A 144,179-nucleotide genomic window follows, 5' to 3' on the forward strand; every position below is an offset into this window, starting at 1 on the left:
TCCAGCATTATTTTTTGAAAAGATTACCTTGGCTCCATCGTATTTCTCTTGTTCCTTTGTCAAAGATCGGTTGACTATATTTACGTGGGTCTACATCTGGCCTCTCTATTCTGCTCTGTTGTTCAATTTGTCTATTCTTTCGTCCACACTACCTTGTCTCAGTTATTGCCTTGAAGTCAGATAGCGTCAACCCTCCGACTTTGTTCTCCTTCCATATTACGTTGGCTATTCTGGGTCATTTTCGTCTCCATATAAAGTTTAGAATTAGCTTGTCAATATCCACAAAATAACTTGCTGGGATTTTGATTAGAATTGCACGGAATCTATAGACCAAGTTGGTTGAAACGATCATCTTGACCGTATCGAGTCTTCCTATCCATGAACCTGGAGTATCTTTTCACTTATTTAGTTCTTCTTTGATTTCATTCATCAGGGTTTTGTGGGTTTCCTCAGATGATCTGTATACATTTTATTAGATTTATACCTAAGTATAAAAACTTAGGTATACTCAAGTATACTCATGTCCTAGTACTTGGGAAGTGTACTGGCCGGTTATTTTCTGGAATGTCCCTCGACTCGGACTTCTCACACGTTTTCTGATGATTAGACTGAAGTTATGCATTCTTTGGAAGACCACTACCGAGGTGGGGATGCACCTTTCTCAGCGCATCATGTTGGGGGTATATGGGGGTACATGAGGTCTCTGTCTCATCACTACTGACCGTTAACCTCGATCACTTGGTTAAGGTAGTGGCCGCCAGCTTTCTCTACTATAAGGTTACTACTGTTCTCTTTGTACGTAATAGATGTCTTGGAGAAGGCATTTTGAGACTGTACAAGTTCATTGTTGCTGCACAAAACTTTGCCCGCTAAGGTTCACATCCTTCAGTGGACTTTTCTAGCAACAGTTACCACTGGGGTGGGGGGAGGTTTAAGAGTGATTTTCTATTCTTCTCTTTCCTTCTACCTGTGTTAAGTATATTTTTCTGCAAGGAAGGGTTGTTGCTTTTTCAATTATTTACTTACGTATGCGTGGACTCACTGGATATGTATTCTACGGATTATAATCCAGTATGACTGTTATTTATTTTATCGTTTAACTTATTCCGTTTGTAAAGCCTCAAATTAAGGCCTACTATGAGGTGCTGCCTTGAGACCTGGTGACATCGGGAGAGCCTCCAATGGCCTAATCACAGCCGTCCTCCTCGTTCTGTTCCTGAGATAAGTCCCCTCACCAAACAATCCTCCTTATCAAGGGGCCCAGGCACCGTGCCTGTTTCTCCTGCAGGAGAGGGTTTCAGTTCCTGCCAAACCACGGAATTACTCAAACAAACCAATCTCATCCTCCTGCGAGGACCAAGGGTCACACAACCTTCCTCCCACAGACCCCCCCGCCCACTAGTTGGCTGTGCTCCCAAGCACAACACCCTTGTGTCCGTCTATGGCACGTGGGACCCTACCACCTCACCCCTCCCCGGGCTGTGATGGTAGGTGACTGTCAATCTCCTCTGTCTGGTGTTGGGTATCGTGTGTTTGGCCATCCCCACACCACTAGGGCGGGAATCCTTCTCTCACCAATCAGGTGAAGAGGAAGACATTAAAACATGGCATGTCAAGCCCCTAGGCATTCTCTCACGTTGCTCCTGTACTCTTTTGACTTGCAGAAGTGGTTGATTCTTTGGCTGGCAGAGAAAATACCAGAGGAGCCTGGGATATCTTGTGACGCCAGTAAATAAGGGCTTCTTTGCATTTCATAAGAGAAAACTGTGGGCACCTGGGTGGCTCTTGATTTCAGCTCCAATCATGATCCCGGGGTGTCGGGATCGAGCCCCGCGTCAGGCTCCGCACTAAGCTGAGCGTGGAGCCTGCTCGAGAGCCTCTCTCTGTCTCCCCCTCGGCCCCTCTCGCCGCCCCGCGTGCTCGCTCGCTCTCCACAACAAAAATCAAAATTAAAAAAGGAAAGAAAAATGAAAAGAAAACCACAAACCCCCAGTTTCCTCCCCCCTGCCCCAGACTTTGGCAGTTTCCAAAATTCTCTGTCTGTAATTCTCTGTCCACCGTAACCATTTTCGTACCCCTTACTTTAATTATAATTCTCGAAGAACTTTTGCAACGGCAATACTAAGTCCTTGCTTCCCAGAAGGTACCAGACTTTTTCATCACACGGCGTCTACTAACAATTGCGTTTATAACACATTACAAATCTCCTCTGTGTGTTCCATTAAACTGCCGGATTCTCCACATATGGTGCCTCCCCATGGAGGGCTCTGTTGGGCTGCTCGGTAAGTCACACGAAGTCATATACAGTAATCCTCATTTCACCAGCTACAGGCTCCTAGAGCGGCAGTCACTCCTGGGAAGCCGGGACACATTGCGGGAGACAAAAGAGAGTCTCAACCCTGATATTTCAAACATGCATGTCCGAACCACCTGTACGCAAAAGGGCAGCTAACCGTGGAGAGTCTTTCCAGCCTAAAACAAGTGTACTTTTTGTTTGCTTGTCTATTTTGTATCTGCGGCTTCAGGTGGCTGACGTGTAAAACCCAAAGTGAAATTCCATCTTATTTTTGTTTTAATTTTTTTTAAAGTTTATTTCTTGAGCAAGCGAGAGAGAGAGAGAGAGAAAATCCCAAGCAGGCTCTGCACCGTCAGCAGTGAGCCTGACGCAGGGCTCGAACTCACGAACCGTGAGGGCATGACCGCAGCCAGAATCAAGAGTCAGATGTTCAAGCGACTGAGCTCCCCAGGCGTCCCTGAAAATCCATAATGGAAAATCGTACATTATGAGAAGTGACTGTTATGTAACAAAACAGACCGTAAAAACATTACTTTTGTTAAAGTGTCGGGGTTGCAAGCGTTATTTTTCTTTAACTAGTTTTAATAACAGGCTTGTGTGTTATTGAATGTGATTTAAAAGCACATAGCAACAAGTATACTTCAGAAGACAAGTGTTCCCTTAAAGCTGTCGTCTTAGCGAAATACACACTTTCCAACCATTGTGCTATAGATTCAAGATCCTTTTAGAACTCCTTTTTGAGAAATGTCTTTGGAGTAAGTTTATAAGCCACCTAAGAAAAAAAATGGGATCACTATTTTCATAGTCTCCAACTATTTGTTTAAGTCAAAATCACATTCCCTGGTTTACTCACCCACTTTATGCACAGCGTTGACTCTACATTTTGGCTGCTTCTCAAAATAAAGTTGAAACTCCCCTCACTCCTCAAAAATCATACTACCATTCAGTCTATTCAAACAACCTGGGACAGACTCCGTAAGATATCGCAGCCAACTTCTAAAATAGTCCAAGTTTCCTTTAACCATCTGGCATTTAAAAATGTATATATACCATTGTTCCCTCAACCATCCCATCCGATATTGGACTGATTTCCCCCCTACCGTAAAAGGTAACAAAGAAATTCACATTCATTTTCGCAGGATGTAAATTTACTGAAACTGAGATAATAATTGGGGCACCTGGGTGGCTCCTTCGGTCAAGCGTCTGACTTCAGCTCAGGTCACGATCTCGCGGTTCATGAGTTCAAGCCCCGCATCGGGCTCTGTGCTGACAGCTCAGAGCCTGGAGCCTGTTTCAGATTCTGTGTCTCCCTCTCTCTCTCTGCCCCTCCCCCGCCTGCACTCTGTCTGTCTCTCAAAAATAAATAAAAACTTCAAAAAAAATTTTTTTTGAACTGAGATAATAATCAATTTCCTCACAAGCTATCAGTCTTCCCTCAACCCTCAGCACGGTGCTTGACACATAGTACGTGTTGAATAAACGTTTACCCGCAAGGCAATAGTTGTGTGAATAAATGATAATTTCTCCCCAGATGTTGACTTCCACCATTTATCAAGAGCTCAAAGTGTCAAAACACGTGGACATCTGTCTACTATTATCCCACCGGCCTAATGGCCATTTACCAAAACGAAATGATTATGTTTCACAATTTCACTTGCATTCTTTTCTTCTTCAATCAAACCTCGCCATGTGTATATGACAGAGATTGTTTCCGACACTCCGACCAGCCAAGGCAATGAGCAGCCACCTTCAGGCGAATGGACTGTCGTCCCCTGGCAAGATAAATTTCAACTCTTGGCCCACATCCAAAATATCAGTAAGGATCCTGACTCCCTAGTTTTCTTTGGGAAACAAAGGAATCGATCAGAGTAGACGGATTTCTTTACTTTTAGATCCTCCTTTCCCCTGCTGTTATCCCAAGAAGGCAAGGGGAGGACAAGTTCACATCCATAATATTCGCATACAAATTTTTGTCCTCGTTCTGGTTCACATTAGGCATAAGGAATCAAGAAGATGCACTATTGAATCTCTCCTAGGATAACCGACCATCTGGTCTGCCTAGGACTGAGGGGCTTCCCAAGGCACACTTTCAGTGCTAAAACTGAACAGTTCCAGGCAACACAAGATGGTTGGTAACCACTTTCCGTATCCAAATCTACGAAGGTCGAAGACATTTTTTCAACCAGCTTACAAACTTCTCAAACACCTCAACCATGCCATATAGGCCGACTTCGGCGCTCGACAGGTACCGTTTGATGAACAGATTGAAGAGTCCAAAAGGCTTTGGGAAGCAGAAACTATTCACCAATTGTTAAGAGAAGATCTTTGCCATCCAAGTGATTACCTGGGAGGGTGGGTCTGAAAATAAACAGGCCATAGGAAATGCTGCTCAAATTCTATCTTTCCATAGCTCTTGGGTTCATTAAACACCACGGTGATCTCTATCCTACATTGACCCCACACGCACTGGGTATTTATTACGTACTAGGTCTCCGATAACCAAGGAAGGAGAGAGTCCAAGGAAGGAACTTGCAGTCTATTACGGGACGCATAGAAGTCGACAATTTCCAATGCACTGTAATAAATGCAGCGCTAGAAATACGCTCAGGTAAGTATCCGCTAAGATTGTCGTGTTCTTTCACAATTACGGAGAGGCATTAAAGATTTCCAAGTAGGTGAGGGTGATGTGCTCAGATTTGCTTTTGGGAAAGATCAGGGTAGGGGCACCTGGGTGGCTCAGTGGGTTAAGCGTCGGACTCTTGGTTTCGGCTCAGGTCAGGATCTTGCCGTTCGTGAGTTCAAGCCCCATCAGGCTGAAAACTACTAGTGTGGGGCTGGCTTGGGATTCTCTCCCTCTACCTCTCAATATGCCCCTCCCCCCCTCTCTCTCTGTCTCTCAAAATAAATAAATAAACTTAAAAAAAAAAAAAAGAATGAAAGGTCAGGCACCCAGTGTGCTATGCTCTTCGGCATTTATAGTATCACATTAGTTCAATTTCTATCCATTCGCCAAGCTCAGCGGGCAGTCACCAGGCAAACCAAGGCCCCCATTTGGTTAGTCAGTATCGCAACATGGTGACTGTAAAACAGAAGTTATAGTTCACTTCATTGACTCTACTAGGTCTGTTCCATTGCTTCCATTTCAGGAAGTTTTACATCTAGAGATTCTTCCCTTTTTCTCCTTCCAGGTCTCATCCCCCAGAGGCAGGATCACTGTAGGGCGCTTGCTAGCAGTTTGCAGATAGAAACAAATGACAGCTGGAGTCCTGGAATGCAGCGGTTCCCTGAAGATTAGCTGAGGCTTAACATTACTTTGGGAACCGGATAATGGGGGTATAAGAAAATACGAAGCTGTGAATTTAATCCCAGGTGTCTTCAGTCCTATGTCTGCTACAGCACTCACCTCGAATTTTCCAGGTTCAGAAGGGTTTTGTCACCTAACGAAAGTTGGTAGGCTCCTTCCGCCTCTACCTGAACCCCTTCATCACGCCATCACCAAGTCAAAATGCCACAAAGACTGGTTTTCTTGGACTCCAATACTACTGACGAGAGTTAGCAAACAGGGACCCTCATCTTTTGTTTTTACAAGCCAGAAATCCTTAGTCTCGTTCTCTCTGTGCATGCGTGTGTGTGTGTGTGTGTGTGTGTGTGTGTGTGTGTGACTACAACTGTATCCGGGATTTCTTGGTTTATTTATCAGTCTTGGTTCATATCTATATCTACCTGTTTTCTAATTTCATCCCATCCTACACACACACACACACACACACACACACACACATACACGCACACATGCACGCACCTCTTCCCACCTCCCTTTCTAAGACTATCCTCTCTGATCTGGTCATCCTGATCACCCAACAAGGCTAAAAGTGGGTCCAACACTGTTTATAAACAAATCTTGGCCAACCCAGACCACTTCAATTTCATCTACCTCCACAGAGTATATCCCATGCAATATACACCGAACCCACTTAACATCCTACTATGTGCCCAGAGCTGCACTAAGCATTTGATAACATCTATTCTCATTTAATTCTCAAAACGACCTTGTAGAAAAGACGTTATCATGGTACTCATCTTCTGCTTGAAAAGAATATTAGCCCTTTTTAACAAAGGGAGTAGTTAGGGAGACGCTAAGTTGATTTCTTCATATACGCTATGATATTAATTATGAATGTGTGCATGTATATACTTGTTCTATATATTTTTCCCTCTTTCTACCTGATCTAGCTTTAATTGAGCATTTTTATGAATCTCGTTTATCTCCCTTAATTATGTATTACTCATACCTCTTTTTCTAATGCTTTCATTTTTTTTAAGTTTATTTAGAGTGGGGGAGGAGCAGAGAGAGAGAGGGAGAGAGAGAGAATCTCAAGCAGGCTCCACACTGTCAGCGATGAGCCCAACGCAGGGTTCGAACCCATGAACTGTGAGATCGTGACCTAAGCCGAAAGCGAGACTTGGATACTTAACAGACTGAGCCACCCAGGCTGCTTTTAGTCACAGAGGCAAAAACTACTATATGCATTTTTAAGTAAGTCCTGTTTCTCCCTATAGGTTTCTATAGGTTTTCTTCTGGGTTTTTAACTTGTTTGAACTGCAAACTTAGTTCTCTTAAAGGTTCAAGAAATTTCATTAATTGCCAGTTCGTCCTGCTTCTTTTCTTGTTTTGAGGGTGGGAACAATGCTCCTTCAAGCTCTCTACATCTCTGAGCTGAAAACAGAAACTCCAATACATTTTTTAAAATAATTTTGTTTTGTTGGTGAAACAAGGAAAATATGTTTTACCCTTTTTCCCCTAATGTTTCAAGTTTTTATTTATATTCTAGTTAGTTGGGGTGCCTGGGTGGCTCAGTCAGTTAAGCATCCAACTCTAGGTTTCGGCTCAGGTCATGATCTCACAGTTTATGAGTTCAAGCCCCGCATTGGGCTCTGTGCTGACAGCTCAGAGCCTGCTTGAGATTCTCTGTCTCCCTCTCTCTCTGCCCCTCCCCACTTGTGTGCTCTCTGTCAAAAATAAGCTTAAAAAATATTTTTTAATACAACATAAATTCCAGTTAGTTAACATATACTGTAATGTTAGTTTCAGAAGTAGAATTTAGTTAATTCATCACTCACATATAACACCCAGTGTTCAATGTACATTTGTAAATAACATGATCAAAAATATTTGACAAATTAAAACTCTGTATTTTTAAAATTACCTTTCATTTTTTTATTTATTTTCATTTTTTTAATGTTTTTATTTATTTTTGAGAAAGAGAGAGAGTACAAGCTGGAGAGGGGCAGAGAGAGAGAGGGAGACACAGAATCCGAAGCAGGCTCCAGGCTCTGAGCTGTCAGCACAGAGCCTGATGCGGGGCTCAAACTCATGAATGGTGAGATCATGACCTGAGCCAAAGTCGGACGCTTAACCATCTGAGTCACCCAGGCGACCCTAAAATTATTTTCTTTTAATTAAACTGGAAGGATGTCTATATCTTCAGGTTTCACTGCCAAAATTGATGTCTAGCTTATGAAGACACTGATTTTGACCACATCTTAAATTTCACTTCATACTTTGAAAAAAATAGTATAAATTATACCCTTCATTATATACATACACACAGCAAATATACACACAATACATATAAAAATAAATGAGATCACTACTGGTAAACTGTTTGAATGCCAATTTCTGAATACAGTGGTGAATTCACCGAGTTAATTGTCAATTTATGAGAACTGTCTAGAGAGTCAACCAGACTCTCCCTGCTGACTCCTTGTTCACCTTTTTAAAAATTCTAAACTTTCTTTACGGAATGCCCTTTCTCTTGCCTCCTATAAAAACTAGTGCAAATGTTAACTTCTCCATAAAGCTTTCCCCATAGTTCCATCTCAAATAAATTATTCCCTCCTTTGTACTCTTAAAACACTTCCTCTAGATTCCTATAATAGATTCATCTATAAATCCTGAAAGACCCTGGAAACAAAACAACCGAATAACTTATATATCTACTTAAGCAGTTAACATTTGCCATATATATATAATATATTATATATATTTATGTATAAACGTATGCCTTTATATAGGTTTCTATGTTTATGTATTTATTTCTAAGGAATGCTATGTGGGATATAAAAAATTCCTCTGCAAATTTCAATTGCAGGTGAGATGCTCTTTAAGAAATTAAAAACTGTATTTATATCAACACATAATAAGTTGGGCAAATAAATTATAAAACTTCAACACTACAGTACCCCTTGCGTTAATTACACATAATGATATAAGTATGACGTTATGATGACATACGTCCTTACTGGTTGGCATAGACACTTGTCTATTCAGTGTTGGCTGGAAAATCTGGTTACGAGCTAGTATTGTACGATTAAAATACACAATTTCTAGTACTCATGATAATATTTACTAATACATATATGTAATTCTGGAACGACAGACACCAAAAATGTTAACAGTGGTTTTGCCCAGGTAACAGATTTACACATACTTTTTACATGTTTTTTAAGTTTATTTATTTGTTTTGAGAGTGATGGGGCAGAGAGAGAGGGAAAGAGAACCCCGAGCAGGCTCTGCACGATCAGCACGCACCCCATGTGGGGCTCGAACTCCGGAACCGTGAGACCCTGACCTGAGCCGAAACCAAGAGGGGAGGGGGGCTTAACTGACTGAGTCACCCAGGAGCCCCAGTTTTTACATATTTTTATACTTTTCTATATCATCTGAATGTTTTATATTGAACGTGTACTGTTCTTATAATCAGAAGAACACCAGTTACTTCGGTGTTGGGACAAACACGTGAGAAACGAGTGCCGCATCCGAACAGCAGCAGAGAGCGGACCCCAAGAGAGCCCGGAGAAGCCCCGCCTCCAGCCTAGTTACCATCGAGTTACCACACCGAGGAGCAGAGGGGCCGACATCCACATCCGGCCGCCTCTGGCTGCAGCTGCCCCGCCCCCCGCCCCGCCCCCACTCCCTCTCCCTCCATTTCCCTTCTCTCCCGCTCCCCCACCCCAGTCCTGCCGCCATCGTACACGCACCGCCCGCCCCGGTGTCCGCCTGCCCAGGTATCCCCCCACCCCATGCCCCAACCCCCGCCCCGGCCCTCCCCCTACCCCGCGTCCGGCCACCCCCCACCTCTGCCTTCCCCCTCCTCCCGCCCTCTGCCCCTCCCCCCCCGCCACCCCCCCGGCCCTCCCCCCACCCCAAGTCCAGCCACCCGCCATCCCGCCACGCCCCTCCCCCACCCCTTCGCCCCTCCCCCCCCTCGCCGTCCCTGCCCAGCCCCCATTCCGCGTCCGGCCACCCACCGTCCAGCCCCTGCCTTCCCCCTCCCCCCACCCTTCCTCCTCCCCCTCTGCCCCTCCCCCACCCCTCCTCCCCCTCTGCCCCTCCCCACCCGTGCCCCACCCCCCCGCCTGCTGCGCCCCTCCCCCACCCCTTCGCCCCTCCCCCCTTCGCCCTCCCGCCGCTGCCCCAGCCCCGCCCCTACCTTCCCCCTCCCCCACCACGGCGCCTCCCCCCACCCCTGCCTTACCCCTCCCCCCGCCCCTGCTTTCCCCCTTCAGCCTCCCCCCACCCCCCCTCCCCACCACAAGCGGCACCAAGCCCAACAATATGGGCGGCAGCACAGGGAGCTGCCGCCCGGGTAGCCTCACAGGGGCGCCGCCTGCCGGCCCAAGAAGGTCATCGCAACGAAGGATTAGGGAACAACAGAATGCTTCAATGTAACGAATATGGTTTCATCCCCAGGAATGACACCAAGGAAGTTGTATTTGCACACCAGACTGCCATAAAGAAGACTCCCAGGAAGTCCCTTGGCAGTGGAGGAGGTGGACAGACTGCAGAGTCAGATGTTGAAGGAGAGGAGGGGGCGGACGCAGCAAATGTCAGGGGCAGATGCGCCGCCGCAGTGCAGGTCGGTGACTCTGCAGGGGACCCTAACCGTTACGGACGCTATCCGCGTGGCAGGGGTCCTCCACCCAATTCCCAGTAGAATTACTGGGACAGTGAGCGTGGGGGAAAGAACCCGGGACCGGAGCATGCTCGCGAAGGCCAGACCCTCACGGCGCCGGCCCCACCGCAGGCGACGCTTCCCCCCTGAATATGTGCGGAGACCGCGTGGATGCGGACCACAGCCTTCCAACATCCTGTGCGGGGAGAAGTGATGGAAGGTACCAGGGTGCGGCAGAGCAAGGTAGACCGGTGACGCCCAATGTGGCCTGGGTGGTGGACCACCGCCCCGCACGGGGCCTCCTCGCCAAAGGTGGTTTAGGGAGGACGGCGGCGGAGACGACAAGGAAGATGGACGAGATGAGACCCCAGGTCAGCCCCCACCCCCACGTCCCTCCCGCCGCAACCTCGTTTACCCATGCAGACGCCCAGAAAACCCCAAACCGCGAGATGGCAAAGAGTCCAAGGCAACGGATCCACCGGCGGAGAGTCCGTCCACTCCCGACGTCGAGCAGGGCGACGCGAGGTAAGTGTCCGCTTACCGGCTCTGCCATCATCCGGTTTCGTCGTCCAGCGGGAGGTGAGGAAGAAGTTCCGGCAATAAGAAATGCGCCCAAGATTGGAGCTTCAGCCCTTAAGTGCCTGCTTGTTGCCCATTGGCCAGACAACCAGAACTATCCGCATTATTATTTTTACCTAAAGACGTCGGTTTTTGGTTAGTGACAAATGCAGTTTTTAAAAAAAAGAAAAGAAAAAAAAGCCTGGTTTGTCTCAAGACACTGTTCAAGGTTTTCAAATGGTTTCCTATCTGGTCAAGTTGACATGTTTAAGAACTTCATTTTTAATGTGTAGTAAAAGTTCACAACTCGATTTTTTTCCAAAAGTTAACGAACGGCAAGCACCTGTTAATAAAGGTCTCAAATAATAATAATAATAATAATAAAGGAAACAGCATTGGCAATGAAGACACACAGAGTTTCACTCACAGAATTCCACACATACACCACACTCACACCACGGACACACAACCACACATAACAAAACACACACCCATTACATATATCACAGACACTCAACAAGTATTGACACGCACACACTGGTATGCACCCCAAAAATACCACCCACATGCACACACACACACACACACACAGGAAGAAAGAAAATAGTGTTGGAAAATGGAAATCTTGAGTAAACTGATAAAAACTTTTCAACAGTAAATAATTCCACAACGTATACGTATATCAAATTATCACATTGTCTGCTTGCAACGTGCAATTATATTTGTCAAGTATTCCTCAAGAAGGTTAAAAACGACAAGAGCAGGTCACTGAACAAAGAGTGCACCAATGATATCCCACCAGTCTCAGGTTAGTAATAGTGGTATTTGTCCAATTAATTTCCATTTGCCATCCCATGCGTGCCAGAAACTTTTAACCCCTACCCTTCCTTTGCTGTTTCAAGACAACACTTGCAAATCTGTTTTCTTCTTTTTTTCAGATAAGATAGCGCTAAGAGGAATGTTTTCTGTGTGATTCTCAATCCCGATACCCCATGATTTTTAAAAATATCTATTTTTTTAATTTATTTTAATCTTCATTTAGTTTTAGGACAGCGCAAGCAGAGGAGGGGCAGAGAGGGGGACAGGGGATCCAAAGCAGGTTCTGCGATGACAGTCTGATGGCAGTGAGCCCGATGCGGGGCTCGAACTCACGACCCGCGAGATCACGACCCGAGCCGAAGTCGGACGCTCAACGGACTGAGCCACCCCAGGTGCCCCGTGATTTCTTTTTTCTTAATTAACAATATCCTTCTATTGAAAAAGTAACAGGCACATAGTAAAATTTTTAATGAGGCAAAGGGTATACGATGGAAAAGATATCTCCCTACTGCCCTTGACATCCAGGTCCTTTCCTTGGAGACGCTCGCTATTAAGAGTGTCTTATTTATACTTTCACCTAAAAGTCGTATCTGTCTGTTTTTCTTGTACACAAATGAGAGCATAGCAGTCACACTGTTCTGTATTCTGCCTTTGTACCCTTAACCGTCTATCTCAGGAACTTTTTTATAGGTACATATACATCTATCACATTCTTCGAACAGCTGATCATCGTACAGAATTTATTTAAACGTTTACCTGAAGGAAAGGCACAAAGGGTGTTTTGACCCTTTGGCTATTATAAACTGACCTGTGATAAACGTCCTCGTGCGTAGAGGTACAGATATTTTAGCATGTAATATCTCCAGGGTAGAATTCAAGTATTGACGGTAAGACAGTTAACGGGCCGGATAATATGTGAATTTTTTTAATGCTGATACGTGTTCTTAATTGGTCCCCACACTAATGTCGTCGGTGGCGCCTTCAACCAACAACCTGAGAGTGTCTCACAGTCCACGGCCGCCTCTACTTCAGGTAGGTGACTCTTCTTCTAGGTGTGACCTGCTACTTGGAGCTTTAGCAAAGTGATAAGAGAAAAAGTGTTATATCCTTGTCTTCATTTAGGTTTTTTAAATTACAGGTAAGATGAAGCATCTGTTTGTACTTCTAAGTCATTTACAAATATTTTTTCCTGATTTGCCTCTTTGTACACTTTGCTTATCCTTATATTGGCTTGTCTTTTTCTTATTCAGAAGGGCACTTTTTTAAAAAAAGCTTATTTAAGGGGCGCCTGGGGAACTCAGTGCGTTAAGCGTCCGACTTCAGCTCAGGTCATGATCTCACAGTCCGTGAGTTCGAGCCCCGCGTCGGGCTCTGTGCTGACGGCTCGGAGCCTGCAGCCTGCTTTGGATTCCGTGTCGCCCTCTCCCTCTGCGTCTCCCTGACTTGTGCTCTGTCTCTCTGTCTCTCTCTCTTTCAAAAATAAATAAATAAAACTTTATCATAAATAAAATAAGGTTTATTTATTTTTGAGAGAGAGAGACAGTGTGCAAGCAGGGGAGGGGCAAAGAGAGAGGGAGAGAGAGAGAATCCCAAGCAGGCTCTGCACTGTCAGCGAGGAGCCGGATGCAGGGCTCGAACATGAGATCATGACCTGAGCCGAAATCAAGAGTCAAAGGCTTAACTGACTGAGCCACCCGGGTGCCCCTGAAAGGGCCCTTTATATCCTCGGAAGCCTAGTTCTTTTTATGTCAAACACATCGTCAATATTTTTTCCAGTTGCCATTTATCGGGTGACTTCTCTGGGATGCTTTTTACTGAGAAAATGTGTTAATTGCTTACGTCGTTAAATTTATCATTATTTTTCGGTAAAGATTTGGGCCATGTGTCTTGCTGTAGGGAGGCTTTCTCTATTTCATGGATGTAAAACGTTTTCCCCAAGTTCTCTTCCAAGAGACGTTTTCCAAATCCATTCTTCCTGTGTAAATCTTTGAGCGGTCTGGCATTTATTTTTAAGGAAGGAGTGCATTAAGAATCTAGGTTTCTCTCTTTTTCTTTCAAAAGAGATAGCCAGTTGTCCCAACATCATTTATTGAACTATTTGTCTTTTCGTCACTGGAAAAAATACCGTTTATCATATACTAAAGTCCCATCATTAGTCGGGTCTATTTTTGGACACTTTTCTGTTTCACTGATGTATCTATGCCTGTGCCGGTACTGAGCAGTTTTATTTACTGTACATAGTTAGTACATTTTATTAGCTGGTCAGATGAGCCCCTCTGTTATTTTTGTTTTTCAGGAATTTTCTTTGCTCATTCTGTTCTTTTCTTAAAAGCATATTTATTTGGGGGCGCCTGGGTGGCTCGGTCGGTTGAGCTCCCGACTTCGGCTCAGGTCGTGATCGCACGGCTTGTGAGTTCGAGCCCCACGTCGGTCTCTGTGCGGACAGCTCAGAGCCTGGAGCCTGCTTTGGATTCTCTGTCCCTCTCCCCCTCCTCCACTGTGTGCGCGCTCTCTCTCTCTCTCTCAAAATAAATTTATTTATTATCACATGTGTGAGTGGGGCAGGGGCAAAGGGATGGAGAGAGAGAATCCCAAGCAGGCTCCATGCTGACAGCGGGGGCTCCATGTCCGGAACCGTGAGATCATGACCTGAGCCGAAACCAAGACTCGGACACTTACCCGACTGAGCCACCCAGGTGCCCCTTGCCCCTTTCTGTTCTTAACTTATGTCTCCAAAAGTTCACCTCTAGCTCCGTGAACCTCGAGTGGTCAGTGCCGTGTTCCCCTCTACTTCACCCTGTCGGTGAGGACGGGAGTCCTGCTCTGGGGCCACCAGGATGGTCTAGCACATGACAGACACTTTACAGGTGAGTTTGACACAAGTTTGTTAACCGCATATGTTCACCATCTGGGGGAGGAGGACACGTGCCATGTAGGGCCACACAGGTGTTCCATTCCAGAACAGAGGGAACCAACAGGTGCGAGGGAAGGCCGGCCTTGTAGTTACAAGAGGATGGGGTGCCCCCTGCTTCCTGCAGAAGGAAAGGATTGGTTTGTCTAAATTTCTCTGGCTGGAGGGTTGCCGAAACCTTCACCAGCAGGCACCGTGCCTGGTCTGTGTGCTAATGGGGGTTGTTTGCTAGAAGACCATATCCACGTGAGCACGGTGGAGAGTGGAACGTGCAGCTGGGCTCTTTGAGGCCCTCTTTGTTTTCCCAAGGTATCGAGATACGCACCAGATTAGGCCTTACTCCACAACCGACCCTTGAGGCCTTGACCTCGATTTCAACCTTGATGATGACTGAGCCTTCCGGAGAGTATGGTAAGTACCTCCCTAGGAAACGAAATACGTAGCTACTTGACCAAGAGGAAGAGGGCCACAGGGTGAGGTTGTTGTAAAAAACATAGACTTTGGAAGTGCCCACCTTGATAGGCGATAAAGTATATTGAGAGACCTGTGTGCCACTGTTGTAGGGAGTGTTGGTCCCCAGGGGGTACAAATGGAGATAAATCAATGCCAGTGGCAAAGGTGACAACCCGCATGGGCTCCATCTGACATTCTTTAAGTTAAATAGGAGTTTTTTAAGAAGCGCATTCTGCCTCCTGATTACACCATCTGCCTGGAGTCTACAGGAAAGGTGGAAATTCCACTGTATATCTTCTTCAAGAGCTCAACATTGTAGCGGGCACCTGGGTAACCTAGTCGGGTAAGCGTCCAACTGTTGATTTCGGCTGAAGTCATGATATCACGGTTCGTGAGTTCAAGCCCCACATGGGCTCCATGCCCACAGTGAAGAGCCTACTTGGGGTTTTGTCTCTCTCCTTCTCTCTCTGTTCATCCCCTGTTCGTGCACTCACTCTCTCTCTCTCTCTCTCTCTCTCTCTCTCTCTCAAATACAATTTTTAAAAAAAGAGCTCAACATTTGGCATTCTGAGAATCAAAACTAGTGCTTTGGTCACTATCAGTAATGCCTAGAATTCCAAAGGGCATAAGGAGTGTCTTGTGGCTGTGTTGTATGCAGAGACAACGTGTTTTCCATTTTGGGGGTCTGTGAGGCAAGAGCTACCCAGTATTCTTTACCCCAAAGGAGAAAAATTGTAGGCAGTGGTCCATGAGTTTGTAAACTTGTACACATGGGGCAATTTTTTGGCCAGGGTGTCCAACGCTACAATGCCCGTCTGACATGTGACCAATTATGCTGACCCTTGAGTCTCTTTCTTTGCAAGGAACGTTATTATTTTGGTGGGGGTGGGGGGAGAAGGAGAGAGAGAGAGTAAGCAGGGGAGGGGCAGAGAGAGAGGGAGACAGAAACCCAAGCAGGCTCCACATTGTCAGCACAGAGCCTGATGTGGGGCTCGATCTCACGAACCCTGAGATCGTGACCTGAGCCGAAACCGAGAGTCAGATGCTTCACTGGCTGAGCTACCCAGGCACCCCAATATCAGGGACCTTCTGATGAAACGATGAAAAACACCTCCCCACTGAACTCTATGGTGCATGAAGGTGGCAAGACCATCCATAAAGTGTACGAACTCCCATGGTTATGTACTCAGCTGATGCTAAGGACTCTCCAAGTGGCCAGTGGGTCTGGGAGAGAGGTGACATCCTCCAGCACCATGGCATCTGGCAAGGGACTGATGACGGGAGAGGCTACATGCACCTGCAGGAGGTCTCCGTAGCCATGCTGACTTTGGGGGTGCCTCTTCTGTTACTGAAGGCATAGTGTGCAGCCGGGTACATAACGTTGTAAACTCAGAGTCTGTGAGGGCATCTAATTCCGGGACAGCACACTACGTGGCCACCGTTGCCATTCCAATTGCGAATGGTGCAGAACTGGGAGGGACAGTCTATTGTATCAGAAGCCCGTGGCCAACGAGTGGCTATGATAGGTGGTTCAGAGATTCCGGGGGGCATAAGAGGAGGCTGGTACAGCCCCTACGGTGAAGGGGTCTCCGTGGGCAGTAACACCAGTGCCTGTTGATTTATTTCAATTCGGACAGATTCTAGAACTTTTTTTTTCTTTTTTTTTTTTTTTTTTTTGAGACACAGAGAGACAGAGCATGAGCAGGGGAGGGGCAGAGAGAGAGGGAGACACAGAACCGGAAGCAGGCTCCAGGCCCCGAGCTGTCAGCCCAGAGCCCGACGCGGGGCCCGAACTCATGGACCACGAGATCGTGACCTGAGCCAAAGTCGGACTCTTAACCGACTGAGCCACCCGGGCGCCCCAGATTCTAGAACTTTGTGTTGGCGAAGACTTCATTTCAGGTGGGCCCTTTGGCAAGTAACAGCACCAGGGGGTTGAAGTAAGATTATAAATGAGGAATATGTTGCCTCCAGAACGCAGAAAGGGCTAGAAGACGTTGGACTCGTGTTAACGTTGTGGGTGCTGAAAGGGTTAATCAGCGTTTCTTGACAGCGTCAAAGGTGGAGCAGCTCTCGGTTTCCTGAAGGCTTTTCTGGAATTGAAGAGACGGCCGGGACCTTGCACCGTGTGTGGCAACGATCCGTCCCTTTTCCGTAAGCTCCGTCGTGAGTATATCTGTGTCCTTCATCCGTGTGTCCAACAAGTCTCCTTGGGGGAAGATGCCACCCACGTCACGTCATTTCCGTGTCCCGGGCAAAGGTGGGTGCAGTTAGGGTCCTGCCGGCAAAGACGATGTGTAACGCCAAGGCTGCTGAGTTCCCTCGTGAAGCCTGGTAAAGGTGTATTGTGTCCTTTCAGGGGGAAAGGCCGCAGTGCTCACAGGCTGTTGAAATAGACACTGAACAGGTGCGTGGGCGGCTCAGCCGGTTAAAGCCTCGGACTCTTGGTTTCGGCTCAGGCCATGATCTCGCTTCACGGTTCGTGGGTTCGAGCCCCGCCTCCGGGTTTGCGCTGGCAGCACGGGAACCTGCTTGGGATTCTCTCTCCGTCCCTGTCTCTCTGCCCCTCCCCCACTTGCACTGTCTCTGTCTCTCTCGAAATAGATAAACGTAAAAGAAGGAAACAAACGCCAAACAGAGCATATTTGCCAAATCTCGATCTATAACAGCAAAACGGTTGCCAGTGGCTGATTGACTAGAATCGGTCATTATAGTAATATTGGGCGTAGGGGCCTGAAGTTGGTGGTGGGCTCACCGCGAGGCACCATTCTTTCTTACCGGGTTTAAGACCAGGCCAAAACGGGATATTAAACGAGCAGTAGTTGGCATCATCACCCTTGCGCTCACTAGGGCATATACAAGTTGAAATCCTTGAGGACCCCGGTTTAATTTACGTAGGGTGATATTAACTCTGTTAAGGGGGTAAGGGGATTGTTCTGAGATACTGACGACTGCAGCAAGGTAGAGGGACAACCCGAAGGTGGCATCCACCAGCCTGTTTTCCTGAGAGCACCTCCAGAGACCTCTAACTGGGTGCCAAATCTGAGACCTGCCACCGAGGCCAGTGCTCTCGGACAGGCCAAGAGGCCTCTGGCACAGAAAGACCGGGGGTGTGTTTCAGTCAGCTCTGTGTGCAGTGCCCCAGGGGGTGGTGGCCTGCCAAGAATCCTCCTGTCTGATGGTTCCGGTTCCATAGGACCCAGGAACGTTAGCCCCATCCCCCCGGCTGCCATGGCCAAGTGATCAGAGGACATGCCCGGAGTGGCAGCTGCAAAACCCGGGTCACCAGACCTGAGGAAAAGCCACCCTCCGGGAGACGCTGACATTCCAGAGCGCGGCAGAGGGAGAGCGCAAACGTGGCACCCTCCAGCCTCTGTCCCTGCAGAGGATGCCAACAGGCCCCCAGATCTGGTAAAGCAGAGGCCTGCCCCTCAGGCCCACACTTTAAGATTAGCAGATGAACCTGGGGCACCGGGGTGGTCAGTCAGTCAAGCGTCCCGACTCTCGATCTCAACTCAGGTCATGATCTCACGGTTTGTGAGTTCAAGCCCTGTGCCGGGCTCGGTGACGTCAGTGGGGAGCCTGCTTGGGATTCTCTCTCTCTCTCTCTCTCTGCCCCTCTGCTGCTCACACACTCTCTCTCAGAAGAAATAAATAAACTTAAAAAAATTAAAGCATAAAGATTAGCCAATGAACCTCTTTCCCGTAAAACTCTGGCCCCTCTGGATTGGCTCTCTTTGTCCTGGGCCCGGGGACAGGTGAGTCTGGGCACGTGTGCCCTTTAAGAGCCGGTCTTAGCTTGCTGTAGCCTTGTGGGTTTTGTGAACACAAGCCTTGTTGGTTTGCAAAGCCGGGTGTGTTTGGGGGTTGTCCCTGAGGTGCAGTTTTTCAGCGTCGGGTGCCCGATGCGGGGTTCAAACCCTCCGCTCCTCAGGAGAAAGCGCCGAGTTTTCCATTCCTTCTGGATCGCAGCTGCCAAGCCAGGAGTGGTGTTTATGGCGAGATTATGTCTCAACTTCACGTTCCTGCTGCAATGGTATGTTCCCCCCCCCCCCGCCCCCTCATTTGCCCGCTGTGTAGGAGTCACTCAGTGAGTTCCTAGGCTTTTTCCAGAGGAAACTGTTGCAGATATAAATGTAGATTCACTGTGTCTGTGGGAGGAGGTGAGTTCGGGATCTTCCCGCCTCACCAACGTGGATCCATTTATACCTTTGCTCAAAACCCTCGCATCTAGGAACTGGAACGTCTTGAGTGTCAGCCTGTCTTTCATAGCCAACAATCCAAGATTCCCAGGGCCACATGCCATCTTCTCTCTGTGCTCTTCTCTTTCTCCCCAGTACCTGGATCCCTTCCAGACCTGGTGAGCCCTCTGCAAATGCACACTCGCCGTTTGAGGGTGGCCTCCACGTGACTCAGCTCAGAGGCACAAAGAGATACAGACGTGGAATGAAGGTGAGAAGCGATAGACGGGGGAATCCTGGTTGAGATCAGCGTAGACTGAGAGCCTTCACACGCGAACGCAGTATAGTTCTATTTTTACGACTCCATCTTTTTCTGTATCCAGAACAGTAAGATTTATTTTCCATACAGTGATTAAAGATTCTAGAACTCCCGGGGAGGCCGGGTGGCTCCGTCGGTTAAGCCTCCGACTTCAGCTCAGGTCATGATCTCGCGGTTCATGAGTTCGAGCCTCGCGTCGGGCTCTGTGCAGACAGCTCGGAGCCTGGAACCTGTGTCAGATCCTGTGTCTCCCGCTCTCTCTGCCCCTCCCCTGCTGGCCCCCTATCTCTCTCGGTCAAAAATAAATAAACGTTAACAAAAATTAAAAGAGTATAGAACTCCCTCAATTGGTTAACTGGTAGTTGGACATTTTCATCTTTAACTAATGAGGCACCGTTGGCTCATTTCCTAAAGTGTCCGAGAGCCCAAGTGGTTAAATTCTGCGTGCGCACTCTTATAAGAGGGATGTGTGGCACACCAACAAATAGCTGTGACAAAATGCCTGTCATTCCACCCTTTGGAAGCTTGTAGAAATAATTCAGCAGAAGTTCACAAAATCGCGTGGTGAATTGCCGTCTAAACGAATATTGCATTTGCTTGCATATTTTGTTCCGCAAACCGTTCTTCCTTTCCGTTTAGAGAGAGGAGGAGGAGGAGGACAAGAGGACGAAAAAAATTGTATACATCAGATAATTTTTCTCGCTCCCTATCTCTCCGACTCTTTAAAATATTTATTTATTTTGGGGCGAGCGCGGGCAGGGGAGGGGCAGAGAGAGGACAGAGGATCCCAAGCGGGCTCTGCGCTGATGGGGCTGACGGCAGCGAGCCCGACGTGGGGCTCAACCTCCGGCCCCCCCCCCGCCCGAGATCGTGACCCGAGCCGAAGTCGGCCGCTCACCTGACCGAGCCCCCCAGGTGCCTGTTTTTCCTGTTCTCAAACATCCCCTGATACTGCAGCGGGGGCGTCTGTATGCAGAATTAAGCTTGTCTTTGTAGATCTGGGAAATTAAGGGCGTCCCAGTGTTTGCGGTTGTCGGGAGGGGTGAAGTAGACGAGGAAGGGGCAGTTGGACACACTAGCTGTACCTCACCTCTCTGACTTGAAACGGATCTCGACTTCTGCCTTCCCTGTTTTAGCATTAGGAGAGCCACCCCCTTTTCCCGCCCTCGCAGTCTTCTCTATTGAAAATCGAAAATCCTTAACTGGTACCTTTCCCGGTACAGAGCCCCCACCTCAGCTGCTCCAAGTACTCACAAGGATCCGCAGGGGGAGCGTGACACAGAGGGTCATGGAAACGCTACCAAAGCAATGCCAAGGAGGATGTTCATCTCTTGCCCGTCAAAAGGTGACCGTGTTCCCATTCTAAGTCGCTAGCAAGTACATTTTCTTCCCACCTCGGTCAGGGGTCAGCGGCAGACTTCTGAATGTCCCCAGGGAGAAGCAGAGCTCTGTCAGAGACCAACCCCAAGGGAACCCTATCCTTACACAGTGTGTTTCTGATTTCATTGTTTTTAAGTTCCCTTATTTGTTTTGAGACAGCAAGCAAGGGAGGGGCAGAGAGAGAGGGAGATTCCCGGGCGGGCTCCACACGGTCAGCACAGAGCCTGACACGGGGCTTGAACCCACGACCCGGGCAATCATGACCTGAGCCGAAATCGTGTTTTGGTTGCTCCACCTACCGAGCCACCCAGGTGCCCCTTGTGGTTTTACTTTTAAGCTAATTACAGTAGAATAAGGGCACATAGTCTATATGGTCGCTTTTTGGTTTTGGTTTTGTTTTTGTTTTAATTTTCAGACTTGCTTTGAGACCTGGATGATTGTTTTACTTTGACATAAATGTTGCCTCATGCTCCAGAAGGATGTAGATTCTCTACTTGCTAGAGGGAGCTGCCTACAAGTAGACGTCTTTGAAACCAGTTTGTTGATTAGGTTGATCAAACCTTGCAAAACCTTGCCCTGTTCACTTAACCTATCAATTAGGGAAACAGATTTGTTAGAGAAATTTTTATCATGTTAGATTTGTCCGTCTATACGTGAGATTCCGTCAGGTTCTTTTCTTCTATATTTGAGGGTAGATGATGGCGTCCACCTAGGTTTGAGAATTTCATCTCATCCCGGCGAGGCTAAATGTTTTTCCATCGTGCTGTCACTCTTTCCCCCTAAATTCTGTTTTATGTGATCTGTGCTACCGGTACGTATGTTTGGCCTTCACAGCAACAATTTTATTGACTCAAAAGCCAGAAATTAGACTATCTGTGTATTTTTAAGTTGGTTTTCTTCCCCTGGTGTATTCTGCCTAATCTTTTATCGTCAACATTCCCGTGTTCGTGTACCTAAGTTTATGTTTTATAGAATTATATAGCTGTATCTTTAAAAATCAACGTTCGGGTGTCCTTTAATTGGTGATTGAGGTTACTTGACATTTTTTTGCAATGACTTATTTACTTGAATGACTTCTCCTATCTCTTTCTCTGCCTTCTGTGTAACCCGACTTTTTCTCTACTGCCTCTAACCTTCTTTTACCACATTCTTCGTAGCCGGTAAATGTTTTTCCTTAGTGTCTTGTAAGTTATATACTTAGTGCTCTCTTTCTTTAACGTTTATGTGTTTCTAAATATGTATGTTCACCTCAAAATCAGCAATAGTGTTCATTTCTTTTTTTTCAAATTTTTATTTAAATTCTAGTTAGGTAACATACGGCGCGATATTGGCTCAGAAGTGGAATTTAGTGATTCGTCACTTACCTGTAACACCCAGCGCTCAACCCAACAAGTGCCCTCCTTCATATCCACCCCCCCCCCTCCCCGTTTAGGCCTTTTCGTAAAACTTTTTTTAAGTTTACTTGTTTATTTTTGAGAGAGAGAAGGACAGAGAGAGCACAAGCGGGAGAGGAACAGGGAAAGAGGAAGAGAGAGAGAGGGAATCCCAAGCAGGATTCTGCGCTGTCAGTGCAGAGCCCGACCTGGGGCTCAAACCCACGAACTGGGAGATCCTGACCTGAGCCGAAATCAAGAGTCAGACACTCAGCCAACTGAGCCACCCAGGCGCCCCTAGCTAGCCCTGTTTTGAATGCCAGCGTGAAAAAAAAACAGTTAAACAAATTAAAAGAAAAATCTGGTCGTACAGGCACAGAAGCCTTGCGATCCAAGCAGCTGTCCTGTAGATGCCCTCTCTTCCTCCTTCAGTGCCTGAAGGCCGGGCTGGCACTGAGTAGTATCCATGGGAGGGATGAGCCTGCAGGAAGGAGAAAGAATGATCTGCATTCTGCTGGCCCCAGGGGACCATGAGGAGGAGACTGGTAGTGTTTACTGAACAAATAACAAGCAAATTGTGAGTCCCAATTAGTGTCTTACACTAGTGAGGGTAACCCTGAGGGCAGAGGGCCTTCTCTCCTTCCTGATTCCCCACTCAGGACTCCAGAGGGTAAATCCTCTCAGGTCGTCCCTGCATCAACCTGGGGTACTGCCGTTATCAGCTTAGCTGTACAGATCTAAACTCCTCGGGTTTGGCTTTACTGAGGTACCTCATTTTTGACTAGCTCAGACAGTAGATTGAGAGTCAGCGGCACTGCCTGTGGATGCTGTAAAGCAGGAAAAGGTGACCCAGCAGAACAGGCTGGGTCTGGACCATGGGGCTAGTTGGCTCAATGGAGGACGTGCAGGAAATGATGAGTAAACGGCTAGTGCGAACTGAGGTGACTTTGACTTTATCGAGAATGGTACCCGCTCTGAAAAAGCCAAGGGAGAGAGAGAGATGGGGATCATCAGTTACACTAGTCACATCCTGGGCTCTGAGTGACAGCACAGTAATGCGCGATCAGGTGGGCGAGAGGTATCAGCATAGACAGCGGAGGAGAGCAAGGACCCACACGCAAGGGTCCCTACGTCCCCTTTGCCATGACGCTACGTAGGCCGTATCCTTCCTCCCCATAAAACTACCTGCAGCCTGGGAGAGAAGCAGGGAGGAGGGGAGCTGTCTTAGAAACTAACCTGTCTCGGGGCACCTGGGTGGCTCTGTCGGTTAAGCGTCCGACTTCGGCTCGGGTCATGATCTCACGGTCCGTGAGTTCGAGCCCCGCATCGGGCTCTGTGCCGACAGCTCAGAGCCTCGAGCTTGTTTCTGATTCTGTGTCTCCCTCTCTCTCTGCCCCTCCCCTGCTCACGTTCTCTCTCTGTCTCTCTCTCAAAAATAAATAAAGATTAAAAAAATTAAAAAAACAAAACAAAACTAAGCTGTCTCACCAAGAGCATCTAAACATTTTCTAAAGAGACTGCTTAATTCTAGGTCAGACTGAGGTATAAAGTGGATTGGGCATTAACGTGAACCCCCACCCAAGAAGGCGGCCAGATGAGTTCTAGATAAAAAGAAGTCAGTTACACTTTCTCTGCACAATGAAGTTTTAGTGTGCGGTAAAGTTTTTAACACTGCTTTTGACACCTGGAAAGGATGGAGACCCTTTGTGTCTGTAAACCATGCCTGGCAGTGCTTTTCAGATGGGTATTTTTGCTGCCAAGCAGGCAAAACAGTGCTGAGAGAGGGGAGCGATTATAGGGGATTTCAACTCCAGTTACACTGAGCCCTGATGCCTGCAGGAATCTGAGTGAATCCCTACTACTTCGCAAATGGGGTTGAGACTCTACAGATGGAACCGAGATATCCAGAGATACAGGGACCCAGATGCTGGCCTAACGTTCCCTTCCTTTTTTGGAGTAATGATACGGGGAAGGGAAGACACCCTAGACCAATGCATATGGTACATCAACTATCCTTGCCCGTGGGGTAAAAGAGAAAATAAGTAAAAAAAAAATAGCCTGATGACAAAAAATTATGATCAGGGTCTAAACGTATTGACACTGGCTCAGACTTCCACCCAGCAGATTCCGTGACTCTCACAAATCGTTTTCTCTATTTAATGCAGAGAACAGCAAAAAGTAATTGTAAGAATCGCAATAGTGGATCGAGGCGCTGGGGTGGCTCAGTGGGTGAAGCGTCCGACTCTCGGTTTCGGCTGAGGTCATGATCTCCCTGTGAGCTCAAAGCCCACATTAGGCTCTGCCTGCTTGGGATTCTCTCCCTCTCCCTCTCTCTCTCTCTCTCTCTCTCTCTGCCCCTCCCCCACTCGTTCATGCATGAACAGGTGCATGCGTGCACTCTTTCGCTTACAATAAACTTAAAAACAGAGAATATAACATGGATTGAAAAGTAGGGAAAAAAACCCAATGTGCAAAAATATTACTCTTATCAATACCCTACTTTAATGTCCTACCGTATAGCTTACAAAGCTCTTTCATATTCATTTAGAAGTCATAACTGATTTTAAATCTGCAAATGAATAAAAATTGTGAACTAAAGCATTTCAAGTGAATTTATGTGAAACATATCGAAAAGACAGGGCCAGTATTTACGTGTCACCCAAAGCAGGTTGTATTTCTAGAACTCGCTGATTTGTGAATGAAACGGATTATTAATTTTTTGACTCCTATATATAATACTTTTATTTTTTTTTTATATACTTCTTGGAAACATGAGGCTCAGGGATTTTTTTTCTCACAACATTTCTCCCATTTTATTCATAACAACAATATACATGCTGTATTTTCTTGTGAGTTAATTTGAGATTTGGGGTCTCGGACATGTTTGGGTATTTGAGTTGGAGCAAGGCAGTTCCCTAATAAAGGCCTAGTTTCCTCGCTGCAAATTGAGAAGGTTGGATTAGCTGCGAAGACTGTTTCCAACTGTGACATCCTCTATTCTATGAAATAGTCTCTACAGCCTTGGTCCCGGAGGTACATCCGGAACCTCTCGTCACTGCCACATCCCTTCTAAGTTATCAGCCGTCACTACTTGGAAGACGTCACCCACGTTCGCCGTGAATCTGCTCTCGACCAAATGCAAAACGGAACAACACAGCCTGGAACTCTCTGCATTCTTCCTCCGTTTTCATCCGTGTTCTAAATAGGATTTCATTCAAGTGTCACTGAACACCAAGGACCATTTGTCCTTCCAACAGAAACCAAAAGGGCTTATGCTGTAGAAATCACCGAAGGCATAATGGGTGGAGCGGACTTAGAATGCAGTACTCACTGTCTCCCGTTTTTCACCTGGATCGTTGAAAGAAGTGGGCTGCTTCATCCGTCCTCTGGTTTCCCCATTTTTTTTTTTTTTTTAATGTTCATTCATTTTTGAGAGAGAGCATGAGCTGGGGATGGATGGGCAGAGAGGAAAAGAGGACAGAAGATCCCAAGCAGGCTCCGTGCTGACAGCCAGCAAGCCTAATGCAGGGCTCGAACTCAGGAGCTGTGAGATCGTGACCTGAGTTGAATTTGGACGCTCAACCGGCTGAGCCACACCAGGCGCCCCTGGTTTCTATTTGTGTAATGAGATTCTATATCTGGACCTTCCTTTTTTTTTAGTGGTTTTTTTTTTTTACATTTATTTATTTATTTATTGAGAGAGAGAGAGACAGAGCATGAGCAGGGGAGGGGCAGAGAGAGAGGGAGACACAGAATCCGAAGCAGGCTCCAGGCTCCGAGCTGTCAGCACAGAGCCCGATGCGGGGCTCGAACTCACAGACCACGAGATCATGACCTGAGCCGAAGTCGGACGCTCAACTGACTGAGCCACCCAGGCACCCCTGTATTTGGACCTTCAGATGGCTTGCTTGTGCCCACTCCTGCGTCAGCTTGGTTTTGTTCTTTCGTGGAATGGGATTCAAAGGTGCTCCTGAGTGGCAGAAGGTTGTCCTCTTCTGAGCCGTGATGAATGGGAACAGAGCAGAATTACACGGCCGCCTCGGATGCCACAACCCCACTAAAGGTAGGATCACGGTAGCTGACAGAAATGGCTAGAACACCGTTCTGTGATGTAGAGTGTATGTAAGTAAAGAAAAGTTAAAACTTCTTGGATTACATTGACATACCTGGGGTACCTGGCTGGCTCAGTCGGTAGAGTGTGCAACTCTTTTTTTTTTTTTTTTTTTAATGTTTACTCGTTCATTTTGAGAGAGAGGGAGAAAGTGCCCGTGTGAGCAGGGGAGGGGCAGAGAGAGAGGGAGAAAGAATCTTAACCAGTCTCCATGCTCAGTGTGGAGCCAGATGTGGGGCTCAGTCCCACCATCGTGAGATCAAGACCTGAGCCGATATCAAGAGTCGGACGCTTAACTGACTGAGCCCCCCAGGTGGCCCGAGCATGCACCTCTTCATCTCGGGGTCATGAATTCAAGCCCCGTGTTGGGTGTGGAGTATACTTAAAAAAACAAAAAATTTAAATTGACCTCCCTGCTGAGGCATGTTGTGCCTGAGTCACAGCTGCTGCTGTTACTAACAACAGCAACAGTACCATCTTGTTTTATTTTTTAATTTTTTTTATGTTTTATTTATTTTTGAGACAGAGACAGGGTGTGAGCAGGGGAGGGGCAGAGAGAGAGGGAGACCCAGAATCCGAAGCAGGCTCCAGGCCCCGAGCTGTCAGCACAGAGCCCGACGCGGGGCTCGCACTCATGGACTGCGAGATCATGGCCCGAGCCGAAGTCGGACACTCAACCGACTGAGCCACCCAGGCGCCCCACAATAGCACCGTATTTTGAGTGCTTCCTTTATCAGGAACTTCACATACATTATGATATTTGAGTCGCACAACTTAAACAAGAAGATGGTAATATTATCCTGCTTTCACAGGTGAGGAACTGATCTTAGAGGTGTAAAGTAACTTATTTGAGAACATAAAATTTAAAATTGGTGAGGCATCAGGGCTCCTGGGTGGCTTAGTTGGTTGAGCGTCCGACTCAGGCTCAGGTCGTGACCTCGCGGTGCATGAGTTCGAGCCCTGCATCTGGCTGGCTTCTGTCAGCGTGTCAGCGCAGAGCCTGCTTGGGATCCTCTGTCCCCCTCTCTCTTCCCCTCCCCCACTCATGTTCTCCCTCTCTCTCTCTGTCAAAAATGAGTAAACGTTTATTTAAAAAAAATCAGCGGCTGAATAACACTTATTACTAATAAAAATCTAATAGAATTTTCTTATTAGGAAAAAGTTGACTGGTTCGTTCAGATTTGATTTTTTAAATGTACAGTTGTAGAAATTACAAATGAAAAACTAGGGTCCCCTGGGTGGCTCAGTTGGTTAAGCATCCCACTTCAGCTCAGGTCATGATCTCGAGGCTTGTGGGTTCGAGTCCCACATCGGGTTCTATGCTGACAGCTCAGAGCCTGGAGCCTGCTTCGGATTCTGTGTGTGTGTGTGTGTGTGTGTGTGTGTGTGTGTGTGTGTGTCTGCCCCTCCCCACTCGCAGGCTCTCTCTCTGTCAAAAAATAAATAAACATTAAAACAAGTTTTTTTGAAAGATCAGCAGTATAGGTTGATTTCCTGCAAGGAGTGGATAGAAAACAATTTGCCCAGTGAGGTGGGTTCAAGGAGACATTGCACACGCACATCAGAATGGGAAAGCAAATACAAAAGCGAAACCTGAGAATACCAATTTCTGGCAAGGAGGAGGAACAACAAGGACTCATCCGTTCATTGGTCGTGGGGGTGCAAAAACGGTCCAGCCACTTCGCAAGACAGTTTGGAATTTCCTTATAAAGCTGAGCACAGTGGGGCGCCTGGGTGGCTCAGTCGGTTGAGCTTCCAACTCTTGATTTTGGCTCAGGTCGTGATCCCAGGGTCGTGGGATCGAGCCCTGTGTCGGGCTCCGTGCTAAGCATGGAGCCTGCTTGAGATTCCCTGTCTCTCTGTCTCTCTCTCTCTCTCTCTGCCATTCTTCCCTGCGCCCTCTCTCTCCCCCCGGCAAAAAATAAAGTTAAACATTTTTGAAATTCAAATAAATAAAAACATTAAAAAAAAAAAAAACCCTAACATAGTTTTACCATACAATCTGCGATCATACTCCCAGATAGTTACTCAACTAATTTGAAAACTCGCTCACACGACACCTGCACGCCCATGTTCCTGGCAGCTTTATTAATAGTCCCCCAAAACTAAAAGCGACCAAGATGTCCTTCAGCAGGCGAATGAATGAACAAGCTAGGGTACAGCCATACGGTGGGATAGATTAACTTAAAAAAAAAAGTCTCAAGCCATAGATGACTCTTAAACAGATCCTCTCGAATGATAGCAAGCAGTCTGAAAAGGCTGTATACTTTGTAATTCCATTCATAGGACCTTTTTTTTGGGAAAAGGTAAACCTAGAGAGACCGTAAACATAATTGGTGATCGCCAGTGGTTTGGGAGAGGGTACCAAGCAGGTGAGGAGGAGGGTGTTTGCTTTTTGTTTTTGTTTTTGTTTTGTTTTTTTTTCTTTTTTAGGGCACTGAACATATTCCATATGATAACTGCAATGGTGGATACACGACCTGATGCATTTGTCAAGTCCCAGGAAACTTGACAGTATGAAGAGTAAATCAACCTTGGTGCACACAAGTTTTTGTAAGTCTGGTAGGAAGTTAGGGGATCTCGGAAGGAAATATAGAATGTAACAGAAGATCGTAACTGTATTAAAAAGGCACGAAACGACCTCACTGAAGGGGCAGAAGAATACACTGAGCTCAATTACGCCGGCAATAAGCGGGCTCTAAGAATGACCTCAGAAGAACCTGTACAGAAACGCCGTACTCGAGAAAGATACTTCCCGTGGAGGCGAGGGTTAACCGGTTTGAAACTGCTACACCTGAATCCGGGAAATAAGCAATGAGCTACATGGATGGCAGGTGGTAGGACGGCGAGGTCACAGGTCAGCAGGGGAAGGGAGCCAGAAGGATCCACGTGGTAATGGATGAGCGTTGGAGACATCGGTAAAAACTCGTATCTGCTTTAATACAGGTAAAGACACATTCATGTAGAAATATTTCTCGATACGTAGAGGTACGTGGGTTAGCGTACCTAAGTGACTTTCCGTGCTCTCTCACCTGAGAGGGCCTCCGATAAATGCCACGCCAGCAGCAACTAAGATGCCTAGCCCACAGGTCTTTGTTTCTAATACCATTCTCCCATAAAGGGAACCAAGAATTCTCAGAGAAATGACCGATTCCAGGAATGGGGCAGGAAATAGCCTCGTTTTAGTTCCTGAGCATTTTCTAGTGCCAGTAACTAAGGTAGGGCCCCCAACAAAACAAAACACAATAATGGGGATATGTCAAAGGGACGGAGAAGCCAACCGAAAGAGCTCGCAGTGGCCAAAGCTGGAACATCTGTGCGACAAAATAAGGTCGTATTGGACGATGACACAACTTCTAAAAATAAATATCTGCGAGTTCCCGCTAATAGAAATAAAGGACTGACTGAAGAAATAAATGGCTGGGGGGGGGGGGGCGGTTGGAGAATAGACAACCCTCCCTTGCAGAAGATTTACGTAGAGAGTCTGCTTTCAAGGAGATGGAACATAGAGGAGGTTGTGTGGAGTGACGTCCCTTCAAAGAGCTGAGTATATGGAAGAAACGGGGGAAATAGTAAATTTACAATGGAGAATCCTGACAACACTACCTCGCCAGGTGGTCAAGGTTAATAGTAGCGGTGATAGAAACACGTGGAGGGCATGTACCCTTGATACGAAGCCACGAGATTGGTTTAGCTGCGGTCTTCTGCCATAAAACCCACAGCATCAGTCTAATCATGGAAAACACCAGTTGAGGGACTTTGACAAAACGCGTGACCAGCACTCTTCGAAAGCGTCAAGGTCTTCAAGAACGAGGAAAGTCAGAGCAAATCGCCACAGCCAAGAGAGCCCAAAGAGACATAACGACTAAGTGCAATGTGGCATCCCGGTGGAATCTGGAAGAGAAAAAAAAAAAAAACAGGTAAAAACTAAGGAAGTCTGTGTGAAGTAGAAGCTTTTGTTTTTTAATTTTTTTTTTTATGTTTATATATCTTTGAGAGAGACAGAACGTGAGCGAGGGAGGGGCAGATCTTGAGAGGGAGACAGAATCCGAAGCAGGCTCCAGGCTCCGAGCTGTCAGCACAGAGCCCGACACGGGGCTCGAACTCAGGGACCGTGAGATCATGACCTGAGCCGAAGTCTAGACGCTTAAACGACTGAGCCACCCAGGCGCCCAGGTATAAACTTTAATCATAACGTATCAGTATTGGTTCATTAACTGTGGCATCGTTCTTTAAGATGTTAAAATAGGCAAAACCTGGCTTGGGTTACTCGGAAACTTTCTACCAGCTCCAATAATTTCTGCCAATCTAGAAATGCCCTAATATAAGAATCTATTCGAATAAAAAGACCTGGAACAGTTTGAGATAATTAGAATCAATCTATTCTTCATCATTCATCAGGTGTTCGACTAAGGCTCAGAATTTGTTGACTTTCCTCTCTGCCTATATCCCCCTCCTTTCTTCTCAGAGACCATTCATCTGAGTATTTACTTAGTGCCTTGTTTTTTTTTTGGTTTTGGTTTTGTGTGTGTGTGTGTGTGTGTGTGTGTTTTGCTTTTGTTTTTTGTTTTTGTTTTTAGTCTCTTTAGGGAGGGTGGGCTCAACTGAGAATAAAAATGGCTCAATTGTGTATACAAGCCCTTTGCTGCAAGGCACAGCCCTGGAGGCCTGATTGTGACTTCTGGTGGGGGCTTGCATTTAGCACGATAAGTAGTCAAGTAGTCTGCCATTCGGGGTGTGCCCCTGTATGACAAAATGGTAAACTTAGGTGACTTCTCCACACTTGGGGAGATGTTTCCTGGCTCATTTTAAAGGATGATGTGAAAGCCTTCTGCGCATATTGGGTTCACCTGCTCTCGGGAGTGTTACCTAAAAAAAACAAAACAAAAGTTTCAGCTTCTGTCAGGATGCTAATCTCACTTCTGCACGGGTGCCATAGATCACAGAACGGTGCTGACCTTATCAGAGTCTTATGTCTCAGCTAAAGATTAGGTCAGTTTGACCTTTGAAGGAAAGTTCACGGGGCACCTGGGTGGCTCAGTCGGTTAAGCGTCCGACTTCGGCTCGGGTCACGATGCCACAGTTTGTGGGTTCAAGCCCCACATGAGGCTCGCCGCTGGCAGCACAGAGCCCGCTTCAGATCCTCTGTCCCTCCCCTCTGCCTACCCCTCCGCTGCTCACACTTGCTCTCTCTCTCAACAATAAATAAACGTTAAACAAATTTTAAGTTCACTAAGCCCATGTATTGATTAAATCGATAGAAGGGGCAACACTACGGGACTCTCTGAACCAGTATCAAAGTCAACGGGCAGAGAGGAATGCAGTTTCGGAGGAAAAAGCAACTACTAAAGCATATTTAGACGGGCGCCTGGGTGGCTCGGTCGGTTAAGCGTCTGACTTCTGCTCAGGTCATGATCTCACGGTTTGTGGGTTCAAGACCCACGGTGGGTGAGCTTGGGTCCCGCATCGGGTGAGCCCGAGCCCCACTTCAAGTGAGCCATGCTTCTGTTTCCCTCTCTCTCTCCCTCCGTCCTCAGACTCACTTGAACCCTTTCTCTGTCTCAAAAAAAAAAAAAAATATTTAGGCATCTCCCTCCCTCGATTCATAAAACCAGTTTCCGCAGCGGAGGCAGAAGGACAATAGCATTTAGCAAATGAGAAAAGTATTTCAGAAGACAAAAGGTGTCCCGTTAAATGGAACTTTGATAAACATATAGCTTCAAGTCATATAAAATGTGGTTCTTTATTCTCCTTTGTAACCCTTGGATTTTATGTGGTTTCCTTTTATCGTTTTCAAGCATATCTCTTACGTTATAAGGAGAGTCAAGGCAAAAAGTGATTCAAAATGTATGCATTCAGTTACAGTAAAGATAAGGTCCATGATGTGAATTAACTCTGCCCTGCCGACACGGGAAGAACTAACAAAGTCCGTTATGCCAGTGTATTGCCTCTGGCCTCTAAAAGCCCTGTAGTTCACTGCCGAGATTTAGAGAAGCACTCAAACTGTGCTTAGATGGCAGAAATACAGCAGCAGGATTGAGTCTGTGTTTTGGATAACTGGTCCTTTTTATGGACAAGTATTGTTGATGCAATTAAAATCATCATATTGACAACCAACCTGTTGCTGTGACTGACCCAGTTAAATCATGGAGATTATGGAATCGTGTCTTTTTTTTTTTTTAATGTTTGTTTAATTTTGAGAGCGAGTGCAAGTGGGGGAGGGGCAGAGAGAGAGAGAGAGAGGGAAAGCGAGAATCCCCTGCAGGCTCTGGGCTGTCCAGGCAGAGCTGTGCGCGGGGCTCGAACTCACGAACCGTGGGATTGTGACCTGACGTGAAGTCAGACGTTTAACCAACTGAGCCACCCAGGCGCCCCTGGAGTCTTGTCTTTCAAGTAATAACCGTGGTTAGTGAGAAAAGATTCTCAGGTTCTACTGATGGGTATCATTCAACTCCCTAACTCTGAAAAGACACAAGACTTACTCCCTTTCTTTTTCTGATAGATTATAGATATAGATGTAGCTACAGATATAGATCTCTCAAGGGAGAGGAATTGTTGGGGTTTGTGGAGGGGAGAAAGGGAGATAGGGAGGAATGGAATTCTTCTCTAAGGCCAGTTGCAAATGGAGGGGAGACATAGTGAGCTTTCTTGATCAAAGCCTTAACCCATTTTATAAATTTACATACATCACCAGGACTGTAGATCAAAGCTGTTTTATTTGCAGTGTCCATAGCCTTTTATGGAGTAAGAGGTGGTAGGTAAAAAGAAGGTTATGCAAAAAAATATTTTTATAAGGAAACAACTTGGTTTACTCCTTAAAACAATTTCTTTTTAGTGTTTATTCTTGAGAGAGAGAGAGAGAGGGAGAGAGACATAGTGTGAGGGGGAAAGGGTCAGAGAGAGAGGGAGACACAGAATCTGAGGCAGGCTCCAGGTCTGAGTTGTCAGCACGGAGCCTGACACGGGGCTGGAACTCACGAACCATGAGATCGTGACCTGAGCCAAGATCAACAGTCAGACGCTTAACCGACTGAACCACCCAGGTGCCCCTTGGTTTCTCTCTTTCTTATGATTTTTTAAAAAATGTTTATTTCTTTTTGAGACAGAGAGAGAGAGGGAGACACAGAATCTGAAACAGGCTCCAGGCTCTGAGCTGTCAGCACAGAGCCCAATGCGGGGCTCGAACCCACAAACCGTGAGATCACGACCTGAGCCGAAGTCGGATGATTAGCAGACTGAGCCACCCAGGCGCCCCTAAAATGCTTCTTAAATAAATGAACCCTAAGGAGTGGAGAGCTGTGAGACAACTTTTTAACTTTGAAGAAAACTGTAGTCCTTGAGGTACATTACCTGGGTTTTGTACACATTTCAAAATGATTCAAAAAGGTGAAAACTTACCCTCATTAATTGTAAAGGTTTATGCTGGCAACCACTTAGCTCCTATGGTTACCTCTCCAAGAAATTATAAAATAGGCACTTGTAGGGTTTGGGAACAGGAACAAATTGGCTGTTAGAGAATTCATGAATGCTAATAACTCATTTACTTATAATGCTTATAATTAATTGGTTTAAAATCATCCACTGCAGTCTTAAAATGAATAGGCTATTTAAAGGTCCCCATGCTCTTGGCTCTCATTTAAAACCCTAATCGAACAAAAATACATTGCAGATATCAATTAAAACATTTGAAATCATTCTCTAGCCAAACTTGGCCTAGAATACTAAATGATGCATTCACTTTCTATCTTTTAACTGTGGTGATCTATACTCTGTGATTAAGTTATTATGAAACCATAATTTCCAAGATTTTGGATGATGGAGGATATGCCCATAACTCATGAAGTAGGATGAATTATGTACACGCTCAGGCAATTTCTTGTTATGTGTTTAGCAATGAAGCTTCACTTTCTGTTCCTTCACTGGGAATGCTGATTGATATCATGTGCCACACCAAGTTTAAAAGTAAAGATATGAAATTCAATTAGAAAGTTCTTTTATCAGGGGCGCCCGGGTGGCCCAGTCGCTTAAGTGTCCAACTTTGGCCTAGGTCACCATCTTGCCATTCCGGAGTTCGAGCCCCACAGCGGGCCCTGTGCTGACAGCTCAGAGCCTGGAGCCTGTTTCAGATTCGGGGTCTCCCTCTCTGTCTGCCCCTCCCCCGCTCATGCTCTGTCACTCTCTCTCTCTCTCTCTCTTTCAAAAATAAAATAAATTTCTTTTTTTATTTTTTCAATGTTTATCACTGGAAGATCTAGCATCCAACAATAAATCTCAACAAAAATGAAGCAACATGTCTACACATAATGCTAACACAGAGAAATAGCCTTTCTTCTTGGGATTTTTGATGGGAGGTGTGCAAGCAGGTGTATCGATACTACTGAAATTGCTGATTTGTGATCTTTCAAATTAGAAATCCTTACCAAAAAATATGATCACTGTCACTTTGTAGCAGAATTTTTCTTTTTTTTTTAATGTTTATTTTTGAGAGAAAGGGAGAGAGAGAGAGCACAAGTGGAGAAGGGGGTAGAGAGAGAGAGGGAGACACAGAATCCGAAGCAGGCTCCAGGCTCTGAGCCGTCAGCACAGAGCCCGACGCGGGGCTCGAACCCACAAACCGTGAGCCAAAGTAGGACGCTTAACCACCTGAGCCGCCTAGGCACCCCTGGAATTTTTCAAACTCCTTTCCAGGGAAGGCTGTTTCAGAAAATGTTGATAGAAATGCTATCGACCGGGCTTCACAACTACCCAAAAATAGGTTTGGCGAATTGTCGCGAGTTGGTTCTCTAGCTACGTCCCCTTAGTCTCAACCGGTTTGCTAAACAGTCCTGAAGGAATGTAGGAAGCTCTATCTACCCACCTAATGGTGTCTTGTCTGCGAAAATGAGCTGTTTATCAAAGCGTCGCAAAACATTTTGTTCAGTCTGATGTATAAATCAACAATATATAAAGAAATACCGATGCCAAGTGTGACAGATTGTATTTTCCGAAGATGACTGCAACAACCTCCCCCATGCCACATGTTCCTCTTTCGAAGTCCTGTGGACGTTTTTCCTTGGGAGGAAAAGTGGGGTCTCCGTTGCCTCTCCTTAAACCTAGCTGGGTTTCTGCATGCAGATGTACCGCAATTAGATTTCTGAGGCTAGGTCACAAAAGGTAATACGGGGTCCGCCCGATTCTTTTCTGTACTTGCCCGGGGCCCTGAGCTGTCCCCTGAGCAGCCCAGCCGTCCTGAGGACTCCCTCCGTGCATGGCCGTGAGGAAGGCCCAGACTAGCCAATCTGCAGAGGCCGCCTGGAGAGGCGAGGCCCCAAGACTACATAGAGTGAAAATACCTAGCACCCTAGCTCCCCTGCCATGCCAGCTCCAGTCCCCATCTGACCACAATTACAAGTGACACTCTGAGCATGAGCCCCTCAGCCGAATCCTTCGGGAAAGTGCCGGCTTAGAGAAATCGTGAGACACGATGAACTAATTTTTGTTGTTTTAAACCAGTAAGTTTTAGGGTGATCCGTGGTGCAGCCACAGTCCCTTGCCACTGGGCACCACGTTCCGTATAATCTTTAGTAACCACACGGGTACTCTCGTCATCGTAACAAACCATCCGTAGCCTCTTCGACCTTCGGCTCTTGTCATTGGGAAATGAGGATCCTCTTTCGAATTAAAAAAAAAAACAACATGAAAGGCAGAAAAAATATTTCAAGATCTGTGGTAGACAAGCTGGGCTCACTGTCCCAATTACTGTCAGGAACATAATTGAGGGTTACTAAGTCACGGGGAGCATAGGGTTTAACTGTTGTTCTTGAAGTGCTGAAATAAACGAGAATATGAGACATTTTGGCACCCGTTTCTTTACCATTTACTGCCCGCCAAAACCTTCATAGGATTCAGTCATTCAAAAGGAGTTGACAATTCTTAGAGATGCATATCTAGACTTGAAAAGGCCCCATGAACACCTAAGAGCAATGCCAAATTAACTTACGGATGAGGATTCAAAGACTTTACAGGATGATGTTCCCTCACATGGAGGAAAACCAGAAACACACTGCGAGATTTCCTGAAGATAGGACTGCAATGTGCTTACTAGTAAAGAGCCAGTTCATTGGTCCAGTAGCCACCGTTCTTTCTGGAGAGGGAAGGGAAGACCATATAGTCATTGCTAAGCAAATTTGGAAAAGGCAATTTATTTTTTGAATTTTTTTTTTAGGTTTTTATGTAAATTCCAGTTAACATCCAGGTAATATTGGTTTCAGGTTTACAATACGGCGATTCAACACTTCCATGTATCACCCGGTGCTCAGCACAAATGCCCTCCTTAATCCCCATCACCTACTTAACCCAGTACCACCCCCCCACCTCCCCTCTGGTGACCATTGGTTTGTTCTCTCTGGTTAAGAGCCTGTTTCTTGGTCTGCCTCTCCTTTTCTGTCCCTTTGCTTGTTTGTTCTGTTTCTTAAATTCCACATGTGAGTCCAATCATATGGTATTTGTCTTTCTCCGACTCACTTATTTCGTTTAGCGTAATACTCTCCAGCTCCATCCACGTCGCTGCAGATGGCGAGATTTCATTCTTTTTATGGCTGGATAACAGTCCATTGTAGATATATACCACATCTTCTTTATCCATTCATCTATTGATGGGCACTTGGGCTGGTTCCATATTTGGGGTATTGTAAACAATGTTGCTATAAACATCGGGGTGCACGTATCCCTTTGAATTAGTATTTTTGTATTGTTTAGGCCAATACCTCGTAGTGCAATTGCTGGATTGTGGGTAGTTCTATTTTTAACTTTTTGAGGAAACTCCATACTGTCTTCCACAGTGGCTGCACCAGTTTGCATTCCCACCACCAGTGCAAGAGGGTCTCCCTTTCTCCACATCCTTGTCAACACCTGTTTCTTGGGTTGTTTTCAGCCCTTGTGACAGGTGTGAGGTGCTGTCTCATCATAGTTCTGACTTGCATTTCCCTGATGATCCGTGATGTTGAGCACCTTTTCATGTGTCTCTTGGCCGCCTTCATGTCTTCTCTGGAAAAATGTCTGTTCGTGTTCTTCCCATTTTTTAATTGGATCATTCATTTTTGGGGGTGTTGAGCTTAAAGTTCTTTACGTGTTTTGGAAACTAACCCTTCATTGGATATGTCGTTTGCAAATACCTTCTTCCATTCTGTAGGTTGCCGTTCAGTTTTGTCGATTGTCTCCTTCACTGTGCAGAAGCTCTTTATTTTGACGAAGTTCCAATAGTTTGTTTTTGCTTTGTTTCCCTTGCTTCCGAAGATATATCAAGAAAGGACTTGCTACGGCCGGTGTCAGTGAAGTTACTGCCTGTGTTCTCTTCTAGAATTTTTATGGTTTCAGGTCTCACATTTAGGTCCTTCATCCATTTTGAATTTATTTTTATGTATGGTAAAAGACGGCTGTCCGGTTTCATTCTTTTGCATGTTGCTGTCCAGTTTTCCCAACAACATTTGTTGAGGAGACTGCCTCTTTCCCACTGGATATTCTTTCCTGCTCTGTCAAAGATTAATTGACCATATATTTGTGGGTTCTTAAAAAGGCCATTTAAAAGAAGTGCTGATGATACGCGTTTGAGGCAGAGAACAATATATGTGTGGGAAAATATTTTTAAGCTGTATAAATCCAGTGTTTCTAGGAATATGAAATATTAACTACCTCTTTCTAGTCAAAATTTGAACTTTCTTCCTTCAAATATTGACATGTAATGTCATCTTAATACAGAGAGGCTAATTTCCTCTTTATCATCTAACCTGTGAATAATTATTCATCATCTTCATTTAAACTCAATACTACCCAGCATTTATGTATCCTTTGCTAAGCACCTGGTATATATATTAACCCTTCGATTCTTCAAAACAACTCTATGGGAGAGGTACTGTTATTATCCCCATTACACAGAGGAGGAAAGTGAGGCCCAAAAAGAGTAACTTGCCCACGATTACAGCCAGTAATTAATGGAGTCGGGATTCAGACTCAGGCAGCCTGGCTCCTGAGCCAGAGCTGTCCAATATCAAGTTAGATTGCTTCTCTTGAACATTGGTTTGAATTCAGTGCTAACCAAAGATAATACTGAGTTATGAAATCTTGCCATTTGCAATGACGTGGATGGAGCTAGAGTGTATGATGCTAAGCGAAGTAAGTGAGTCAGAGAAAGACAAATGCCGTAAGATTTCATTCACATGTGGAATTTAAGAAACAAGACCGATGAACCTAGGGGAGGTGGGGAAAAGAAGAGAGAAGGAAGCAAACCATCAGAGACTCTTAACTGAGAGAACAAACTGAGGGTTGATGAGGGAGGTGGGGGGGGGGGATGGGCTAGATGGGTGATGGGGATTAAGGAGGGCACCTGTTGGGATGAGCACCGGGTGTTATAGGTAAGTGATGAATCACTAAATTCTATACCTGAGACAAATTTTACCATATGTGTTAACTAACTACAATTTAAATAAAAACTTGGAAAAAAAATGATACTGAGTTAAAGTGCTGGCTTTTCAAGGTCACTGAGTCTCATCTTGGATAAGTTACCCAATTATTCTGACCCTCTACCTCTGCCACGGCAGAGGTAGGAATAATACGGTTCCTATACTTATCGTGCAGTTTTGAAGATTATAGGTCATATGTAAAGTACCCAGCATAGCACTCACGACACACGGCTGCTACACATAGTCACGGTGGTACCTCCTTCCCCCAGAACCTTCTGCGCAAAGCTTACCATGATCAGAGACAGACACACAAGGGCAGGTATGTGACTCAGTAGGCATTGGACGACGTATTGGAGGAGGTCAAGACTGAGCTAAGGATGTTCTATTGGTGGGGCGCCTAGGTGGGTCAGTCGTCTAAGCGTCTGACTCTTGGTTTTGGCTCCGGTCATGATCTCGTGGTTTGTGAGTTCAAGCCCCACATCCGGCTCTGGGCTGACAGTGTGGAGCCTCCTTGGGATTCTCTTTCTCCCTCCGTCTCTGTCCCTCCCCTGCTGGCTCTCTCTCTCTCTCAAAATAAATAAAACAATTAAAAAATTAAAAAAAAAAAAAAAGAATGTTATACTGGTAAGACAGGCTTGAGGCAGAGATTGGGCTATCCATCTGCCCTATGGCTTTAGAAAGAGGCAGATAGGGTAAGGGAAAGGCCTAACACAGTTCATTGATCCCAGGTCTCCCAAGTCCGTCCTTCCAAAGTTTATGCTGGAGCAATGGAGAAACTGAGATTAGGATTGTCAGACGTATCTTTGAACATGTAAATCTGCAGTTATGATTGCACGAGGAAGCGCTTTCTTGGGAATGCTCATTTGTATTTTAAAATGTGCCAGAAATCCATAGAAACATATTAGGCAGTTTAAGAGACTATAATTATAAATAGTAACAGAAAATAATAATGATATTCCCAAAGTCTGCACGTAATTATTTTGGACTATTTGGAGTATTCTGCAGGAAAATAGATGTATTTTTAAAGTGCTTCAGTCACATAACTAGGCCAGTCTTGCATTTTAGTACTTCATGCCGACTCGGTTAACATACTGAGAAAACATCTGTACGAAAAAGATCAGATGTAAAATACCCGTGTATTTAGCAACATCCAGATAAGCTGCTAAATTTGGCGTTTCTTTTATGGTTTAAATGTCACACTGGGCTTTATCCTTACCTCCTTGACTCAAACTTATTTCTAGAAATTGTTTTCAACCAGATGAGTTAAGAATTTGGAAAACTAAATCTATCCACATCCTCCCCCCGCTAAACCCACACTCTTAAAAGGTGCTTTAATTATCTTAAAGAAGAAAAACTACAGGTTACATTTTATTTTACTCCTCTTGGATGAATTCCTTAATAGGGCTTTTATTGACTGTAAATAGAAGCAAATGAAAATCTCATTTAATAATATGTTTAGTAAAATACACAGCTTCACAATTTCAATTTGTCAATGTCAATTTGTCAATGAAATTTATTGAATTCACTTCGTAGCCCCAAAGACAATTAAACCCTGAGAAGAGGCACAAAAGAAGCTGAAGACATACAATTATGTATTGAACCGTGGCTCTTAGATTTCAGCATTTATAAAGATAACTTGACGAGTTTGCTTAAAATGGAAATTCTTGGGTCCTCTCTCCCAGGAATTTAGACTTATTAGGGCTTGGATAAAGTCCAGCGATGTGCATTTCCAATAATCTTCCCAAGATGATTCTGATCCAAGTGATCCTTGACCAACTCCTTTTAACTCTCGGGGTAGACATATTCATGCACATAGTGTTTTTTCAATATTTGCAGTACCTTGGAATCCTCTGGGAAGATTTAAAAATACCAATGCTTAGTGACCACTTCTAGACTGCCATTGGCAAAATATATGGGGGAAACACTGACCTAGGATCTCCCCCATTCGATCTCTTGTTCACCTCCTGTTGAATTGACTCCCAATGGGTTAGAAAAGATCTGTGTCTGCAAATGTAAACTGAATTCCATTTCATGCAAAACACATGCACTGAACCTCTTTACCGATTTTTCCTCAAAGTATGAATTATGGTCCTCCAAATGTATCAGAATTCTTTGGGTATCTTCTTAAAAATGCACATCCCAAGACTTTATCCCCAGATATCTTAATTCAGTAGACTTTGGATGGAGCCCAACCTACAGCAATGAAAGTTACCCTTAGATGATTACAATCCAAGTGGATCATTATCTATACTGAGAAATAATGATTTTGAACAGCCTGCAAAATATATCTGTCACCTCTACTATAATATCTCTAATAATAACCTCACAAATTCCTCAGGTAGCCAGTTCTCCTGAAAAATTCTAGTTTTGGGGTGCTTGGGGCTCAGTTGGTTAAGTGTCCAACTTTGGCTCAGGTCATGATCTCGCGGTTTGTGAGTTCAAGCCCCGCATCGGGCTTTGTGCTGACAGCTCGGAGCCTGGAGCCTGCTTTGGATTCTGTGTCCCCCTCTGTCTTCCCCTCACCCGCCCTGTCTGTCTGTCTGTCTGTCTCTCTCTCTCTCTCTCTCTCTCAAAAATAAATATTAAAAACAATAGAAAAGTTCTGGTTTTAAGTTCTTCCTTAAAGTCAGCCTTTGAAATTCTTCCTTAAAATCTATCTCCTACAGACTTTGACCTATTGGGCTCTTTTTTCTCCCAGAACCATTTCTCCGCTGCCCACCCCAGCCCCACCTGTAATACATTTCCTCTTCTGCGCACTAAACATCCCTTGACTTCATATGAGGTGGACCAGATGTTGATATTATTTGTCACTGTGTGTTTCATCCACCGTCTACCCCACAGTCAGATGGAGAGACTTACTAAGATTCAGACTTCTGGGCTCTCTTCTAAACCTATTGAATTAAAACCTCTGGTGGAGAGACCTAGGGACCTATGATTTCATTAAATTCCCTAGGTGATTCTGATGACAGTGGGTCATGGACCACCATCTGAGAAACAATGCTGTAAGATGTCATATGTATGAAATTTATTAGAAATGCAGAGTCTTGGGCTCCACCCCAGACTTCATCAGAAACCCTGCGGGTGGGTCCCAGGAATCTGTTTCAACAGGGATTCTGACGTAGATTAAAAGCTGAGAACCACTGCTACAGGGGTTAAGAGTATCCGATCGGAGACTTGGCGTAGCTGGGTTCAAATCACAACTGCTGTCCCTTGGTAGATCTACATATGGAATCCACTCCTCTTATTTGCCCCCTGCTCTTACCCGATTCATACATCTTCTCCGTCACTACCCATCGGTAGTGGGCTAGAGGGCAGCCATTTTTTTTCTCTTTTATCCTATCAGCCCTCTATCTTCAAATGATTGCCAATATGCTTTCCCAAACATAGTTTCTTTGTGAGTGGAATTCACTGTTCTGATCAGTCGGAGGGCTAGTATCGGTTCTGTGTTATGGATTTACTAAATGTATAGCCTTTGAATGCATGTGTTCAAATTTCCATCATGAGCTAGCAGCTTGGCTATTTCGTTTTCTTTTGCTATGCCCTGCTACTCTTTAATACGGTAATATTTTTACGTTACTGTTCATCAAAATCACTCAAAAAACTAGTTTGAAATCCTCCAGGCCCCTGGTCCTGACCCACACTTCCCTCTCAAGATTCCGAATCAATGGGTTTGAGGTAGGGCACAGGAACATGTGTGGGTTTTTTTGTTTTTTTGTTTTGTTTTTTTTACTTCAAATATACCTAACATACGGTGTTATATTACTTTCAGGCATCCAACATAGTGATTCAACAATTGTGTACATTACTCAATGCTCATCATGGTAAGTGTACTCTTTTTTGTTGTAATTTTTTTTAATGTTTGTTTATTTTTGACAGAGAGCAGGAGTGGGAGGAGAGGCAGAGAGAGAGGGAGACACAGAATCCGAAGCAGGCTCCAGGCTCCGAGCTGTCAGCACAGAGCCCGACGCGGGGCTTGGACTTACAGACCGCGAGATCATGACCTGAGCCAAAGTCACTCAACTGACTGAGCCACCCAGGTGCCCCAATGGTAAGTGTACTCTTAATCCCTTTTACCTATTTCACCCCTCTCCGCACCTACCTCCTGTCTGGTAACTACTAGTTGGTTTTCTATATTTAAGAATCTATTTTTTGTTTGTCTTTTCCTTTTGTTGTTGTTGTTGTTGTTGTAGTTCCTTAAATTCCACATATGAGTGAAATCATATGGTATTTGTCATTCTCCACCCGACTTATTTCATGTAGCGTTATACCTTCTAGATCTATCCATGTTGTTGCAAATGCAAAATTTCATTCTTTTTTATGACTAATATTCCATTTATATATATGTATGTGTATATATATATCTAGATCTTATTATATATCATATGTTTTGTAGATATTTATATTTATAGAAATACAGAAATAAATATTTCTTTATCCATTCATATATCAATGGACATTTGGGTTGGTTCCACACTTTGGCTATTTTAAATAATGCTGTAATAAGCATAGGGACGCCTATATCTATTTGAATTAGTGTTTTCATATTCTTTGGCTAAATCCCCAGGAGCGGAATCACTGATCACATGGTAATTCTATTTTTAATTTTTGGAGGAACCTCCCTACTGTTTTCCACGGCGGCCGCACCAGTTTGCATTCCCACCAACGGCGCACAAGGGATCCTTTCTCTCCACCTCTTCACCAACACTTGTTATCGCTTGAGCTTTTGATTTTAGGCCTTCAGACAGGTGTGAGGTCATACCTCATTGTAGTGTTGCTTTGCATTTCCCTGATGATGAGTGATGTTGAGCATCTTTTCATGTGGCTGATACAGAGGTTTATAGATCACAATTTGAGACACACAGATCTAGGAACTTCTAATATAACGACGGTAGCAAAAGAAATGCTTCCTTTCTAAGAGCGTATCAGGTGAACCCTAGCCATGGGCTTAGCATTACTGCAGAATCATCAAAATGTATACAACTACTTTTACGTCTAGAGACAGATTCATTCATGCATAGTGTTTTCCAACTCTTGTCGTGTATCAGAATCCTTTGTGGATATTTTTAAATATAGAGAAACTCTATTTTAAAATGTGGAAATTGGGACACAGTTAGTCAGCGGTGGGACCTGCCTGGCGCCACTTGAAAAGCTCTGCAGGTGGATGTAAGGTATAACTTAAACTGAAAGCCTTGTATTCGGTTGGGGCACAGGTGGGGGCACCGAAGGGGGGAAAGAATCTGAAGAATCTGTAGCCAATAAGGTAGAGATTAGAGAAATTACAGACAATCTGTGCTCGTCTCAGAAAAAAAAAAAAATTGGATATTTGTGAAGAAAAACAGCATCTTTGAGTGAACTTTAGCCATTTTTTATATAGATTGCTATTGTTTATTAAAAATTCATTCAAGGGGCACCTGGGTGGCTCAGTCGGTTATGTGGCCGACTTCGGCTCAGGTCATGATCTCACGGTTCAGGGGCTCGAGCCCCACATCGGGCTCTGTGCTGACAGCTCGGAGCCTGGAGCCTGTTTCAGATTCTCTCTCTCTCTCTCTCTCTCTCTCTCTCTCTGTCTCTCTCTGCCCCTCCCCCCTCTCATGCTCTGTCTCGCTCTCAAAAATAAAAAAATGATAATAAAAAATTAAAAAAAATTCATTCGACAAAGGGGCGCCTGGGTGGCTCAGCCTGTGAAGGGTCCGACTTCGGCTCAGGTCATAATCTCACAGCTTGTGAGTTCCAGCCCCGCGTGGGGCTCTGTGCTGACAGCTCGGAGCCTGGAACCCGCTTCCAATTCTCTGTCTCCCTCTCTTCCTGTGCCCCTCCCCTGCTCGTACTCTGCCTTTCTCTCAAAAATAAATAAACATAAAGAAAAATTCATTCAACAGAAATGTTTGAGTGCCAAGCAATACACCAGGGCTGATGTATGTTTTCTTTTTTCTTTTTTTAATGTTTATTTTTGAGACAGGGTGTGTGGGCGTGCACATGCAAGCAAGCAGGGGAGGGGCAGAGAGAGAATCCCAAGCAGGCTCCACACTGTCAGTGCAGAGCCCGATGTGGGGCTCGAACTCAAAAACTGGGAAATGGTGACCTGAGCCGACATCGGACACTTAACCACCTGCGCCACCCAGGCGCCCCAGAAATACGTTTTAAATCAAAAACATAATTAGACAAACGACTGATTACAATGATTATGCGTGCTATGAAAAACACATCAAGAGTGTTCAGCCTAGTTTGGAAGGTCAAAGGAAGGCTTTTATAAGGACAACTATTCAAGTCTCAACTTGACGTATGACTAAAGGTTTGTATGTGTTTGAAGGCTCTGAGGTCATAAGAAAAGCCACTGCAGTGGCTCAGTCGGTTGAGCGCCCGACTTCGGCTCAGGTCATGATCTCACGGCCCGTGAGTTCGAGCCCCGCGTCGGGCTCTGTGCTGACAGCTCGGAGCCCAGAGCCTGCTTCCGATTCTGTGTCTCCCTCTCTCTCTGCCCCTCCCCCGTTCATGCTCTGTCTCTCTCTGTCTCAAAAATAAATAAACATTAAAAAAAAATTAAAAAAAAAAGCCACTGCAGGAGTTCCCAAAGTGCAGTCCCCAGACCAGCAGCGTCAGCATCATCTGGAAACTTGTCAGAGATGCCAATTCTCAGGCCCTATCCTAGACCTACCGAATCAAGAACCATGGGGTTGAAGCCCAGCCATCTATGTTTTAACAGGCCCCCCCAGGGGATTCTGATCCGAAGGAAAGTGTGAGAACTACTGGTCTACTCTGAGCGCCTGAATGACAGCCAGAGCGGTAGGGCAGAGAGAGCAAAGGAGGAAATGGCAAAAGAAGAAGCTAGAAAGATAAACAGGAGCGAGGTTTTGCAGGGCTCTGGGAGCCCTCTTTAAAGATTCTGAATTGTTTAGCCCAAATAATAGCAAATCACATTCACTGAATGCGTATTGAGCGTAAGATTCGCAATAACCTTACGAGGTAGGTTTGCTCTGATTGTTCCCTTTGGTGGGTGACTCCGTGGAGTCTCAGAGAGGTCACTTTTCCACATCCGACAGCTATTAAGTGATGGAACTGGGGTGACAGTCCAGCCGGTTATTCTCCAGAGACCCATTTGTTAACCATTCGGCCGTCCTGGTTATTCGAAGCCATTGGGAAGCTCTGAAAAGGTCCTAAATAGGACAGAGAGAGATCGCTGTATTGAATTTGAAAAAAATATATCACCCGGGTTGCTGCGTGGAGGAGGACTTGTAGAGGTCAAGTCAAGCAGTAGGAAGACCTATCAAGAATCTATAATAGACACTGCTGTGATAGACAGTAATGGCTTGGTTCGGGATACAATCGGAAAGAAGTAGATTAACTCCAGGTATATTTTAGAGGTAGAATTGGTAGATATAGAAATATCTTCCCTCTTAATTTTTTTATGCATGTTAAGGCTACTCTGGCTGCTGTGTGAAAATCGATTGAAGGCGGACAAGGGGGGAAGCAAGGGAGACCAGTAATCCAGAAAGGGAGAGTTCGTGGTGTGAAATATAGAGAAGTGACAGGAAATAAGGTCAGAGACGTAGTCTGGGGCTAAATTAAATAGGATCTTGAAGGTCGTAATACAAAATATGGTTTTGTATCTTAATCCAAGTAGAGGCCACTGGAGGGTTTTAGGCAGATAATGACAGTCTGCTTAGGTTTGTTTTAAAAGATCATCTTGGGAACTGTGAGGGGACTTGGTGGAAAGGATGGGGGATGAAAGGAGGAAGAAGGGTAATAATGTGGATGAGAGACAACAGGTCATAGAACCAATAAGACTCTGTGATGGAGTTTTCTGGAATGAAATACTGGGTGCCATTGACTGGAATAAGGATGGTGGGGGAAATGAAAAATGCAGCCAGCTTGACATGGAAGTGTGTGTGTGTGGGGGGGGTGTCAAGTGATAAATTGAATTCTCATGATGATCACACACACAAAATACACTGATTAAGGATTGTCGAGATGGGTGAAGTCATTGGCTCAAATCTCACACCTTTGATGAGTAGCCGAGACGGAACCCACAAATGACGTGCTGTTCATTTATACCACGTGGCATTTTCACGGTAACGAATCTTCAGCAGGATGCGTAAAGAGGGCTCTTTAATTGGGCTTCTCCTGGCCTGATGGGCATTGTGCAGGTACCCAGAAAGAACCTAGGTTTAGGGCAAGGAGGCCACAGTGAGGAACCGAGTGAGAACGTCCCGGCAAAATGAGGGATGCTAAGGCACAGAGTATCGCCTTTTGGTGAAGGGCCTAAAAGTTCACTCATACACAAGATTATTGCTTGGATCTGACATGCTGCGGTGGTGATATACTATAGGCCTGAGAATCGGGCAGTTACATAATCTGAATATCACATAGGGAATCTATTTGCCCATTGATGTGGGAAGAGAACTTGATTTCATTAAGGAGGCAAGCAGTCATCCAGCTGGTTGCCCAGGTGATTTGGGAGGTCGACAGGAAGGGGCACATCTGGGACCTCTAAATTTGCAGAGGTCCTTGAAAATCTTGACAGTTATGTCTAAAGATCTTTGCAGATTGCCAAATTTATGAATGCCACTGTAGCATATAATATCCCTATAAAATGTAATGAATTATGACTGGGAAGTTTAAGGGAGCCCTTTGGGCTTCTAGCAAGCCTCTAAATACAGGTCTCAAATAATTCATAAAGCTCTTAAATTCCACCAATAAGGTAAGCCCCCGTGTTCTTAGATGGCTTCCCTTTCATCAGCATTACTGCAAATTGGCATTCAAACCCCTACCTGCCCAGTAATCATAATCCTTCCTGTGGAGCCCCTCTGCTTGTAAAGACCAAATCATACTCCAAAAGGGACCGTGCCGGAGCGTGCAAGCGTCGTCTGGTTCACGCGGCACTGCGGTCGTATATGTGTGACAAGCCTGCGTCATTGGCTTTGCCTCCTAGACAAAAATTGGCCAGACTGGTTGTTACAACTTGGGGAGTTGCGTTAATGGCATCTAATGGATAGAGGACAGGGATGCCACTCGGCATCTTACAATACACACGACAGCCTCTTACAGCATGGAATTCTTTAGCCCAAAATGTCTATCTATACTGCTGGGGTTGTGAAACCCTGCCCTGCGTCAAGGCGATCATCTAGTCAGGTAGAGGCCACTTTTAATTTTTCCCAGCGTGAAAGCTATACTTGGTTCCCAGGTCTTTGTGCCTCTGGGTTCTCTCAGTCTTATGATTGGAGCATCCACATCTCCAGGGTACAGGATACAATGTTTTTCTATCTGCAGACTCACTTCTTTTCAGTAAGTCATTGACTTTTGTGACGTATGCATCTATTCCATATATAAATATCGCTATAGACGGAATATTTTGACCCCCCCCCCCCACACACACCAAATTCTTATGTGAAAATACTAATCCCAATGTGGTGATATTAGGAGGTGGGGGCCATTGGGAGATGATTACGTTATGAGTATGGAGCCCTCATGAATGGGATTCATGCCATTATAAAAAGAAGCCAGTGGGGCGCCCGGGGGGCTCCGTCGGTTGAGCGTCCCACTTTGGCTCAGGTCACGATCTCACAGTTCATGAGTTCCAACCCCGCGTCGGGCTCTGGGCTGACAGCTGGGAGCCTGGAGCCTGCTTCGGATTCTGTGTCTCCATCTCTCTCTGCCCCTCTCCTGCTTGCGCTCTGTCTCTCTCTCTCTCTCTCTCTCTCTCAAGGGTAAATAAACATTAAAAAAATTTTTTAAAAAAGCCAGAGATTCAGCTAGCTTCCTTGCCACCACGTGAGAATATGAGGAGTCAGCCCCCTGTCACCAGGAAGAGGACCCTCATCAAGAACTCGATGCTGCTAAGCATCCTGACCACAGGCTTCCGTTCTCTAGAGCTGTGAAAAACACGTTTGTTGTAGGAGCTACCCCATTTACGGGATTTTGTTAGAGCAGCTCCGGCTGAGACAAATATTTTGCATCTCCTGTGCCCGTTCTGAGTTACAGTGGAGAGTACGATGGACCAGCAGTCTTCCCTTATGGTCCCACGGCATTTGTATTTGAGTGAGGGATACAGACAAGCAAGCAGACGATCACAATACTGAACGGCAGGTGCTGGGATGGAGAAAACCCAGGTTCTCTTGGAGCTTGGGATGCCTCTGTTAAGACCGGGTATTTGGGGGCAACTCACCTCAGAAGTGTAACCATTCCCGGGGCGCCTGGGTGGCTCAGTGGGTTAAGCATCCAACTCTTGACTGCGGCTCAGGTCATGGTCTTGTGGTTCATAGGTTCGAGCCCCACGCCGGGCTCTGCAGTGACGCTGTGGAGCCTGCTTGGGATATTCTCTCTCTCTCTCTCTCTCTCTCTCTCTCTCTCTCTCTCTCAAAATAAATAAATAAAAAGAAATGTAACTATTCTCTGATAGTTTCTTGAACCTATCATTCATTTCTCCTTTTCACTGGGTGGGCATTTAACTGCTCACCTGGTCCTTGATCCAGCCCTGTCCCGCAGGCAGGATGGGTAGGAAAATGGAGGAAGACGGAGCAGAGTGGCCTGTGGGGGCATCTTTCTCGAAGAGGCCACCCCTGAGCACAAACAGCAGGACAGGAAGAAATCAACCGTGTGAAAATAAGGGAAGGAGGAGAAGAAAGGTATTCTAGGCTGAAAGGAAAGCATGTGCGAGAGCTTGGACGCTTTGAGGAACCGCCTTGACTCTCTGCAGCCTACACTCTTTGGAATTTGTATTGGCCGATGAGAAGAATAGAGGGTTCAAGGGCAAGGCTTACGGGGGTCACGCTGATCTCCTCTCTAATCCTGAAACCATCTTCATTTCTTGTCTTCTTGTGTCTGTTACAAAAAGAATCTTCATTCATTGTTACCATTTTCCAAAGTATGTACAATGGAAGGTGAAAGTCCCCATTAACCCTTGTCAACTTCTCTTCCCAAAGGTAGCCAAGGTGAATAGTGTGCGTCCTGCTGGCCTCATCGTCGCTTCTTTTTAATGCCTTGACCCTCACGTACTGTTTATAGTCGCAAGTGTTTTAAAGCAAGAATGGAATCACGAAAGGGTTACAGACGCAAATCGTTTCCTGCGTTCACTTTTTTTTTTTTTCCACAATATTTTCTGGAAACTTTTTACATCGGCACAGATGGATCTAGCTTATTCTTTTCAGATCCACCTAGTGTTCCATTATGTCATATCCTGTCATAATTTGTTGGGGCTCTTACCTCACCCAAGTTCCCCCCAGTTATAGATTTCCTTTCCTGCTAAGTGGGCAGGGCAGGGGGACTACCCACTGAAGAAGCAGCGGGCTGTGTGATGATGGCGAAAATAACGGCAACTCCTTAGCTGAGGGTCACACACAGACCGAATGCCCCTGAAACCTTCCACCCTAAACGACCATCTGCTGCCCAAAGCATTTTTCCCTTCCAGTTTCTACACAAGCCCTTTAAACTGCAAGTTGCTGTCTGCCCTGCCCCTCAAGAACACCTTTGATGTTTATTTTTAATGGGATTTCATGTGGATAAATGTATCTGAGGAGGGGGAGGCAGAGCGGTGCGGAGGATCTGCCCACTCCCCTTTTCCAGCTATGCTTTAGATGGAACAGAATCAGTTGCATTTACGTATAACCGAAATGATGAGCGGGCTTGTAGACATCTAAATAAGGTGACGAAAAGAACTTGGGAAATTCTCAAAAATTAGTGGAATGCAGGGCGCCTGGGTGCCTCAGTCATTAAGCATCTGACTTCGGCTCAGGTATTAATCTCGTGGTTCATGAGTTCGAGTCCCACATCAGGTGAACCCTGCTTCTCTCCCTCTCTCTGTCTCTGTCTCTGTCTCTCTCTCCCTCTCCCTCTCTCTCTCTCTCTCTCTGCCCCTCACTCACTTGCGCCCTCTCTCTCTCAAAAAAAAAAAAAAATGCAGAATGCAATTAACAGGAAGCAGAACGTGGAAGCATCTGACTGTGCAAGTCAATAGGAGAAAAAGAGCTATTTGAAAGGCTCCAGGCTCGGAGGGATTTATTTCAATTGTTAACTATACCATGTTTTTTTTTCGGTTCTTGTCTTTGCTGGTTTTTTTTGGTATATGTTTACAGGATCAAGAAAACAGGCGGTCTGAATTACTGTTTAAAAAAGTATCTGGGGCATCTGGGTGGCTCAGTCAGTTGAGCATCCGACTCTCAATTTCGGCTCAGGTCATGATCTCACGGTTCGTGAGTTCGAGCCCCGCATCGGGCTCCGCACTGACAGCACAGAGCCTGCTTGGGATTCTCTCTCTCTGCCTCTCTCTTTCTGTGTCCCTCCCCTGCTCGTGCTCTCTCTCTCCAGATAAAATAAATCAACTTTAAAGACAAGTAGAAAATTAAAAAATGTCTGCGCCTCGGCTTTCACTTTACAATTTTTATGAAAGGTGGAATCATCTTCCTCCTTCTAGATGATCACAAAGCAGAATCAGATATCAGGTTTTGTTTCTTGTCAAGCCAGAGAGTGTGTGGACGAGGGCAGGTGTGATCGTTGGAGAGGGAGATTGCTCAAGGTTCACCGGGAAGCGTGGCGTTGACAGAGGAGACACAAGATCACGAGGAGCTGGGCTAGCACCCTCACTGAGAGAATGTAGGAGAAGGAAAGGGAGGTAAACTGAGGAGGGCAGGGGCCAGAGCAGAATTCAGGGCAGAAGTCAAGAGAAGACTCAATCCAGCCAGTCAGGGGCAGGAATACAGAAGCCCAAGGACTGTGCAAATAGGCCACCAGTGGACCAGGCTGAGTCCCCTCCAGGGAAGGGGATTGGGAACAAAGGGCCACCGTCGAGAAGTCCCACTGCTGAAGTGAGTTGCGCCAAAGTTGCTTGATCTTAAGTTTGAAGAGCCCCGAGGATCCCACCAGAGTGAGGCAGGAAGAGCTTGATTTTAGTGGGGGCAGATGAAAGGGCACTGGGTGAAGCAAGCAACGGTTGGTTAATCCTCAGATGTAAAGAACTTTGGTCCATATTCTTCCCGGCCTCCCAGGAACTTAGCCGCCGTTGTGTAGAATTGGGAATCCAGGTTAATCTGCGTTCCATATTCTCCGGAGCCATTTGCCGCTTCAAAGGGGAGTACTTACAATCATGGTAGGGGAACAGGGTCAATTTCAGTCGGAGTGCGCAGAGAGAGCGTCATGAATACGGACAGTACCTGAAACAAAAGTGTCGGAGGCCAAAGAGCCTTAACGATGCGGAGAGCTCTGTGGAAACGTCCTCCAGTTTCTCGAAGAGGTAGATTGATGTGGAAACACAGGTGCCCACCCTTTCCAGGCATCTCATTGGCTCAGGCCCCTCACTGGGCTGCCGTGTGTTTGCTAATGGTTTGCAATTGACTTCGTCCTATTAAACGTTGGACTGCAGAGTTCACGTAGGGCGATAGTTCCTAAAGTTGATTTTGAACGGTAGGTTTTACTTTTATCAAATGGAATCTTACAGAAAGCTGGAATGTGTAACCATGTATTAGAATAGTTTAGGGTCAAGGGTATACTATTTGCTTAGGGCATAATCAGTATGTGAATAAAGTTTTGATAAATAAAAACGTTGGAAATACGGGGTTTTGGGCCACCGTTGGATTCTTATGTTAAGCCTCAGCGTCTAATTTATTTTTTGCTGTAAGGTTTTGGTCGCACAGTGTAGAGACATTCCTAATTCACGCCGATACATTGCAGATAGAAGCAGTGTTTTGGATAGTTCCACTTACCATCTCTGGGACTCTTGAATTAAATAGAAATGGTAGGAATAGCTTATCGATCAACGCCTGCACTAAAAACTAATTTACCCAGTAGCACAAATTAACACTGCAGTGGTTTCCAAGATCTTACAATTTGTTATTCCATTTGGGTGTTTTATTATTTTACTCTGTTTTGAAAAGATCTTTAAAACTATGAGTATGGTAACTCAAACTGAATTCTTTCAGAAACCTCATAACCTCCTTAAGGAATCTGAGAGGCCTTTGGCTCAGAGTTGTAAAACCCCTGACCTAGGGAGATGTCTGCTCTGGGAACAGCTCTGTGAGAAGCGAGCCCGGGAATTGAATCAGAGGAAGACTGCATCTTGTAGGAAAACAGTGTTCTAAACCAAGCTGGATGATCGTGGAAGCAAAATTCTGTGACCCCCACAAGAGACCTACAACATGCAACCGGGAAAACACTGGCTGTGTGACTGTCCACGTGTGGGACACAGTGGAGGTCTGGTGACCCGCAAAGTAGGCCCTTGCCCGGAGGGCACAAGACACTGCCCCGGAAGCCTTTTGGTTTCCTTTCTTTTCTCCTTTCTCTTTCGGTTCTACCGCGATACTTGGCACGTAGATTTTTCAGCAAATATTAAGTGGATGACTGAAGAGGGACTGGGAATGGTGATCTGCTTGAGGGGTTCACAGAGGCAAGATGGCCTCCGGAAGTATATTGCTGTCCTCAGAGGCCATAAGAAGGTGTTGTCCGCAGGGGCGCCTGGGTGGCTCAGTCGGTGAAGCATCCCACTTCGGCTCAGGTCATGATCTCTCGGTTTTGGAGTTCGAGCCCCACGTGGGGCTCTCTGCTGTCAGCGCAGAGCCCGCTTTGGATCCTTGCCCCCCCCCCGCCCCTCCCCTGCTTGCGCTCTCTCTCTCTCAAAAAGAACATAAAAAAAGGAAGTAAAAAGAATGCCTTGCACATAATAGATACCCCACTCCTGTTTCCTGAATGAAGTCAGACCTCTAACCTTGAAAGCCAGCGCCTGCCCGTTTCTCTTCAGCCTCCTGCCCTGACTTGCCTTCTTCCATCTGCCTCACCCCTTCCCAGCGGACCCTCTGCGAAGGAACGTGGCTCAAGCTATGACTCTGGAAAGCATGGTGCTAGTGAACGGGTTCCTTCTCCTTGTCAGCTCTCAGTCTTCCCGAGCAAACACCCCAGCACATTCTCTTGTGCTGTCATATGCCTGAAGCCAGTCCCAGCCTCAGCTGCTCGTGAGGTTGCCTTTGCCCTTCCTTAGGCGCACCCTGGTTTTACCAGCTCACACCCCCTCCCATCAACACATGCTCCCCAAGGGCATTGAGCCCACCCCCTGTGACCACTCACGTCATGCCTTCTTTTGTTTCTTTTTTTTCTTAATTTTTTAAAGCTCATTTATTTATTTTGAGAGAGAGAGCAAGTAGGGTAGGGTTGGGGGGTGGTGGGGGGTAGGGGTGGAGAGCGTGAATCCCAAGCAGGCTCTGCACGGTCAGCGCAGAGCCCGATGCGGGCCTTGAACTCATGAACCGTGAGGTCGTGACCTGAGCTGAAATCAAGAGTCAGACGCTTCACGGACTGAGCCACCCGGGCCCCATCTCCGGCCTTCCTCTCGGTCCACTTTTTCATCTCCTATTTCCCCTGACGTACCCAGATGTGAATAGCGAGTCTAAATTATGTTATTAGATTTATATTGGGTATTATATATGATACATATCCTATGGGTCCCATTTATTTAACATGTCCTGTGTGCCTAGCGCTGAGCTCCCGGCCTCGTATGCTTTACCTCAGTCCTCACAGGAACCCAGTGAGGGAGGTACTGCCATTTCCCTCATTTCACAACTGAGAAAAATGAACTCAGTCGTGGAAAAATGAACTCGCCCGAGGCTGTACAACTCATTAGGGTGAGAGCCAGAACCCGATTCTAGACCCTGGCCTCCTAATTACTTCTTATACTCTGCCCTTACAGAGCAGCTTGCTGGCAAGAAGCATGTTATTAGCAAATAAGCCATTGTTTGGGATCCTGGCTGGAGTCCAGCCTCTGGCCAGGCTTCCAGAATGAAGGCCAGGGCGCTGCGTTTAAGATGTCCGCTGCTGCTTCCAGAGGGAAGCCCCGATACAATGCCCTGTGCTCTTTCATCGGATTTGGGGGTGAAGGGCGGGTTCCCCTCGTTTAGCGATGTGAATACAAGTGGCGCTGAGGTGGCAAGAAGCTGTCCCCGTGTCACACAGCAGAGGAGTAGCAGAAGGGTGCTTGAGGGCTCCGTTACGCGCAGACCGTCTCTCTTCAGCGAGCCCTCTTCCTTTCCTTGGAATGCCATTCCCGCCCCCCCCCCCCCCCCCGCCGCCCTCCACATTTTTCCTCAGCAAACATTGTTTGTGAAACCGCAGCTCATGTTATTCCTAATCTCCATGGAATTTTCTGGTGAGTTCCAGCACCTTCTCCAGATGAATTAGCTCCTGTCCTCCTCCGTCTCTTCTGCCCTGGCCTGCACCTGTTTTAGGCTAATCCGCCTAATGCTTAGTGAGCATCTGGATGTGCTTCTCTCTTCCGGACACAAGTATAAACATCACCGGGTTGGGGGCCTGTGTATACGGAATTTAATGTTGCCATGTGAACAAGGTGTCCGCCCAGGGCCCCCGGTGGTTGTGGGTTACGCGCCCTGGGGCGGCCTCCAGAAGCTCGGTGTCAGGACGGCAGGTGATAGTAAAACAAGATGGAGACATATTCTGAGCAGCTGAGTAGGTCAGCGCTTCTCGTTTGCGCGCATACCTTTATCCACACCACCCGAGGAGGTGGAATTCGAAATGCACTTGCTTCCTTTCCGGGATTGGCTACTACTTCTGCAAACCTATTAAGAATCCTTATTAGGGGGCGCCTGGGTGGCTCAGTCGGTTGAGCGTCCGACTTCGGCTCAGGTCACGATCTCACGGTTCGTGAGTTCGAGCCCCGCGTGGGGCTCTGCGCCGGCCGCTCAGAGCCTGGAGCCCGCTTCGGATTCTGTGTCTCCCTCGCTCTCTGCCCCTCCCCTGCTCGCGCTCGTCTCTCTCTCCGTCTCTCTCAAAAATAAATGAAAGTTACAGAATTTTTTAAAAAGAATCCTTATCATGTATCGGAGTGTGCCATATTCCCTTTCTTCGGGAGGAAACAATAATAATTCACATGAGTTGAATGCCTCCTGAGCGCCAGGAACGTGGTGGTAAGGTATATCAACTCCTATCATCCATGCATAGACTTTATGGAGTAGGTGCTGTCGTTAGCATCTCTATTTCATGTGGGGGAACTGAGGCACATGGCCAGTAAGCGGATAGGTGGGGTTTCAATGAAGGCAGTCTGACTCCAAAACCGACCTTTTTCCCTACTCTGCTACGTCTCGGAAGAATGGCGACTCAGGTGCTATGGAAGGGGGTGGGGCAGGGAAGATAGGTATAGGGCATCTCTCCCGTGTCTGTCTTACTATAAGCCACTTCAGATTTCCTTGGGAGAGGTTCGAGGTGCAGATAATACAAAACTAATTCTGGGGACCCGGGTAGCGACCGAGGCATCCACAAGAAACGGCAAGGAGTTGAGGTTGAAGGAGTCATGCTGGAGCGACCAGAAGAGATCTCTGTCAATGGCTGTTCGAGCAGCTCCTGGAATGTCTGATGCGTTTCAAGGTCACCCATGGTATTTATTGGCCTCTTACATACTTTATTTAATTCTCAAAAAACCCAATTAAGTAGGTGATGCCTTGGTCCTCTACATTTCAAAAGAGGGAACTGAAACCCTAGGTGCACAACTGTCTTGTCTAAGGGTCATGGAGCTGGTAAGTGGCAGAGCAGCCTGGGTTTAAACTTGACGTAGTTTGTTTTTAGGACCCACGTGTGTACGTGCTGCAGGTGATGGCGGAAATCTGGAGGCCAGAAGCTCGTGCAAATCCAAGGTCAGAGCAAGGAATCAGCAGTCTTGGGGGGAAATCAAGAACCTTGGAGAACCAGTTTATTGGAAAGCAAAGCCAGCAGCTGGTCAAAAGGCCAAGTTCAGAAGAGCCTCAAACAACGAAGGAGCAGAACAGGGCAGAGTGGATTGGAGAACAACCATGAGGGCTCGCCCCAAGGACATTTGAATGTCACGTGAACACCTATCCCAGCCAGGAAACTTCCTGTAAACTTTCTGGTAGTTCAGGCACCAGTCCCAGGGCTTATTAGCCTAAGAGTTATAGGGAAAAGTAAGTTAAGTAGGAACGCCTGGATGGAGGGCAATGGTATAAAAGAACACAATCAGATAAACATTTGCTAGAGACAATTTAGAAAATGATAAAATCGGGGCGCCTGGGTGGTTCAGCTGGTCGAGCATCCAACTCTCGATCTCGGCTCAGGTCATGATCTCACAGTTCGTGGGTTCGAGCCCCGCGTCAGGCCCTGTGCCGACAACGCGGAGCCTGCTTGGGATTCTCTCTCTCTCCTTCTCTCTCTGCCTCTCTCTCTCTCTCTCTCTCTCTCTCTCTCTCTCTCTTTCAAAATAAATAAACTTAAAAAAAAACAGAAAAGAAAATGATAAGGCTATGGACCATTAGGAGTCCGAAAAAGATCCTAGACTCCTCTGTACCACATTTATCCCGGAGTCCTTTGGAGGGCATTTCTGGTAAGAGGTCATCTAGCTTCTGCTCAAACACCATCTCCTGGGGCAGCGGGTTTGGTTTTTCAGGCAACTTTCCCAGTTCAAAACCTACTCTCTATGTTGGCCTGCAGTCTGCCCCCTTGTACCTTTCTCCGCTTGGCCCTTGCTGTTTTGTCTAGGGACACAAGTAAGTCTAACTCCCATGCGCGCGACACCGGCTTTGGGGCACATTTTGGAGAGGGATCACGGGAGAATAAATTGTGCTATTAGCCTCGCCCGATTGGAAAAGCACGGGCTGACTTTTCTCATGGAAAGGCCGCTTTCTTGACCATGGAAAGTTGAATTTCCCAAGCCACGACTTCTCCAAGAGGGGATTATATTTTGGATTTACTATCGTGTGAGCTCATTCTTATGGGTCTTCCAGAATACCCTCAGAGCGGTTTGTTCCCATGGCAAACCCAGTGTTCGTTTGACCTTGTTTACTTGTTTCTGGCCCTGAGGTCTTGGCCCCATTCAGTGAAGAGTAGGAGGAAGGATTTCCTGTTCTAAATAAAGTAAAACCTCACTTGCTCGCTTGCTCTCTCTCTCAGTGTTTATAGGGATAAAGCTAAGTGTAATGAGGACAGAAGGAAGAGTATTTTATCTTATTTTGTTGATGATTTTAATAGCTAAATTCGCAAGAGGAAGTAGAGGTGGGTTAAGGGCACACACGAAGTTATGCATCTATGGTTTCATGAGAAAGAGAAATTAAGAGACCGAGTTAGTACCAGACGGAAAGAGGAATGTGCCATACAGGATAGTCTGGAAAGATCGTCCAAGATACACAGCTTCTTGGCCTCTGTATGATGAGAAAGGAAGGAAAAATGGAAACAATGGCAACTATAGATGACAAATGGAGTTTGTGAATCAAAATGAAGAGGGATTTATGAACCACGTGGAGAAATTCCATACTGGATACTTGTGAATTTTTCCGACTAGAAGTCCTGAAAATTAAGAAAAGATGTATTAAGGAATGGAGGCAGTGTAAATTTAAGATTTACAAAAAACAAAACAGTAAAGAATGATTGGGTTTAAACTGGAATTCAAGGAAGCAGCAGCAAAAAAAAAAAAATTACTTTTAACAGAAGCTTGGTGTAGCCTTTGTAATGTGGTGCCAGGAACATCCGGGATGGGGGTGGGGGTGCAGAGCAGGTCTAACCTGGTTTGGGCAAAAAGGGCAGCGGGAGGGACGGTGGGTGGCTCAGTCCCTTGAGCCTCTGACTCTTGGTTTCGGCTCAGGTCGTGCTCTCACAGCTCGTGGATTTGAGCCCTACATCAGGCTCTGTGCTGCTGGCTGAAGAACCTGCTTGGGATTCTGTCTCCCTCTCCCTCTGCCCCTCCCCTGCACTCTCTCTCTCTCTCTCTCTCTCTCTCTCTCTCTCAAAAATAAATAAAATTTGTTTACCAAAAGGGAAGAGGGGGGCGCCTGGTTGGCTCAGTCGGTTGAGCGTCCGACTTCGGCTCGGGTCACGATCTCGCGGTCCGTGGGTTCGAGCCCCGCGTCGGGCTCTGTGCTGATGGGTCGGACCCTGGAGCCTGCTTCGGATTCTGTGTCTCCCTCTCTCTCTGCTCCTTCCCCGCTCACGCTCTGTTTCTTTCTCTCTGTCAAAAATTAATAAACATTAAAAAAAAATTTGTAAATAATAAAAAAAAAAAGGAAAGAGAGGGGGCAAGAGAAAGTTGCACAAAACAAGGAGAAGCCCTCCAGGCAGGCCAGAAACTATACGGGATCTTCCAAGAACTCTTTCTGAGTTCTGTTCCTGCCAAGGCCAGATTTCTAAAATGCAGAGAAGGGCCATGAGGCAGTTTTGGAAAATAAGTAGATACCCCAGGGTGTGGCAGAAATACACTAAAACACATGTGACCGAACCCGGGGTTTGCCGGCCTCGCAGCAAGGAGGCCATTGGTTCATTCAAAAGGCCACCAAATGAGGAGATAGGGGCACAAGCCTTAAATCGGCCTCCCCAGGGGAAGAATCAGGAGGTTTGTAAAGGCAGGTGGAAAAGGGTCTGGGTGAGGAGGAGAGAGTCTTTCTTTCTTTCTTTCTTTCTTTCTTTTGGTTTATTTATTTATTTTGAGAGAGAGACAGTAGGGGAGGGACAGAGAGAGAGGGAGAGAGAGATTCCCAGCAGGCTCTGCTCTGTCAGGGCAGAGCCCAGTGTGGGGCTCGAACCCACGCACCGTGAGATCATGACCTGAGCAGAAACCTGAGCGCCTGACGCTTAACCGCCTGAGCCGCCCAGGCGCCCTGCGCCCTACTCGATAACACCTTGAGTTCCTGCGAAAACAACTAAATTAACACTTGGTTATCACGGTGCCGGGCAAGGATATTATCTCAGACGAACATGGTGGCAGACGGCATTCAGAGAAGAGGCAGAAATGGGAAAAAGAGTTGCAGCTTTGCTTTTCTGCCCTGTAAACTCCTTGGTGATGGGTTTCTCTCTCTCTTTCTGTCTGTCTCTCTTTCTCTCTCTCTCTCACACACACACACACACACTTATGACTGGCATTATCTGGAATAGCCTGTAACTCAAGCCCAGAGGTAATTTAGGCTAAGGACACAGCCCTGTGAGCAGTTCAGATACCAGTGTGGGCTGATAAAGTTCCCGTAGCCCCGACCCACAGAAGGTAAACCCAGGATTCGCAAGCAGGCCGAGTTGTTGTGAGTACCTCCTGTAAGAATTTCGAAGCCTCGGGGAAGAGATCCTGTAGGGTTTTTCAGGGCCATGGAGAAGCAAGAGTTACACTGAGCACCCCCAAGCAAAAGGAGGTAGGTAGAATCTTCTCCCATCCCCACTGGTGCCAAGTACACCCTCAAGAAATCTTGAGTGTCTATTGTGTGGAATACGAGGCCATCTTCTCGGGCCTCGTAATTTCCGCGAAGATGATGAAAAGGATGAGTGGGTCCTATTTCCAGGAGCGACGATTGGCTACCGGGAAGGGAGAACAAGAGGCCAAAAGGGCCTAATCCTGTAGCAGTAACTAATTGATCTCCCTCATCTGAGGGACCCTTTCCAGATTTTAAGAGCTGAGTATTTAATACCTTCGCAGCGTGACCTGGTTTATAATTTACCCGAGATAAGAAGGGCCTTTTCCTGCCAATGCTCAAAATGCAGAGACCGTCAACCCTGAACAAGTGAAAAGTAGCGTAAAGTAAATGACCTTTATTCATGATGACGGTCTCAGCTCTGGCGGAACAAAGCACATCTTTTTTTCACCTAAATTTTAAATGGCAGGGTGCCCTGGATCAAAATCATCATGACATGTATCCCGTTTTCTGAGGTCTTCATGTTTCAGACCCATTTTTCACTCTGTTTGGCAGTTATTAAGTGCATTAATTTCCTAATGGTGATTTCAGTGTCATAACCGTATGAAAAATGTAAGTCTTGTTTTCCCCATCGGCAAAGAAGAAACTGCGAAGCACCTTGAGAGCCATAAATCAGATCGTGAAAGACCCTTACGATGCCATCAAGGGAGGTGAGGAAGAATTCCATGGGTCAGAATTGAACTGGAGCGGAAGTCTAGGATGGTTACTGGACAAGAGAGCTTTCCATGCAATCTCTCCCTCACCCAGATGGACGCAGGGGGTAGCCTTTCCAGAATAATTAGCGAGCAAGAAACACACAGGTCCAAGGCAAGGTCTTGAATTTTTGGTTGACTCTGCCAAAATAAACGCATAAACAGTGTCGGGGGAATGGTTTATTGAAGCAGATAGCCTGAAAATCAAGTAATTGGGGAGTAAACCCTGGCTCTTCATGGTACCGCCCCCTGCAAAGGATTTGAATTTATTTCCCTCAGGCGAGGCTACCCGGCCGAGCCCCGTTTCGTGGCTCTGGGCAATACCCCCTAACCTGAGCAAGCTCTCTTGCAAATAAATGCGCGCTCCTGGCCCCAAGTAACTGACATGAAACATCAGGTAAGTGGTCTAAATCTACCATAACAATGTGAAAACAATCCTAAGTGCGTTCCTTCTCCGTAAATGAAAAGTAGCACATGATTAGTAACATCTATTTTAAACATTTTCTTAATGTTTATTTATTTTTGAGAGAGAGAGAGAATCTGAGGCAGGCTCCAGGCTCTGAGCTGTCAGCGCAGAGCCCGATGCAGTGCTTGAACCCACGAACCGTGAGATCATCATGTGAGCCGAAGTCGGATGCTTAACCGACTGAGCCACCCAGGCACCCCTGGACGTTCTTAACATCATTGTTAAAAAGCCCCATGTGAGCCCCAGAGAATAGTGGTAAGCAAACACAATTAAGCACCTTTAAAGTTTGGCTGGTAGCTTTATCCCTATCAATGCTTTCGAGGCAACACTAGCCAATTTCCTCTTCATGTTAAATATCTTTCTTTCAGATACACCCAGACTATTACGTTCACATCCTGCTTCTTGGGCGATTCAATTCAGTTTGCTTCAATATTGTCCTTCTTTCCTTTCTTCCTTTTTATATTTTTTTAAAATATTAATTAATTAATTTGAGAGAGTGGGGGAGGGGGCAGAGGAAGAGCATCTTTTAGTTTGAGAGAGAGAGAGAGAGAGAGAGAGAATCGCAAGCAGGCTCCACTCTCAGCGCAGAGCCTGATGCAGGGCTTGATCCCACAACCCTGGGATCATGACTTGAGCTGAAATCAAGAGTCAGATGCTCAACGGAGTGAGCCACCCAGGCACCCCTCCGTTCTTCCTTTTTAAAAATTGTTAATGTTACCAAAGTAATACACACAGACAGTTAAAAAATAAAGTTTAAATTGGAAAACAAAGCATTCCTTTTATTCATATTTCTCCACTCCTCAGTCCCATTCGAAACTTTCAGCCATTTCTCTTGGTATTTTTCCTCCGTATTTCTAAATGATGTGTTTTGTTGCCATTTCTTTCTCTTTTTTTTCTGTTTTAGACTGTTCAGCGGTACTTATTATTGAAGTGTAACTGACATACAACATTCTGTTAGTTTCACGCGTATGGCATAGTGATTTGACATTTGTGTCCATTTAGAACGGATCACAGCAATAAGCCTAGTTACCATAGAATTTCTTGGTTTATCAACATCACACATTGTCTATTAGCTTCCTTTAATGGAAGATGAGAAATTCAAGCTCTCTTCTCTGTCACATGAATTCACACGTTATTGTTTAAAATACCATGCCTATGTAAATACTATTCACTGTTGAGCTAAGTTGTCTACATGTTTCTTTTTTTTTTCTCTTACAATTTTGTGTCACCGATTCTCTTTTCTGTTTGTTTTCTTTTTTTTTAATATTTATTTTTGAGAGAGAGAGCGTGAGCAGGGGAAGGACAGAGAGAGAGGGGAATAGAGGATCTGAAACGTGCTCTATGCTGACAGCAGAGAGCCTGATGTGGGGCTCAAACTCACGAGTCATGAGATGATGACCTGAGCTGAAGTCGGATGCTTAATGGACTGAGCCACCCAGGCGCCCCTCTGTTTTCGTTTGCCTTATTTTCTATATAGCTAACATTAACACCCCCCTCCCTGAAATGTCCCTCCAGAATTGTCAAATGCCCATTAATATTTTTTTTTTTTTTACAACTACTCAAATACTTAGAAAAAGTTACCAAAAATCCACCATTTCCAACTTGCCCTGGAAGCCTCTTTCCCATCACCCTGTACCGTCCTGTTTCGGTCTAGAATGGTTACTTCTGCTCTCTAGGCCTGGGACACAATTCTTGTCCTACAGTCTCCTTTCCTCATTCCGTGTGGGATCTCCTATTTCCAAGGTTCTTCTCTTTCTAGGTTTACTCCCTCACTTCGATGAAGCGTATGCAACCTAAGATACATGGAGAGTAGTTTTGAGTTCTTATAATCTGTCTTTTCTTAAGAGTTTCTCTCAAATTGGAGAGTTTCTTGGCAATTCTTGACGAGAGGACAGTGATACCTGATAACAATGATTAGAAGCTCTGTGTGGGGCACCCGAGTAGCTCAGTTAGGCGTCCTACTTCTGCTCAGGTCATGGCTTGCTGACCGGTGGGTTTGCTTGAACGGTGATCAGGCAGAAGTGGGCCTCTTCACAAAGACGCCCAAAATATCAGAGTTCTTTTTCTTTGAGGACCTTAGGGGTTCCAAGAGTCATCTAATCCATTAGCCTGAGTGGAACCGTAGTGGTATATACCTGGCTGTGTCTAGGAACGGGGTGCAGGAAAGGAGTAAGGACCCCGCTGCCCCAAATGAGATGTCCACTTAATCTCCTCGTTCTCCATTCCGTGCCTTATCCCTGTTCTACACCATCATCCTTGAATCTGGAACCTCCCTAGGTTCAGTTTTTCCAAAGACTAAACTTTGTGTCTCCAGTTGGAGAAGGAAAGGGTGGTCGCCGTCTGTGTGGATCAGAAGAGGGGGCCTGGGGAGTCCAAACCCTCTGTGTATTATCTTTCAGCCAGTCACTCTGTGTTCGTTTTATTCTACCTCCCGACCTTCTGTGGTGCCTGGTGCCACAGTTTCCGCGGGGCTGCGGAGGTCACTTCTCACTGCTGTTTCTTTCCCCTCTGTAGGTGCTGACCTTATAAATTCCTTTACTCTGTAGATTTATCAATTTATACTTTTCCTTCCCCTTCTTTCTTTTCTGTTTCTTTTAAAAAAAATGTTTTTTAACGTTTATTCATTTGTGAGAGACCGAGAGTGACAGGGCGTGAGCAGAGGAAGGGCAGAGAGAGAGGGAGACAGAGAATCCGAAGCAGGCTTCAGGCTCCGAGCTGTCTGTACAGAGCCCGACGCAGGGCTCGAACTCACGGACAGTGAGATCATGACCTGAGCCGAATGACTGAGCCACCCAGGCACACCCCCCACCCCCGCCAACTTCTTTATTTTCTGAAAACTCTATTGAAATCTTTTGTCTGCTGTTGTGTCCTCTATTTTCTTAGTCCTGTTGGTTAATACTTTGATTATTGCCATCCTTGACATTTTGATAAGGGTTTGGGAGGGAAATGAGATAAATTCATGCGGTTATTTTGCTATATTTAACTGGAAATCTGTTTATCCATTACTTCTGCATAAGCAGGGTGGTTTGTATATTCTTCTGTGTTTATCTATGATTACAGTTGATTTAGTGAGGCTTTAAATGAAAGGACAGAAGGCTGAATTAAAGTAGCCTGTATATGAAGATTAGTTTTGACTCCTGAGTCCACAATACTTCTGAGGGTCCTATAGAAAGTAGTTTGTTTTTCTATACTTAGGGGACATTATCAATACCATCTTGAGGCTATGACTAACTGGCAAAAACAACATCAGTGTACCCTTAATAGGTTGTCTTTCAGTTTATATCCTAAGCATTCCGATGAGAGAATTCGAAGAAGATAGTAGGTTGAAATTACACAAAGACAAACCCAGGCATTTGTATGGGAATGTTTTCAGCTAGCTTTCATTTATTATGTAAATTCAAGAATAAGAAAATTATATATATATATATATATATATACACAATTATATATATATATATATATACACAATTATATATATATATATATATATATACACACACACATATATATGGCTTCAAGTTACACTGAAAAGTTTCGTGCAATGTATATATATTTCATGCAATATATGTATTAATTATATATATGATAATATATATATCTTATGTAAATATACAATTATATATATATGGCTTCAAGTTGCACTGAAAAGTTCCATGCAGTGTATGTATATTTCATGCAATATATGTATTAATTATATATATAATAAAATATATAGTTTATGTAAGTATATAATCATATATATATATATATATGGCTTCAAGTTACACTGAAAAGTTTCATGCAATGTATATATATTTCATGCAATATATGTATTAATTATATATATGATAATATATATACCTTATGTAAATATATAATTATATATATATGGCTTCAAGTTGCACTGAAAAGTTCCATGCAGTGTATGTATATTTCATGCAATATATGTATTAATTATATATATAATAAAATATATAGTTTATGTAAGTATATAATCATATATATATATATATATATATATATATATATATATATGGCTTCAAGTTGCACTGAAAAGTTTCATGCAATTTTGTGGCCTACTGATACCTCAGTCATTTGTTTACAAGTGGCCCTGCAGGGCTCCTCGCCTGGGTGGCTGAGTCACTGAAGCATCCGACTCTTGGTTTTGGCTCAGGTCATGACCTTGCCGTTTGTGAGATTGAGCCCCACGTCAGGCTCTGTGCTGACAGCGCAGAGCCTGCTTGGAATGCTCTCTCTCTCTCTCTCTCTCTCAGCCTCTGTCTCTCTCTGAAAAATAAATTTTATCAGTAAATAAAAGAAAGAAAGAAAGAAACAGCCCTGCTAGCAAGAACTGGTCTAGTCTCCATCGTTTCCTACTTACCTGGGTAAGAAAAATCTATGGCAGGAGGCTGGGCTTCTTTTTTAAAGAAGTGGAAGGGAAACACTGTATATAATTCCTTTGTCAAGAATTTATTATATTGTTAAATGTTTTCAAGGAGTGTAAACGTTTTAAAAACAGTCTTTTTAAAAGAAGCTGTGGAAGGCAGAATAACTCCTCCCCCACAAAAAAAAAAAAAAAAAAAAGACTTCCTGTTCTAATTTCTGGAGCCTGTGCATAGGTTCTATTACTTGTAAAGGGCGAGTTAAAGTTGCCGATGGAATTAGGTTTCCTAATCAGCCCTCCTTGAGATGGGGAGGGTGGCCTGAGTGATCGAAGTGGGCCCGGTATCCTCCCAAAGGGTGCTACTTATAAATGGAAGGGGGGTGGGGGAGACAGGACAGCGCCAGAATGATGCAATGTGATGTCTTGAGTGTCTCGAATGGCCGCCGCTGGCTTTGAAGGTGGACGACGACGGAGAGCAGGAACCTCGGGGTGCAGGCCGCAAACTAGAACAGGCAAGAAAATGCATTCTACCCGGGAACCTCCAGGAAAACCGTCAAGCCCTTGCTGACACCTTCGTTTTAATCCAGTGAGACCTGTTTGGACTTCTGACTTCCAGAACCGTAAGATCATGACTTTGTGCTGTCTGTAAGGCCCAAGATGAGTAGTGACAGCTTACCGCAGCCATAGGAAACTGATCGAGAAACTTCCCTTTATCCAGTTCATCTGCGAATCAAACATTACCCAGTACAAATGCACTGGGCAGATAGTATGGGGGCTGCAGGGCTGACACATGAGGACCTTGATCTTAAGGAATTGACGATCTAGTAAAGTAGATGAACTGTGGGACCCCTCTGGGCGTGCTACAGGCTGGTAAGACGACCTCTTCTTTTTCTCTTCTCTTTCTTTCCCCCACCCGCCAGCACGCACAGTTAGGTTCTTGATTTATTTAGCCCGAGATACACAAATGTAGCACAAGTGGGGGGCCTACCAGATCGGGGGGCAAAGCAGTATTGCTCCCTTAGCCCTTTGGGTCCCTAATGTTAGGCAAGCAGTAGTAGAAAATACTGCTTGAATAAGACACAATTTCTGGGTGCAAGAACCCCGATTTTGTGCTGCACTGTAGCCCTTTTCTGTGTGTGGCTTATGTCACTGGCCAGGAAGAATTAAATAACCTTTGCGCTTTATAAGCACCGGGTTCTCCTGCTTCTTCAGCTGAATTCAGTGTCATGGGTCTACATGTTCCCCCCGGGGGCAGAAGCAGTCAGTGAGTATCCAGGTGCCCCTGAGAAGTATTTCTTCCTTGAGCGCGGCAAGGTTCCAGAAAGCCCACTTCCCCCCGTGGGTATTTGTGTTAGTGGATTTAATCACTTTACCTAGAAGGTAGGGATTGATAAGAGAAATATGTATGCATACACAGAAACATACACACAGACACGGGGGATTAGATACTTACAAACGAACGTTGCCAAGGTGATTAATGTATTCTCTTAAGCAAACAGATGCAAGGCAACTTTTAGGATAACTCTGGGCTTCAAAGGGTCAGAGAGGAGAAATTAATCATGTAGAAAAGAAAATCTCTTGATTGGGGGAAAAAAAAAAACACACAAGACCGTGACAGAAACTGCAAATGTTGGGTCATGTTTATAATTTTTCTTTTTCTCTCTTCTTGGTTTGCCACAGTGGGTAAATACAGCGACATGGAAAGGCTAGGAAACTCTAAAGGCCCGGCCAATCTAGAATAAGGGAAATTGGGGCTAGATTCGTGGTTAATGGCTGAGTTTAGCGTTGCGATCACAATCATTCCACCCAACAGTGATCTTTTGAGCACCCTACCATGCATGCGCTTAGGAGGTTTTGTGAAAATCACAAAGGTGAATGAGACCCAGTTCTTGCCATCAAGGAATTTTCAATCTAGCGTTTGGGTGTAAATCCCGATAATAACTCCAGTGCAAGGCCAGATATAGGGGCTATTAGACAGAAGCACGGGACCGTGTTATTCAGAGAGATGAGACTGATGGCGGGGTTGGGTTGGGTTGTGCAGGGAGGGTTGATGGAGGAAAAGGGAAAAGCCTCGGTGAGGGAGGAAGCATTCAAATAGAACTAGAAAGATGAGTTAACAGTTCACTAAGATAAAGGGACCGAGAGGCTGCATGAACAAACAACACAGCACTGGGAAATCAACATTAATTTGATCCTTCATTCATTCATCGAGGTCTCTGCTCTGTGAAATTGGCTCTACTCTGCCTGAGGTTACCATGGAAAAAAACCAGAAGACTGATTTGACCACAGCCTGAATTTTGATGGCAGGTCACTTACCGTTTTGTAGCTTCCGTTTTCTCATCTTTGGAAATGGAGCGGGGCTGCCCAGCCTTTCCTACACAGGGATGTGGTGAGACTTAAAATGTATGAAGGGCGTTACAGGGGCGCCTGGGTGGCTCAGTCAGTTAAGCGTCCTGCTCTTGGTTTCGGCTCGGGTCGTGATCTCGTGGTTCATGAGTTCGAGCCCCACGTCGGGCTCTGTACTATCAGTGCTTGGGCTTCTCTCTCTCTCTCTCTCTCTCAAAATAAATAAATAAATAAACTTCAAAAAATAAAAACTACAAAGGGCATTACAGACATTCAGCGATAGAATCATGCCAAGTGGCTATTCCTCCCCACTCTTAGTTCTGCATTCCGTAGACGAGCCTCCCTGGCCAGCCCAAACCAGGCTAAGCGCCTGTCCTGTACCCTGCTGCAGTGATGAGTCACATGAATGCCTCCGCTCCAACCCATTCGCCTGGCTCCCTGACACTGTCTGGCACCGTTTCTAGAATAAGTATATTTCTATTTGATGGCCCCATCGGGAAAACGGACTCTTAGCTGGGTACTGCGGCATCTGAACACGCGGGTCTGGGTTTTTTCTGCCGGGGCCCCGTGAGCAGTCTCTTTCAGCATGCTGCAGCTGTTCTGTCCCCAAAGTGAACCTTCTTAAGCTCTTCGGCTGAACTCTTTTTCTTCCGGGGGAGATGTGCAGCAGCAAAGTGAAAGCTTTCCGAAATCTATACGTGGATCACTTTTACTGGAAATATTGCTATTAAGGCAAACGCATTCACCTAAGAATCCTAGAACAAAGGCCAGTTTACAGCTTACTGCTTTTAGAAGAAGAGTGGGGGGCGTGGGCTTTTGAAATTGATTGCTTGGGTGAACACAATTTGTACTAAGTTTGCCTCTCAATTGGACTTGTGACAGCTTTCAGCGACGTTGGAAACACCAGAGAAATTTCCCTTTTGTCCCTTGAAGGGGAAGTGGCTAAATCGATTTGGGTTATTTGTCTGGAAGACTGTCTTGCTATCTGGAAAACTGTCTCTCTGGATGCATAAAACAGCCTCTTTTTAAAGACAGGGCCCTGGGCCACGGCCACCTTCTATAATTACGAAGTGCACAGCATTTATCGGCAATCAAATGTACAGTTTCTCTTCGGAAACGGTCTGGCTGAATTTAAGCTGTTTATCATGATTTCTAAATAAAAAGCTCTGAATGGGCGGAGACAGCAGCCAGGCAGGTGTTATTTAAATAAATAAATTAAATAAATAAATAAATAAATAAATAAATAAATAAATAAAAGCAAACAAGCGTTGGAAGAATTCTGATTACATTTATCAAAGAAGTGTCATCTCAGGTAGCTAGACTAATACTCGTGAGCACTGGGCTCCCCTCCCTGCCCAGCCCCGCCCTGCCCCGCCACCAGCCTGCACCTGGGGAAGTTGAATGACAGCTGGGGCGGGGGTGGTGGGAGGAGGGGGGGGTTGCCCGGTGACCGGCTCAGAGTATCGGTGTTCCAGGATTATACGGGAGATGGAAGGAGCCGGATTCCATCTGGTACCTGGTGCGTAACCTGTCCGCAACTGGATGTGGCCCTTTATGTAACTAGAGAGTAGTATCTTGAGAAGTGATACATAGTCCCCATGTAGAGAACTTTATTTATTTTGGAAGATAGAAACATTGTCATGGGATATACCTCAGTTTTCCGGTCTGTAAAATGGGTAAGGTGGTGCTGTCTTTTCAACTACGGCTCTAGGTCTTTATGTGGGTGAAGCTAGACAAGATCGTGCGCGCAAAGCAATTTCTACGATGCCGGCATGACACAGACTATTAATTTATGAAGACTGTTTTCTGAAAACTGAACGCATGAACGGAGGAAATTGGGGGGGGGGGGGCGGGCTCCAGTTGGGTGTGTCCCTTCGGGAAGGAGGAGAATCTGCTGCTGGGTGAACCTCTGAATATCTTAAATGGAAATAGGTGAGGAGTCTACCTGGGGGAAAAAGTTCTAGGCATCGGTTACCCAGGCGGCCAAAAGAGTCCCGAGCGCTATTTCCGTCAGGGAAGGAACCGCGGAGATTCTTTTACTTCCCACAGTGATTCCTCTACCCTCTTAATCCTGAAAATGTATCTGACAATTGAATAGCTATACTTCCCTCTCCTATATTAAGCATGGATCATCATGCTATTAGAGTGCTATTTCCAGTATGAGGTTTTCTCTTTTATTAATAGTAATATTAATAAGTACAGTTTATTGAATGCTTTATATGCTAGGCACTTGGAGAGGCACCTGTACTCCTTACTTCATTTAATACTTCATACCCTTGAAGCTGTAAGTATTATTATACCCCTTTTTCAGGTGAAGAGAGTGAGTCCCCACAAGGGTAAATGATTTTTGTATGATCATATGGCTAGAGGAACGTGAATACATTTTGGAAGATTCAGAAATTCTACATATTTGTATTGTTATTTTTAATTTTTTTTTTAGTTGAGTTATTTTTGCAGAGAGAGAGAAAGAGAGCGTAGCAGGGGAGGGGCCGAGAGAGAAGGAGAGAGAATCCCAAGCAGGCTCTGCACTGTCAGCGCAGAACCCGGTGTGGGGCTCGAACTCACGAATCGTGAGATCATGACCTGAGCCGAAATCAAGAGTTGGACGCTTAACCAACTGAGCCACCCAGGAGCCCCAAGAATTACTACGTATTTTTAAATAGCATATTGAAGGAAAGGGAAAATGCCAATGGAGTTGCTTTGTAAGGCTACATGAAATCTAAGGAGTGAATTCCTAATCACCTTCGAGTGTAGGAAGAAGGGTTATGAGGCTTATATCCAGCCTAGCAGACCTTGATTTCTGTAGGGATATTCGCAAGAAGAAATGGGCTAATGTGGATAAAAATAAAGAAGGTACCATAGTCTGTGGTCAAACCTCCTGAATAAATGACCTATGGATGATGGCCAATTCCACAGCCAATCACAGGGCTTGGTTGATTTGCTCAAATGCTCACTCAGTTACAAGGGTCAATGCGCTAGCCTTTTGAAACACAAGGCTCAAGAGATAGAACCTGTTTCTGGTTCCAGATTTATATGGCTTTCCATCCATTTGCTTTAGAGAGATACATTGCGTTACCTTATTCTCCTATTTTAAATGCATTAACTTGGTGACATCACTTACATTTTTTCCCCCACTCTGGGCTCCCAGGCCTACCGCAGGGATGTATGGGGCCTGGGGTGACCCACATTTTTATATAACGTGAAAAATATTATTTAGGACTTTTAAATATTCTCGTCTACAATCCTACCTTGGTACTGACTCTGACATAGCAATTAATATCATTCTGGAGAACAATCAGCAATCTTTAAATCGCAGGGCTAGGGGTCCGGGCTACATATTCTTTGGGCATGCCCCTAAGATGATCTTGAGCCTTTGGAGAAAAGTAAGACGCATATGTGGTGAAAATATGACTAGAAAAGATAAAGGAGTCTGGTCAGTAATCTCAGAATAGGTCATGTGTAGATGGCAGGATACATACATATTAAGCATCCAGGTCCAAAATCTTTTTAACATGTCTGATTGGAGAATTGCATGGTGAATTCAGTAGGGGCCATAGCACTGTCCTCAGATACGGTGATGCTACATATCAAACAAGCTCCAAGGAAATCGCACCTTTTTTTTTTTTTTTTTTTTTTAGCTCCCTTATCATTTCCACAAGGTGCAAAGCTATTTACTGATCCTTGGTGAATTTCTCTAGTGCTTACAACTGTAATACCTCGGCACTTAATGAATCAATTAACAATGAAATCGATGCTCTCCACATTTCTCTCAGCCACCAGGCATCACTTGCAAGGCTTTGGCTGCCTTAGTTCTCTAGACTGCTTAAAACGATGCAGGCATTTAATAAATGATGAATAACAATACTGATAAGTCTACGCTTTAAAGTGGATGGGATTATAACTTGGGATCAATCTTTTGAAATGCTTTCACTTGAAACAGACCTGAAATTGATCCAAGGGAATGCCAATGAACTGCAAATATGGATAATGCATTATGTTCTCTCAAGTGAAATAGGAACGAAATGTGTATTTAATCATTACTGCCGCCTTGTTATACTTACAGGATCGAGGCCTGCCTAGTATTTTATCTCACCCCTTTCCTGAAGCCCCTGCCTTTGGACCTATAGCAGACGAAGTTGTGCCAGTTTCTTCACGCAGTCTTTGTGAATGATTTATAAACATTTGTATCAGCCTCAGGGACCTCCTTCGTGAACTCGTTCTCGGTTCTGGTGATTGATGGGATAAACCCAAACACCAAAATTCAACTCTTCTGTAACCACGCTGGTTGAATCCTGTCTCTTTGCTTCCAAACCCCAAACAGGGTTGCTAGTACTTGAACCTGACCTGAACAGATTGCGCTCTGACCACTGATTATTCTAGATGGAGTCCTATAGACTAACCTTTCATTATCTTACTGAGTTCACAGATTCCCTCGAAATCTTATGAAACTTAGGGACCATCGCCCTGCTCCAAAACTTTTCAGAACAATCCTAGATTATATAACAGATCCCCAGAAACTCAACCATGAGTACCAGGTTAAGAATCACTGCTTTAAACTGTCACAGGAATTTGATGATACATTGGAGCTAGACTAGCCAAAGATTACGGGAAACTGGTATATTCCAAATGGTTTTTTTTGGGGGGGGGGGAATGGTAATTTCGCCTCTAAGCAAATTTGTGTAATTTATCCCCTAGCTTGGCATTGTCCAGAGACTCAAATTGCATTGAAACTGTCATGAGGTAAAAACTGAATACAAAACTGTAAGTGGAAAATAATATAGCAGCTTTATTTATGTTGCTAAGATTAAGATCAGAGTCTTTTTCTCTTGGAATTGTGCATTTTCTGGGTTGGCAGGAATATTAAAGCTCATCTGGTCCAACAGCATTTCTGATGCTCAAATCTCCACCATGTTGATCAGTTTTGTGTCTGCTTCACCGTTAGCTGTCACATTTTTCATGTGTGAGGAGGAAACGATTGGTTTTTAATCAGTTGATTTAGGGTTTAAATATACTTTCGTTTCATATGAAGACAGTTTAGCCTGTTGTAACCTCAGGTGTTTTTCTCACAACCATAAAGAATGTAAATATAGGGGCGCCTGGGTGGCTCAGTCAGCTAAGTGTCTGACTCTTGATTTCAGCTCAGGTCATGATCTCACAGTTCATGGGATCGAGCCCCATGTGAGGCACCATGCTGACAGCATGGAACCTGCTTGGGATTTTCTCTCTCCCTTTCTCTCTCCCCCCTCCCAACTCATGCGCTCTCTCGCTCTCAATCTCTCTCTCTCTCTCTCTCTCTCAAAATAAACATTAAAAAACAGAATGCAAATATATTCATGCGGTAATAGAATATGACATAGTCCTTTTTTCCTAACCTATTTCTATCTAGAGTCTAAGATTTGGCTTCTGAGGTTGTTGACGTTGCATCACTCTTTTTTTTTTTGATGATGAGAGATGCTCCCAGTTTTTGAATGAGAAATAAAAGATCGTTGTTGGCAAAGATAAAGACAAATGGAGTCACTTATTTTCAAAATGTGTTTCTCTCTGTGACAACCAGCATTCGCTACCTAAATGAAGATCACATTTTAGAAATCAGCCTTTTATACCACGTGTATTTTAACTCAACAACTTGGATGGAAATGTAGTGAAGAGAATAAAGTATTTCTACATGTCAGTTCCAGGAGTGCTGGTTATACTTTCCGTCTGTTTTCATCAAATCCCTGGATTCCAAATCCCTTTCCCAAATTCTTTCTCCCTCTTTTACTTTCCCGGTGAAGTCTTTGGGAAGCCTTCCTGTATGTCTGAGGAACGACTGAACAGTCATGAGACCAACTTCATCAACAGTATATATGCTAATGAACATCGACCCTCAATGCAGTCAGCTTAGAAGCCTGCCCGTTAATCCCCGCGTCGTTATTGCTAAACATAGTTTAAAAGTTTGTTTCGGAACTAGTTGATGAGCCACGCGATGCTGTTCCCCTGGCCAGTGGGGCTAGATCTATGGTGATCCACCTGGTTTTACCTTGGCATCACCTACAAAGCTTTAAAACTATGGTGTCTGGGCCACCCCGAGAGAGTCTAATGAATTGGTGTGGAGTGTGGCCCCACAGAATGTTTTGGATTTCCCTGGTTGGTTGCAGCCAAGGTTGAGCCCCATTGGATTAAAGGCTTAACAAGGTTCTGAGGGCACCTAATAGCTTATACGCCACCTAAGAATGCTTTAAAACCAAATTTCACAGCTTAAAGCCAGTCAAAGTGAAATAAAAGAATAGCCTGTCAGATAATTTACCATGGCTCTCTAATTCACCATTTCTCCAGTCCAGTGGTTTCAGCACTGTGTCCTTATAAACACATCGCCCAGAAAGCCGCTGAACTGTCTTTAATAAAGGAGATCTAAAAGGGACACATGTTCACAAGCAAGGCAGTCTTATTAATTTGACTTTCAATCGACTAGGTTTAGGTTTATATTTAGTTGGTTGAGGAAGATTGTTTTTGTTCTGCACTATTTTGAATAAGTGCGTACTGAATTAATGTGTTTTTATCACATAACAGCAATGAAGGGGTTTTTGTTTGCGTTTTCGGCAGAGGAACAGCTAAAAATACTCTTTTTATCTCATGGTCTTCGTTTCTGTGGATTTGAGATTTTGTTGCAGCTTCATGGTACACGGTCTTCCTATAAACAATTTGTCCATAATGCCGATTTCTTATTAAATATGTCTTACGAGATGAGATGCTATCTAACACTCCCCAAGTTCCAAATGGTTTTGCAGAAATGCTTGATGTGGTAGAAACATTTTCAGCTCTCCCTCAAATTAATGAGGTTCGACTTTTACTGCGTGGATAAACGTATTTATTTGATCCATATATTTGATGGAATTAGATATAGGAGCCAAACTCATTCGCTGAGTGATGATACAACACAAGACAAAAGCACAATAACTTACAGATAAAATGTGATTATAGGAAAAAAGGGAAAGTTGAAACTATGGCCCATGTGTTTTCCATAGGAAGAGAAACTTGTAAGTAACAAGAAACAAACAAAACCCATCACTGTGGAAGGCCGCCACATCCATTGACGGTGAACCCCAAAGAATCCTCATGTCCACTGGTGAGGCTGGTATTTTGATGCCCTTGACGCTGCTGTTGACCTTGTTCTTTATTACAGCAAAGCAGAACGTTAAAGGGGTGTTAGATTTCATGATAGCTGTTAAGATCTACCTGCGAGAGACTGGTACGATCCCAGTCCATGAGTAAGGCCGGAGGGAGCTGAAAACAAAATGCTGAAACACAAGCATCTCCCAAGTCCCGGAAAACCCAGTCTTTCAAAAATTCCGTATCGTTCTACCGTCCACATAAAATTTCAGAAATGACTCTCCTGTGAGTTGAGGGACATTTCTTATTTACGAGGGCGATAAAGAACTTAAATACGTTAGATGTGTTTCAGAAGTGTACTTCACAGACCGGTGTCTTATCCTCTCTTATTCTTTAAAGATATCACAGTAACCACTAGTTACTGAATTTGTGGCAGGTACCGGGCACCACGTTCTATGTATTAGATCGAAGTGTAAAATTGCCATCGTTGATCATTGTTGACCTACATAAATAGCAGTTGCGTATGGTTCAACCTAATACCTGACTTCATTTTCTCCTCAGAAGTACACTAGGAGGTAGTTACTGTCCTCCTCATTTCATAGATGAGAAACCTGAAGGTCAGAGAATTACTTTATCTTGAGCCCAGAACAAGATAATGGCAGAGGGATTATTCAGACCCCAAGTGGCATGATTCCAAAAGCGAGTGATTCCCTGGTCTAGCCCTGTTTCTGGCATTTTCCAATTCATTTACATGATGTAAGCATAAGGTACACCCAGGCTAAGGGTTCAGCCTTCAGTCATGTGAGACTAGAGCAGTATTGACGGATAAAAGTTATTTTAGTAGCACTAAATTGGAAGCCACAAATTAAGAAGGAATGACAAAATACGAAAGTATGAATGCCAGAGAGAAATGTAAATTTTGCACTAGCTGGCATAGATCTAAATGTTATCCCTGGTGGTTGCTAAAAACTAGCAACTATATATAGTAGCCATATGGGTATGAAACCATCTCCTAATTTACTATGTGACCTTGAGCAATTAACTTTAAAATAACTTCCCCATGGAATATTCCGTAATTGCTAGGATTCTATGGATTTAAGCACTTAGGTTCCTTCATGTAGTATTCACTCAATATCTACTACAGTATAGGGGCGCCTGGGTGGCTCAGTTGGTTAAGTATCTGACTTTGGCTCAGGGCATGATCTCGTAGTCCATGAGTTCGAGCCCCATATTGGGCTCTGTGCTGACAGCGCAGAGCCTGCTTTGGATCCTCTGTCTCCTCCTCTTTCTGCCCCTCCCCCCCACATTTTCTCTCTCTCTCTCTCTCCCCCTCTCTCCCAAAAACAGATAATCATTGGGGCGCCTGGGTGGCTCAGTCGTTTACACATCCGTTTCTTGATTTCGGCTCAGGTGCGAGCCCCACATCGGGCTCTGTGCTAACAGTGCAGAGCCTACTTGGGATTCTGTATCTCTCTGCCCCTCCTCAGCTTGTTCTCCCTCTCTCTCTCTTAAAATAAATTAATTTTAAAAAACTTTGAAAATGAATAAACATTAAAACATATATGTATATATATATGTACATATAGGGGCACATATATATATATATATATATATATATATATATATACACACACATACACACTATGGAATAGATTTTAAAAATCACCAAAATAAAAGGCAGAAGTTTTCCTATTTTTTATGCTGTCAATTCAAACAAATATTTGAGAATCTATGTATGCTCATCTTGCCACCTTGCCTAGAACGGGTTGTGTGTATGTGTGGAGGGGGTGGGTAGGTGGTATTCAGAGTCAATGGAGAGACAATAAAAAGTATATCATCCGAGGGGTGAAAAGATCAGGTATCCACAGTAGAATATACAGAGTATAGAATGCAGGGGAATGATACGGCCATGCCCTGAGATAGGAAACATTGAAGGATTGAGCTGAGGAGAAGGTGAAGAGTTTCCGTTTGGGATAGGGTGGGTTTATCTCACTGCTTATGAGAGACATTCAAAGTGGAGACGTCCTGTCGGATGACTGGGGTTGGAGCTCAGGAGGGAGAAATTGGCTGGAGATCCACATTTAAGAGTATTTGTTGATACATCTTCTTTCATTCTTCGCTTTGTGTGAGGTATGACTACACATTAGAAGCCATTTATGGACAGCATTCTATTTATGGAATGCATACCCTAAGAAGCAATGTCAAGGGAAGGGAGGGAAAGAAACTTCTAGAGAAGATGTGGAGAACCTAGCAAGGACATTCCAAAGCCATCATGTGGAGAGGAAGCTGAGACTAAGGGTACAGGGTTCTGAAATGGGTCACAGGAATATGAACTAGATTTCAGGGGAGTTCTGCAAGTTCTTCCAAATCCCTTTCTCCTCATTTCATGCATTTACTACCTGGCTGCCTATGCATATGTAGTAGACTGTGCCACACAAAGGCACGGCTTAACGGAGGGTACCTGGGGGAGTCGAGGGAACACATGACAGACCCACCTTCAGAAAAATCAAGTAACTGCTAACGAGGAGCCCTGACGAGATGGTTTGGAGAAGGGGAGGAATATGTTATCACTGCTACTTATAACTAAACCTTTGGTGTTTTCTTCTGGATAATAGGATGAGACGCAAGGGTACGGGAGGCCAAAAATCAATATGCCCTTTTCTCTCTTTACTTTCAATCCTGTTTGTCTTGTGGCTGCCTTAAAGTTTCTGTTGACGTCATTCTTTGTGGAAAGTTCATTGTCTCTGGAGTTCCTTAGACAGCGAAGAGTGAGTTACAGATTGGACAATCAAACAGGAGAAGTTACCAAAGTGGAAAGGCCATTAATGGTGAGCATGGAGAGGATGCCCAATCTTTTCTTTAATTAGTATTCAATATTCAGGTGATGGTAGAGGATTTTTATCAGATCATTTATCATGGCCACACTCGAGAGCTGGAAGTATAGTAACCAAATTGCTTCTTTCCCTTGAAGGGTTTAATTTTCTTGTCTGTGGTTATTACTTCGGAGCATTTATTTAGAATGTGCTAGCCTCTGTCCATTCTCACCGAGGGTGATAAGGGCATAGCTACAGGTTTCAGCGTGACTATGAAGTTCTAGCTTTTCTATTGAACTTAACTGTCACCTCTGGACATGTGTCAAAAGCATGAAGTCAATGAATCCCAGGCAGTAAATGTTGTTGCCCCTAATCTATAGGACAGAAACAAAAACGATGCTAGGCAAGGTGATACTTCATAGAAGATTCAAATTTCCGGGCACAGCATCAGGAGAGCCCGAGCCGTGTATGAGCTTTTTAATAGAGTACAGAACGGAGAGATGAGTAAACATCTTGTCTTTGCCACTATTCTGAAAAAAAGCAGGCCAAGGATTTTATACTTTGCCAGAATAAAAACTGTGGGGGGCCTGTGCTGTCTTAGCCAAAGTCTTTTCCTAGGCCTTGGTTGGAGACAATGGAAATGTCGATGCAAAGGGATGAGAGCAGGCATTCAGGAAAACTCACAGAGGCAACACGGCACACTGAGTAGTTAGAGAAGAAAAATGGAGGTGAAAGAAATGTCGTGTCCCTCTTAAGCTCCTGATAGATTAGCTATTACAAATACCAGAGAGAAAATTAAAATAATTGGATAATTCTTTTTTTTAGTATTATGTCCTTGAACCTCCATCTCTTCTATTTTTTATCTGTTTTATTATTTATTAGTATTCTTTTTGTAAGTGATTGTTGCTTGTGTTTTGGGGTTTTTTTAATGTTCATTTGTTTTTGAGAGAGAGAGCCCAAGTGGGAAAGGGGAAGAGAGAGAGAGACAGAAGATCCAAAGCAGGCTGTGTGCTGACAGCAGAGAGTCCAATGTGGGGCTCGAACCCACAAACCGCGAGATGATGACCTGAGCTAAAGTCAGACGCTTATCAAACCGAGCCACCCAGATGCCCCTACTCTTTATTATTGTTTCCTGGATTACAGGAACACCTTGTCAATTTCTTTTACATACTTGGCCACATGAACCTAATTACACCTTGAAATATTCCTGTGTTTCAGCTGTCACTCTGATTATGGGTACTTTGTTGTTGTTGTTGTTGTTGATTGTCTTACCCAGATATCAAATAAACATGAAAATTATTTTAGATTCACATCAATGGGTTTGACTAAAACAACATTTTGGCAATAAGATCAGAATTTGCCCTACATGCTTACAATGTTGTAGGTACCTATTCATTCATTCATACAGAATCATTTATTGAGTTTCTTCTATTTTCTAGTTTCTCTCTAGGTATTGAGAGATCGATGCTATACAAATCCTGCCCTCAGAGTTCTGATCATCTGTTCAAAATAATTTTGCTTCTAAGACTCTACGTAAGTACCATAAAACAATCTCAGTCTTCCATATTATTTCTCTTTCTATCATACTTGACCTTTCTTTTTGAAATGTGAGGACCTTAAACAGAGTTCATCTTTGCAATTGCAAGTGATAGATATCAAGCGAACTCCAAACCCTAATGGTAAACAAAACGTTTAGGAATGACTTTTGGTTTCTGGCTCCTTATATTTTAAAATTATAGTGAGGTTAGATCATAAAAATCTCTAGATCCCAGACTTGAAAATCTTCAGAGTCATATACTCTGCCTAACCCAATTATCAAAGCAGTTCTATTGTTCCAAAATTAGGGGTGGAAAATCTCAAAATATTTATAAGAAGATTTCCCATTTTTAAATGTTTATTTATTTTGAGAGAGAGAGAGAGCGCGCGCGCGCACATGCACGTGAGCAGGGGAGGGGCAGAGAGAGAGGGAGAGAGAGAAAGAATCCCAAGCCAGCTCCTCCCTGTCAGCGCAGAGCCCAATGCAGGGCTCAGACTCAGGAACGGGGAGATCATGACCTCAGCCAAAATCAAGAGTCAGATGCCGACTGAGCCACCCTGGTGTCCCTATAAGAAGATTTCTTTTTGAAAAAGTACCCCGACTGCAGTCTGAACTATAATGGTGCCCAGAGCTGGTCCTAAGGTTAATTCAAATTCATAAATTATTGCCTCAGTCATCATTCAGAGACCAGACTCCTTTGAGTAGAATTGCATTCACATGAGCTCAATGTTTGCACTTGTCCATCTGGTGACCCTGCATATTGCAGTGACTTGTGTCCAGGCCATTTACATCAGCAGTCTCCTGTCATCAGCCTAGACTTGAGCATCTGACCAGAGAAACTTGAAGTTATGTGAACTGTTTTAGGATTGCTTCTAGAGAACGGGAGAGGTGGGTCCTTTTCTGCTCCCTCATATTGAGAGAAGTTAATATAGTTAGCCAACGTGTTGTCTCTCTCCATTAAAAAAAACAAACAAACAAAAAACACAACGTTTTGTGTTTTTACCCTCTTGTTTTTTCTCCTATCTGCGGCAAATCTGGAACTTCATTGTCTACAAATGTGGTCGGGAGCTCACACCATTGGCTGTCATTTGGGTTCTAAGCCAGCAGGAGGAGGGAATAATCAGGATATGTTCTCTCTGTGGAAAGCCATTTACGTCTTTGTGGGGTTGAGCCTTATTAGAAATGAATTGCTCATCGGTATTTCGTTGTCACTATTTGGGTTAAGTTGTCCATTCACTTCCACCTAAGCCCCTGGGGCTATTTTGCTGCCGCATTAAGGAACTAAATCAACCAATTTATCCATATGCTAACTCACGCAGAGCCTAGGAGCCAGGACTCTGACAAAAAAATTCGATCTTTCTTTCTTTCTTTCTTTCTCTTTCTTTCTTCTTTCTTTCTTTCTTTCTTTCTTTCTTTCTTTCTTTCTTTCTCTTTCTTTCCTCTTTCTTTCTTTCTTTCTTTCTTCCTTCCTTCTTTCTTTCTTTCTTTCTTTCCTCTTTCTTTCTTTCCTCTTTCTTTCTTTCTTTCTTTCTTCTTTCTTTCCTCTTTCTTTCTTTCTCTTTCTTTCTTCCTTCTTTCTTTCTTTCTTTCTTTTTTTCTTTCTTTCTTTCTTCTTTCTTTCCTCTTTCTTTCTTTCTTTCTTTCTTTCTCTTTCTTTCTTCCTTCTTTCTTTCTTTCTTCTTTCTTTCCTCTTTCTTTCTTTCTTTCTTGCTTGCTTGCTTTCTTTCTTTCTCCTTTCTGTGGCTACAAGAAAGAAAAATACTCTTCGTTGGCTAAAGGGTTTTCATACCACGGTCCTTGCCAAATAGTATAAGCCAGCAAGTTTGTATAAATCTCATCCGTACCGTGCCTTGTCCACTTACGTTGTTTAACACAAAACAGCCTTACTGGACAGCGTACTATCTAGAGAGGTGCAATTGGTTTCCTTTTACCCCATCAGCCTGAGAGACAAATCACTCATTCCAATGAGCAAACATCAACCTTGTAGTGACCTTGGCATGACTCCTCTCTATTTGGAAGTAATGATACCCCAGTCCCATTAATCTTCCTAGTGATGTTGTCTGGCCTCCCGTAATGGTTACCAAGCCTTGAGTTGCTGGAAGGAAATGAAGCATTATGCAAATTTGCACTCATTCCACTGAGGTCAACCTTTTCAGAACTTCCCCCCAAAGAATAATGCTTCATTCATGCTTACTCCTGCTTTATGAATGGAGCCTCTTAGGAGCGGGGCCTGCCCTTTCTCGTTTGCTCTGTAGCCTGTATGACCTTCCCTGAGAGAAGGACTCCTTCGCAGTATAATTATGATGGCAAACCCAGTGTTGTAAGTTGATGTCTGCATCAGCATAGACATTTAGCATACTGATGGGATTAAGGCAGGAAAAAAAAAAAAGAAAAGAAAAGAAATAGACGTACCTTTTATTTTGTCCTGGAGTATGTCAGGGATTCATCAGGCCCCTGGCTCTCTGAAAAGCCAGCTCTCACTCAAGCCACAAGAATCTAAAGCCATTAAAAGAGAGAACAGTTTTGCTCACAGCTTCTCTCTTCCAGAACGGCGAATGCTTAGAAACTCTCACAGGATGAGTGGAAACTTTATTTCTGAGGTACTTTCACATGGTTCCGTCGCACCAGGGTGTGCAAAATTAACCTGTCCCGAAATATTGTTTTTCAACCTTATATAATTAAGTCAAAACATATTATGAAGCCATGCCCAGCGTTAAGTACAACAGCTATCAGACCAGACGTCATGATGGGCATTTCAAAAGTCTCTGCATTTATTTCTGGAATAGTCAACGTTTGACAGGAACACTCCACCAACCCTTGCGCGGGTGGCTCGGTCGGTTGAGCGTCTGACTCTTGATTTCGGCTCCGGTCGTGATCCCAGGGTCGTGGGATCAAGCCCTGCATCGGGCTCCACGCTGAACACAGAGCCTACTTAACATTCTTGCTCTGCCCCTCTCCCCCCGCCCTCCCTCTCTCTCTACAATAAAAATAAAAATAAGTAAAAATAAAAGATCTAATCCATTTGAAGTACTCCGCCTAGCCCATAGCAACTGCTTAGTAAGTATTAGATATTATTGTTTTATTGATTTGTTTTCTTAAATGTTTTCTAACGTTTATTTATCATTGAAAGATAGAGTCATCGCATGAGCGGGGAAGGGGCAGAGGGAGAGGGAGACACAGAATCCAAAGCAGACTCCGGGCTCTGAGCTGTCAGCACAGAGCCCGACACGGGGCTCGATCTCACAAACCGTGAGATCATGACCTGAGCCGAAGTCGGGACGCTTAACTGACTGAGCCACCGTGCCCCTAGATATTATTGTTTTTATTACCGTCTTCATCATCGTCACTTTGGGATACATGACGTTAGCTTCGTGGTACTTTCTAAGGCAATAATTTTCAAACGTTAGCCTACCTCATTATCACTCGGAGGCTTTGCTAAGTGACAGCTTGCTAGGCCCCGCTCACAGGGGATTTGATTTGGACATTGTATCACGAAGCCTAAGAATTTACATTGCTACAAATTTCCGGGTGTAGCTGATACGGCTGGTCCAGGGACCACACTTTGAGAACCACTGTTCTAAGGTATTCAGCACAAGTTTCCATGTGCCTCTTTTATAAGTGGGATAAATCAGTATTAAGTGTGCCTTGAATAATCAGAACTCATGGCCTGTAATTTCCGGGTGTAGCTGATACGGCTGGTCCAGGGACCACACTTTGAGAACCACTGTTCTAAGGTATTCAGCACAAGTTTCCATGTGCCTCTTTTATAAGTGGGATAAATCAGTATTAAGTGTGCCTTGAATAATCAGAACTCATGGCCTGTAATTTCCGGGTGTAGCTGATACGGCTGGTCCGGGGACCACACTTTGAGAACCACTGTTCTAAGGTATTCAGCACAAGTTTCCATGTGCCTCTTTTATAAGTGGGATAAATCAGTATTAAGTGTGCCTTGAATAATCAGAACTCATGGCCTGTAATTTCCGGGTGTAGCTGATACGGCTGGTCCAGGGACCACACTTTGAGAACCACTGTTCTAAGGTATTCAGCACAAGTTTCCATGTGCCTCTTTTATAAGTGGGATAAATCAGTATTAAGTGTGCCTTGAATAATCAGAACTCATGGCCTGTAATTTCCGGGTGTAGCTGATACGGCTGGTCCGGGGACCACACTTTGAGAACCACTGTTCTAAGGTATTCAGCACAAGTTTCCATGTGCCTCTTTTATAAGTGGGATAAATCAGTATTAAGTGTGCCTTGAATAATCAGAACTCATGGCCTGTAATCTGAAAGCATCTGTATTTGGCCTCCTTCTGTTGCTTTAATATGTACTCAGTGGTGAAAGATCTTCCCTTTCTTGTGGATGAAAACCTGAGCAGATGTAGACTTTCAAAACGTTCTCAGTGGGGCAGTTTGTCAACTATTAAAGTTTCTGAGCCAATGCGTTAGCACTGATAAGAGAACTACCTCTGCAGAAAAATTTTAGGCAGAGGCAGTCATTCATTCCGCCTAAAAACACAAGTAACAGAAGCTTCAAATGTTCTGGGGGGGGGGAAAAAGCTGAAAAAACTTTTCAGTCGTAAGGTAGGGGGCGCCTGGGTGGCTCCGTCAGTTAAGCGTCTGACTCCTGATTTCCGCTCAGGTCAGGAACTCACGGTTTGCGGGTTCAAGCCCTGCATCAGGCTTTGCGCTGACAGCACAGAGCCCGCTTGGGATTCTCCCTCTCTCCCTTTCTTTCTGCCTCTCTCTCTCTCTCTCTCCCTCAAAAGAAACTTTAAAGAGTTTAAAATGAAGTAGTATATCGGAGCGCCTGGGTGGCTCAGTCGGTCGAGCGTCCGACTTCAGCTCAGTCATGGTCTCACGGTTCGTGAGTTCGAGCCCCGCGTCGGGCTCTGGGCTCACAGCTCAGAGCCTGGAGCTTGCTGCGGATTCTGTGCCTCCCTCTCTCTCTCTCCGTCCCCTGCTCATGTTCTGCCTCTCTCTGTCTCTCAAAAATAAATAAATGTTAAAAAAAATTAAGGTAGTATAGACTTGGTGGCTTGTTTTCTCTTCCATCTGCCTTAAAGGGAGGAGGGAACTATCTCTATAGGAGCTGAAAGTTGCGAGGGATGGCTTCAGAAACATTCAATAAACAAAGACAGTTACACAAATGATTTGAAACTGAAAGACTTCTGCCTGGTGGCCGAGAGACACTTCAAGGCCTTTTGTGGTCAAACCAATCTGAAATGTTAGAATGACGTACCCACCGTAGTCAGTGTTTCACTGGATGATAATAATCTAGGGCAATTAGAAAAGAAATTTCTACCCCAAGGCTGGAGATGAAACCCGAGTTAGATAACGCTGTGATTGATAATGCGTAAGAGGCAGAGGGAAAAGTACCTGATGTGACCTAGAGTTAGCTGGAAGGCATGAGGTTCAGGCAAAAAAAACAAGCTTCTCCCTTCAAAGTACTCGCCTCATTTTAGGGAACCGAATAAATATACAATAGGAAAGATGACAGTTCAAGCCCTGAAACTGGAAATCTACATACACAGAGGTAAAACAAAATAATTTAGAAATAAGAAGCTTGAGAGCACCTGGGCGGCTCAGTCGATTAAGTGTCTGACTTTAGCTCAGGTCACGATCTCGCAGTTTGTGCGTTCAAGCCCCGCATTGGGCTCTCTGCTGTCAGCCCGGAGCCTGCTTCAGATCCTCGGTCTCCCTCTCTCTCTGCTGCTCACGCACTCTCTCTCTCTCTCTCTCTCAAAAATAAGGAGCTTCACATATTTCCATGCAGAATCATGAGAAATAAGATGCAGGGGAAAGAACTAGGAAATGTAGTTTCATTGTCCTTGCTCAGCAAACAAACTTTGAACTACTTTTCATTTCTCTGCAAGTCTATATTTTGGGTCAGATTATATTTATAACACCTCAACAATGTTAAGCCCCTACTATGCGCCAAGCACAATGCTATGTGCTTTACCAGTAACATCTTATTTTTTTAATGTATACATTTTTAAGTTTATTTATTTATTTTGAGAGACGGGGGGGCGGGGCAGGAGGAGGGGGAGAGAGGGAGAGAGAACCCCAAGCAGGCTTCACACTGTCAGCACAAAGCCCGATGCGGGGCTTGAACTCATGAACTGTGAGATCATGACCTGAGTCGAAATCAAGAGTTGGACGCCCGACCAACTGGGCCACCCAGGTGCCCCACCAATAATATCTTATTGAATAATAGAAGCAAGTATGTATTAATCAGGGTAAGTAATATGAGCTACTATAATAAATAATCCCATAGTCTTCCTGGCATGAGCTAATTTTTTTTTTTTTTCCATTCATGTCTCAATCTATTCAGATACTGGTGGGTGGCTTTCCATAGAGTTCTCCAAACAGTGACTCAGGGACATAAGCTCTATCTATGTAGGAATTCCCCATTATTTAAGCCTTCCTCAGGATTCTGTGCTGGCTCCTCTGCATTCCACTAGCCAACAAACCAAAAGAGAGAGCATGAGGGATCACATGGGATATCTCATGGCCAGGCCTGGCTGTGGTATATATATCACTTCTGTCCATATTGTATTCCCAGCATCCAGTCAAGTGCCACAGCACAATTCCAAAGGAGCCTGGGAAATAGTCTTTCTGTATAGTCACGAAAAGAAATGGCATTGGTGAGGGGCGCCCGGGTGGCTCAGTCGATTAAGCGTCTGACTTCGGTTCAGGTCATGATCTCGCGGTTAGTAAGTTCGAGCCCCGGGCCGGGCTCTGTGCTGACAGCTCGGAGCCTGGAGCCTGTTTCAGATTCTGTGTCTCCCTCTCTCTCTCTGCCCGTCTGCAACTCATACTCTGTCTCTCTCTCTCTCAAAAATAAATAAACATGTAAACATTTAAAAATAAAATAAACATTAAAAAAATTTTTTTAAAAAAGAAATGGGATTGGTGAGCATCTAGATAGACCCTGGCACAATATCAGATAAATACTATATACATAAAGTAATTGAAGCTTAATGGACTTCAGGGAGCTAAGAGTAGCTATTGGATCCGAGAATCGAACCTAAGTTATGGTTCGGAAACATATGTATTTCCAACACTACCTTATAAATCAACAACGAAAACACATTCTTACAATGTTTTAGGTCTTCCCAAAAGTATATATAAGAAGAGGGGGGCATGTATGGAATATGATCATGAGACTAAGACACAACAATTGGTCTGGGGTTTGTAGAAGTTTCCGTTGCTGTCTTGAATTGTGTAAAGGAAAGTCTAAGTTGGTGAAGGTATGGGGAGGTTAGATTCAGGGAAGCCTGTCCTCAATATTTATTGCTGCCATAATCTCCCCAGAAAACTGGTAACTGTCTGGAATAACAATTAGAGGATGTGTCTTTGGCTGGTTTGTTATTTGACAGTTTTTTTTTTTTTTTTTATTGCCTTTCATTCTTCCTCTTTTGTTATTGCACTGCCACTGGATGGCTATACACAAATACTTTAGCAAATGCCAAAGCGTCTCTGCTGGATGCAAATCAGAGTTGCCGAAAGCAGCTGGAGTACCAGGGGCAGATCTGTATAGCTTAATGTCTACTACTCTGTTCCAGGCTATATGTTTTTTTCCAAAAGTCAGGCATTTGTCACCAGCAGTCTGTGATTTGAGCGAGTATCACAGAGATGGGGAGTTCAGGAGTTACCAGACCCTGAGAGCCACAGGATCAAATTTATACCTTAGCCAAAGCAGGAAGGAGACAGCATTTGGTGGGTGGCTTTTTGTTCCTTGTCCTTCATTCCTTTCCAGCCCTGTTTTCTTCAACCCAAACCCCATCATTTAAGTTTCTACTGCTGCTATTTCTCTCAAGATGTCTTCTAGGTAGTTACTAAGACTTTAGCGTAAACAAGTGTTTCTATACCTCCTGGAGACATTTGTGTTTTAAAAGTTGGTCAGTTTTGTTTCTTATAGGTCTATGGGTCAGCAATTCTGAAACAACTTTATGTGTATATAGGGTTAAACAAATAAGGAAATATATTTTCGATAATGAAATCCAGATTTCTCACCGTTGGTTAAAGAAGTTACAAATAAGCAGAAGAGGAACACTGGAATGAACCCTGTGGTGCCAAATTGGACATATATATATATAAATAAATAAATATATATATATATTACATATATATTCATTTTAATATATGCCATGTATTAAATGTATATAACCCGTATATATATTAAATATATATAACCCATATATATTAACTATATAAACTATATATATGTAAACTATATTATATATCAACTATAAATATAAACTATATAGTTTATATACAGCTAATATATATAGGTTTATATGTAGTTTGCATATATATATATATATATATGTATACACACACACACACACACACACACACACACACATAATATCGAGCTATAGCCACTGAGAGTGCCCAGAGAGATACTCCAGTAGCCATGAATATACAGAGCACACAGGCCATGGTTTCTAAATACCATTCTCCAGTAAAAGGAACTAGGAATCCTTGGAGAAATGGTTGATTCCAGAGCTACGTTAGGAAAAATACAAGATGATTCTGGTGCCAGAAATTTAGAAGGTGCTTTAAAAAAAAAAAAAAAAAAGTGGTGGTTTGTTAAAAGGACACAGTCGTCCACCCAAAAGAGTTTCCATTGGCCAAAGTTGGACAATTTAAGCAAAAAAAATAAATGACAATAGCATTATACCCAAATGAATCAAATAATATCCATGCATCCACCATGATATAAATAAATGGTAGGTCTGATCCTGATTTTGGTGGTGGTTATACAAGTCTATACAAGTGATAAAATTTTGTAGAACCACACACACACACGGGACAGAGCACATATAAAAACTAGTAAAATCCAATAAATTTCATAGTTTAGTTAACCGTATATTTTGTACCAACATTGATTTCCTGGTTTTGGTAATGCTCACTATGCTTATGTAAGAATTTATCTTTGGGAAAAGGTTATATGAAAACTCATTGTACGATTTTTGTAACTTTCTGTAAGTCTAAAATTATTTCAAACAGAAAAATTTTTTTTAAATATTTAAATAAATAAGGGAGAAAAGACAAATCTCCCTTATAGAAGAATTCCAAGTAATAAATGTACAAAGTACAAAGAAAGAGGGGAATAATCACCATTAGAATACTATAGTAATAATTGCTATAGGAAAAATCTACTGGTGAATGCTAAAATTAGTTGGCAAAAGTTTAAGGAGAAACAGAATATTCATATAGCCTCAGACTATCATCTCCAAGATAAATATTGATTACAAAGGAAAAAATCATAAATTTATAGTGGAGATATCTGCCAGACACATCTTAACCGAGTGATCAAAGTTAATATTATGTAGCTCCCGATACGATGCACTGAAAAGGGTACAATACCTCCACAGTATTCTTGTCGAAAATTCATAAACTCAATCTAATCATGAGAAAACATCAGATAAACCTAAATCGAGGGGTTGCCTGATGAGCTAAATACCTGACCCGTACTCTTCATAATGTTATAGTTATGAAAACAAAAACAAAAACAAGTAACTCTCAGATTGTTGGGGGGACTCAGTGCAATGTGGGATCTATGGCTTGGATCCTGGGACAGAAAAAGGACATTAGTGGAAAAAGTGGTGAAATTTGAATGAAGTCTGTAGTTTAATTAATAGTATTGTGCCAATGTTAATTTTTTAGTTTTGATAAATGTGCCATGGTTATGCAAGATGGAAGCAAGGTGAAGGGTACGTGGAGATTCCTCGTACTACGTAAACTGCACCCTATGCTGGAAATAGTTTTCAACCACTCCTTTGACAATCCTTTCTTCAAGAGTCATATGACGCCTTTGGGGCACCTGGGTGGCTCAGTCGGTTAAGCGTCGGACTTCAGCTCAGGTCATGATCTCGCCGTTCGTGGGTTCGAGCCCCGCATCAGGCTCTGTGCTCGGAGCCTGGAGCCTGGAGCCTGCTTCGGATTCTGTGTCTCCCTCTCCCTCTGCCCCTCCCCTCCTTGCACGTTCTCTCGCCCTCAAAAATAAATAAACATTAAAAACTTAAAAAACAAAAGAGTCACATGCTGTCTAGAATCCTTGATCCAGGAAGCAGCAGAAGAAAATATCATTGAGTAAGGGGACTGTGAAATCTGTATAAGTCAGTTTCTAGCTCTACAGAGTAAATCAAATTTTGTCAGGTTATATATTTCTTTTAAGAATAATTGTTTTCTCCAGATGAGCTTAGGGGAAGGGAAGGGAAACTAAGATCAAAACAGAGAGGGAGGCCAACCAGAAGAGACCCTTAAAACAGAGAACAAACTGAGGGTTGCTGGTGGGGTGTTGGGTGGGGGGGATGGGCCAAATGGGTGACGGGCATTAAGGAGGGCACTTGTTGGGATGAGCGCTGGGTGTTATAGGTAAGTGATGAATCACTACACTGTACTCAAACCATTATTGTACTATATGTTAACTAACTTGGATTTAAATAAATTAAAAAAATAAAAATCAGAGGTGCCTGGGTGGCTCAGTCAGTCAAGTGCCCTACTCTTGGTTTTGGCTCAGGCCAGGATGTCACATTTCGTGAGTTTGAGGCCCACGTCAGGCTCTATGCTGACAGCATGGAGCCTGCTTGGGATTCTCTCTCTCCCTCTCTCTGCCTCTCCCCTGCTCATGCTCTCTCCCCTCTCTCTCTCTTTCTCAAATTAAATAAATTTTAAAAAGAACTTGAAAAAATAAAATTTAAATTAAAAAAAAGGAAAGGTAACTGTACAAAATAAGGACCTGAGAGGAAAGATTTGCGAAGAACAATATTGTTATTATTTAAATGTAAAGTGATTTAGGGGCGCCTGGGTGGCTTGGTCGGTTAAGCGTCCGACTTCGGCTCAGGTCATGATCTCACGGTCCCTGAGTTCGAGCCCCGCCTCGGGCTCTGTGCTGACAGCTCAGAGCCTGGAGCCTGTTTCAGATTCTGTGTCTCCCTCTCTCTTTGCCCCTCCCCTGTTCATGCTCTGTCTCTCTCTGTCTCAAAAATAAACGTTAAAAAAAAATTAAAAAATAAATAAATGTAAAGTGATTTAAAAAAATTAAAACAGACCATATCTTTAAAAAAAGTATTTGTTTTCTCTATTGCGAAGATAGTGCATATTTACTAGAAAAACGACATAAAGCACAGCTAACATGATAAGAAATATTCATAATCTCAGCCCCCAGGGATCACCATTAATAATAGTCTTTTCTACGTGATGTATACACATGCATACACATTCATGTGCACACATATATACTCATGCTGCCATTATAGCCCAGCATGGTACTTGTCACACAGTAGATGCTCAATAAATATTTGATGAGTTTAAACCCGGGACAATATATATATTTAAAAAAAATTTTTGAACGAGAGAGCATGAACAGGGGAGGGGCAGAGAGGGAGGGGGACAGGGGATCCGAAGCGGGCTCTGTGCTGACAGCAGCAAGCCCAATGCGGGGCTCGAACTCACGAACTCCGAGATCATGACCCGAACCAAAGTCCGACACTCAACCGACTGAACCACCCAGGCACCGTGACATACTTTCTAAAATCTACTTTACATCATAGCACACCACGTAGCAGGCCTTTTGGTATCATAAAGACCTAAGTGTCGATGCTAAGCCCTGGTGATACAGTCACAAGGATAAAAAGCCATGGTCTCTGTCCTCCCTTATGGTCTATGAATATAAATAAGCACACAAATAAAATGTAAAATTGCCGTTGTGCTAACTTCTATGAAGGAGAGACTCACAGTGAGTAGAAAGCCTATAATAAAGGGTTGGGGATAACTTTCTTGAGGCACTGATATGAGCCATGAATTGAAATTAATCGGGTGGAAATTAATCAGAGAAGACAAAAGAAATAGCACGTGTGAAGGTCCTGGCGTGGGATTGGGGGCAGTGCAATCGTTAAACTATTGTGCCTGGAATAGAGAGTGATGAGATGGGACATGATACTGCAGAGATAGGTAGGGACCGGAATGTGCAAGGCTTTGTTGATCATAATAAGGATATTTTACTTTTTATTTTTTAGTTCACTAAAGAATTTTTTAGTTTATCAAGCCACCAAATAATTTCTTGGTAGCGGAATTACGTAATCAGATTTACAATTTTGAAAGGTTGCCCTGGCTGCATAATAGAAAAATATTAGAAATAGGCAGAATATAGACTCTGGAGTTTAGACTGCCTGAGCTCACAGGCCAGCTCTGTTACTTACGAGTTGTGTATAATTGAGCAAGCTGTTAAACCTCTCTGTGTCTCAGTTTCCTAATATGTAAAATGGGGATAATGACAATCCCTACTGCAGAGCATTGCTATGAGGAATGAATGAGTTCAGATTTGCAAAGCATTTAGGAGAGTGCATATCTCGTGGCAAGGGCTACTTAACTGTTGTTGAATAAGCAGAACAACAGTGAGTGTAAGAATTCAGTGTGAAAGTCGTGCTAGGAGAGATGTAGAGAAATTTGATGATGCACTGGACGTGATAAGGTAAGGGAGAGATTATTGAAAAGGGTGACTTCTAGATTTTTAGCTTATATGACCGGATAGATAGTGGTGTCGTTGACCAAGAGAGGAAATACTCAAGGGGCACTACATACTAGCTATGTGATGTTGTACTTTTCAAGTTTCCTCTTTCTCATCTGCAAAATGTAAATAAAATACAAAATACAGTCTTTCAGAGCTCTTAGTAATTCTATCAGAAGAAATTGATGACTAGGGGCCCCTGGGTGGCTCAGTTGGTTGAGCACCCGACTCTTGATTTTGGCTCAGGTCATGATCCCAGGTTCATGGAGCCTGATGTGGGGCTCAGTCCCCACACTGAGCATGAATACTGCTTGAGATTCTCTCTCTCTCTCTCTCTCTCTCTCTCTCTCCCCCTCAGACCCTTTCCCCCATTCGCGCTCTCTCTCTGTCTCTCAAAAATAAAAAATAAAGCGTAAGTTTAAAAAAAGAAGAAGAAATCGTTGACTGTTCCGTCCTTTCCAATCCTTACATCTTTCATTTACTTTTCTTGCCTTACTGTGATGGCTGATGACTCTAGTATTACACTGAATAAAAGTAGTGACAGTGGGTATCTCTCTCTTTTTCCTGATATTAGAAGGTATGCTTGTAAACTTTTACCATTAATTGTGACATTAATTGTGACATTTTGGTTGATATTCTATCTGTATATAAGAAAATGTTTCTGTTCCTCATCACAAAAAAGAGATATTTTTTGTGACTTTGTATGGTGATGGATGGTAAGTAGTTCTATGGTAGTGATTATGCCACAATGTATACAACATCAAATCATTGTTTTGTACACTTGAAACTAGTATGGTGTTATATGTCAACTAGATTCAATCCATGATTGAATAGATTCAATCCATGAATCTATAAATTAATTAACTTTTTAAGACAAAACCAACCTGGTCATCATGCAAGAAAACCAACTCGTTAGCAATCCTCTTTAGAAGTGTTTGAGTCTGGTGCCTTTTATGCAGAAAGATTTTTAATTAGTGATTTGATGTTTTCAATGATTGTGGGTCTATTGGAGTTTTCCGTTTCTTCTTGAATCAGTTTTGATACAGGAAATTGTTTACTTTATTTAAATATTTAAACGTATTGACATAAAGTTTTACAAAGAATTGTCTTGGGAGATTACAAAATTCATCAGTGTATGCCTGTTTCCTAATATTGTTTATTTATTGCTTCTCTTTTGTTCGACCTTTTTTAAAAAAAATATTTATTTTTGAGAGAGTGAGCGAGAACAGGGTAGGGGCAGAGAGAGAGGGGAACAGAGAAGGCAGGTTATTTTTTCCCTTCAATTTTATTTGGTTTTCCTAATTTCTTAAACTGGATGCTTTGTTCACAAATATTCAACATTTCTTCACATCTAAACTGAGCTAAGTTTATATCTAAATACCTCTTTAACTGTATCTCACATGTTTCTATATGTAATGTAGTATTTTAATTTTTATTCCTTTATAGTTATTTTCTAATTCCCATTTTAAGATTTTTTTTGAACTCTAAATTATTTAGAAATGCGTTGCAGATTGATGAGCTGTTTGAATCTGTTTTATTAATTTTTGGTCTCCTCAACCTTCTACATACAAAGAGAGATGGAGTAAAATCTCCCACTGTGGTGATGGATTTTTTTTCTTTCTTATTTTGTCCATTCTGTTTCACATATTTTGAGGCTATGTCATTAGATACACACGAGTTTGGAATTGGGATATCTTCCTGGTATAATGTATGTTTTCCCCCTCTGCCACCAACTGGTTCAATGTATCTTTAATCACTTGACTCTCTTCATAATAGTGTTTGTTTTTTTTTTTTTAGCTTAATTTGTCTAATACACCTATATTTGTTTTTGAAGTGATTTACTTAATGTAACTTTTTCTATCCTTTTAACTTTTCTGCCCTCATATTTTATTTATGCCTCTTGTCAAAAGCGTATAGCTAGATTGCATATTGTCATCTAATTTACAAACTCTTTTAACTGTAAAGTTTGGCCAGTTTACATTTATAGTGATTGCTGTTGTATTTGCATATATTTCTATAATTTTTTTGTGCTATTTACCCTGATTTTTCTGTTTTTGCTTTTTTCTGTTCTGCTTTTTTTTTTTTTTATTCATTGAGGTCATTGTTTTAGCTGTCCATGATTTCTTTCTAATTTTGAAATTATATATCCTATTTCTAATCTTCTTTTGGTTATTCTTACAGTCTTAATGTACATTCTTAACTATACAAATTCTTTTTTTTTATTTTTTTTATCTTTGAAGTCAATCTTTTAATGCACAAACAAAAAAAGAAAGACAATACAAATTCTAAAGTTAATCCATATCTTTAACATCGTCCTGAAAATTTTGAGGACTTCAGACCTCTTTAAATTTGATTACCTCTCCCTTCTTACATTTTATTTTTGCACAGAATTTTACTTCAATCATCTTACCTTAGCTCTCTTTCCAAATTTATCATTATTATTTTAAATGTTTAATCACCATTTCTTTTTTCAATATGTATTTTTTTAAGTTTATTTATTTTTATTTTTTCAGCATTTATTTATTTTTGGGACAGAGAGAGACAGAGCATGAACAGGGGAGGGGCAGTGGGAGAGGGAGACACAGAATCGGAAACAGGCTCCAGGCTCCGAGCCATCAGCCCAGAGCCCGACGCGGGGCTCGAACTCACGGACCGCGAGATCGTGACCTGGCTGAAGTCGGACGCTTAACCGACTGCGCCACCCAGGTGCCCCTAAGTTTATTTATTTTGAGAGAAAGAGCACACGAGCAGGGAAGGGGTAGAGAGGGAGGGAGAGAGAGAATCCTAAGCAGGCTTCTCCTTGTCAACACAGAGCCCGACGTGGGGCTCGATCTTACAAACAGTGAGAACATGACCTGAGCCAGGATCAAGAGCCAGTCGCTTAACTGACTGAGCCACCCAGGAGCCCCTAGTCACTATTTCTTATGTTGAATCTACCTATTTACCTCTTTCTTTGTTTTCCATTCTCTTCCATCTTGGCTTTTGCCTCTAGATTTGGTTTCCTTCTTTCTGTAAAATACACCTTTGAAAAGCTCCTTTAGTTGGAATCCATTGATGACAAATTCTCCCCATTTTGATTTTCTGAAAATGTGCCTTTTTTACTTCACTTCTGAATGATAATTTCTGTATCGGTAGTTATTTTTCCCCATCCCTGTGGAGTTACTGTCCAGCTTTTATCTGCCGCTAGTGCAACTGAGAATTCTCCTTTTGTTCCACTGAAGATAATCTACTTTTTCTCTTTGTATACTTTACAAATCTCTGTCTTTGAGGTTCTACAGTTTCACTAACTGTGTTTATATGTGGATGCCTTATATTTATCTTGCTTGGAAATTTTTATCTTCCTTAATCCAAAGATCCATGTCTTTTGTCCATTCTGGAAAATTCTCAACCATCATCTCCCTATATTATGCCCTCCCCCCGCCAACACACTCATTTCTTTACTTTTTCTACACTTCAATTATGTGTAAATTATTTTGTAATTTTTTTCATGTTTATTTATTTATTTGACAGAGAGAGAGAAAGAGAGAGAGTGTATAAGTGGGGGAGGGGCAGAGAGAGAGGGAGACACAGAATCCGAAGCAGGCTCCAGGCTCTGAGCTGTCAGCACAGGGCCCGAGGTGGGGCTCGAACTCCCATACTGTGAGATTATGACCTGACGTGAAGTCAGAGGCTTAACAATGAGCCACCCGGGTGCCCCTCAGTTATGTGTATAGTGGGGCTCACAGTCTATCCTCCATATCTCTTGACCTTCATGTTTCTTTCTTTGTGTTTCTTTGCTCCCCCTCCTGCTTCGTTTTTCAGCTGACACAAGTGTGCTATTTCATCGCTGCATTGCATTTTACTTTTAATAATTATATTCCTAATTTCTCAAAGTTCCATATGATCCTTATTCAAATTTGCTCATCTCTTTTGAGTCTCTTTTTCTCGTTCATATTTTTTTTAAATTTTCTCTTTTTGTTCTTTAAACCTCAAGACACTCATTGTACATTCTGTGTTTTATAATTTCCGTGTCTGAAGTACTGGAAGGCCTAATTGTGCTTCTGTTGCTTGCTTTCATTCCTTATTATTTTCATGATATCCTGCTTCTTTTGTATGTTTAAATTTTATTTTTTTTTAATTTTTTTTAATGTTTCTTTATTCTTGACAGAGAGAGAGAGACAGAGGCAGAGAGCACGAGTGGGGGAGGGGCAGAGAGAGAGGGAGACCCAGAATCCCAAGCAGGCTCCGGGCTCCGAGCTATCAGCACAGAGCCCGACACGGGGCTTGAACTCACTGACCGCGAGATGACCTGAGCCGAAGTCGGGCGCTCAAGCGACGGAGCCACTCAGGCGCCCCTAAATTTTGTTTATGTTTTATTGCTTGTTGCATCTTTATGGTGGGCATGCTCTGTGGGGTGAGTGAAGTGTCCCATGTTAATGATGTGTGTTTCCTTTTACCCATCAGTCTCTAGTGCTACACACCTTGGACCACGTGGTGTCAATTTCCTGGTTTGTGGTTTCTTAGCTCTGAAATACTTAATTCTCGGGGTGGGGGGAGAGTTTCTTGTTTTTTTGTTCTTCTTGAATCAGAACCCAAGTTAAGATGGACTCATGTTTTTATGGTGTCCCTTTGCCAGCAGGTGGATTGTTTTCTAAACTGTTCTTTTATCATAGAAATAGCCCTTAAAGGATCCCAGCTTGCGCCCAGGGGGCTCAGTCGGTTGTGCACACAACTTCAGCTCAGGTCATGATCTCATGGCTTGTGAGTTCGAGCCCCATGTCGGGCTCTGTGCTGACAGCTCGGAGCCTGGAGCCTGCTTCAGATTCTGTGTCTCCCTCTCTCTCTGCCCCTCTCCTGCTCGTGCTCTGTCTCTCTCTCTCTCAAAAATAAACATTAAAATAATTTTTTTTAAAAAAAGGAACCCAGCTTAATGCTGGAGTTTCATTTCCAATTTCTATTTTATTGGGGCCAGAGCTTTGTCTCCTGTTCTTTCACAGAAATTAAAACTCAAGCATTTTAGTTACAGAAATCTTCAGATATTTCCAGGGCACCCATAGAACCATGGTCAGCTTACCATTATGGTTTTCAGATCTCTCTCTCTCTCTCTCTCGTCTGTTTTAAACCACAAGATTTTTTATACTTGTGAAATCAGCCACGTATCTAACAAGAATGTTTGTTGTATTTTATCAGGCATGTCTCAAGCTTTTGAATGCAGAAGTTTTTAAGATATCAAGTTGGTCATGTTGCTGCAAATGGAAATCTCTAGCAGTTCTTTATATTTCTGTTAGTTCACACTGTATCTTTTTTTCAATATATGAAATTTATTGTCAAATTGGTTTCCATACAACACCCAGTGCTCATCCCAAGAGGTGCCCTCCTCAACGCCCATCACCCCCCCCCCCCCCCCCCCGGTCAACCCTTAATTTGTTCTCAGTTTTTAAGAGTCTCTTATGCTTTGGCTCTCTCCCACTCTAACCTCTTTATACACTGTATCTTTTTAGTACAGTTTAACCGGATATATTTGCAACATTTGCCTATTATAAGTGACTGGTTCATGTCCGCCAGTCTAGACATTTTGTACCTCCTCTTTTTCCGTCGCTCATTCCTCATTGTCCCTGTAAATTCAGATTCAGCTAACACATCTGCACACCTACCGCATGCTTGACTCCTTTACGTATGTGCTCCCACTTAAAATTTTGTAAGACCCTCTGAAAAAGACACGGCTGACCTCGGGGTGGACCCTCTCTCACTCTAAGAAGACCATCACTGACTTTAAGTAAACTAAGCAGAAAATGGAGGCTCAGAGAAGTTCAGATCCATCCCGAAGTCCCAAAATGTGCCGAGGGTCCCAATGCCACAGTTGGAATTGTTAAAATGGAATCCTGCCCCACGCGTTTCCACTCAGAAATGAAAGAATGATAATGCCCGCGTTTCAATTAAATGGACGCTGACTAATGTCACTTTTCTTTGTTGGATGGGTGTGAGGATCTTAACAGTTAATGACTTAACCTACTATGAGTAGAAACGTTGACTCCCTGAACAGAAGGGCACCCGGCAGCCAAAAGGTAACAAAGCCTTCCACTCTCCATAAGGCTCACTCGCTGACATGCGGCTGAGTACGTTTAAACTCCTTTATAGAGATTTTATGCTTTGCAGATGCTGAAAGGACATACTAAATCTAAGCTTTCAAGAGTTACTTTTTCTCCCCAAACCCTAAAAAAAAAAAAAAAAAAGTATTTTAAAGCGTTTATTGAAATGATTTCAATTAGAATTAAGATTTATCTCGTTGATTTTTCAGTGTGGTTAACTGTGGTCTTAATTTACTAAGATTCGTATTTCTGATAACTTAGAACGTTTGTAACAACCAGGTTTAAAGATTTTGTTTTTTAATGTTTAATTTGGAGAGAGGGAGTGAGCGAGACGGAACGTGAGCAGGAGAGGGGGCAGAGAGAGAAGGAGACACAGAATCCGAAGCAGGCTCCGGGCTGTGAGCGGTCAGCGCAGATCCCAACGTGGGGCTCAAACTTACGAACCGTGAGACCGTGACCTGAGCTGAGGTCCGACGCTTAACCAGCTGAGCCATTCAGGCGCCCCTGTAACTTCCGGTTTTATTTGGTCCTCTGTTGTCTTGGAAGCTTGGATGTGATTAATGACAGATGTAAACATTTCAGAAAAGAGGCGATATTAACAATCTCCTTTAAAAAGAAAAATAGAAGTACGCTGCAGTTATGTTTAATATAATCAACTGTGAATGTATTTCCCATTATTTCATGAGCTGTAGTTTTGAGGAACACGGGATGGTGATGCAGAAATCGAGATGTTATTTAGAGCTATAATCGTTCAGCATTATCTGTTTTCACAAGCTGATGGAACACAAGAATTGTATATATATCAGGACCCCCTTTTTAACATTTAAATAATTTGAAATCTATACCTCCATTATCTTTTTTTTTTTTCTCTTTAATTGCAGCTCTTTGAGAAAAGATGGTTGCACATACGGTTTTACGGAGGAATCTGGTGCTTGCGGTTTGGGACTATCGCCATGCTAGATTTCATGTATGTTTCATGTACTGCACCTGACCTGACGCCTCAGTGTTGCCAACAGAAGACTGTGCAGCCGTTTGGTAGTGGGTCTGGGTCATGAATTGTTAAGCAGAAGCAAAATAATAATAGCTAGCCTTTATTCCGTGCTTGTTATGTGCCAGATATTTGACGTACGTTGGCCCACTTAACCCCCACAACACCGTGAGAGCGGTAACTGTCACATAGCTAGGAAGTTTGGGGAAAGTTGACATTAGATCACAGGCAACCTAGCCCACCTCTTCATCACCGTACAAGACTGCCTCTCAGAAGCATGGGTCGTCAGATGCCGGGCGCCAGGGAAAAGACAAAGGCATGTTATAGTTCCATTTAAGCCACTTCGAATCCATTTGGAAGGGAGGCAATATGTAAGAGTCCCGGAACCCCAGGTAGTGTCAGACACACGTGCCATCAGAATTAGGAACTAAAGTTGAAGGCAGAATGCAGGAAAGCATCTAGAAATCTGTGATTAAAGGGATCCAAAAAGATTGCTGATTGTAGAAAATCCAAAGAGATGGTTAACAATTGTTCATTGTTGCTCTAACATTTGAGCCTATGCCTTCAAAAATCAAGTGCCTTCAAAAATATGCCTAACTCTTCACACACTTTACTTAATCCTCACAACGGCCCGAGGGGGCTGGTGATATTTTGGCCTATTTTGCAGATGACAAAACTGAGACCATAATGAAAAACTAACTTAGGCAAGATCATGCAACTATGTAAGTTGCACAACTGGATTCAGCCTAATTAAAAAAAAAATTTTTTAATGTTTATTTATTTGAGAGAGAGAGAGAGAGAGAGAGAGCAAGCGAGGGGCAGAGAGAGAAGGAGAGAGACAATCCCAAGCAGGCTCTGCGTAGTCAGTGTAGAGCCGGACGCAGGGCTGGAACTCACGAACCGCGAGATCATGACCTGAGCCGAAATCAAGAGTCGGATGCTTAACTGACTGGACCACCCAGCGCTCCTTGCCTAATTTTTTTAGACTTCAAAACCTACGCAGTACCGTATCATAATGCTTTTTAGATGGCAACATTTCAGATCTGCCTTCTTAGTGCTTGTGTATTTGAAGGACCCTCGCTAGGTTTTTTGAACAGGTTTGCTCTCTTTCATTAGCCTCTTACTGAAATACATTCTTGAGAAGATTGGGGGGATCCTAAGGGAACGTTAATTCTCTGGGGACTTGGGTCCCAAGGCCCCAGGCCTAACCATTGTCATTCTGTGGAATGAGAAGGACCTGATTCCATGGGGTGCCCGGATAGCTCAGTTGGGCCTCCGACTTTGGCTCAGGTCATCAACTTGCAGTTCGTGAGTTCGAGCCCCGCGTCGGGCTCTGGGCGGACAGCTCAGAGCCTGGAGCCTGCTTTGGGTTCTGTGTCTCCCTCTCCCTCCGTCCCTCCTCTGCTCGCGCTCTGTCTCTGTCTCTCTCTCAAAAAATAAATAAACATTAAAAAAAAAGAAAACAAAACAAAACTGAAGAAGGACCTGATTCCTAAGAGCATGGGCTCTGACTTTCAGCATTTGGTCTTTTGTTGTGCTGGAGTCCATCATGTCCCCCGAATCATCTTGATTTTCTTTAATATCTCACTAACCAAAAACACATTCTGAACCTAGGCACATAACTCTTTTCAGCCCATACTAACTTTATAAGCCATTACTTCCCAGAGCTTATTCCCTGTTGTGTGATAACGATAATAACTCATTGATTTGGCAACGTCGGGGCCAAGTCTGTCCTTGATCTGCCGAAAACAAGCCCTTTCCTCTCTGTGTTCATTTTAGGGAGGTCGGGGTTTGTTTTTGTTTGTCAAATTCCACGTTTTATAAAACTCCAATATCTTTATTTCAGAAAGTCAAGTAAAGGTCCAGTGGTATTTTAAAATTCAGAGAACCTTTGTATAAGGCCATTATTCTCCATCCCGATCTGACTATAATCAGGCTCTTAATCAAAAGGCTTGGCGTTTTTAAATGTCCAAGCTCTGTCTGCTCATAATATGGGCAGTAAAATAGACTTTTGATGCTTGTTACTGTAGGTTGCCTTGTGCTCCAGTAAATATGAGCTTCATGAAATATACAACCAAATTTTTGAATCCAATCCAGACTGCTAATAATTTGCCAGACTAGCATTTATGCCCATTAAGGAAATGAGAAGATTCAATCTGCACTTGAACTCGGAAAGAAGCATTGCAAAACCACTCTCCCAATTTCCTGGTATTTTCTTTTAACCATTCTGCGGTTGACACGTGGGATCGGATGGCCTGGTCGGTGAGGTGAAAAACTAGGTTCCGTCATAGACACTGGATGGAAAAGTCCATCACTGTCCCCTATGCCCTTCCCTTCTGTGAAGTTTAGGGATCATCTCCTTTGGGTTTGTGCATTGTGTCCATGGGGTGATGAATAAATTGGACGCCCTTTCTCGAGTTGATAACGCTCAGGCATTTCCACCATCTGTTGAAGCTCTTGAAGGCAGAGGCAGTAAAAGTGAATGCTGTGATGTAAGCAGGGAGGAAGGGGATGATTCTCTCTTTTGTATCCCCTCACTGTGCACTGCTTCTAAGACTGAACCTGGGCACACATCACTGGCACGCAAGGCAGCCTGCTTGCGAACAACGTGGGCTGCAGCATTAAGCGATGGAATCACAGCTCTCTCACTTGCCAGGTCTGCTCTCTGTGGCAAGTTATGGAACCTCTTTCAAAGCCATACTTTCCTAATCTGTAAGGCAAAAAAATAATAGTACCTTTATCATGGGATCGTTGTGAGGATTAAATAAAATAACCCGTATGAAACACGTATCACAATGTTCGACGTATCGTATGCAGTCAATAAATATCAATGACTATTGTAAATATTAAATATATTATCTTTGAAGGAGGGGAAGTGAAAAGGGTTACTAAGCCAAGCGCACCGCCTCCCTGCACTTTCATTTGTATATTTTCCCCCATGGAAGGGAAGGGCAACGGTACCCATTTCACGGAGCGGCATAGTGGAAGCATTGTTGAATGTCGAAAGTGGGTATTCTTGACAATATGTGACCATGCTCCAAGGTCCTCTAAAACCACGTGTAAAATAAGAATATACAGACACTGGCACACACACTCATATTCACACACTGTAATAAGAGTCCTCTTTCTAAAAAGAAAACCTGACCGCTATTTAAAACCCTACAATGGCTTCCCCTTCCCCTTACAGTAGCAGTGACACCCCCTCATGAGACTCATAAGGTAACCTGTCTTCTGTCTACTTCTTCAGCCTCATATCATTCTGGTCTTTCTTTTCTCTGCTCCGGCCCCAGCTGTTATTTTACTCAACGTGCCATATTTTGTAACCTACATAATGCGTGGTTGCTGTTTCTTTAGCTACTCTGTCCTTGTTCTTGGCCAGGCTGTTCCCGATGCACTTTTTTTTTTTAAATGTTTATTTATTTTTGAGAGAGAGAGAGAGTGTGTGTGCACAAGTGGAGGAGAGGCAGGGAGAGACAGGGACAGAGGATCCAAAGCCAACTTCGCGCCGACAGCCACGAGCTACGAGCAACGTGGGGCTCGAACTCACAAATTGCGAGACCATGTCCCAAGTCAAAGTCAGGTGCTCAACCGACTGAGCCACCCAGGCGCCCCTATTACTGATGCTTTAAGCTCAGCTTCATTGACTTCCTCAGGGAAAGCTTTCCTGATCCCCTAGACTAAGGTATCCCATGCATAGGTACGCCGTGATAGCATAATGTTCACCTCTGTCTTTTGTAACACGTATCAACACTGGTTATGAACTGAACTGTGCCCTCCCCCAATTCCTGTGTCGAAGCTCTAACCTGCAATGTGACCGTGTTTGGGGATAAGGCCTGTAAGAAGGTAATAATTAAGGTTAAATACGGTCATCAAGGTGAGGCCCTACTCTGATAGGATTAGTGTCCTTATAGGAAGAGACACCAGAGGTCAATCTCTTTCTCTCTCTCTCTCTCTCCCCACATGCACAGGAAAAAAAAAAAAAAAGGCCACGTGAGGACACAGCAAGAAGGCAGCTGAATAGAAGCCAAGAAGTGAGTTCTCACCAGCAACCAGCCCGGCTGGAGTCTTGATCTTGGCCTTCTAGTCTCTAGAACGGTGAGAAAATAAGTTTCTGTTGCTCAGGCCATGTAATCTGTGGTATTCTGTGATGGTGGCCCAAGCTACCTAATACAGAGCTATAGTGTTCCAGTTGGAAATTCAGCTCTGGCTCACAGCCTTTTATTAAGCGTCTTTTCTGACAAAACCCAAGCAACGGAAACAGACAAAAAGACATTCTTGCCGTTCCTTTACGTGATGATCATGTAGATTCCCAGAGGGTAAATACCGTGGAAATATTATATGCCTAAATCGCCAGCATCCGTTTTAATCTTGAAAAAGCTTTTAATATGGGTGAATGATATTTCCTCATAGACATCTTTAATAGGCCAGGATTTAGATTTAAATTTGGATAGTTTGGCTGGAGAATCAGCTTCTTCTTGTCTGATGTCTTCTTATCTATTACTTCTAATTTGCACAAATAATATAATGTCTTTCTTTGAAACAGCGTACGGGTACTTGGTAATGATGCTGTGCCCCACTCCCACCCTTTTCATACTAGCTCTTGTCACCATCGGGAAGAAAATAAGGGGCGCCCAGGTGGCTCAGCCGGTTAAGCGTCTGACTCTTGATCTTGGCTCCGGTCACAATCTCAAGGTTTGTGAGATTGAGCCCCACATCGGGCTCTACGCTGACAGTGCAGAGCCTGCTTGGGATGCGCTCTCTCTCTCTCTCTCTCTCTCAAAATAAATAAACATTTTAAAAAACTCAAAAAAGAAAATAAATAAATAACCTATTGAGAGGAATGAAATCCTCAATGACTTCCCCGTTCTGGTCAGTAATGAGGAGTCGCTTTCTGTAGCGGAGAATAAAATGCAACCTGTGAATTCGTGACTTCCCTACTGCATTTTACATGATTTAGTGATGCATTTCATGGACATTTTCACTATGGTGTCTTCCAGAACTCCCTGTGTATCTTTTGAAGATTTAAAAACAAATCTACCTTCAGATAATTTCAGCACGTTCAAACTTTTTCATACCATTTATCAGGAAAGACAGAATGTACGCACCATCACTTTTCCTCGATGATTTGGTACCCTTTTTGTATTTTCCACGTGATGCATATTTGGAAGGTGGGCAGCATCCCAAGGCCAAGTGTCTCCTCAAAGTAGCTAGACCTGTCTTAATCCAATGATAGATTTTGTCGTCAGAAACTTCGCTGGCAGAGGAAACAATATTTAAGAGACCTAGGATACAGCATTTTAGCTCCATATTACCATGGTGGTGCTGCTTCCTGTCTCTTGTTGCTCACAGGTCTATCCCGGGGATTCCGTCCCTCTTGAATGATATGCCAATCAATCCCTACTGAGACACGATCACTATTCTTCTCACTCTGTCCTCTGTTCTGCTGGGTTCAGATTATGAACTTATTCCTTCCTCTTATTATCACCTCTAACTCTTTACCAGAGATACTGGAATTTATACCAGTCCTTCTGATCCTAGGGTAATTTTTTTTTTTTTACAATGAAATTTGAGCTCTGAAGATTTGTTAATAAAAGCGTCGTGGCACATGACTAGAATCTATAAACTTGGAAAACACTATCAGACATTGTCTTGCCTTAAAAGAATATTCCATTAGAGATAAAGCAGATGTGGTATATATATACAATGGAGTATGACTCGGCAATCAAAAAGAATGAAATTTTGCCATTTGCAACCAAGTGGATGGAACTGGAGGGGATTATGCTAAGTGGAATTAGTCAGAGAAAGACAAATGTCATATGACTTCACTCGTATGAGGACTTTAAGAGACAAAACAGATGAACATAAGGGAAGGGAAACAAAAATAATATAAAAACAGGGAGGGGGACAAAACAGAAGAGACTCTGAAATATGAAGAACAAACAGAGGGTTACTGGAGGGGTCGTGGGAGGGGGCATGGGCCAAATGGGTAAGGGGCATTAAGGAATCTACTCCTGAAATCATTGTTGCACTATATGCTAACTAACATAGATGTAAATTAAAAAATTAAATTAAAAAAAATTTTAATGAATATTTCATTAGAAACATTCCGTTTCACTGTTTACACGGTCTAGTCTAGGAAACTATAGGATCAGCGGGATCAAAATGGCAGATCACAGAGTATTTCATATTCCTGTCATTGTTTTAATCTACAAAAAAAGAGAAACATAACAGCCAACATGTTCCTAGGCTTCTTTTTTCTTCCATTTTTTTTAATGTTTATTTATTTTTGAGAGGGAGAGAGAGAGACAGAGTGCAAACAGGGAGGGGCAGCGAGAGAGGGAGACACAGAATCGGAAGCAGGCTCCAGGCTCCGAGCTGTCCGCCCAGAGCCCGATGCAAGGCTTGAACCCACCACTCGTGAGATCATGACCTGAGCCAAAGTCGGTCGCCTGACCAACTGAGCCACCCAGACGCCCCTTAACAAGTTCCTAGGTTTCTAACACAAGGAAGGCCACTTCTTATCAGTCATTTTGAAAATCAAGCCAATCTGTCTTGGGTGATAATCCCACAATGTTACCACTCTGATGGTTTGTGTGCGGTGAGAGGGGATTCTTGAATGGAAGAACTGTTGGGTATGTCTCCAGCCAGTGGTAAAACATCGCTAACCTGAAAACCATAGGGTAACAATGTAGGGAAAGATATGGGGGTATGAGTATGGGTTCTGGAGTCAGACAGAACTGAGATTGAATTCTCACCCTTCCTCTTACCCGTTGTGTGATCTTTGACAAAATACTTACTTTCTCTGAACCTCAGTTTCCTTAAGGATTACTTGCTTTCCCCCCACTTCCAAAGTCTCTTTACGCTGGCGTAAAGGTCCGTTGCCATTCCCGGTTTCGTGCCCCACACCCAGTTATTTTTCATGGAGGTGCAGTGAGTTTCCTAATTGGTACGTGTGGACGAAGAGCCAGGTGTTTGTGGCCCAATTTATTCTCTTGCCCTTTGTCTGGGGAGATAGGTTGGCTACAAGGGGCATGCGTTCTGCTCTGCTCCTCCGTGCCAACAAGTGGCGGGAAAAGCCTGCGGTGACCCAGGGATGCCTGAGACTGGGGACACTTCTCCATACGCTTGGCATTGGGTGTTGAGTCTGTTCAGTTCCTATTTGGCCACAGCCACGAGCCACATTTTCTGATTTATTTCTGATTGTTTCATTATTAAAGGTAAAAGTTTGTTCTCCGCGTGCTGACCTCTATGCCCTTAGTTCTCAATTAGATCACAATTGAGCAGGGAGAAGAGTGCTATTTCCTGGTTGCCTTCCTTTATCCCAACGGGTTATCATAAGAAGTAAATTAGATAATACGATCAAACCTTGGATTGCGAAGAACTTGCTCCACGAGGGTTCCACAAGACGAGCAAACATTTCTAATAAATTTTAACTCGATAGACGAGTGATGTCTTGCAACATGAGCTATTTGTGACGCTGCATGTCACGTGATCACAACTGAGCCATCGGTGCTTCTCTCTCTCTCTCTCTCTCTTGCTGCAGGATTGTGGATGATCATCGGTGCAATGTCACATTTCCGAGAAATCCTCAAAAGGGGGCAAAAGCAAGTGTCATCGGGTAGGTTCCTTGTCAAAGGTGCACACACACACAAAAAGATTCCATTGAGCCACTAGATAGCAGTGATTCCCTTAGTGATAGTGAACGTCATCCTGCACAATAACCCTCCTCCCTCTTGCCTCCCTCACGCCGGCCACGAAGGTTTTCAAAGGTTAAGTGCAGGTTCATTTATTTTTCTTTATATTTTGTATTTTCGTTATTACGTTGTATTCTATTACAGTATTGCAGTCATTTTTATATGAATATTTGGGGGTTGTGGGACGAATCATCTGAGTTTCCATTATCTCTTGTGGGGAAATTCACCTGGGTACACAAGTGCTTTGGATTAGGGGCATGTTTCCGGAACGGATTATGCTCGCAAACCAAGGTTTTGCTGTATGAATAAAATGCTAGTAAAGTGCCCCACATATAGGAGTTGACTGATAAATGGTATCTGCTAATCATTTAGGTAATTTTAGGGATGCAGAATTCTTTCATGGAACCTAATGTAAGCGTTGCCACATTCCCTTGGGTCAAGCATCATGGAAATAGAATGTATCATTCTATTAATCTTGGCTCTTTTTGAGTTTATAAAGGATTTGAGAAGACCATAGGACAGGGGTTTGAGGGGAAACTAGGGTATGTTATTAAGAGGACTGAATCTTTATATCCTAATGCCTTAAAATCATAACTCGTTTTCAGCTAGAGAAAGTGAATCATCTGGTCCAATAAATACCTTATTTTATGGAAGCAGAAACTGAGGCCAACATAATTTAAGATATTTCCTCAAAGTCATACAGATACCAGCAGGTGAGAATTATAACTCAGATCCTTTCCCTTGCATTATGCACAAAAGAAAATGACCATAAATTACTTTCTATTAAAAGTTAGGCTACTAGAGGGACACCTGGTGGCTCAGTCGGTTAAGCGTCCTTCTTTTTTTTTTTTAATTTTTTTTAATGTTTATTTATTTCGGAGACAGAGAGAGACAGAGCATGAATGGGGGAGGGTCAGAGAGAGAGGGAGACAGAATCTGAAACAGGCTCCAGGCTCTGAGCGGTCAGCACAGAGCCCGACACGGGGCTCAAACTCACGGACCGCGAGATCATGACCTGAGCGGAAGTCGGACGCCTAACCGACTGAGCCTCCCAAGCACCCCTAAGTGTCCTTCTTGATTTCAGCTCAGGTCACGATCTCCCAGTTCCTGAGTTTGAGCCCCGCATCGCACTCTGCACCGTCAGCACGGACCCTGCTCAAGATCCTCTTTCTCCCCCTCTCTCTCTGCCCCTCCCCTGCTCTCTGTCTCTGTCTCTCTCTCAACATAAATAAAATAAACATCAAAAAAAATGTTTTTTAAGTGAGGCTACTAGCAAACTTCAGTCTTAAACTTTCCAGCACTAGCTGCCCTGGAACAAATTTGAAAGGGCTGCTTTAAATGACCACTTATTTCTGAGACGAAGGCTACCGTCCTTCTGGAGCAGGATATCGACGGTGGTAAATATCATTTGAACCCATCCCGGTAACGATGATCATCCATATTTATGGTCTTGGGATCTGAATAGCCTAAGTGTTGCCCCCTCATCTCCCTGGACACACAGAACAGTCATAGTTACTAAAAAGTCAAACCAGTGAGAATTGGGTCTTTCACTTTTCCACTGGGATCCTGGCCCAGCTTTCCTCCTGGCTTAGCTGACTCCCAGCCTCGTGACCTTTAGCGGTGTAGATAAAAACCTTAGAAAAGCCCCCTTCTGCCCAACTAAACTAACCATCAGCTAAAGAACAAAACGGGACAAAAGTACCTGACACTTGGGGATGATGCCAGAGATGACCACTGCAGACTTAAATCTGACATCACTCAAGAGGCAAAGCAAAATGAGAACGAAAGTGATAGATCTGACATTTAGAAGCTCGCTGATATTTTTAAAAACTGCTCTCCTGCCATTTACTTCTCGGCCGACAGCAGCACAGAGCCGTCATTGTGTCCTTAAGTACATATTTGAGGGAACATAGCTGCTTACTTATATTTAGTTTGTTTTTTCTTCCAACTGGAGACCAGAAATGTTTTTCTTTCCAAATTGATTATTTGTCGGACAAATGGATCTAAATCTGTAAGCATTAATACCCACCATTCATTACAAATCTCACCATCTCACTGAGCAGGAGAAGACTATGTTAAACACTGTATTCTTTGTTCACGGTGGCTTAGTACCAGAAACGGTGCACTTTGGAGCTATGATACTTGGCAAAATTTGCCGTATGTCAGAAACAAAATACCTAAATATTTCAACATTCCCAGACTGACAAGACCTTAGACATGAAGAAAACGTTATTCCTTATGAAGCCAAGTCAAGCCACAAGGTAGGGTAGCCTTATTCCTAATGGAGAGCAATGAGAAAAAGCAAAATATTAAATGTCATGCTTATTCCTTGTGTGTAATTGTTACCTCCTGTCTTTAGCGGAGAGCAAAGGGATGGGATCCCATTTCAACGACCCTCATGCTAACATCCAATTCTGTATTGTAAGGCTACTTCTACATCCAGGCAGAGAGCCCAGAGCAATCCTGCCTCGCTGAATTAGAACCAAAGAATTCTATTTGAACCAGAAATTCTCTATAAAAGATACATTCATAAGCCTCCGCTTCTAGTAAGAAATCTAGGCTTCTAGACTCCTAAAACCTTAAAACTGAAAGGGGTCTGAGAAAACATCCAGTCCACCCTGCTCGTTTTTCTAGGTTAGGAAATCGAAGCCCAAACAGGAAAAGAATTTGCCCGTGGTTACGTGGCTGGCCAGTGGCAGGACTGGGATGAAAATCAAGGTCTTTTGATTCTTAGTCCCAGACCCTTTTCACGAAATATATGTTGCCTCTGTCTTCCCTTAGAAAGGAAATACACCATGGGTGTTAGGAATGTTGACTCAAGAGTTAAAAGGCATCAGTTGGGTGCCTTATTCTGTCTCCTTGGTGATGAGTGATTTAGGACAAATTGTTTAAACTTGGGTTCTCGGGGCGCCTGGGTGGCTGAGTCGGTTGAGCGTCGGACTTCGGCTCAGGTCATGATCTCCCAGTTTGTGGGTTCGAGCCCCACGTCGGACTCTGCTCAGAGCCTGGAGCCCGCTTCGGATTCTGTGTCTCCCTCTCTCTCTGCCTCTCCCCTGCTCGTGCTCTGTCTCTCTGTCTCTCTCTCTCAAATATAAATAAACATTAAGAAAATAAATAAAAATAAACTTTGATTCTCATTGTAAAATGGGGATACTAGCACTTATTTCATAGGACAGTTGTTAGGATTGAGTGCCTCAGATACTGTGAAGCACTTGGGAAGAGTGCCAGGCGCATGGTAAGCTGTCAACAATGTTTGACAGTATTTTCTTATTACGCTCTTAAGTCAATTGGTTTCATCAAGATAGCCCTTTTTGACAAGATATTTAAGAACAATACATGGTATTTGGGAAGAGCTGAGAAGGAAACCATCAATGGAAATGTCAACAGAAGGAGTTAAAGAAAAAAAAAGAAAAAAAGCACCAGTGTATTGGTAGAACTCCATTACGTGAAGTCTAAAATCTCCATGGCTATATCTGGTCTCTCAAGACGTTCCTGATGTCAGAAAGGGAGCATTACCGCTTCTACACAGTTCTTAAACTATTCTTGGTTCATATTTCTCAGACAGTTTAAAATAATGCATTTGTATTGCCACAGAGCTATATATATAAAAAGATATATATGATCTACATAAAAGAATATATATACACACATGGGTATGTATACACACATGCACACACTATAGATATGCATATATTTGCAGCAAGACTTTTTTTTTTGTTTGAGTTTATTTATTTTTGAGACAGAACACGAGTGGGGAAGGAGCAGAAAGAGAGGGGGACAGAGGATCCAAAGCGGGCTCCACGCTGAGGCAGCGAGCCCAATGTGGGGCTTGAACTCACGAACCTCGAGATCATGAGCTGAACCGATGCCGGATGCTCAACTGACTGAACCACCCAGGCGCCCCTGCAGCAGGACTTTCTTGATGTTGGAAGGAGTACGTTGATTTATGTTCTGGCACAACACTCCAAATCTCTAGATTGACCAGTAAAGAGTTCATAGAATGGCACTGATCTGTTGACTAGTATTGGCCCTCAGACCGCACTTTGATTAGGACTGACCTAGACCATGACTTTAGGATACTCTAGCCACAGACTTCTTTTAATTTTATTGGCTCTGACTAAAGGACACGGCGCCCACCTAGCCTTCCTTTCAGCATTTCACTTGTGGAAGAACAATGTATTCTAATATAGAAAAGTTGGTGCCTTGCTTGACAGGTCCCTTGTTATCAGATGTCCTGACAGGACATCACCCACATAATTCAGTCTTCCTGGAAGATTCCATGGGTTTGCTTTGGCTAATAATGGCAAAATAGCTCTTCCAAATAGAAGTGAAATCACATGGCATTTGTCTTTCTCTAACTTATTTCACTTAGCATAATACCCTCTAGGTCCATCCATGTTATCACAAATGACAAGATCACATTCTTTTATTATGGCTGAGTAATGGATGGGTGGATAGAATAGATATAGATATAGATACAGAGATGATATAGATATAGATATAGATACAGATATAGATAGATACCACAATCTCTTTATCCATTCATCTATCGATGGACATGTGGGTTCTTCCATATCTTGGCTATTGTAAATAATGCTGCAATAAATACGCGGGGGGGGGGTGTGTTTCTTTTTGCATTAATATTTTTATTGTCTTTGGGTACGTAACTGAGTAGCGGAATTACCGGCTCATGTGGTATTTCTATTTTTAATTTTTTGAGGCATCGCCATACTGTTTCCCACAGTGGCCGCACCAGTTTACGTTCCCGTCAACAGTGCATGAGGGTTCCATTGTCTCCACATCCTCACCAACACTTGTTGGTTCTTATCTTTTTGATATCAGCCGCTCTGACAGGTGCGAGACGACATCTCACTGTGGTTTTCATGTGCATTTCCCGATGATGAGTGACGATAAGCACCTTTTCACCGGCCCGTGGGCCATCTGTCTGCCATTATCTGCTCAATATTCCACGGTGCGTTAAAATATAATCGCAACCAATGCAAGTGGAATGGAGAGCACGTGACAAAGAGAAAAGCGAGGTCTTCGTTTCTCATTCTGCACAGGTTTGTCTATCACCTAGTTTTATCTTCTGCCTTTCCCCCAGGGAACTGTAGGGGACGCTTCCTGTAATACTGAATTTCAAACACCTACAAGAGCACCTATCGTTGTACCATCACCCAATTAATGAGGGTTATCTGCCCTGCTTCCTTACTTCCTGCTTTCTCTGCGAGGAGCATCCATCTAGTCTTAAAACTAAAGCTCAGAGAATCTCCAAGTCCAGTGGCAGAAAGCAGTATTGCCAACCTTCAGCACCTAGCCCTGTCCTTCCCAACATCTAAGAGCAGCCCCCCAGCCATTTATTTATCGTTGTTTCATAAATACTTTTCCTTTCGTTGGCAGTATTTATTCGTAAGGTTCAACCCAGTGAGAACATAAGGACCAAGCAGCATTAGCCCTTCAGGAACTAAGACTCTGGAACCTGGAAAAAAAAAATTCCCGTGTGATAATCATTAATGACGTTTGTCAAATATTGCAATTCTCTTTGCCTTCTGAGCTCACGTGGTAGAGTTGTACCCTTCTGGACCCATCTGGTTGGGTAGCGCTGTGTGACCAGCTCTGGCTAATAAATTGCGAGCAGAAGAGACTCTGGCTAAGCACTTCATGAATTCATCAATTAGAACTCTCTTTCTCTTTGCCACGACGACGACAGGCAGGGCTCCAGAGAGTGACTGTTCCGTCCTCCTGGGTCCTAAGAAAAGACAGCATGGAACAGATCCCCAGCTTACCCTTGAGGAACATGCAGCACCAGTAAGAATGAGACCTTGTTTCCAAGAATGAAACCTTGTTTCAAGTCACTGAAATTTTGCATTTGTTACTGCAACATAACTTAAACCATCCTGATGGTTTCTTTCATGCAGTCACTCCAGAAGCAACTTTGCTTGCAAGTTTAAGTGGAACTAAATTCTGTTGTCTATGAACAATATAGCATGACCATAGGTAAAAGGTACCTGTGGGGATTTGAGTTCTTGAAAGTTGGATGTGATGTGAAAATTTCGTTCTGCCCTATAGCTTATTAAATGACATCCTGCCTACGTAGCTTTCACCTAGAAATATATCTGGCGGGGTGTCTGGGTGGCTCAGTCAGTTAAGTATCTGACTCTTTTTTTTTTAATGTTTTTATTTACTTTTGAGACAGAGAGAGACAGAGCATGAGCAGGGGAGGAGCAGAGAGAGAGGGAGACACAGAATCCGAAGCAGGCTCCAGGCACTGAGCTGTCAGCACGGAGCCTGATGCGGGGCTCGAACTCCTGGACTGTGAGATCGTGACCTGAGCCGAAGCCGGACACTTAACCGACTGAGCCACCCGGGTGCCCCCATGTATCTGACTCTTGATTGACGCTCGGGTCCTGACCTCACGGTTTATGAGTTCGAGCCCCGCATCAGGTTCTGCGCTGACAGATTAATTGAAATATAAATTTAACTTAAGCACTCCACATAAAAGGGAGAGATTTGCCAGACTGGATTAAAAAAACAAGACCCAACTAGATGCTATCTATAAGAGATATACTTTAAATTTAAAGACACAGATAAACTGAAAGTAAAAGGATAGAAAAAAGATACAACATGCAAAAAGTAAGCTTTACTGCTTCTGAAAAAGAAGCAGAAATTTACCCTGGCAAATATTCGAAGATGTATAATGAGAGAGAGAGAAAATGTTCAAGCAAAGCAGAGGCTTTTTTTCCCTTTTCAAACATTAAAGCCTCATCTTATATATTTGCTATTTAAATGCAGGCGTTTTGCATCTTTAAAGAAGAAAAATGTCTGGAGCCTTTGGAGAAAAAATGATCATACAGAAGAACCTCAGAAAACAACAATATTTAGAGCTCAAAGAGGACTTGAAAATCATCTAATCCAACATTTCCAAATGATATAGAAACACTTCCTATGGTATGTGAATGCCTTTGGATGGCACTTAAAACCATTTTAATAGTTATGAATTTAATAAGTTTTATTAAGAAATTCTATAGGGGCTGGGGCACCTGGGTGGCTCAGTCGGTTAAGCGTCTGACTCCTGCTCAGGTCATGATCTCATGGTGTGTGAGTTCGAGCCCCACGTCGGGCCCTGCTTCAGATCCTCTCTGACTCCCCCTCTCTCTGCCCCTCCCCGACTTGCTCTGTCTCTCTCTTCCAAAAAAATGTAAACCTTAACAAAAATAAATACTATAGGGGCACCTGGGTTGTTCAATCAGTTCAGCATCTGACTCTTGATTTTGGCTCAGGTCATGGTCTCATGGTTCAGGAGATCGATCCCCATTTTGGGCTCAGTGTGCTGACAGCATGGAACCTGCTTGGGAGTCTCTCTCTCTCCCTCTCTCTCTTTCTCTCTCCCTCTCTCAAAATAAATAAATAGACATTAAAAAAAAAAAGAAATACTCTACCTAGGGGCGTGTGGCTGGCTCAGTTGGTAGAGCTTCCAACTCTTGATCTCAGAGTCAGGAGTTCAAGCCCCACATTGGGCAGGTAGCCAAATAATTAATAAATAAATAAATAAATAAATAAATAAATAAATAAATAGAGAGAGAGAGACAGAGAGGAAGGAAGGAAGGAAGGAAGGAAGGAAGGAAGGAAGGAAGGAAAAGAAAGAAAGAAAGAAAGAAAGAAAGAAAGAAAGAAAGAAAGAAAGAAAAGAAAGAAAGGAAGGAAGAAAGAAAGAAAAAGAAATGAAAGAAAAAGAAAGAAAAGGAAAGAAAGAAAGAAAGGAAAGAAAGAAAGAAAGAAAGAAAGAGAAAAGGGTATAACACATGACCTGAGCCGAAGTCGGACGCTTAAACGACTGAGCCACCCGGGCGCCCCAGAGTGCGCTTTCCATTTGAGGAATTATGTTTTCAGCTCTGGAACATTTTCAGGCATCCCGCCATCCATTCCGTTCTCCTGGAATTTATGAGACAAATATTAGAAACCCCTGTTCTATCCACATCTCTTTAATTTATCCTTCATGTATTTTTAATCTCTGTCCCTTCGTGCCATGGCTTGGGTTGATTTTTTTTTTCAGAAATATTTGCAAATTCATTAATTCTTTATTCAACTCTGTCAAGTTGAGAGCACTTTTTTTTTAAATTTTTTTTTTTAACGTTTATTTATTTTTGAGACAGAGAGAGACACAGCATGAACGGGGGAGGGGCAGAGAGAGAGGGAGACACAGAATCGGAAGCAGGCTCCAGGCTCCGAGCCGTCAGCCCAGAGCCCGACACGGGGCTCGAACTCACGGACTGCGAGATCGTGACCTGGGCTGAAGACGGGCGCTTAACCGACTGAGCCACCCAGGCGCCCCGAGAGCACTTTTTATTTCAGTGAATAAAGAAAGGAATGCGATCCCTCCAAGCCCTTAGGCTCAAGCCTGGATCCAGCCGTACGTCTTTCCAGAAGTACTTGTAGTTTCTTTTCCGTAGAGCAGCTGCCTTCTCCTGAACAGAGAACCTAGAAGGGGCTTCAGGTGCACGTATTATTTTATGCTTTTATTCTATTTGTGGTCCTCAGTGATACCATATTATTTCTTATTCCAGCTATGTCCTTTTGTTTTCTCTTTTGTTGTCTTTTCTAAATCATAACTTGGTGCTTGGAGTACACAGGTCGTTAAAACATGAGCTCACTTATACCATCCCAGCCAGACGTCTCTTTCCAGAAGCATTTGTATTTAACAGGGATTATTAAAGAATACATGCCTTCAGGGGCGCCTGAGTGGCTCAGTCGGTTAAGCGTCCCACTCTCAATTTCGGCTTGGGTCACGATCTCAGGGTTCGTGAGCTCAAGCCCCACGTCGGGCTCTGCACTGACAGTGCGGAGCCTGCTTGGAATTCTCTCTCTCCCCTTCTCTCTCTCTCTGCCCCTCCCCCATTCACATGCATGCATGTGCTCGCTCGCTCTCTCTCTCTCTCTCTCAAAATAAATAAACTTAAAAAATTTTAAAAAAAGAAGCAATGCCTTCAGGAATATAAGTGAATAAGTTCATAACAGTGGCTCTTAAAGCAGTATGGCTTGTGGTTACGGATTTAGGAGAAGGGTCCCTATGGGGTTCCTTACACCATATGACATAAACAACAACCTCCTTCAAGGGTGGACACTCCTTTCAACTGGGTTCTTCCATCTATATGAGACTCACTTGAACTCCACTCCATACAATATGGAACTTGAAACACCTTCTAACGATTTCTGTCAACTTTGGGTGTGATCATTCTCATGGTTCCCTTTCACTTCAGGACTCTTACACCCATGTGTGCTGTCCATCTTGTGCACTGTTCTGACTCAGACCGGGAAAAAAAGTATTTTGTGTTATTTCTTATTTACGCAACCAGACAAAACAAAAATTTATTGACGTAAAAAAACCCCGTAGAGACTCGGTAAGAAGGTTTACATTGAATTAAGGAAACTGTTTTCAAATTGAACGTTAGATGCCCGGGTTTAAAAGTCTTTCACACACACACAAACGAGTGGAAGTGACACTGGGGAAATCTGCATAAGATCGATGTCAATATCTTGGTTGTGATATCGTACCAGAGCTTTGCGAACTTGGTTATTGGGGAAAATTGGGCAAAGTACACGAGGGATCTCTCTGTATTATTTTTTACAATTACCCGTGAACCTGTAATTATCTCAGTTTTTTAAAAGGAAGGGGTAAAAAAGGAGCACCTGGCTGGCTCAGTCGTTAGAGCATGTAGCTCTTGATCTCGGGTTTGTGAGTTCGAGCCTCACATTGGGTGTAGAGAATACTTAAAAATAAAATATTTACCAAAAAAAAAAAAAAAAAGAAGGAGGGGCACTCGGGTGGCTCAGTCGGTTAAGTGTCTGACTCTTGACTTCTGCCCAGGTCACGATATCACGGCTCGTGAGTTCCAGCCTCACCCTTGGCTCTGCGCTGACAGTGTGGAGCCTGCTTGGGATCCTCTGTCCCTCTCTTTCCCCCTCCCCCCACCTCTCGAAAATAAATAAATGAACATTTTTTTAAAAAGAGAGGGAAAAGAATCACACAACTTTGCCACTGAGGATTTTTGTTTCTGCTCATTCACCCCGTCCCCCTCCATGGTACCCAAAAGTCTGCCACTTTGATGGTATCTCACTTTTTCCCTCTGTTCCTCTCATTTTCAGAGTCACAAAAGGAAGAAAAACAACCAACCAAAGCAAACACTTTCATTCCTAGGACCTTGCAAATGATTTTTACTGAGAAGCCTTATTCCCAAGAATTCTGATGCCAGCTGCTGATACAATACAGGTTTTACCTCCCCAAGTGAGAATATGTACTGCTTCCCTAGAAGGTCTTGATGAAGAGCTTGACTTCTAAGCAGGCTGTTAACTGGGTTTGCCACACGTTGATGCTGTGGTTGCTGCCGAGGGGCCAGTATTAGCGTTTCTGCCTTCATGGCGTTTGCGTGACCAGGAAAACAGGTGGGGTCATGTAGGAAAGGTCGAATGATTCCTTGGCCCCTTGTGTGGTTCCGGGGATCCTTAGAGAAGCTGGAGTTGGAGAGAAAGAATGAAGCAAGGGTTGGGAAATAAAGGGAGAGGAGTGTTCTTTGGAACAAGAGGCAAGAGGGATCCACGGTTTATACGAAGAGGGTAAGTGAAGACATTTGTCTGTAGCAAATAGTTCACGCAGTCCTAGAACGGAGGGTGGGAGAAGTTAGCGCCCTGGAATGTTTCTTTGGGAGGCATGGGCTCCAGATAGTAAGGATTAACCCCTTCATGATGTTATGATTAACACCTCCATGATGTTTGCCCCGTGCCACACAGATGATCTCCCACGCCTTTTACATATCTCAGCTGGTTTAATCTTAATAACAATAAGGTGAGTGAGTACTGGGGCGAGTACTAGCATTTTCCCAATATTCATGTTGGGAAACAGAAGCACAGGAAGGTTAGGCAACTGACCTGAGGTCACACAGCCAGTAAACCTTAAGTAACCAACCTCTAGATGATATATTTTTAATTCTATCTTCTTTTTTTTTTCCAGTTTATTTATTTAGAGAGAGACAGAAACAGTGCGAGTGGAGGAAGGGCAGAGAGAGGGAGAGGGAGAGAGAGAATCCCAAGCAGGCTCCGTGCTGCCAGCGCAAAGCCGGACATGGGGCTCAAACTCATGAACCGTGAGATCATGACCTGAGCCAAAACCAAGAGTCCGAGGCTTAACCGACTGAGCCACCCGGGCTCCCCGACTGTCTTCTTTTTCTTCTAGATTTTACCCCTGGATCTGCCACTTGATAGTTATGAGTCTTAACAAAAAAAATAGTTATGAGTATTTTGGTAGGTTGCTTACCCTTTCCGAATTGGTGTTTCTTCAATAGTAAAATATATTTTAACAAGGATTAAATAAGGTCCGGCAGGTAACTTATCATTTTTTTCTTTCCCATTGCTGTCCTTTCCATCACTGATGGTTGAAAGGAGATTGTTAGATGTGATCCACATCTTGCCTCCGAGAGGCCCTTTAAAATGAAGCCTGTCTGCAAACTGGGAGGAAGGACTTTAACCCCAAACTAGGACATGCCAAGGTGAGTCACAGAAATGTTCCCATCAGTCTAATCAGCGACTGCACATTAAATCGAGCTTAGAATAAATTGCTGAAAATAGAGGATTCTGTATTACACTTGGCGTTACTTGCAACTTGCCTTTACGGGATGCTCTAAAAATCTTGCAAAAGGTATATTTTTTTCAAGAGCCATAGAAATACGAAATGACAAGGCTCACTCGTTAGTTACGAAATGCAAAACAAAGCAGCAACCAGCCACCATTTTTGCCTATCAGATTAAAGCTTAAACTCTGGCAGTTCCCTATTACGAGCATACTGATATGCTGTGTGACCTCTTTGGTGAGCAATTTTCCAGTATCTATCAACATTTTTAATGCACGCCCCCTCCAGCTATCCCAGTCCTAGAACTGTATCTTGCGGCAATGCTTACCCACTTGACCAAAGATGCATATACAAGGCTCTGCGCCGTGTCGTTTGTATTTGCAAAAAAAAAGTAGCTACTGCTAGGAATCTCTGCTCTGCTTTCCTAACAGGCATCCCTACAGCTAAATGTCTCTGCTTTAGTAACTAAAACAACAACAGCAACAAAATGCTTTCTATCCAATGGACTTGTCTGTAGCTTTTCAAATAAAGCGCTGAGTAATTTCAGTGGCTCTATTATTGTTTTCATAAACCCGAGAAGAGTTACCAGAGGTGTTATGATACCATATAAATGTCAAGAGGTGATTGAAAGGAACCCGTTTTAGTGTTTAATCATTGCTCGCTCTCATTTCGAGGCTATTTTTCCTACCCTGAGGGTTTAGCAGAATCAGGTCTTGTTTTCCAAACAGATTTTTCTCTCTAAACTTTCTTGTGTTTCTCTAAACTCTGAGTGTCCTTCATCTCGTACCTGATGGGCTTAGTCATTGTCAAATTCCTCCAGTATTGGAAAAAAAAAAAAAAAAAGAAGAAGGAAAAAAAAAAAAACTGGGATGGCTTTCGGGAAGTGGTGTTTTGCATCTCAGTGAAAATAGTGACCCGTCAAGCCACTCAGGCAATTAACATGTAGGAAGGAGAGATGGCCAGTGAAAGAGTGGATGATGTTTTGAAACAAACAAACAAACAAACAAACAAAAAACTCCAGCATGGTCCTCTAGGGAAGAAATAAAAAATGTTTTATACAGCCCTCTAAAATGCTCAATTAAGTTTATTTAGCAACTTTTTCCTAATGATGGCGTAACCGCTCAGAGTAGACATAACATTGCTTTATCCTGGATATTTACAATTGTATCTCAGAGCCCATTTGTCCTTGAGAGAGTAGCAATCAGCAAAGCAGATGATGAAGCTATAAATCTATGGAATCGCTTTGCCGCATATCAGTGTCTCAACGTTATCGTGGTGAAATGAGTTCTTTTACCGAACACTATCGAAGACGCCTCACAGTCGCCATTTTTCAGTGGTTTAATCTACCCTGTGAGGTGACTTGAAATTTTTTTTCCCCCCTGAAGCTCGGGCTATAAATAACACATCACAAAAGGACAAAGCTGAAGAATGAAAAAGGTTGGAACCGATTTTATTTTAAATCTTTCAATTTGTGTATTTCTAAAGTGAGCTCATGTGTTCGCAATTCTTCCCTAGCCACTGTTTGTGCATCCGTGCTCAAGAGGGGGAAAAAAAGACTGTGACCGTATTTAACTCCGAAAAGCAATAAAAATCAGCGCTTTGTTCTACCGGCAACTCTTTCTTTCAGGCATCAGAACATAAACATGTCGCGTGTTGCTACCGTGCTGGGGAACAGGATCCCCACAGTTTACTTAAGAACTTGAGGCTATTGTAACTTTTTGCACCCGAGAATGTGTCGGATAAGATGGGATGCAAATTTTAAATGCCTTTAAAACTAGGCCCTTTCCTTCTGTCTAACCAAAATGAAGCAGTCCTCTCCCCCATCACCAAAGGCACACGCTTGTTAAAAGATAAACTGGGGCATATTCAAATTTTTAAGGTTATTTGAGCAGGAATCCATTCACCTAGGGTTGTGCCAAACTGTTAGCGGTTAGGAGTATAAATGAACCAAAGAGCTCAGTCACCCGATGCACAGCCAGCCAATAAAAACAGACACCGAGGTGGCACCTGGGGGACTCAGTCCGTTAAGCGTCTGACTCTTGGTTCGCACTCAGGTCGTGATCTCTCGGTTTCAGGAGTTTGAGCCCCTCATCCGGCTCTTCTACGCTGATAGCGTGGAGACGGTTTGGGATTCTCCGTCTCACCTCCCCCACTCGTGCTGTCTCTGTCTCTCTCAAAAGAAATAAACAAACAAATGAAAACGAAACAAAACAATAACCTGACACTGAGCTTTTGCAGTGAGGAAAGAAAGGGTATTTATTGGTGTGGCACTCCCCCGCCCAGGAGAATGGGGAGCTAATGATCCAAAGTCCCAAACTCCCTGATGGCTCACAAGTGAGGGCTTTTGAGGGCCAAATTTGGGGCGGGGGGGGGGGGGGGTCCCCTGAGGAGATGGATGTTGTTGACTGGAGGCCTATAAGATCATACTAGCAGGAGCTCTGGCGCCATCTTGTCTGGTCCCCAGAAGGTCTCTTCAATCTCAGGAGACTTGGAATCTGAAAACGTATCTTTACTTGTAAGCTAGTGGGGTTGTATATCTCCAGGTTCTCTGGCTAGTCCAGCTGTGCCTGCGGGGGATAAGACCTCCAGCGTTCATGCTTTCGTTTGAAGTGACAAGATGGCCGCCTGCTTCAGGAGCACTGGCCAACAGGAAGCCAGGGGAGAGACTTATCCTGGGAATGTAAGGAAGCAAAACGAGACATTACTTGATTGGCTATAGCTTCAAGCCTAGTTAGCTGTTTGTGATAAGTTGTCCCTTTGCGTTTTGACTTGATAACTTTGAGGCATTCACTGGCTTGGATTTTGGTTTGCTTAAGTAGACTGCCCTGGCATGAGAAACACCTCAGTCTAATGGCCACCTTGTTTCATTAATGTAGCCCGCCTTGGATTTACGCTTTAACGTTCCAGACCTTTTCCATGAAATCAAGCCCATGCTAACTAATGAAGCCAAATAGTATGAGTTGCTTGAAACTGCAACACCATTCCGCTCTTTATCCAGGTAACCCGCCGTCCTGCATCTTTATAAACGTCACAAAAGTTGGAGGTGGCAAGTTTCAAATTGGTGGAAATTTGGGATTTAGTGAGTCATTAGGCATCACACGCCATTTCCTTACGAAGCAGACATGGAAGAAGCAGAGAATTTTGTCTATTCATCAGATGTGTGTTTTATTATTGGCCTCACCCAGAGCAGGAATATCCAGAGCGGGAAACTGGCACTTAATCACATTTAACAAGAAGAGATTAAAGTTCTGGAAATTCTCATTTGGCTACTTATCTGGATACCATGTAAATCCCATAAAATGATTCCTTTTTGAGCTTGGAAAATAGAATTTCATCTTTGTGTTCTAACACAGTGAACGCTTAATTCCATTAACGATAATTATGCTGCAATTGAATTGCTTATTTGTCTATCACGGCTCATTATTACAAGTTATCCTCTATTAATTTGGGGGAGAAAACAGACTCCATATTTGTAGGCATGGATCCACAACACCAAAGCATTTTTTTTTTTTTTTTACAAGAAAGACGAATAAACAATTGAAGGAACTCTAGGGTCAGGATAAGGGTAAGGAACTGTAATTTTACCTGGAGCCTATACTCACTTGTGGAAAATGCTATTTTGTTTTCATCAGTGACACGTGAGGAAAGACGGCTGAAGCAATTTCCCTCTTATTATCATCTTAGTGCCCACGTAAATCTGTCACTTTCAATGCCTGAGAGCTGGTGAAGTTCAGCTTCAAACAGTAATTTTCAGAGGCCTAAAAAGCACCGAGAAAAATGAATCTGTTATTTTGGTAATCCATCTGCAAGCTCCCATGCAGTGTAATACCACTTTTGAAAATGTTCTCTTGCAGATAGGAGTTGACAGTGTAGCTGTGTTTTAGATTAGCAGTCTTTGTGTGTGTGTGTGTATGTACACGTGGGGTGGGGAGTGACTTCAGGGACACGTCATTTGCAAATACTTCCCCATTAGCACGGTGCCATCGGATCGGTATACAACTGAAGCGAACATAGGAATTGGGGCCTGAAGGGGAGCAGAATTTGCCACCCCAAATCATGCCTCTTTGACATGGGATTGTTTCTGCCTGGTGCTTTTGCAGAAACAGCAGACTCAGGAGAAGCTCTGAAAGCCTGGCAAAAGTTACCCTTTTATAACAGAAACGTACATATTTGTAAATACTTTTTGCAATTTCATTTTCTTCTCAAGTTTACCATCTTAATGATTTTTTATGTATGTTTTTTCATCATGATAAATGTACCCTTGAATCCCCATCCCTTATTTCTCCCATCCCCCAAACCCACCTCCCATTTGGTAACCACCAGTTGGTTCTCTCTAGCTAAAAGTCTGTTTCTTGGATTCTCTCTCTCTCTCTCTCTCTCTCTCTCTGTTTTCCTTTGCTCGCTTTTCTTTCTTAAAAACCACATAAGAGTGAAATCATATGGTATTTGTCTTTCTCTGGCTTATTTCACTTAGCATTGTACTCTCTAGCTCTATCCATGTTGTTGCAAATAGCAAGATTTCATTCTTTTTTATGGCCGAGTAATATTCCATACGCATGCCACATCTTTATCCATTCATCTGTTGACGGACATTGGGCTGTTTCCATAGTTTGGCTATTATAAATAATGTCGCAATAAACCCAGGGCTGATTCCTTTGAATTAGTGTTTTTGTATTTGGGGGGCAAATACCCAGGAATGCCATCACTGCATCGTAAGGCAGTTCTACTTTTAATTCTGTGAGGAACCTCCACACTGTTTTCCACAATGGCCGCACCGGTTTTCATTCCCACCAACAGCGCACAAGGGTTCCTTTTTCTCCACATCTTCACCAACACTTGTTGTTTCTTGTGTTTTTGGCTTTAGCTAGTCTGAAAGGTGCGAGGTGATATCTCATTGGAGTTTTCATTTGCATTTCCCTGATGATGAGTGATGTTGAGTATCTTTTCATGTGCCTGTTGGCCATCTGGATGTCTTTGGAGAGATGTCTGTTCATGTCTTCTGCCCATTTTTTTAATTTCTTTTTTAATGTTTATTTATTTTTGAGAGAGACAGAGAGAGAGCGAGCTGGAGAGGGGCAGAGAGAGAGAGGGAGACACAGAATCCGAAGCAGGCTCCTGGCTCTGAGCTGTCAGCACAGAGCCCGACATGGGGCTTGAACTCACGAACCGAGAGATCATTGACCCGAACTGAAGTCGGACGCTCAACCAACTGAGCCACCCAGGCGCCCCTCTGCCCATTTTTTAAATTGGGTTATTATTTTTTTGGTGTCGGGTGTATCAGTTCTTTATATATTTTAGATACTAACCCTTTATCAGATATGTAATTTGCAAATATCTTCTCCCATTCAGTTGATTACCTCTTAGTTTTGTTGATTATTTCCTTCACCATGCAGAAACGTTTTATTTTGATGTAGTCCCAATAGTTTATATTTGTTTTTATTCCCCTTGCCTCAGGAAGCACATCTAGAAAAATGTTGCTACGGCCAATGTCTGAGAGATTACTACCTGTGCTCTCTTTGAGGATTTTTATAGTTTCATGTCTCACATTTAGGTCTTTAATCCATTTTGAGTTTATGTTTGTGTATGCTAAAAGAAAGTGGTCTAGCTTTACTCTTTTGCATGTGGTCGTCTAGTTTTCCCAACACCGTTTGTTGAAGAGACTAGACTGCCTTTTGCCCATTCCTCTTTGACAAAGAGTAATTGACCAGATAAATGTGGGTTTATTTCTAGGTTTTCTGTTCTAGTCCATTGATCTATGTGTCTCTTTTTATGTCAGTACCGATACTATTTTAATTATTACCACTTTGTAATATAAATTGAAATCTGGAATTGTGATACCTCTAGGGTATTTTTCTTTTTTTCTTTCTCAAGATCGCTGTGACTATTTGAGGTCTTTTGTGCTTCCAAACAAATTTTAGGATTATCTGTTCTAGTTCTATGAGAAATGCTGTTGGCATTTTGATAGGGATTGCATTCAATCTGTAAATTTCTTTGGGTAGTATGGACATTTTCACAATATTTGTTCTTCCAATTCCTGAGCATGGAATGTCTTTCCATTTCTTCATGTGTTCTTGAATGTCTTTCATCAGGGTTTTATAGTTTTTAGAGTACCTCTTTGTTTAAGTTTATTCCCGAGTATTTTATTGCTGTTGTTGTTTTTAACAACTGATAACCAATTTATTAAAAAAGTTTATTTAAGCATCTGCAATGATGACTTCAGTGTCGACTCCTGGCTCAATACTGATGGAAGTAATCTGCTTAACAATCTCAGAAGGACTGTGCCAGCCAGTGAGTCACTTGTGGATCCTCATCTGAGAATGATCCCAAGCCTTAGAACCTTCACCGCAAAGAGTTTTACTTGTAGCGATTCTCAGTCTTTTTTTAAAAATGTTTATTTATTTTCGAGAGACACAGAGAGAGAAAGAGAGCAAGCGCGGGGAGGGGGGGGAGGAGGGGCAGAAAGAGAGGGAGACACAGAATCAGAAGGAGGCTCTAGGCTCTGAGCTGTCAGCACAGACCCTGACGTGGGGCTCGAACCCATGAACTGTGAGGTCACGACCTGAGCCGAAGTCGGACGCTCAACCGACTGAGCCACCCAGGCGCCCCTGATTCTCAGAGTCTTGGTAAACATCCGGACTGGTCCTTTCACTTTGAGATTTTTCTCCTTTGTCCTCTGGTCAAGTCAGCGTGTACCTTCTCCAAAGATTTTACATTGCGGCTGGTTAGGGTAATTCTCATTCTGTGAATCGCCCCCTCGGGTTCCATGCGTGTCTTCCCAGTGTCTTTAAAAGCCATGGCTATGACCAACTTGCTGTGCTCAGCAAAAGCAAAAAGTGGGGAGTCAGGAGCAGGAGTGGGGTGTCCAGAGGTCCACTCTAGCTGTAACTGCATCTTCCTCAAAGAACTGATTATGTTATTGTTTACAGTGCAACTGTAAATGAAATTTGTCTCTTAATTTCACTTTCTGTCACCTCATTATTAGTGTATGGGAATGCAACAGATTTCTGTACGTGGACTTTGTATCCTGCGACTTTACTGAACTCATTTCTCAGTTCGAGTAATCAGTCCTGGTCTTGGCGTTTTCTATACATAGTATTATGTCATCTGCAAGTGGTGAGAATTTTGTTTCTTCCTTGCCATTTTGTCTGGCTTTTATTTCTTTATGTTGTCTAATTGCTGTTGCGAGGACTTCCCGTGCAGTGTTGAGACACAGTGATGGGAGTGGTAAGAGACTTCTTTATTTCTTCTTTGATTTCTTGATTGGCTGAGAAATGTGTATTTGTAAAGGAAATCTCCACTTGTAAGGGTGTCCCCCTCTCTGTACCAGGAAGAGAAGGATGACCAAATCTCTAAAAATTCTTATCAATGGAGAAGGCAGTAATTTGTGTCTGTGTAACAACCATACCCTCCTTTACTTTACCCTCTTTACCTGGTAACCTCCCATAACTGGCGCCCCGCCCCACTATCTTCCTTTGTCTTTAGATGGAGGTAGACTTAAAATGGTGGCTTGGGGGCGCCTGGGTGTCTCAGTCGGTGAAGCGTCCGACTTCGCTCGGGTCATGATCTCACAGTTCGTGAGTTCGAGCCCCGCGTCAGGCTCTGTGCTGACCGCTCAGAGCCTGGAGCCTGTTTCGGATCCTGTGTCTCCCTCTCTCTCTGCCCCTTCTCCGCTCACGCTCTGTCTCTTAATAATAAATAAACGTTAAAAAAATTAAAAAAAATAAAAGATGGTGGCTTGGACCATTTTAGGATGTTATTCAGGTTTCCTGGGTATCTGCCATGTATATAGGAGATATACATGTTATTAAGCATCTTTTTTTTTTTAAAAAATGTGTATTTATTTTTGAGAGAGAGAGAAAGAGCATGCAAGTGGGGGTTGGGGGGGTGGTGCAGAGAGAAAGAGGGAGACAAAGAATCCCAAGCAGGCTCCACACTGTCAGCACAGAGCCTGATGCCGGGCTTGAACCCACGAACCATGAGATCATGACTTGAGCCAAAGTTGGACACTCAACCAACTGAGCCACCCAGGTGCCCCATGGGGGCGAGGGGGGGGGGTCTCAGCCAAGAACTTAGAATGGTAGAAGGAGAATTATTCTTCCTCTCCCATAGCCGTAGAACACAAATCTTGAAACGAGGAGGCGATTTAGGAATAATGTGGAGATTCATGACCACTCTAGTCAAAATAACAAAATCCTTCATTGATGCTCTAGTAATGTTATAGCAAATACTCGGCCCCCAGGAAGAGACAAGTCACACGCACCCGAAGAATCAGGAAAAGACTGTTTATTGAGCACCGGTGCCAGCCCAGCGGAGTCACCTCCAAAGGCTGAGTCCCAAACCTTGGCATCAGCCTCCTTTTATGGCTGGGATGGTAGGGGGTTGAGAGACAGGAGAAAAAGGGGAGGGGGCCCTTATCAGTGGTGCTGTCTGGGCAGTTGGTGGACACAGGAGGCAAACAAGATCACAGAAGCCAGAAGTTTGCAAGGGGAGTATCGAGCCTTGGGCGTCTGGCTGGCCCCTTTTATCTTGTTTTTACTAGCTTTTCTTCTCAGTAAGGAAGAATTACCTACCCTAGTTACCACCCGATAGGGAAATGTAAAGAATCCTGCCAGCAATAGACCCCTCTGTAGGAGTAGAGACATGGGAAATAACACAAGTTAATATTGCATAAGCATTATCACATCCACGTGCTGTAAGGTAGTAGAACAATCTGGACCGACTTACAAAGTCTGGACAGAATGTCCCATACATTGATACCTTAAAATGGAAGAAAGAACAATGAAAACGTCTCTTAACCTCCTCGAGAGACATATAGATGCACTGTGGTTGTTGCTTGTATATCTCCTGAGAGACTTAATTTCAAAACTGTCTGTCTGTATTTCCAAGAGCCAGAAGATATGTGAATTGAGTTGTAAAAAAAAACTCAAAAGGGTCAGCCTCTTCGGTTGCCATGTCAGCTTTCTAGAGACATCCTAAGAAGGGGAGGGTCCTCAAAGAAAATGTCCTCCTGTGACCCTTAGAATCTGCATTTGTAATTGGCCATTGTTTTTCATTGTTTGAGTATATTCATATGTGTTTACTATGTATCTAATGTATCTGTTAAGGTATATGTGGTTCTGCTGAGGGTTTAGTTCTTCTCAACTGACATGTGTTCACATTTCTCGGAAGATCTGGTCCCTATGTTCTCCTTTCAGACATCCATGCACAAGGTCGAGCGTTGGTTCGGAATGAGTTGCCCCAAGATGTGCCACTTTGGCCTGCAGATTGTTTCAAACTGAAAACAGTTCAGGCCCAAACGAGAGCAATCACCATAGACAATGGCATTATGATGTGAACTAAGGTTGGCAGACAGGAATTGAGCAGAGTCTGTTTGTTAAAATTCCTCTCTGGGTCTCATTGCTTCTTTTTCTTTTTAAATGCTTATTTATTTTGAGAGAGAGTGAGTGGGGGTGGGGGGGGGGAAGGCAGAGAGAGAGGGAGGGAGAGATTCCCAAGCGGGCTCTGCCCCGTCAGCCCAGAGCCCGACGCAGGGCTCCATTCCATGAACTGCAAGGTCATGATCTCGGCCGAAATCAAGAGTCTGACGCTCAACTGATTGAGCCACCCAGGTGCTCCTGTGTCTCATTGTTTCTGCGTGGCCTAGCAATCCTCTGTGTACCCAGCATTTACTCTTTTTCATCTTCCTGTAAATTGCTTTCCTTCCCTTTGAAGTCCCAGACCCCTAACCCCTTCTTAGTTCCGGATGACACAACTCATTCTATCTGACTATTTTTGGAACCATTCATGTTTATGTGGATTGCCCATAGTTAAGTAATTAATTTTCTGTTGCTCTACCCCATGCCAATTCTTAGACCAGCCAGAAGAACCTTGAACATTACAGAAGAGTTTTTCTTCCCAACACAAGCATATATCAAAGGGATAAGAATGATGGCAGGAGGGTCATGGTTGGGATGGTTCAGTCGGTAGAGCATGTGACTTTTTTTTTTTTAAGTTTATTTATTTTGAGAGAGACAGAGACAGGGAGGGGAGGGGAGGGGCAGAGAGAGAGAGCGAGAATCCCAAGCAGGCTCCACACCATCGGCACAGAGCCCGATGCGGGGCTCGAACTCACAAAACCGTGAGATCATCACCTGAGCTGAAACCGAGAGTTGGACGCTTAACCGACTGAGCCACCCAGGCGCCCCGAGCATGTGGCTCTTGATCTCTGAGTGGTGAGTTTTAGCCCATGTTGGGCACAGAATTTACTTTAAAAACATGGAGGGAGGAAAATCTATGGAAATGTTTGGTTGAAAGGAAATATTTTCTTAAAGCATCAACACTGTCGACCGTATCACAGCTTCCTTTTTTTTAATGTTTGTTTATTTATTTTGAAAGAGAGAGGGCATGAGCTGGGGAAGGGCAGAGTGAGAGGAAGAGAGAGAATCCCAAGCAGGCTCCGCGTTGTCAGCGCAGAGCCCAACACGGGGCTCAGTCTCACCAGCTGTGAGTTCGTGACCTGAGCCAAACTCAAGAGTCAGGCACTTAATTGACTGAGCCACCCAAGCGCCCCTACCATGTCACAAACTTCTAGCCATACTTGCTCGATGAGAGACTATGAGACGGGGTGAAGGCAGCCTGTTTTGCCAGAATCGCTCAAGACAAGTATCAGAAACTAGCAGAACCCTAGACAAATATCTGGCAGTGATAGGGATCATTATGCTCTCATCATTATACCGAATCATCCCTGAATGCTGAGAGAAAACAGGCTCTACTATTAGATTGTTCTGAATGGCAGAGTTATTCCAGGTAGTTTGTGAATTGGCCATTATCAGAAATATTGTTTTGGCACACATAATTTTAAATCTCAGTTCCTTTTTCCTTGAAAGAGAAAAAAAAAAAAAACAATAAACGAGACAGAGACCTGTCTAACACTCTTTTCTTCCCATTTAGGATGCGAAAGCTTTTGGACAGGCCGTAATGATGGGCTACAATCAAAATCGAATTCACGTAAGCACATACATAAAATCAAATAGACACACACCCTGCCTTTGGTGAGCAGAGACTTCATTCAAGAGGATCGTTGAGAGGGGGAGCAGCAGCTATTGTAATAGGGAGAACACTGACCGTAAGATCTCCAAAGCATCCCGAGAGTTCAGTAAAAAGCTGCCTTTTACGGAGAGGTGTAAACAAAGCTGGAAAGAACGAGGTGCCGGGGAAGTGAGCCGAAAGGGGGGCAGGATCACATTGTCAATCCAGCCTGCTTTCCAAGAGGGGCCCTTAAGGAGTTGCCGGAAACTGGCTCCAGATGAGGGTGGGCCAGATTTCAGAGGCCTCAGGGAAGGATAGACTCTTACCAAGAGTTTGGTTGGGAAGTGTTTTGTTCCACATATCAGTAGAGACAGGCATTCGTCTGATTACTTATGAGGCAAAGAATACGGAACTCTGGAGGATCTATGTCTTGACCTTGGCTTAGATACACTAGCAGAGCATGTGTGAATCTTACGTAAGTCATATGGGAAAGGATGATTCTTTGCAAGAAGACATTTTCTGAAACGAAAGAGCGGTAGATTTCTCTAACCTCATGTTTTCCAGGAGTGTAGGGCTCAGGTAGAATTCAATGTCTTTCACTGAAGGTCAAGGCATGAAGGTATAAAGGAGAGGACGGGAGTCTTTTGGTTTAACGGTGTGAAAAACACCAGGAGATTTTAGTTGGTATGCGCCACCAATGTGACCTGTGGCAGCATGGGGGTGGGGGTGGGGGATTTGGGGTCACGTTAATAGAAGTCTATTAGGTGGGACAATCCATAGTCTACTGTGGAGATCGTGCTGGTCAAAATATATCCAGAGCAACATATTGAGCTCTGTCTATGCGTGTTGCAGTGTTTTTCGCAGATTATAAATTTAATTCTTCCCTTATCTCTTTGTAAAGTAAATAGGCCTACCTTAAAGTACTCCAAGGACTGTCGTATGAAAGTGGGATTATGTGTGTATCTGTAACGGGGCGAAACTTAGCATGTCGGGCTCCATATTGCTTCTACTTCCCTCGCTGCTGTGACCTATAGCTTAGAAACTTCCGCTTCGCCCTGCAGGCAGGCGTATTAATCATCGAAGGAATTTTGCTTACAGCTGAGATTTATAAACACTGCTCTTCACCCCGAATCGACCTCACCCGAGGAGATCAGGAAGTAGCCGAGTAGTCCCCATCCTAATTCCTCAAGATGGAGGAAAGATCGTAACTCAGGGAGGAGTTGAAACTGTGTTCCATAGTGTTAATGAAGTGGAAACTAGCAGAAAATGTAAAGCTTATTTTTTCAGAGAGCTATTCCCGCCCGCCTCCCCCAATCAGCTACTGTGTCTTTTCAGACCCCACTAACAAACTCACTAGCTCTCTCTGTAGAAGCTTGGACTCAAGGTCAACTGATGCGGTTCCAGCCTGTGAACTAGCAAGGGCTTACGTTCCTTACTCAAGATAACAAGCCCAAGTCTCCATCCTGTTTATAACAGTGCTCAGAGCATGCCGATAGCCCCCTCTCCTTGTCCTAAAATAACCTCTTAGAGTCAGGGGCTGAATTTTGCCTCGTTCTGATGTTAAGTCTTCGCCCCAAAGTGAGCACAGCTTGGGTTTCATCTGTGTTCGCTCAATGTGCAACTGCATCTTTCCTCGGGAAACATCATAAGTTTGCCTGCCCTTTTCGTCAGTATGTATGTAATCCCGGCCCCTATGGTTATAAAAAAACCCAAAAACCCTGCGCTCTCTCCCGCTTCAGGGAGACACATTTGAGACCCGTTCTCCCACCTCCTCCTTTGGCTGCCCTCTCAAATAAACTCCTTCCTCGCTGCATGCTTGATGTCTCTGTGATTGGCTTTGCTGCACATCAGGCGGATGGACTTGGGTTCAATTACATCTTTCATAGTTTCTGTGGGAGGAAGTCAAATCAATGCACAAGAGTTATAGAAGGCAAATGCCTGCTCAACAAAAGGAAGACTGTTACCCTTTCCTTCTCCAAAGGACGTCCAGTCACTCAACGTATTCAGGCAGAAACTGAATGCTCACCAAGCTTAGGTGTCGGAGGAGAAGTTCTTCTTTGGTTTTGCTTGTTTGTTTGTTTGTGTTTAGAGAAGGAGAGACAGCAGGAGCAGGAGAGAGGGGCAGAGGGAGAGAGAGAGAGAATCTTACTAAGCGGGCCCCATGCCCAGTGTAGAGCCTGCTGTGGGGCTCGATCCCATGGCCCTGGGATCATGACCTGAGCTGAAATCAAGAGTCTGCTGTCCAACCAACTGAGCCACCAGTCATCCCAGAGGGGTTCTTCTTTGGATGAGAGGTTTGGTCTAATTTCTTAGTTCCCTTTCCAATTCCGTGATCCTGTGACTCTCCTAATTGACCACTTCAACCTAATTCTGATTTGTCTTTCATGACATATAAAAGCTGCGCTGTTCCTTCGTCACCCTTGATTTCTTTCTTCTCTGATTAAAACGTCCGTGCTTATTTCCATAGTGAAGAGCCCTCATTGTTGGTCAGGAGCATACTCACATTCACACACGGGCTAAAGCTGGGCTGTGAGCCCTCTTTTTCTGATTGAAATGTTTTATCTTCTACGCAAGGTAGAGGGTTCTTCCCTGAGCGGCACAACCAAAAGTAATCATTTTCATGTCGGTCATAGTTTTTCCTGTCAATCTTAGGGAAACACCGAGACAATTAGTGCCCAGGAACACTTCTATGTATGTATATTGTCGGGGAGGAAAACAGTAATTTTTCTTCTGTTCTTCTAAATTCTTAGATGGGGCTCTTAAACCACAAGAAAGAGTGGTGAGAGAAGAAAGAAGTTCATTAACACAGACAGTTCATATATAACATGGCAGACAGCCGGGAAAAAGAGATGGCTTAAAATGTGGCCTTAAATATCATCTTTATCAGAAAACATAAAAAGAACCTCAACAAAGCAATACAGGTATGAACGACTGACTAGAAGAGTGGACCAGTAAAGCAAACAAACAATTCACGGAAAATAAGTAGAAATACCCAATCAACACATTAAAATATGTACAGGGTCATTAACAAGAGCCCAACAAGCCTCACTAGTTGAATGGAAATGTCATAGTCAAGAGCACAGGTGGACCGGCTGGGAGAACATTTAGCTTTATATCAAAGTGAGCCAGCGGGGCGCCTGGGTGGCTCAGTCGGCTGAGCGTCCGACTTCGGCTCAGGTCATGACCTCTTGGTTCGTGAGTTCAAACCCCATGTCGGGCTCACTGCTGTCAGCACAGATCCTTGTCCTTTTCTCTTTGCCCCTCCCTTGCTTGTGCTCTCTCAAAAAATAAGTAAAACGCTTAAAAAAAAAAAAAAAAAGAGCTACACCCTTGAAGGAATTAGTCTCTTCAATTCCACCACCTTCGTGAAGCAATACTGTCAGCTCGGTGGGGTTCTCGAGTCACAGAGATTCTTCTTCTACATTTCTAGGCTTGATTTACTGATGGCTGGTGCCCATTGAGCCGCTACTGATGTTCCGTCTTAGTTCCAGCTACTTGTAAGCAGAACTTACATTGCGGGGCCGTTGCCAACGTCCCAGGGGTCTGGTCTGCCACTTTGAAGACTACAGACTGGCAGATTCAATACGCCCCTCTTTGGAGTCCTGAACTATGGAAACAAATTTCAACTGGCAGTCAGACAGACTGAGCCACTCATGTAAATGTCTATGGTAAGGGCGCATTCTCTGATGAGACTAAAGGGAATATAGCTGCTGAGCAAGCCTGCTCAGATGGCCTTCATCACTGGCCAGCTTCATCACTGGACTGAACATGGCAACATAGCCATCCTAGACCAGTCCTAAATTAAAGGACTATATGTTTCTGGTGCCGAACTTGCAACTGGCCAAAAGTTGACCCGTTTGACTCACAGTAGGAGGACATGTTGCAAGAGTCTTTGCTCTTTTCTTCTTTGGACAAATTGACTAAATAGAATCTTGATTCCTCTTTTAAGGCTATCTGTGGTACTCCATTACTGTCAACACTTTTTCTGGTCATGGTGTTGCTGTTCCAATGCAATCCGAGAACTGCGGCCACCCAGTTAGGACCCTTAAATCAAAACTGTACCATGGTCCCTTTTACAAACCATCTACAGTCTGACAGTCGTTTGCTTTTTGTCATAAAAGTCACTCAAAAATGGGCTGGTGGTCATGATATTTGATAGACGTTCATGTCCCTTTGCATCTTCGAGCTGCTGACATCATTAAGAAGTGGAATGGATTTTAAAAAATAATCTAGGGTGCCTGGGTGACTTGGTAGGTTGAGCGTCTGACTTTGGCTCGGGTCATGATGTCGCGGTTTGTGGGTTCAAGCCCCGCATCAGGCTCTGTGCTGACAGCTCAGAGCCTGGAGCCTGCTTCAGATTCTGTGTCTCTCTCTCTCTCTGCCCAACCCCCCCCCCCACTCTGTCTCTCTCTCCTTCAAAAAAAATAAAGGTTAAAAAAATTAAAAAAAAATCTACAAATTGTTTCTGCCTCTGCCTCTTATCTCTTTCTGGTCTATACCTTTTAGTAAGACAATTTGGTGGCAGAATGTGGTATAGGGACAGAAAACGTTTTCCTTCCTCTCTTCTAGGTTCTTCTGTCTAGTAATTATATTGATATAAAACAGATTGACAGGAGAAAAACAAATTTTAATTTCATACATATGGTAGACCCATAAAAATATGAGACCATAAGGCAGTCAGTCAAGCAATTGAGGCTTCTATAACACCCTGAGCTAAGGAAATAGGTAGGGATCTGATGAGATTTGGGGGTGATGGTGGGACTCAGAGCCAATGGCCAAGAAAGAATTCTTGAAGATGTCTTTGGTGCAAAAAGGTGATTTTATTAAAGCAAGGGGACAGGACCCGTGGGCCCAAAGAGCTGCGCTGGGGTTGTGAAGCGTGACTGCTTATATACTGTAGAGCTGGTGGAGGTAAAGTCAAGAGGAAGTTTCTAAAAGGGATCTCCCTATGCCAAAGAGGGTTTACAGCATACTGGAGGCCTAGCTATTGTCAGGCTAAGGTTGTTTTTCCCTGTAGCAAAGCATTATCATTAAGATAGTAGGGAGTTCCTGGACATCAGGCTGTTGGTAAGATTGCCTTTGTCTTGTAATTTACTAAGATATTTGCAAAGCGATGGAGACCCGAGTCCTGCATGACTGTGATCTCTATCCGTGAACCATTTGTTGTCTGTCTTTCCCTTTGTTCTTGAGCAGCCAGGAGTGCCTGAGGAGTGTCACACACATCCCGCCTGGACGAGGGGTGTTTGCGGGTGTCAGCTTGCCTTATGCTCCCTCATCAGATCTGGGGACACAAAGGGAAGCAGAACCACTCACAACAAGGTAAGAAGAGATGTTTGGGAAACAAAGGTTGCCCTGTTATACAAATGAGCTTCTCAAATACAAAGGTATCTCTCGTAAGATCTCTCTTCCCGGCACAACTTTCCTGGTACCCCCTTTCCAACGTCAATTTAGGCAACTGAGGAGAGAGAAAAAGCGTTTGCTGCATCTGGTGGATTTTGATTGCCTTGAGCTCAAAATACCCCCCATGCCAAAGTGACATATTCTAAGGTGGTAAATTCTACTCTCCTTCAGTGGCCAACCCAGAATGGGTTGATCTGTTGGCTTCCTCCTGGGTTGTAATCAGAGAAAAGGGAAGAGAAAAGAGATAAAACTATTTGGAACATTCAGGATTATTCCCTGACCGTTGCTGGGCATTGTGTCTTTTTCCCCTACCAGGAGCCTCAGGTGGGCCTGGCTGGTATGTTACGGAACCCGGTCTGGATCCCCCGGCGGAAGACCCAAGCAGCACTCGGAGATCTTGGAAGGCAGGAGGTTTATTTCCCACTGGTGGGCTCAGAGGAGATCACTCTCCAGAGGTCTGAATCCAGAGCATAAGCATGGGGGACAATTGATAGTCTGTTACTTCCACATTCCACGTTAGTAGTAATTTGGCTTGCACGGCAAGCAGGGTAGGAAGAAGAACCGGGAAGGGGAGTCTCCCGGCGGGCACTGGAATTTGCCCTTCGGTCCTGTCGGCCATCTTATAACAGATTTTTCCCTGTCAGATACACCCTCTGGGTGGAAGCCTGGCCAAAACGAGCGCTACGGGATTCAGGGATAATTCCGGTCCAAGCACCTAGATTCTAGCAACATGGATGCCAGTGTATGCTTTCATCAGGGACGTCTGCATCACCCCTGGAGAAAATGGGGGCAAGGGAATGAGGCATCTGTGGATGCCCACATCCTGCTTGCTGTATTGTAAGTAATAATTTGCCTCTGAAAAAAAAAAAAAATCATCTTCAGCCAAAACAGAAGATGGATGTGGGGAAGCCTGGTCACGGGAATGGGAGCCAGAAAAGCTAGGTAAACAAGGGTCAGGCTGGTTATGCAGATTTCACTTGGGCCTTCTCCACTGATAAGATTCTTTAGTGATTTAGAATCATTCTTCTCTTCCTGGTACCTTGAGAGAGACACCCTTACAAATGGAGATTTCCTTTATAAATGTAAATTTCCCTCACAAAAGGGTAACTTCTACTCTTCTTTTCAGAGCTCCTCCCGCATCTTGCTGTTTCTCAAACTAAGCCCCTAAAAATAATCCTTGTGCCAAAGACGCATCATTAGGGTAGCATATTCTGGTCTCCTACGGTCATATTTTGGGGTGACATATTCTGGTGTTCTATAATATAAGTACTCCTAGTCCTCCCTAAGTGATTTTTTATTTACACGAGGAGATTAGACTCAGTGATAGTTAAAAGCGTCGAAAGCAGGGTCGTTAGAAAAATGGTGGAATCACCTTCATTGCTAGATTTAATTACTGGGAGACATTCCAAAACCTAATCTCTACGCTTAGAATCCTAGGTTTGGGTTAATTGACCCCGGAGGCTGTTCCAGTGCTAATTCTTCAGTATTATATTGCACATACCGAGGGAGAAAATCACTTTTATATGGATGTGGATAGATCATCAAGCAATAAAAATGCTAATGCTCTGGGGCCAAATCCAGAGCTTTCTAGGGCTCAGGTTCCTTTTGGATCTCAGTGGGAGGTACTCACCCACGGTGCGTGAATTGAACATTCCGGTTGCCAGTTGCCTGATGGCACAGTGAAGCTGACTTCTGGAGAACATTTAATTTACTTATTTTAGAATCAGTTATCCTCATGGTCAGGAAGCACCTTTCTCGAGGCTGTTTCTTTCTCGTACCTTTATCCGCAACTGTTCCACACAGGGAGTCTTGCTATTTAAAAAAAAAAAAAAAAGTATCCAAGGAAGATTTTCACTATAGCTGCAATACTTTGGAAGTTTTGTTCTCACCGAGTCTTAACTCCCGAGGCTGCGGTTTAAAGCCTTTTTGTCTTGTCGCTTCCTCAATAGAAGTTGGAGGCTAACTCATGGAATCTGATCAAAGATAAACTGAGGCGTATTAAAATTTTAAGGATTTATTTGAGCAGACATCAGTTTGAATCAGGCGGTACCAATCAGGAAGTGGTTAAAAGTGCTCTGTTGAAGGGAGCTGGGGAAGTTTTTTTAAAAGAGAAAAGACAAAAGGAAGTAAAGAAGTTACTGGTTAATAGCTTAAAACTGAGTCGGCTGCGATTGGTTCTCTTTAGATTTCAGTTTTTATAACTTTGAGGTATTTACAGGCTTAGACTGTGCTCTGCTTATGGAGGTGCCGTTAGAGCCGCCTTAGTCCAACGGCCTCCTTGTGTCATTAATTTCACAAATCTGCTGCATGTTGGTTTCCCGTGTTTTCACGTCCAGTCGTTGGTGACAACAGGAGATTAACAATAAATGTGTATCTGCTTCTTTTGAGAAAACAAGAGCATGCGAGAGTGGGGGAGGAGCCCAGAGAGGGAGAGAGAGAATCCCAAGCAGGCTCTGCCCTGTCCGTGCAGAGCCCAACCCGGGGCTCGATCCCATGAAACGTGAGATCATGACCTGAGCCAAGGTCAAGCATTGGACGGCTTAACCGACTGGGCCACCCGGGTGCCCCTAAGATGAGATTGTTTCTAAGAGAGAAGTTTTGGCATAAGAACGAAGTAAGGGGCACCTGGGTGGCTCAGTCCATTAAGCATCCGACTCTTGATTTCGGCTCAGGTCACGATCTTGTGGTTCATGAGTTCGAGCCCCACGTCGACCTCTGTGCTGACAGTGTAGAGCCTGCTTGGGATGCTCTCTCACCCTCTCTCTCTGCCCCTCCCCTGCTTGTGCTCTTTTTCTCCAAATAAATAAATACACTTAAAAAAAAAAAAAGAATGCATTGAGTCCTGGCAGGATGTCATTATCTCATTCGTTCTCACTGATAAGTACTCAGTAGCTCCACTGCTGAGGGGCCCCACTGGGGGCTTATCAACACAAATATATGAAGGAGCTGCTATGGCAAGGGGACACTGTGACTGTAAATACCAAGAGTTTGTGAAGACCAGCTGAGAGTATTTGGTCTGGGAACGGCTGTACTTTGTTGATCTCAAATAGCTCTCTGAGGACCTTGGGGCCATTGGTTCCTGCTGTAGTCGAGGCGATTCTTTTACCAGCAGTGCCCAAACCTGTGCAGTGGTCCCTTGAAGACTATCCTCTTGCCTGTCAATCAACACCAGTGTCGTGGAGTCCCTAGCAAGGTGCTCTAGCAGCAGGGGACTTGTACGGTTGAGCTTGGAGCTGAACATCAACTCTTGGTTGGCTAAGCCATCTCTCCCAAGCACCAGCTTGTATAAAGGTACACCTCAACCACATTCGGGCCGTTTTCCTTTCATCTACCCCTGCCTGGAACAGTACTGTAGCCGGGGTGCTGGGGTGCAAGAATTCATGGCCCTGGGGGTACCAAACGGACCAGGTTCAGCCACTCTGCGGTGACAAAATCCAAAGGCAGACAGATGGGTGGGGGTGAAATAAGCAAGGACTTTATTTCGGTGAGGCCAACCCCAGGAAGACAGCAGACCAGTGTCTCGAAAAGTGCCTCCAAAGTGCCAAAAATAGTTCCGGGTCTATAAGGACAGTGTGGGACAAAGGTGGGTGGGTACCAGCAGGTGGGCTGCAGAAGGTCAAATCCATCATTGTTTTGGAGTTCATCACGAGTGGCGTCTTGCCAGCTCAGGGCAGGCCTTAATGTTTCGGGGGGGGGGGGGGGGTCATTTCCATTCCTATCAGAGGATAATTTACCCTCATGATCTTCTGCCTGAGCCAAGAGACAGCTGGAACGAAGAACCCAGCTAGAAAGTTTGAGGTCAAAACGGAAACAGCCAAAGTCCTCTTTCAATAGTGTGATTAATCTATCATCGGTTTGGAGTACGTTATTTCTTTATTGACTTATTAAGAGACATTATCCTGTAGGCTGTTGTCTTGTGAAATTCCCACAGCAAACCTGCGTTAAATAAATGGCTGGCATAGGGGCGCCTGGGTGGCTCAGTGAAGTATCAAACTCTTGGTTTCGGCTCAGGTCACGATCCTCACGGCTCACGCATCGGGCTCCGCGTTGACCGTGTGGAGTCGGCTTGGGATTCTCTCTCCGTCTCTCTCTCTGCCCGTTCCCCACGTGTACTCTCTCTCTCGAAATAAATAAATAGAGTTAAAAAAAAAAAAAAAGAAAAAAGTAAATTGCTAGCAGAGACAAATTCAGTCTCCACGCATAATTTTGCCTTCCAAACCAAAGCAGAATCCAACAGTCTTGTCGCACAGATACGGAAACAGAGAGTCCCGAGGGGTTAACTCAGGGCATTACTCTAGGTCACCCAGTTAACGCTATCGAAAAGACCAAAGTTAGGATATTTAGCTCTTTGGTTTTTGTCCTACTTCAAGCTGTTTCCGTAGAATCCTGCTTGGCCTCGTGGCTTTGCCCTGCGATTCGCTGTGTCCACATCAGCATACAATTCTACACAAATCTGGGCTTTTCGTCTGAGATTTTACCTTTTCTCTCTTCGATCAATTAATTTAAGTAGACGAAAGTACAGATATTTCATGGAGTACTTAACAGGATGATTCAAGTGACCTTGGATTGGGGGGGTGGGCACCTGACGAGGAAACCCTAGAGTGGCAGCGGAGACAAAACCAAAACCAAACGAAGCCCCAACAAGAGCCCTCTCTGAATTGCATTTACCTTATTTTCTTCTTTGTGTGCCTCAGAGATAACCCTGTCTGATCTCTCACATTTATAAAAGAAGCCTTAGAGGGGCGCCTGCGTGGCTCACTTGGTTAAGCGTCCGACTCCGGCTCAGGTCGCGATCCATGAGTCCATGAGTTCATGAGTCCATGAGTTCGAACCCCGCATCGGGCTCTGTGCTGACGGCTCAGAGCCTGGGGCCTGCTTCGGATTCTGTGTCTCCCCGTCTCTCTGCCCCTCCCCTACTTGTGCGCACACACACACACACACACACTCACTCACTCTCTCTCTCTCTCCCTCATTCTCAAAAATAAATAAACTTTAAAAATTAAAAAAAAAAAAGACGTCTCAGATAAAATAGAAAGTTCTCTGTCAAAAACTGCTTGGCTTTGACATCTCCTACAGACCTCCTGCTTGTTAGCTGTAGGACCTTGGGTAGCTTGGAAATGTAGGACCTCTGATGAAGACTAAAGTATCTGTCTTTATATCCATCTGGTGTGTGAATCAGAGCAAATTCAAATAAATTGCCACCGTCTGTTACAGCCTTCCTCATCAGACGACGGTGGTTGCAGAAATGCTGCTGTGAACTGTGCTGCAGAAATGTCCCAGCCCTGGACTGTGCCTGTCGGAAGTGGGTTCGGTCCCTGGAGATGGTGCTAAGGGAGGGACACTGCAGATTCCAGAGTCGTCTTCCTCCCTAAAATCACCTGTCTGTATCTTCACCCTCTCGTTGCAGAGGAAGAAGTAGTGTGTTTCCTGGCCCAAATTTACACTTCACTTAGATTGTTTTCTTACGTCAGTACTTCCCTCCTGTTCCGGAAGCTTCCTTCATCAGTACCTCCGTTCTCACATTTAATGCCCTCTTCTTGCTCAAGTACAAGCTTTTTACATTTGTCCGCGTAAAAAGAGAGAAATAGCCCACTTGGACATGAGGATCGTCTTGAGCTGGGTTTTTTTTTTTTTTTTTCAATTTTTAATGTTTATTTATTTTTGAGAGAGAGAGAGAGAGAGCGAGCACGGAAGGGGCAGAGAGGGACAGAGAGAATCCCTAGCGGGCTCTGGGCTATCAGCGCACAGCCCGACCTGGGGCTCGTGAGCGGAAGTTGGCCACTCAACCGACTGAGCCACTCAGGCACCCCTCGAGGTGGTTATTTTTAAGAAACAGCAGACACAGGAGAAGCTCTGAATACCCAGTAGAAGTTACCCTTTTGTAAGAGAAATGTATATTTATAAAGGAAATTTTCGTTTGTCTGGATGTCTCCCTCTCTGTACCAGGAAGGGAAGGGGGACTAACTAAATCTCTAGAAACTCATCCAGAAGGAGGCAGTGACTCCAATCTGCATAGCAATCATATCCTCCTTCACTGTGCTTTTCCGAATCACCTCCTATAACCGGCTCCCCACCCCCATCACCTTCTTTTGTCTGGAAATGGATTGAAGGTATTGGCTGGGGCCATTTCAGGGAATTACTCAGTTTTCTTGGGTCTCTGCCACGTATACAGGAGGTATACATCTCATTAACCTTCTGTTTGTCTCCTCCCCCCTGCCCCCCCCCCCCCACCATCGATCTGTCTTTTTATTTTTTGGGTGTCTCAGCCAAGGACCTAGAAGGGTAGAGGGGAAATTATTTTTCCTTCCCCTTCCTTTAAGGAAACAAAGTCCCCTTAATTGTGAGATCGCCTGTAAGGACAGATACAAATTGAAAATAAGAGGCTTAATTCTCCTGGCTAAAAATAAAAGAGACTCCCCCATCCCCTTTAATTTCAGAACTTCTTCCTCTGCCCTTTTCAAATGTATATAAATCTTTATATTGACTAAATCAGCAATTCACCAGTCTCAAGACTCAGGAATAGTTCCTCAAAGACCTGGGAGCCATTTTTCTGAGATGCAGACATCAAGGGAGATAAGCACCCCCATCTCCCGTTACTGTGTAAGGGTAAGACCCCCAACTTCAGTGGGCACTTTCCTCCAATTTGTAAAACTGCTACCTGCCCTTAAGACATCAAGAAGTTTGTTTTCCTACCGGATAAAGCCCATCAACTAATATGGAGGGTCTTCCCAATTTCCTTGACAAAGTTGGGATGAATTATGTGTGACAAAAGGTCTTGTCACGCATTCTTGCTTAAGGGCTGTGTTGTTTGTTTCAAACATGTCCGTAAGGGATTTTTCCTGATTTGGCAAGAGTCTCCATGCCCTTAATGCTTCCTTGACTCACCCCACACTGCCAGCTAGAGATTCTCACTCGTCCTTGCTGTATTCAGAATTGAGCTCATTCCTATACTGACGTCTCTTTTCCCCCTATTGCCATAGTTCCTGAAGAAAGTCTGGTTTCTCCCTTCTACTGTTAGGCTCTGGTTTTCTTCCATAAGCCTCAATTGCCTCAATCTGTAAAATAGAAATAACAGTGCCCCTTCTTACAGAATTGTAGTGAGGATACAATGATACCACTCGTGTGAAGCGCTTAGTGTTTCATAAATATTAACTGTTATGATTGCAAGTTACATCTCCAATATTCTTTTTTGCTCCCCAGTTTCTGCAAACCCTCCACGCCCTTTCTTGTTACGTATCATCCCTTCCTTGAAATTCCCTCCTCCTTTGGCTTCTGGTTCATTGTGTTCTCATGCTTCTTCTGTTGCCTCTTAGAGGCTCCCTTCTCCCACTTCCCTTCTCCTATATCCTAAGGGTAAGAGTGACATTAGCATGTGGCTTTGGCTCTCCACCTTTCTGCACAAATGCACCCCGCAGTGGAGAACGGAATCTGGCGTCGAATAGCCAGTCAGTAAACTTTTGTGGAAGGTATGAATTGTATATATATTTTTAAATGTTTATTTATTTTTGAGAGAGAGAGAGCGCGTGCGTGCGCGCGCGCGCGCGCACACACACACACACACACACACACACAGAGGGAGACCCAGAATCCAAAGCAGGCTCCAGGCTCTGAGCTGTCAGCACAGAGCCCGACGCGGGGCTTGAACTCACGAACCGCGAGATCATGTCCCGAGCTGAAGTTGGACGCTCAACCGACTCAGCCACCCGGGCGCCCCTGAATTGGATATTTTTGACCCTTACCTCTCCCCAATTTCACAAAGGCCTGTTGAGTTAGATATCTCTAGCTGGATGTTCTGTTCTGTCACCACACCTTCAGGGTTTCTTTCTTTCGTGTTTCGTATTTCTCTTAATAGTACAGACACCTCTCAGCTGCACAGATTTACAAAATTGTAATCATCTTTGACTCCTCACGCCCTCTTGCCTACATAGCCCATCACTGGCGTCTTGGGTCAAATTCTAACTCCTAATCTTGCGGCGTTTAGTTTCCTGGCAGCCGACCATGAAAGAAATGATCCCTCTCACCCTGTCTTTTAAACCAATACTTGTATGGGTTTGTAAAAAGACCAGAACAATGGTTTTTAGTTTGCCATGGCTGTCAATTTATACTCTAGGAACAGATGCAGGCAAGAGGAGGATTTAGCAAACCTAATTTTAATATATAAGTCACATTTTTTTTTTTTACTGTGAAACACTGGAAGTTTCCGTAAACCTCCGGGAGAAATGTTAAAAGGCAAAATTTCGTTTATTTAGCAATTGGACAAAGGTATAAATGGCAGATACAGCAATAGTTACCAAGGACAGAAAGATGGACTACTTTTTGTTGAAATATTTTTAGTGACACCATGGTAACTCCTGCCTGCGAATAGAGTTATTCAGTTTCGAGGGGGAAAAGGTCACAAATCATTGTTAGGGTACCGGTACACAATTCTGTTGTTGAACACATCTGCAGCGATTCGGGTTTTTTATACTGTTCAGAATAGGGCCACGGTGTAGCTCGTCTTCAATGAGCACTTTTCTCCTTGAACGCCTTGGTGCTTCCTGGAGGTGTTGCTCTCCCTATGGCAACCCTGAATGAGAAGATTGTATAGATCTCAATTTAATAGCTTTCCTTAAGAAACACGAAAAAGGAGAGGAAAGTCTAACACAAACAGAAAGAAGGAGATGATAAACCAATGGAAATGATCGCAGAAACACAATGGAAACTCTTAATTCTACAAAAAAACCCAAACAAACAAAAAACTACAAAACCACAAACACACAAAACAAAAACAACCCCCCCAAAACAAACAAAAAACCCCCAGTTCCTTCAATAAAAAATCAATAAAATTGGCAAACCTCTAATAATAAAGGGGGGGGGAAAAGCAAAAACACAGATCACTAATATTAGGGGTGAACAGAAAATTTAACTACACACCCTGCAGGCACTGAAAGGGTGTATGTGAATGTTACAAACAACTCTACACACATATGTTCCGTAACTTAGAAGAAATGGACCAACCCTTTAAAAATAGAAACTACTCCAACTCGATGAATATGAAATCGATAATATGAAGTTCTCTAGCTATTAAAGGAGTTGATTTTGTAATTAAAAAACTGCCAAAATGATGTCAGTAGTCCCAGATAATTTGACTAGAGATTTCTATCAAAGGAGAAATGAACACCAATGGTACACAATCTCTTCCAGGAAATAGAAAAGGAAGGATCACTTTCTGATTCATTTTGTGAGGGCTGTATTAACATAATGCCAACTTGAAAAAAACAGGGCAAAAAAGGAGACTGCAAACCAAAGTCCTTCATGAATATAGGTGCAAAAATCCTTAAGAAATATTAACAAATATAAATCAGCTATATACAGAAAGAATTTTTTTTTTAAACGTTTATTTATTTTTGGGACAGAGAGAGACAGAGCATGAACGGGGGAGGGGCAGAGAGAGAGGGAGACACAGAATCGGAAACAGGCTCCAGGCTCCGAGCCATCAGCCCAGAGCCTGACGCGGGGCTCGAACTCACGGACCGCGAGATCGTGACCTGGTTGAAGTCGGACGCTTAACCGACTGTGCCACCCAGGTGCCCCTATACAGAAAGAATTTTATAGCATGACCAAGTATTGTTTGTTCCAGGACT

At 44.0% G+C, this 144,179-nt stretch overlaps 3 long non-coding RNA genes and 1 pseudogene across 9 annotated transcripts; 3 read left to right on the forward strand and 1 right to left on the reverse strand.

Moving 5' to 3' along the window:
* Nucleotides 1–9,275: 9,275 nt before the first annotated feature.
* On the forward strand, nucleotides 9,276–11,066 carry LOC113597631 (uncharacterized). The gene is made up of 3 exons (XR_008289823.1): nucleotides 9,276–9,364; nucleotides 10,050–10,471; nucleotides 10,675–11,066. It is a non-coding gene; the product is annotated as an uncharacterized LOC113597631 (long non-coding RNA).
* Nucleotides 11,067–11,984: 918 nt separating this feature from the next.
* On the forward strand, nucleotides 11,985–79,274 carry LOC113597647 (uncharacterized). 5 transcript variants are annotated; one of them, XR_008289820.1, is made up of 9 exons: nucleotides 11,985–14,495; nucleotides 14,772–14,950; nucleotides 16,673–16,894; nucleotides 17,046–17,158; nucleotides 17,597–17,696; nucleotides 19,330–19,444; nucleotides 20,716–20,843; nucleotides 42,674–42,841; nucleotides 79,163–79,274. It is a non-coding gene; the product is annotated as an uncharacterized LOC113597647 (long non-coding RNA). The 5 variants fall into 5 exon arrangements; XR_008289822.1 differs by having other exon boundaries at nucleotides 14,775–14,950; XR_008289818.1 differs by having other exon boundaries at nucleotides 11,985–14,950.
* Nucleotides 79,275–102,804: 23,530 nt separating this feature from the next.
* On the forward strand, nucleotides 102,805–132,663 carry LOC128311512 (uncharacterized). Of its 3 annotated transcripts, none has more exons than XR_008289962.1 (7): nucleotides 102,805–102,930; nucleotides 106,379–106,453; nucleotides 111,372–111,592; nucleotides 113,322–113,477; nucleotides 116,673–116,811; nucleotides 117,963–118,069; nucleotides 132,587–132,663. It is a non-coding gene; the product is annotated as an uncharacterized LOC128311512 (long non-coding RNA). The 3 variants fall into 3 exon arrangements; XR_008289960.1 differs by lacking the exon at nucleotides 132,587–132,663 and adding an exon at nucleotides 131,907–132,448; XR_008289961.1 differs by lacking the exon at nucleotides 132,587–132,663 and adding an exon at nucleotides 131,907–132,447 and having other exon boundaries at nucleotides 116,725–116,811.
* Nucleotides 124,344–125,011, reverse strand: LOC106966726 (40S ribosomal protein S20-like; annotated as a pseudogene).
* Nucleotides 132,664–144,179: the final 11,516 nt, after the last annotated feature.

The sequence above is a fragment of the Acinonyx jubatus genome, chromosome X (assembly GCF_027475565.1).
Source record: "Acinonyx jubatus isolate Ajub_Pintada_27869175 chromosome X, VMU_Ajub_asm_v1.0, whole genome shotgun sequence".
In the NCBI taxonomy this organism is placed as follows: Eukaryota; Metazoa; Chordata; class Mammalia; order Carnivora; family Felidae; genus Acinonyx; species Acinonyx jubatus.